Source organism: Delphinus delphis, chromosome 7, assembly GCF_949987515.2.
Source record: "Delphinus delphis chromosome 7, mDelDel1.2, whole genome shotgun sequence".
NCBI classification, from domain to species: domain Eukaryota; kingdom Metazoa; phylum Chordata; class Mammalia; order Artiodactyla; family Delphinidae; genus Delphinus; species Delphinus delphis.
In genome coordinates, this window is record NC_082689.1 from 114,626,865 (window position 1) to 114,753,034 (window position 126,170).

The 126,170-nt window shown below is 49.8% G+C and overlaps 2 protein-coding genes across 4 annotated transcripts; one reads left to right on the top strand and one right to left on the bottom strand.

Annotated features, from left to right (window-relative positions):
- Positions 1–37,008: 37,008 nt before the first annotated feature.
- On the bottom strand, positions 37,009–77,774 carry RALB (RAS like proto-oncogene B). 3 transcript variants are annotated; one of them, XM_060017044.1, is made up of 5 exons: positions 77,713–77,774; positions 54,280–54,439; positions 45,059–45,267; positions 41,263–41,440; positions 37,009–38,631 (listed from the first exon to the last, which is right to left on the bottom strand). In XM_060017044.1, exons 2-5 carry the CDS (start codon positions 54,391–54,393, stop codon positions 38,512–38,514), a joined length of 621 nt encoding a protein of 206 aa, XP_059873027.1. In that variant the 5' UTR covers positions 54,394–54,439; positions 77,713–77,774; the 3' UTR covers positions 37,009–38,511. The 3 variants fall into 3 exon arrangements, with proteins under 3 accessions (XP_059873027.1, XP_059873028.1, XP_059873025.1); XM_060017045.1 differs by lacking the exon at positions 77,713–77,774 and adding an exon at positions 77,023–77,395; XM_060017042.1 differs by lacking the exon at positions 77,713–77,774 and having other exon boundaries at positions 54,346–54,408.
- A 24,779-nt stretch (positions 77,775–102,553) lies between these two features.
- TMEM185B (transmembrane protein 185B) lies at positions 102,554–105,026 on the top strand. The gene has a single exon (XM_060017046.1). It carries the CDS (start codon positions 102,684–102,686, stop codon positions 103,734–103,736), a length of 1,053 nt encoding a protein of 350 aa, XP_059873029.1. The 5' UTR covers positions 102,554–102,683; the 3' UTR covers positions 103,737–105,026.
- Positions 105,027–126,170: the final 21,144 nt, after the last annotated feature.

Sequence of the window (126,170 nt, forward strand, 5' to 3'; positions counted from 1 at the left end):
TAGCTACTGTGAGCTCCAGGTTGACACAGCCTGTGAGTTTCACGTATTCCCTCTTGCACACCTTGTGGGTGCAGGTACTCTGCTGGTTTAGTCTTGGGGTTAGATGTGTACATTACACACAGATTTCAGAAACGACTTAAAAATTTCACTTTTTTTTGGCCGCATCGCGCAGCTTAGGGGATCTTATTTCCCCAACCAGGAAGTGAACCCACGCCCTCGGCATTGAAAGCGTGGAGTTGTAACCACTGGACCGCCAGGGAATTTCCAGAAATTTCACCTTTGAAAATTACTTCCCGGTCACAGTTGAGTGACTGTTACCTATTTGATATATAAAGTTCCTTCATCCCACAAAATGGAAAGGTTGCTAGAAAATGTTCACGAAAAGCAGCCGGGGAATGGATCCCGTGGCTCCTGTCACAGTTTTAATCAATTTCGTACAAAGGAACCTGCGGCGTTGGTGTCCCCTTCAAAAGACAAAGGCCTGATGGGGCTTCTGTGTCAAAGGCGCTGATCAGGTGCCCCAAGGAAGCAGGGGACACCTGACCCTGCCCCCGAGGGAAAGAGGGGCCCAGTGAAGTCAGGCGACAGGAGAATCCCAGGAAAGTACGATGGAGATTAAGGAAAGAGCGACAGCATCCAGAGCTTGCACGGGACCACGAAAGCCTTCTGACGGCCGTGAAGGACTCGGGTTGCCACTCCCTGTGGGGGGCAACGTCCCCTGAAAGGGAGGAGCATCTTTATAGGGCGATGGTCCTGAAAGGATGGGTAGCACCTTATCAGAAATTAGAGGAGAAGAAGGTTTCCGGCAGATGGATTGCATGAGAAAAGGCTGGACGCCAGGGGCGCGGGGCGGGGGCGCTTTGCAAAGTACTGATCTTTACAATCGCCTCGTGGGGCCTCTGTTACCATCTCCATTTTACAGATGCACCCAAGTCACAAAGTCAACATTCAAACGCAAGTGTGTCTGATTCCAAGGCCAGGCAACCTCCCCTCCCCCAGACACCAGAGGCTCGGAGAGCGTGAGAGCGCCGGACGCAAGGGGGGTGCCGAGAGGACGTCAGAGGCCAGGATGCGGGGCCGCTGGACGCCCTGCTGGGGGGTTCCCACGGAGAAGAGGTGTGCAGGAAGAGTCAGCACTTGTGTTGGGCCCCTCTGCGTTCCCACAGCCCGGACGCACCGTGGCAGGCAGTGAGGTGGATGCCTCTTTAAGGCAGTTCATCGACTGCCGGCAAGGCCGGCTAGACCACCTGTGGATCACTTCCGTAGACAACGGGCAGGGGTGCAACCTGGCGGGGCGCGGGTGCATACACCAGACCGGAGCACGGAGGGACCTGAGGGGGAGACCACCAGACCACCCAGGACCGGTTATCCCCAAAGAGTGTGAGATCAGGGAGGAAAATAGGAGGGAAGGGGAAGAGGGGAATTAAAAGTAAACATTGAAAACTTCTGCACTGGGGGCTAATGGGGAGGAGAGCCAGCAGACTGCACTGAGAAGAGGACAGGAAAGACGGGGCAGGCCAGCCCAGCAGTACGGTGGCCTGGTGGGCGGAGCAAGGCGACAGCCACCATCCACCCCTGCCACGGCCCCCTTGCGTTTCTGTGGACGCAGGAAACACATCAGCCTTCAAATCTGGGTTTGGAGAAATATCAATACATCCTTGCCAGACTTTCTAGGATAATCGCTCTTAGCCCTTATTTCACTTTGCCTCTTGCTACGGGGACTTAGAAGAGCCACCGCTTTATGAAGAAACTTTAATGAAGTGCTTCACCGAGGCCATCTGACTCTACATTTGACCCTTTTAACTCAGCTGAGCAAACACTTAGGATCCTGCGCTGAGCTAAGAACCACGTGAGGCCAGAGAGTTGAAGGGCTCGTGGCCTCCGGGCCCACCCAATAGGGGCGAACAGCACGCAGAGAGGCAACGAGTAACACGTGAGGAAGGTCAAGGAGAGCCACTGGCGCTGGCGGGGCCGGGACAGGCTTGCCGGTGGGAGGCTTGGAGCCGCTGGCCGGGGGGAGCCCACAGGGAGGCTGAGGGCAGCAGGTCTGCGTGGCATCCTGCAGAAACACCACATCCAGGGTGCAGAGATGATCAGAGAACTATCTTTAGAAAGGTATTTTATTGTTTGCATATTCTTCGTCAGTAAACCTGATTTTTTGAAATAAAAAGAGAGGTCGAGAGTGAAGCCAGTAGAGGAGCGAGACCCAGAACAGTCGGAGGTGAGAGGAGAAAGCTAAGTCAGCGAAGTACTAGCAAACGCGCTAAAGACTGAAGAAGGCCCCCTGATTTTGCAGGAGGGTCACTGGTGATTTCATCCCCAGCAGCCTGGCAGAAACGCAAGCAGAGGGCAAGGGGCGCTGGCTTCTGGAACATGAGGCTCCCTCCCCTGGGCCTGAGGTAAGATGTTTAACCATTAAAGACAAAAAAAAAAAAAGGTATTTCCTACACCAACGCAATTGAAACATCTCTGCAGAAAAAAAAAACTGCATGCATATGTAAAGCAATATAGCCCTAATAAAGAACTCGACTCACAAAGCATGAGTTGACCAATTGCATTTGGGAAGGGCTGTGGTTATCAGAGCCCTTCGGGAAGCTCCACTCTCCTGAGTTTCCACAACAGGGCACAGCAGCCAGCACTCCACTGACAACCAAGCCCTCTGGGGCACGGGAAAGCCCTGGGGACAAGCTGAGAAGCAGGCCTGGAGCTGTTGTGCTGAAACAAACTTTGCGGCCAAGACCCCCTCCTGACTTAGCATCTCACTGCAACCAACAGGCAACCGGGAAGGTAAGTCAGAGTCCATATTTCCATCTTTTTACCATAGGTTGAAAATAACGATTTCTTCTTCGTTTATACGTGGAATCTAATGATACAAACAAACTTCTTTACAAAACAGAAACAGACTCACAGTCATAGAAAACAAACTTATGGTTACCAGAGGGGAAAGGGGGTGGAGGAGGGATACATTAGGAGGTTGGGATTAACATAACACACTACTCTATATAAAGTAGAGAACCAACAAGGACCTACTGTACAGCACAGGGAACGCTACTCAGTACTCTGTAATAACCCGTATGGGGAAAGAATCTGAAAAAGAATGGACACATGTATAACTGAATCACTTTGCTGCACACCTGCAACTAATGTTACACCCAGGTTCTCGGATTCTTTAATCAATAGAAATTGGTAAGAGGCCGGACGAGAAATTCAGGCAAGGCTTTATGAGGACTCACGCTGCAGGGAGAGGCAGCAAAAGCAAATAACAGGTGGCCTTGCTGGCTCCCTGAGGCGGGGGCGAGCTGGTGCCTTAAGAGCAGCGAGGATGAAGGTGGGTCCGCGGGTCCGGCAGAGGGTGGCTTGGGTGCTCTGCCCCTGCCACGACCTTGGTGGTGCTGAGTGCAGGGATCGTGCACAGGACCCCGTTTTTGCTCCAGGCTCCTCAGAAGTGGCCGTTGCATTTTTGGCCTTTTTGTATCACGTTGCCCATAATTTGTCCTGACTGCTCATGCACCCAGTTATTTTTAGTCCCTTATAGTTTCTTTGTATTTTGTTACTCAGGGAGACGTTTGTCCAGGTGCCAGCACTGCGGCAAAGGGTCCCAGATTTCGGGTCCCAGCCTGTCTCATTCCCCCTTGCGGGATTCTATACCCCTTATTCTTAAGGGTTAAGGGGCCAGAGTTCTCTTCTTCGGAAGCTTCTTCCTCCTGGACAGGGGTCGCAGACCCTAGCCTACCCTAGTGGTGTAGAAGTCCCTCGCTGACTGTTCCAAGGACCTGTAGGGACCTGGGCCACCCTCCGCTGGAATGGGTTGAATTCCTTGAGCCTCACTTGAACCTGTTGGAGCCTAGAAGACACAAACTGAACCAAAAGGCTAAACAGACAAGGGCCCAAAAGCAGAAGAACAACAGTAGCCACTAAAGAGCCTAGAAAGGAAAGGAACCGGTTTAACTTTACGAGGGCTTCCCTAACTATGGACCAGACAGTGGAGGTGATGTCGCCCTTGCCAAAATTGTGAAGTCCTTTTGCCTGGGTATATATTTCCTTAATATTAACGTCTACCTGTCCTGTGGCATTGATCCAGGTGCAGCAGGAAGCATCAGTTATCACAGAAACTCCACCTTGTTCTGTCAGAAGGTAGTCAAGAGCTAGATGATTGTCAAGAACTACCTCAGCCAAAGAAACAAGAGAGGCCTTAAGTCCCGTGAAGGCTTGTCTCGTCTGTTCCGTCACAGAACCAAGCTTCTGATGAGATTTCTCAGTGTTGCTTCATGATAGGGAAGCTTCATGGAGCTGCTGGTCCTATGGGCAGCCCTGCCCCTGCTAAGGTCATTTTTAGTGCTCTCCGCCTCCGATGGTGAGCCAGAGTGGTCCTGCGACAGATGAAAATCCCTCTTACCCCTCTAGTCCCTACAGTGCACTCTCCTATGAAGTGGGCATTATCAATGCAGTTATAGAAAATAGCTTGGTTGGAGGGACTTCCCTGGTGGTGCAGTGGTTAAGAGTCTACCTGCCAGTGCAGGGGACACGGGTTCAAGCCCTAGTCCAGGAAGATCCCACATGCCACGGAGCAACTAAGCCCGCGAGCCACAACTACTGAGCCCGCGTGCCACAACTACTGAAGCCAGAGCACCTAGAGCCCATGCTCCGCAACAAGAGAAGCCACCGCAATGAGAAGCCCGCGCGCAGCAACGAAGAGTAGCCCCTGCTCACCACAACTAGAAAGCCCGCGTGCAGCAACAAAGACCCAATGCAGCCAAAAATAAATAAATTAATTTTTTTAAAAAAAGAAAATAGCTTGGTTGAAAAAGGACAGGGCCTGGCCATAATTCCACAACATAGGATGGTTTGGGTGTCTGCAGAGGAAAACAAACCCTTCGGGGGTGCAGACCTGAATGTCTGTCTCACCGTTGTTAAGAGTGGACAGTCCTTGAAGGACATACCTGTTGCTGGTACTTGAACAACGAGGGGACAGCAGACCATGACGTTGATAATTAAGCGTATAAATCCCTACAACATTTGTAACAGGATGCTCACGTATGATCCTGCTGGCATCATCAGAGGGTCACACTCCATAGGCCAGATCACCATTTGCCTGGAATCCCACAGGTGGGTTGACTTGGATTGCCCAGGTGGATGGGGTATTCCCTTCCTGCCACTCACATTCCCCTTCCGTGTTGTTTAGGGGGACAGGGCCATAGCCCGAAACAGGGCACCAGTGGGTAAAACTGTAGGTACAGTTTATCCCTGTGTAAGAGGCAGGATATCTGCTGTAATTATACCTCGGGGGGTTCTTGGGGCCTGCGGCACAAATGCCACTGGGGCAGCTTATCACACATGTGTGTTTACCCCACGCCTCGGGTCCAGTTGAAGGGGGGAGTCTGGTTAAAGCATCGGAATAACCTCTGGAAGGTGCAAGTGTGACCAGCCGAGGTCGAGGGGGTGGCAGTGGTCCCCGAGTTAGATCATTAATCACCGCTGGAACCAGCAGGTTCAGGGGAAATGCAAGAGGAGGGCCAGTAGCCATCTGGGGGTGTTGATGGGATATCCAGCATTCTTTTCAATGTTCCCCTTCTGGACATGATTCTGGAAATGCTGATAAATGAGTTTTCTTGACATTGTCCCCTGGTTACAGGGACTAGTGAGGTGGACAGAGTCAATGGGAGGACCATGGCCATGGTGGAGAGTTTCCCTTTAAACCCTGCATAGACAGAGGAGCTGCTTCTCTGGCAGGGGTAGCTGAGCAAACCGGTAGAAGGTGAGCATGAGGACAACAGCAAGAATGGTACATAGGGGACTTCCCTGGTGGCGCAGCGGTTAAGAATCCACCTGCTAATGCAGGGGACACGGTTTTGAGCCCTGGTCTGGGAAGATCCCGCATGCCACAGAGCAACTAAGCCCGTGGGCCACAACTACTGAGCCTGCGCTCTACAGCCTGCGAGCCACAACTACTGAGCCTGTGTGCCACAACTACTGAGCCCATGCGCCACAACTACTGAGCCTGCACTCTAGAGCCTGCAAGCCACAACTACTGAGCCCGCGTGCCACAACTACTGAGCCTGTGCGCCACCACTACTGAGCCTGCGCTCTAGAGCCTGCAAGCCACAACTACTGAACCCATTGCCACAACTACTGAAGCCCACATGCCTAGAGCCTGTGCTCCGCAACAAGAGAAGCCATCGCGATGAGAAGCCCGCGCACTGCAACAAAGAGTAGCCCCCACTCGCCACAACTAGAGAAAAGCCTGTGTGCAGCAACGAAGACCCAACGCAGCCAAAAAAGGAATGAATGGCCCATAGGAGTCCAACCCACTATAGCATGTTAATGCTTATCTGTCAATGGTGCCTGTCTTTCGCATAGGTATCTCAGGTGTCTCACTGGCTCACAGGTGTATTGTTCTCTTGTGACCTGCAGGGTTTTGGGAGGTAAAAGCTTTAGTCTGGTCAACGTACCCAATGAGATATCCCATGCTATTTGACAACAGAGGTGGTGACTAAAATCCCCTTCTAGGGGATTTTGACAATATTTGGGCTTCAAGGGTCTCTTTTTTCCAGGTTTTAAGAAGAACGTGGTCCCCGGGGTTTATTTGTGAAGGAACTGCTCCTTCCTCTATATCTTTAGTGGGAGCTGGCAGTTATAGAAAATAGCTTGGTTGGAGGGACTTCCCTGGTGGTGCTATGCCCTTGGGGGCATAGTCCTACATTGCCTTCTGAACTTGTCCTATATTGATAATATATCTCGGGGCCTGGTTTGCGTCTTCATCCAGTAGAATGTCAGTAGAAAGCAAAGGCCTCCCATAGGTCATTTCAAACGGGCTGAGTCTCAGACCACCCCTAGGGGCTACCCGGACCCTGAGGAGTGCAATAGGAAGCAAGTTGGTCCAGGGTGCATGAGTATCTGGGCAGAGCTTTGCTAAGGTTTTCTCTAACGATGGTTCATTTTCTCCACCTTCCCTGAAGACTGGCGGTGACAACAGGTGTGTAGTTTGTAATCTGTCTCTAGGGCCGTTGTGAGCCCCTGTGTGCTTCTGGCCATAAAAGAGGGCCTGTTATCTCTTTGCAGGGACTTTGGAAGTCCAAACTGAGGAATTGTTTCTTTTTTAATTGACATATGGATTCAGAATGTTGTGTTAGTTTCTGCTGTACAGAAAACGGATTCAGTTATACATATGCATATTCTTCTGGTATTCTTTTCCATTTTGGTTTATCTGTGCTCTATAGTAGGACCTTGTTGTTTATCCATCCTGTGTATAATAGTTTGCATCTGCTAATCCCAAACTCCCAATCCACCCCTGCCCCAGCCCCACCTTGGCAACCACAAGTCTGTTCTCTATGTCTGTGAGTGTTTCGTAGATAAGTTCATTTGTGTCATATTTTAGATTCCACATATAAGTGATATTATATGGTATTTGTCTCTTTCTGACTTACTTCACTTATTTTGATAATCTCTAGGTCCATCCATGTTGCTGCAAATGGAATTATTTCATTCTCTTTTATTGCTACATTATATTCCATTGTATGTATGTACCACATCTTCTTTATCCATTCATCTGTCGATGGACACTTAGGTTGCTTCCATATCTTGGCTATTGTGAATAGTGCTGCTATGAACACAGGGTGTGTGTATCTTTTTGAATTATAGTTTTGTGCGGATATATACCCAGGAATTGGATAGCTGGATCATATGGCAACTCTATTTTGAGTTTTCTGAGGAAGCTCCGTACTGTTTTCCATAGTGACTTCAGCAACTTACATTCCCACCAACAGTATAGGAGGGTTCCCTTTTCTCTACGCCCTCTCCAGCATTTGTTATTTGTAGACTTTTTCATGATGGCCTTTCTGACCAGTGTGAGGTGGTACCTCACTGTAGTTTTGATTTGCAGTTCTCTAATAATTAGCGATGTTGAGCTGAGAGATACCAGGATTTGCTCAGTTGTAGGAGACTGAGTTGTCTGGGCTGAGTGGTTAAGTAAGAGGCTGATCTGATGCTTTTCCTGAATTCAGCTGCCTTAGTAGAATTTGTCAGGATAAAAGTGAAGATATTACATGAGAGCTTTTGCTTTGAAGAAAAGGGACAAGACTCCTCCTGGTCAGTGATGACTTTCTCAGGCGACTGAGATTTTCCAAAATCTCTCTCAGAAATAGAATGGAGGCACGATCGAGAAAATACAAGAAATGTTTAACAAGGACGTAGAAGAACTAAAGAACAAAAAAACAGAGATGAACAACACAATAACTGAAATGAAAAATACACTAGAAGGAATCAACAGTGCAATACCTGTGGCAGAAGAACAAATAAGTGAGCTGGAAGATAGAATGGTGTAAATAACTGCCGAGGAGCAGAATAGAGAAAAAAGAATAGAAAGAATTGAAGACAGTCTCCAAGACCTCTGGGACAACTTTAACACACCAACATTCGAATTATAGGGGTCCCAGAAGAAGAGAAAGAGAAAGGGTCTGAAAGAATATTTGAAGAGATTACAGCTGAAAACTTCCCTAACATGGGAAAGGAGATAGCCACCCAAGTCCAGGAAGTGCAGAGAGTCCCATACAGGAGAAACACACCAAGACACATATTTATCAAACTAACAAAAATTAACATTCAAAGAAAAAATACAAAAAAAAAATCAGAAACCCTGCAGGCCAGAAGGGAGTGGCAGGGTATATTTAAAGTGATGAAAAGGAAAAACCTACAACCAAGATTACTCTACCCAGCAAGGATCTCATTCAGGTTCAATGGAGAAATCAGAAGCTTTACAGACAAGCAAAAGCTAAGAGAATTCAGCACCACCAAACCAGCTTTACAAACAAATGCTAAAGAAACGTCTCTAGGTGGGAAACAAGAGAAGAAAAATACACACAAAAACAAACCCAAAACAATTAAGAAAATGGTAATAGGAATATACATATTGGCAATTACCTTGAATGTAAATGGATTACATTATAAATATTTATGCACCCAACATAGGAGCACCTCAATACATCAGGCAAATGCTAACAGCCATAAAAGGGGAAATCAACAGTAATACAATAATAGTGGGGGACTTTAACACCCCACTTACACCAATGGACAGATAATCCAGACAGAAATAAATAAGAAAACACAAGCTTTAAATGACACAATAGACCAGATAGATTTAATTGATATTTATAAGACAGTCAACCCAAAAGCAGCAGAATACACTTTATTCTCAAGTGCACACAGAACATTCTCCAAGATAGATCACATCTTGGGTCACAAATCATCAAGCCTCAGAAAATTTAAGAAAACTGAAATTGTATCAAGCATCTTTTCTGACCACAATGCTATGAGATTAGAAATTAATATGGGAAAAACCCACAAACACATGGAGGCTAAACAGTGTGCTATTAAGTAACCAAGAGATCACTGAAGAAATCAAAGAGGAGACTAAAAAATACGTAGAAACAAATGACAATGAAAACACAATGACCCAAAACCTATGGGATGCAGCAAAAGCAGTGCTAAGAGGGAAGTATATAGCAATACAATCCTACCTCAAGAAACAAGAACAATCTCAAATAAGCAATCTAACCTTACACCTGGCAACTATAGAAAGGAGAAAAAAGTAAACCCAAATTCAGTAGAAGATCGTAAAGATCAGAGCAGAAATAAATGAAATAGAAACGAAGAAAAAAATAGCAAAGATGAACAAAACTAAAAATTGGTTCTTTGAGAAGATAAACAACATTGAGAAATCTTTAGCCAGGCTCATCAAGAAAAAAAGGGAGAGGACTCAAATCAATAAAATTAGAAATGAAAAATGAGAAATCACAACTGACGCCACAGAAATACAAAGGATCATAAGAGACTACTACCAGCAACTATATACCAATAAAATGGACAACCTGGAAGAAATGGACAAATTCTTGGAAAGGTACAACTTTCCAAGACTGAACCAGGAAGAAATGGAAAATATAAACATACCAATCACACGTAATTAAATTGAAACTGATTAAAAATCTTCCAACAAACAAAAGTCCAGGACCAGTTGGCTTCACAGATGAATTCTATCAAACATTTAGAGAAGAGCTAACACCCATCCTACTCAAACTCTTCCCAAAAATTGCAGAGGAACGAACACTCCCAAACTCATTCAATGAGGCCACCATCACCCTGATACCAAAACCAGACAAAGATACTACAAAAAAAGAAAATTATAGACCAATATCACTGATGAACATAGATGCAAAAATCCTCAACAAAATACTAGCAAACAAAATCCAACAACACATTAAAAGAATCATACATCATGATCAAGTGAGATTTATCCCAGGGATGCAAGGATTCTACAATATACGCAAATCAATCAATGTGATACACCATATTAACAAATTGAAGAATAAAAACCATATGATCATCTCCAGAGATGCAGAAAAAGCTTTTGACAAAATTCGACACCACTTATGGTAAAAACTCTCCAGAAAGTGGGCATAGAGGGAACCTACCTCAACATAATAAAGGCCATATATGACAACCCCATAGCAAACATCATTCTCAATGGTGAAAAACTGAAATCATTCCTCTAAGATCAGGAATAAGACAAGGATGTCCACTCTCGTCACTATTATTCAGCATAGTTTTGGAAGTCCTAGCCACAGCAATCAGAGAAGAAAAAGAAATAAAAGGAATACAGATTGGAAAAGAAGAAGTAAAACTGTCACTGTTTGCAGATGACATGATGCTATACATAGAAAATCCTAAAGATGCCACCAGAAAACTACTAGAGCTAATCAATGCATTTGGTAAAGCTGCAGGATACAAAATTAATGCACAGAAATCTCTTGCATTCCTACATGCTAATGATGAAAAATCTGAAAGAGAAATTAAGGAAACAATCCCATTTACCATTGCAACAAAAAGAATAAAATGCCTAGGAATAAACCTACCTAAGGAGGCAAAAGACCTGTACACAGTAAACTATAAGACACTGATGAAAGAAATCAAAGATGACACAAACAGATGGAGAGATATATCATGTTTTTGGATTGGAAGAATGACTATACTACCAAAAGCCTACAGATTTCAGTGCAATCCCTATCAAATTACCAATGGCATTCTTCACAGAATTAGAATTCTGTGAAGAATTAGAATTCTTCACAGAATTAGAACCAAAAATTTTATGCTTTGTATGGAAACACAAAAGACCCCGAATAGCCAGAGCAATCTTGAGAAAGAAAAACGGAGCTGGAGGAATCAAGCTCCCCAAGTTCAAACTATACTACAAATCTACAGTAATCAAGACAGTACGGTACTGGCATAAAATCAGAAATATAGATCAATGGAACAGGATAGAAAGCCCAAAGATAAACCCACGCACCTATGGTCACCTAATCTATGACAAAGTAGGAAAGGATATACAATGGAGAGAAGACAGCCTCTTCAATAAGTGGTGCTGGGAAAACTGGACAGGTACATGTAAAAGAATGAAATTAGAACACTCCCTAACACCATACACAAGAATAAACTCAAAATGGATTAAAGGCCTAAATGTAAGACTGGACACTATAAAACTCTTAGAGGAAAACATAGGCAGAACACTCTTTGACATAAGTTACAGCAAGAGGTTTTCTGATCCACCTCCTAGAGTAATGAAAATAAAAACAAAAATAAACAAATGGGACCTAATTAAACTTAAAAGCCTTTGCACAGCAAAGGAAACCACAAACAAGACCAAAAGACAACCCTCAGAACAGGAGAAAATATTTGCAAATGAAGCAACACACAAAAGATTAGTCTCCAAAATACACAAACAGCTCAATATCGAAAAACAAACAACCCAATCAAAAATGGGCAGAAGACCTAATAGACATTTCTCCAGAGAGGACATACAGATGCCTAGAGGTACATGAAAAGATGCTCAACATCACTACTTTTTAGAGAAATGCAAATCAAAACTACAATGAGGTATCACCTCACACCGGTCAGAATGGCCATCATCTAAAAATCTACAAAGAATAAATGGTGGAGAGGGTGTGGAGAAAAGGTAACCCTCTTACACTGTTGGTGGGAATGTAAATTGATAGAGCCACTGTGGAGAACAGTATGGAGGTTCCTTAAATAAAAATAGAACTACCATATGACTCAGCAATCCCACTACTGGGCATATACCCTGAGAAAACCATAATTCAAAAAGAGTCATGTACCACAATGTTCACTGCAGCTCTATTTACAATAGCCAGGACATGGAAGCAACCTAAGTGTCCAACGACAGATGAATGGATAAAAAAGATGTGGTACATATGTACAATGGAATATTACTCAGCCATAAAAAGGAACAAAATTGGGTCATTTGTAGAGAAGTGGACAGACTTAGAGTCTGTCATACAGAGTGAAGTAAGTCGGAAAGAGAAAAACAAATATCGTATATTAATGCATGTATGTGGAATCTGGAAGAATGGTACAGATGAACCTATTTCCAGGGCGGGAATAGAGGTGCAGATGTAGAGAAGAGATGTGTGGGCACAGGGGGAAGGTGAGGGTGGGACGAATTGGGAGATTAAGTTTGACATAAATCCACTACCATGTGTAAAATAGAGACCTAGTGGGAGGGAACCTGCTGTATAGCACAGGGTGCTCAGCTCGGTGCTCTGTGACGACCTAGATGGGTGGGATGGGGGGATGGGAGGGAGATGCAAGAGGGAGGGGAGATGTGTATACACATAGCTGACTTACTCTGTTGTACAGCAGCAACTAACACAACATTGTAAAGCAATTATACTCTGATACTCCCCCACCCCCCGCCAAAAAAAAAGGTCAAACAGACTGAATGGAATGCTTACTTTGACTGGTATTTAGAAGCTTCTAAAAGAGGAAATGATAGAGTAATTTCTTTGCAGGAAACCAACAAGAAATTGCTTGAAACTATATCGCAACTAAAAAGAGGCCGCTAGCACTGGCTCCGCCTCGCCCTCTGCCCCTCCCACGTGTCCTCGTGTATCTGAGCTGCCCGGCCCGGACGCCATCCTTTTTCTCTTCCACCTTCTGCTGCTCCCTCTTCCCCAGCAAAGAGGATAAAAAATCAGAAGTGATTATATCTCCCTTTAAGGAGAAACCTATTACAGGGAGAAATGAACCGTCCTTAGTGCTTGTGTACACACCCTGGACCCAAACAGAACTCAGAGCCTTAGCTAAGGAATTTCCCTATCTAAGTCAGGATCCATTGGGATTTGCTAAGGAATTTCAGTTGACCATCCGGACCTATGAGCCCAGGTTTTCAGATCTCTATCAATAAATACAGCTGTTAGTTTCTGAACGCAGAGCAAGGGAAGCGATAAGGAAAGTAGGATGGAAATACTCCTTAATGGACTTTGAGCCACAGGCTCTCATTGAATGTAAGGAATTAGCTCAGATATTACTTGGACTGATCCTAGAGCTTTTCCCAAAAAACCGTAGACTTGACAGAGATTCAACAGTGAAGCAAAGATCGGATGAATCAACTCTGGACTATGAGGAAAGGTTTGTAAAACACTTTTAAGCACTATTCTGGCTTGACACCTGAACCATCCTCTAACCACCAAAACGATCCTTTGCTTAACTCCACCTTTTCAGAAGACTTAGATGAGGATTTATCTGCTCTAGTCAAAAGACACAATCTAGGTTGGTCCACGTTACATACAAACACCCTTGTTACACTGGCTGACCACCTTTTCAAGACCATAAATAAAAGAAGGAAAAGGGGGTATCTACGAAAATTATGAACCTTCCATTGTGCCAATTAAGTTCTCAATGCCAGTCAAAGGTTAACCGACCCCTGTTTTACCCCCAGCTGGTAGAGAAACCCAAAGTTTGCTTTTACTTTAGAAAACCAGGGCATCACACGGTGAACTGTAAGTTAAGAAGGAGAAACCTAGAAGGAAAACTGGATTTTAGACTGGGATTTTGAGTTAAATAAGAATAGGGCTGCTCCGAGGGAATGTGGGGAGTCTTACTTTCTCCCCTCTAACACCCTGGGAGAAGTATAAATGATTATACAAGGAGAACCAATAAAGCTCTAATACATACAGGGGCCACCTTTTCAGTTTTGAACCTACCAAAATTAAACACTCTCTCCCGCAGAGTAATACTTTGATACAGACAGTAGGGGTTTCTAATGTGCACTAAGGCTCTTAAATCATTGCCGTTAGAATTCTACTTTGGGGAACTTAAAGGAAGACACTCCATTTTTTCTAGTAGAAAGGGCTCCTTTCACCTGATAGGTAGAGACCTATTAGAAGCTTCTGAAGCCCGTACTTCCTTTACTCCTAAGGGAGAAATGTTTCTAGATCTAAAGGATCGATCAGACTTCTTTCATCATATAATGTTCATGATGATGATGAGGCTGACACCGAACAAGACCAATCGCCAGGCTTAGCACCTAAAGAATTATGGGCACTTGACTCTACTGACATTGGAAGAACACATTCTGCATCCCCCGTCAGAATTACTATAGGTAAGGGTAAGCCCCTGCCCAGTATTCGTCCATATCCATTCAGGCAGGAGGCCACAAAGGAATAAAACCTTTAATATCAGCTCACACTGAGGAAGGGCTATTGCGCCTTGCACCAGCCCTTGTAAAATTCCCATTCTGCCAGTTAAAAACCTGACGGCAAGGGTTGGCGATTGGTACAGTACTTCAGATTTACCAATGCTGTTATTATTCCGTCATTCTTTAGCGTCACACCCCCATGCCTTACCGTCCTATATCCCTAGAAGCAGGGACCTGTTTTCTGTGATGGTCTCTGTAGTGCATTTTTTAGTACCCCGTAGATCCAGATGATCAGAAGTTTTTGCCTTTACTTGGAATGAACGGTAACATACGTGGACTGTAATGCCACAGCCTATACCGAAAGCCCCGCTTACTCCTCCCAGATATTAAAAGCCGATCTAGATGATCTGGGTTTTCCTCAAGTCAGTTTTGATACAACATGTAGACGATTTGCTGCTGTGTTCAAATTCCTTGATAAGGAGCCAGCAGGACACCCTGTATTTACCTCAGAAGCTAGGCTTAAAGGGACGTGAAGTGTCCAAAGAGAAATTGCAATTCTGTAAGACTAGTGTAAAATATTTAGGACGTAGGATAGCTAAAGAAGGACTTTTAATTGATCTGGATAGAGTGAAAGTCCTTCTAATCTTCCCTGTCCCGAAGACAAAAAGGCAATTAAGGGGATTTGGGGGCCTTGCAGGCTACTGTAGGAATTGGATTCCTAATTTTTATTTAGTAGCTCAGCCACTATATGGGACTTCTCTGGTGGTGCAGTGGTTAAGAATCCGCCTGCCAATGCAGGGACGTGGGTTCGAGCCCTGGTCCGGGAAGATTCCACATGCCGGGGAGCAACTAAGCCCGTGCGCCACAACTACTGAGCCTGCGCTGTAGAGCCTGCGAGCCACAACTACTGAGCCCACGTGCCTAGAGCCTGTGCTCTGCAACAAGAGAAGCCACAGCAATGAGAAGCCACACACCACAACAAAGAGTAGCCCCTGCTCTCCACCACTAGAGAAAAGCCCACGCACAGCAATGAAGACCCAGCACAGCCAAAAAAAAAAAAAGCTCAGCCACTATATAATCTACTCAAGATCAACCTGAAACTCTTTGCTGGGATATAGAACATTCTGAAGCCATGGAGACCTTAAAAAAACTTCTGGCCATGTCCCCGGCCCTGGGGCATCCAAATCATGATCGACCCTTCTCTCTCTTTGTTCACAAAAACAAGGGGACTGCACTAGGAGTACTAACCCAGCAACGTGGTGGTTACTACCGGCCAATAGGATATTATAGCCAACAGCTAGATTCGGTGGCTGGGGGCCTCCCCCTTGCCTCTGGGCTGTCACAGCAACAGCTGTGCTATGTCAAACCACAGAAGAGTCATGAGTCACCCTTTCACTATCTTTGTTCCTCACTCTGTGGAAGTCTTACTAAACTCTCATCACACACAACATTATTCAGCGAGTCGATTAACCTCCCACGAGACTGTCTTGATCTCGCCAAATATATAACTCTTCACAGATGCAACAGGCTTAATCCAGCCACCTTGCTACTGGAGGAATCAGGTGTCAGTGACGAAAAACAAGACTGTATTGTTTTAACCGACAATCTTTCATCTCCCAGGATTGATCTCCGAGAAAGCCCTATGGGTAACCCTGATATTACATTATTCATTGACGGTTCATATCTGCGAGGACCTCATGGAAAGTACCAGGTTGGTTATGCTGAAAGTACCAGGTTGGTTATACTGTTTCTCCAGTATCAGTCCTTGAGAATGGCCCCTTACCTAATGTCTCTTGTGCCCAGCAGGCTGAATGAATAGCACTAACAAGAGCCTGCCAGTTGGCAATAGGGAAATCCGCTAACATTCACACTGACAGCCGCTACACTATTGGGGTAGCAGACGACTTTGGCATGCTGTGGAAACAAAGGGGATTTTTAACACCCTCAGGACAGCCTATTAAAAATGGGAGACAAGGGACTTCCCTGGTGGTGGAGTGGTTAAGAATACTTCTGCCAACGCAGGGGACACAGGTTCAAGCCCTGGACCAGGAAGAACCCACACGCTGCGGAGCAGCTAAGCCCTTGCGCCACAACTACTGAGGCCACGGGCCTGGAGCCCATGCTCTGCAACAAGAGAAGCCACCGCAATGAGAAGCCCGTGAGCAGCAAAAAAGACCCAACACAGCCAAAAATTAAATAAATAAATAAAAATTTAAAAAAAAAGGAGACAAGTCACAGAATTATTGGATGCAATTCTGCTACCAAGCACACTAACTATCATTAAAGTATCAGGCCATTCAAACAAAGGCTGACTCCACAGAAGCAAAAGGGAACACTCCTTAGCTGATCACGCCACCAAGACAGCAGCTCTGCAGAAGGATAACAGTCAACTAACAGCTGTTTTCTCTTTTCAGCCTCCCAGTAACCTTACTGACACCCCATTAAATTTTCAGGGGACGGCACCAAAAGGAGAAAAGGATACTTCGAAACAGAAAGGAGGAAGGTTTGACTCCAGTAACGGGCTCCGGATAGGCCCAAACGGGAAGCCTATCCTTCCTTTTGGAGCTCAACACCCCACTTTACAATGTATTCATGAGTTGACTCACTGGAACCCAGATAAGATGGTATTGTGGGGTAAATAATATTTTTGGAAGCCTTCCTTCACTATAGCTCGGAAAGTTTATTCTAGATGCACCACGTGTCCAAAATACGACCCAGGAAATCCATTATACAGTTCTCAGGGAAGCTTTCCATCACCTGCTGGCCCTTTTGAAATCTGGCAGATGGATTTTACCCAAATGCCCCCCTCTCAAGGTTACCAGGACGTACTTGTTATGATGTGCATGTTTTCACGTTGGCTTGAGGCATTCCCGTGCAGAAGGACCGCTGTGCAGTCAGTAGGCAAATTAATATTAGAAAGGGCTATTCCCTTGGGGAGTCCCTTCAGAAATACATAGTGATAGGGGAACCCATGTTACTGCACAAGTTGTCAAGGAAATTTGCAAAATCTGGTCAATTATGCAGCGTTTCCTTTGTGCTTACCACCCCCAGTTCTCTGGGTTAGCAGAAAGAACAAATGGAACAATTAAAACCCAAGTGGCTAAACTGTAGATGTTTATTCCTTACCCCGGCCGAAGGCCCTTCTACTGGTCCTTCTCAAGCTAAGATCTACTCCCTTTGGGAAACATCATTTGTCTCCTTTTGAAATTATAACTGGCAGACCAACGAGACTAGATGAAGGGTTGTATGAATCTATGGTATTAAAAGGGGACATGTTACATTATTGTAAAAGCTTAATCAAGCGCCTAAAAGAGCATTCTAAGCTTCTTTCTGAAGGCTATCATAGTAATCTATCTTTGGATGAAGATCAGCTATCCCGCGATTTACAACCTGAAGATTATGTATATTGGAAAAGACATCATTTAAAGGGCTCACTACAACCCAAATGGAAAGGCCCTCACCAGGTATTCTTAACTAGCTCACGTGCAGCAAAACTAAAGGGAATTGACTCTTGGATTCACATTTCCCACATAAAAAGGACCCCTGCACCGGACTGGTCCACAGCGAGGACTGCTGACCTCAAACTCACCTTAAAACGATGGTCAAACACAGGAGAAAGTACGCTCCCACCAGGATTAGAAGAAGACGACATCAGAAGTAGACAGCTTACCCAAGATGCTGGACCTGACTCGTATGATCATTTATAGTGTTTTTTTGACTTCTTGGACCTTTGCATGTAAATCAAATGTTTTTCTATCGTAGGCATGATCCTATGCTAGTTTTAAAAATCAATCCAATCGTTGGGTTTATGGCCAGTTACCTGTGTCCAGTACTTCTGGGTTACCTTGGTAGATTTCTCCCCTCCAAGGCTCTAGCTGGTCGACTCTTAGGAAATTTATTTCAGAAGAAAGAAATGTCAGTCCTGTTCTGGCTACTATGGCTATTACTAGGTGGGAATCCCCTCACCTGGCCAATTAATCATACCTGCTCTGACACTGGCCAAGAAAATGAACTTTCTTTTATGGTCACTCAAGCTCAGTTAGAACAACGGTCTAAGTCTCAATCAATCAAAAACTGTAACCTCCCATTTATTAGAAGAAAACCTCCAACAATTATGGGATGGGTTTATGTGGTTAACACCAGGCTATTTAAGTTTAAAGGCTTTTCTGTGTTGGGAACAATTAAATCATACTAGGAATGATCAGCCTAGTAACATTAGGAAATTAGGCTGGGTGCCTTATGAACAATGCCTACATGTTATTACCCTTAGAGATCAGGATTTGTATGGAATCGACTGGGTCAGACAACCAGAGATTCACTGGATCACACGAATGGGACTCAGTGGATCTGTAGTACTAATTTATGGCCTTGGCTTCCACCAGGATGGATAGGAAGATGTACCCTGGGAGTCCCATGGATTCCAGGTCATATCCATAACAATTTAGAGATGACCCCAGCCAATTTACCACTGGCATGAGCCCTATGCGTCAAGAGATCCGTATTCCGCTGGTACGCCCACTTAGCAGCTATTTTTGCGCCTTCAGTAGGATTGGAGAATATAATCAGCCATACTGAAGCCTTAACAGAATTCACTCAACAGCTTTAAATGACTGTAACCAGGCTATCAGCCTGCTGAATTTCGAGGTCTCTATGGTGAGAAAGGTGGTGCTACAAAACGGCGTGGCCCTTGACATCGTTACAGCATCTCAGGGAGGCACCTGTGCCATGACTCAAACCGAACGTTGTGTTTTCCCACCTGACGAATCCCCTGATGGAACACCTTTAATGAACCCAATGAGAACTCGGATTTCTGCCTTAAGTCCTAAGTCTTGACGACCTCTTCAGAAACTGGTTTGCCGTGGGAAGCTCTTGGCTTAAATATTTACTTATAACTCTATTAATGTTATTAGCTATATTATTTGTATGTTGCCTGTTTTACAAGATTATTGTTTCTTGTTTTACCAAATGTGTGCCTGAGCCTCCAACAAAAATAATGATGACGAAGAGACGTGAAGCGGTTGATCAACTCTATGGTTCTGTATGACATCAATGACTGTAACAGTGCAGCTCTAGACGTGGGAAGATGCAAGAGGGGATTTTTTCCTGGACCATAACAGACTAGTAACGCAGGTGGTCCAGAGACCTTCGGTTACTGTTATAAGGCCTGGTCCAGTAGTAGCACGTTGAGTGGCCTCTCAGCAAAATCTTTGCCAGACTTGGGGCTAAGCCTTCCTAGCACCATGGGACGAAATGGCCATGAAATGCCTCCCAAACCATGGTCGAATTTATGACCATGAGGGGGCGCTCCCAGCTAAACATGGGCACTTGCCATCCACCTCTGCGAGGATTAAGCCGCTGCAGCCGCTGACCTTCAACACCCCCTGAAAGGAGCTCGGGGTGGAGAGCAGAAAGGAGGCCCTCTGTGCGCTGGGAGAAACTGGCAGGACAGGCCTTCAGATAGTTAGATATTTTCAGGACAAGATTTTATGAGCCCAGTTCCCGTTTCTCCTCACATCTAGAAAAGCACTAAAATCATAAATGGTGACGTCTGCTTCTCACGACGAGCAGCCACCTTCTGTAAGACTGTGCTTGACCGGATGGCATGAGCCCCCTTCACCAAAATCACGTACCTACTGACCTTCCTCCTGCCCCTTGGGAGCAGCTCCTCAGAGCCATCTGAAAGGCTGTCTCCTGGGCTACAGTCCTCAAGTCGCCCCAAATAAAACAACGCACAGCTCTCAGGCTGTGCGTTTCCCTTTCAGTTGGCAATAATGACTGAGCGTTAATGGAGGAGGCCAGTAGGATAAAGAGGCTAATAAAGAAAACGCAGCTTTCGGCTTCTCTGATTCACCGGCCACCTTGAGTGGAAGCCTGGAGGGCTGAGAAGGCCGGACAGACCACCAAGAAGCCGCCTGGGCCCGAACCAACGGTCCTGTGGTCGGCAGGGGAGGCACTGGAAGGGGGAATGTCCTGAGTGCCCTCCTGTGAGACGCCCGCGGGGCAGCCCCAACCAGCCCCAGTTCCTTGCGAATATCTCGGATGAGAGACTCCCGCACGCCGACTGATGGCCCGAGTGCCTGCCCGGCTCCAGATCCCACTCTGTCTGTCCTCATTACTCCAGTGGAGCCTCACGTCACCCTCGATGTGGCAGGTCAGAGAACTGAGCTTCTTGTGGACACCAGAGTCACCTGCTCTGTTGTGACTTGGCCGGGCAGCCCCCTCCCCAACCGTGACTGTCCTGTGTTGGGAGTTATGGACAGCCAAAGGGAAGGCGATTTACTTCTCCCATTGCCTGCGGAGTCCGGCCCATTATTATTATTCACTCCTTTTTGTATATGCCACAATGCTCTGTCCCCCTCCACGGAAGAGGTTTGCTAAATAAATTAGGAGCTAGTATGTTCTTAGGACAGGATAAAATCCAAGGAGGTAAAGAATTCAAACAGAGCGTGCATCTATTAGTAGCCCCAGATGACCCACCTGCTGGTCATCCAAATATTCCCCAAGACATCCCCCAGGAAATGAGAGAACAAGTAGATTGTGCCGTTGGGGATACCTTGGTGCCAGGGAGGGCAAAATGTATTCCCCCAATAGAAATACAATGAAGGAAAAATATCCCTGGAAGAGACAGTAAAGCCTGAGGCCATGAGGGGATGCAACAGCTGCTCAGCAAATTCGTAAAACATGGACGCATGAGGCCCTGCCAGTCCCCTTCCAACGTGTCAGTGCTGCCTGTTCAGAAGCCTAAGCGGGAGTGTCGGTTTGTGCAAGACGTCGGAGCACTGAATGAGGCCGTCATCCCTATTCACCCACTGGTGCCAAACCACATACCCTCCTCACCTAAATGCTGGGGAGCGCTCGGTATTTCTCTGCTTTGTACCTCAAAGATGCACTCTTCTGAATTCCCCTTCATCCAGGCTCTCAATACGTTTTTGCCTTTGAATGGAGGGACCTTGACATCCTGAAGGCTCCCCAAAATACTGGGGCAGTGCTTCTGCAGGATTTTTAGGACAGCCCCCATCTTTTTGGAAACATGTTATCAAGGAAGCTGAGGGAACTCAGCCCTGAGGAGAGAACTCTTGCTATAATATGTTGATAACTTATTGATAAGTAGTGAGAAAAAGCAAGATTCAGCTCAAAATACTGTTAAAATCCTAATTTTCTAGCAGAAAGGGGACAGAAAGTCTCCCCAACTAAGGCTCAGATCTCACAGCAACGGGTTCAGTATTTAGGATTCGTTTTGACACCAGGGGCTCGAGCCTTGGCCACAGAGGGAAAAACCGCAATGAGTGCATTACCATATCCAACCACAGAGGCAGGTCTGATCTGTTAGATGAACCTCTTGACAACCCAGAGGTCAAATGGTTTACCAACAGGAGGAGTAATATAGACATGGGAGCCTGAAAGACAGGGTATTCCAGTTAGTCTAGGTGAAGCCATAGAAGCCAAGGCCCTGCCACTCCGGAATCAGCCCAGAAGGCCAAGCTAACAGCATGAATGAGAGCTTTGCAATTAGGGAAGGTTAAAAAATTAAATATTTTTACTGACTCTAAGTATGGGTTCCACGCCGCTGCCACAGACTCCGGGGGTGGGCACCAGCCACTGCATCTGCACACCCCCTATCAAGGGGATAATGGCCAGCACACGCTGAGGGAAGATGAGGCAGGCATCCACACGAAAAGCAGTCCTCGCACCAAGAATATTAAAACCATGCAAGATACACAGGGGTGCTCTCATGTAAAAATAGCCCTCCAAGACCACAGTAGATAATTGTTCCTCCTAACGTCACAGAGTAAGAGAAGTATGAGTACAATGAGGAAGCAGAGGAAGCACTCCCGATTAACAGATCAAGAGAACTTCCCTGAAAGAACGAACAGTGAGACAGACCTCTTTAGTCTGATAGACGCCAAGTTCCAAAAGGAGATAATGAAAATACTGAAGGAATAAAGAAAGGCTAGCGACCGAAGTGCAAATTAATGTAAAAAGGAACTAGAAACTAGAAGGAGGAGCCAAGAAAAATTAGAAAATTCATTTCCTGAGACAAAAGCTGAGCTCAAGGCAGTGAAGAGCAGAATGAATAATGCAGAAGAACAAATAAGTGATCTGGAAGATAGAGAAAATGGAAATCACCCAGCCAGAACAGCAGACAGAAAGCCAAAGGAAAAAAAATTAAAGCACAATAAGTGACCTATGGGATCATATAAAGCGTGCCAATCTACGCATAAGAGGGATTCCAGAGGAGCAGAAAGAGAAAAAGGGATCAAAATGTATTTGAACAGATTATGGCTGAAAACTTCCCACACCTAAAGAAGGAAACAGATATCCAGGTACAGGAAACACAGAGGGTCCGAAACAAGATGAATACAAACAGACTACACCAAGACATATTATAATTAAAATGACAAAATTAAAGACGATTCTAAAGGCAGCAAGAGAAAAACAAAGAGTTAATTACCAGGGAACCCCCATAATGCTATCAACTGATTTCTGTACAGAAATTCTGCAGGCCAGAAGAGAGTGGCAAGACATATTCGAAGTCACGAAAGGAAAGAATCTGCAACCTAGGATTCTCTACGCAGCAAGATAATCAATTAGAATAGAAGGAGAGAGAAAGAATTTCTCAGACAAGCAAAAACTAGAAGAATACAGCAATACTAAAACTATCCTAAAGGAAATATTGAAAGGTCTTCTCTAAATAGAAAAGAAGGGACTTCCCTGGTGGCGCAGTGGTTGAGAGTCCACCTACCGATGCAGGGGATGCGGGTTCGTGCCCTGGTCCGGGAGGATCCCACATGCCGCGGAGCGGCTAGGCCCGTGAGCCATGGCCGCTGAGCCTGTGCGTCCGGAGCCTTGCTCCGCAACAGGAGAGGCCACAACAGCGAGAGGCCCGTGTACTGCAAAAAAAAAAAAGAATTCGCCTGCCAATGCAGGGGACACGGGTTTGAGCCCTGGACTGGGAAGATCCCACATGCCATAGAGCAACTAAGCCACAACTACTGTGCTTGTGCTCTAGAGCCCACGAGCCACAACTACGGAAGCCCATGTGCCTAGAGCCCATGCTCTGCAAAAAGAGAAGACACTGCAATGAGAAGCCTGCGCACCACAACTAAGAGTAGCCCCCACTCACCACAACTAGAGAAAGCCCGCGTGCAGCAACAAAGACCCAACACAGCCAAAAACAAATAACAAATTAATTAATTAATTAATTTAAAACAAAAGAAAAGAAGCAATAATCTATAGGAAAAAGAATATCAGAATCAGAAAGTAAATCATTTAAATAAGCTTGTATACAGATTAAAACTTTTTTTAAATTAAAATAAAAATTTTGTGAAAGCAATGATAACCACAATGAACAGCAAAATAATAAACATGAAGATGTAGTAGAGGACATCAAAATCGTGAAATGGGGGGGAGGATAGTAAGATTTTTGTTTTTAGACTGTGTTTGAGCCTAAATGACTATCAGTCTAAAGCAAGTAGATATAGGAAGGGGTTAACATACTTGAAAAACAAGGTAACCACAAGTAAAAAACATACAATGGATTCACAAAAAATGAAAAAGAGAACACAAGCATGAAATAAGAGGAAATCATCAAACCACAAAAGGAAAAACAAAAAGAAAGGAACAAAGAAGAAATACAGAATCAACTAGAAAGCAAGGTTTAAAATGTCAATAAATTATCAATAATTATTGTAAATGTCAGTGGACTAAATGCTCCAATTAAAAGACATATACAGCAGAAACTAATACAACATTGTAAATCAACTATACTCCAATAAAAATTAATTTAAAAATAAATAAAAGAGAGAGTGGCAGATTGGATAATGAAACAAGCGCCCACCATATGCTGCCTACAAGAGACCCATTTTAGGGCAACAGACACACAATAGATTGAAAGGAGGGGATGGAAAAGATATTTCATGCAGATGAAAGGACAAAAAATCAGGGGTCATAATACTCATATTAGACAAAATAGACTTTAAAACGTGGGCCATAAGGAAAGATAAAGAAGTACACTCTATAACAATAAAAGGATCAATACGAGAAGAGGATGTTATACTCATCAACATATATGCACCCCATATAGGGGTACCCAAATACATAAAACGAATACTAACAGAGAAATTGACAGGAATACAATAACATAGGAGGTTTTAACACCCCCAGACATCAATGGACAGATCGTCTACACAGAAAATCAATAAGGCAACAGAGATCCTAAATGATACAATAGAACAGTTAGATTTAATTTATCTTTTCAGGACATTACCTCCAAAAAAACCCAAAAATAAACCAAAACAAAACAAAACCCAAATGAAAACAAAGCAGCATACACATTCTTTGCAAGTGCACATGGAACATTCTCAAGGACTGACCACATACTGGGGCAGAAAAAAAGCCTCAACAAATTTGAGTCTAGAAATTATGTCAAGCATCTTTTCTGACAACAGCAGCATGAAACTAGAAGTCAAACACAGAAAAAAAAAAAATGAGAAAAAACTGATTACATGGAGACTAAACAACATGCTAATAAAAAACCAATGCGTCAACAGTGAAATCCAAGAGGAAATTTTAAAAAATACCTTGAGACAAATGACAATGAAAACACAACCTTACAAAATCTATGGGATGCAGCAAAGGGAATTCTTAGAGGGAAGTTCATAGCCATACAGGCCTTCCTCAAAAAAATGGAAAAATCTCAAATACCCTAACCTACTATCCAAAAGAATTAGAAAAAGAAGAACAAACAAAAGCTAAAGTCAGCAGAAGGAAGGAAATAATCAAAATCAGAGAGGAAATAAATAAAATAGACATTTAAAAAAATAGAAAAAAATCAAGGGCTGGTTCTTTGAAAGGGTAAACAAACTTGACACACCTTTGGCCTGGCTCACGAAGAAGAAAAGAGAGAGAACCCAATTAAACAAAATAAGAAATGAAAAAGGAGTAACATCAACTGATACCGTAGAAATACAAAAAACCTTAAAAGAATACTATGAATATTCATATGCCAACAAATTGGACAACCTAGAAGAAATGGACAAGTTTCTAGAAACATACAGCCTATCCAAAACTCAATCAAGAAAAAATAGATAATTTGAACAGACCAATCACTGGAAGTGAAATAGAATCTGTAAAAAAAAGAACAAAAACCCCCCCCACAACAACACTGCCCCCCACAAAACAACAAAACCTTCCTACAAACAAAAGTCCAGGACCAGATGGCTTCACAGGTAAATTCTACCAAATGTAGAATGAGTTTGAAAATGTTCCTTCCTCTGCAATTTTTTGGAATAGTTTCAGAAGGGTAGGTGTTAACTCTTCTCTAAGTGTTTGAGAGAATTTCCAGGTGAGGCCATCTGGTCCTGGCCTTTTGTTTGTTCACAGTTTTGTAATCAGAGACAATTTCAGTACTTGTAACTGGTTTGTTCATATTTTCTATTTCTTCCTGGTTCAGTCTTGGGAGATAATGCCTTACTAAGAATTTGTTCATTTCTTCTAGGTTGTCCATTTTATTGGCATATAGTTGCTTATAGTAGTCCTTTATGGTCCTTTGTATTTCTGTGGTGTCCGTTGTAACTTCTCCTTTTTCATTTGTTACTTTGTCTTGTTTAATTTTTATTTATTTTTTGGCCACACCATGCAACATGTGGGATCCTAGTTCCCTGAACAGGGATTGAATCTGTGCCCCCCTGCAGTGCAAGCATGGAGTCTTAATCACTGGACCACCAGGGAAGACCCCTTATTTTATTGATTTGGGCCCTCTCCCTTTTTTTCTTGATGAGTCTGGCTAAAAGTTTATCAATTTTGTTTATCTTTTCAAAGAACCAACTTTTAGTTTCATTGATCTTCTCTATTGTTTTCTTAGTCTCTATTTCACTTATCTGTTCTGATTTTTATGACTTCTTTCCTTCTACCAACTTTGAGTTTTGCTTGTCCTTCTTTATCTCGTTGCTTTAGGTGTAACTTAACATTGTTTGAGATTGTTCTTATTTCCTGAGGTAAGCTTGTATTGCTATAAACTTCCCTCTTAGAATTGCTTTTGCTGTATCCCACAGGTTTGGGATCCCTGTGTTTTCATTCTCATTTTTCTCTAGGTATTTTAAAAATTTTCTCTTTGATTTATTCAGTGATCCTTTGGTTGTCTAGTAGCATATTGTTTAGCCTCCATGTGTGTGTGTTTTTTTGCATTTTTTTGCTTGTATTTGATTTCTAATTTCTTAGCGTTGTGGTCAGAAAAGATGCTTGATATGATTTCAGTTTTCCTAAATTTATCAAGGCTTGCTTTGTGGCCCAGCACGTGATCTATCCTGAAGAATGTTCCATGTGCACTTGAGAAGAATGTGTATTCTGCTGCTTTTGGGTGGCACACTCTATAAATATCAATTAAGTTCATCTGGTCTAATGCGTCATTTAAGGCCTGTGTTTCCTTACTGCTTTTCTGTCTAGATGATCTGTCCATTGATGTAAGTTGGGTGTTAGAGTCCCCCACTACTATTGTGTTACTGTCAATTTCTCCTTTTATGGCTGTTAACATTTGCCTTATGTATTGAGGTGCTCCTGTGTTGGGTGCATATATATTTTCAATTGTTTTATCTTCTTCTTGGATTGACCCCTTGATCCTTATGTAGTGTCCTTCTTCGTCTCTTTATTTTAAAGTCTTTATTTTAAAGACTATTTTGTCTGACTATTGCTACTCCAGCTTTCTTTTGATTTCCATTTGCATGGAATACCTTTTTCCTCTCCCTCACTTTCAGTCTGTATGTGTCTCTATATCTGAAGTGGTTCTCTTGTAGACAGCATATATACAAGTGCTGTTTTTGTATCCATTCAGCCAGTCTGTGTCTTTTGCTTGGAGCATTAAATCCATTTACATTTAAGGTAATTATTAATATGCATGTACTTATTGACACTTTATAAATTGTTTTGGATCTGTTTTGTTGGTCTCTTTTCTTCCTTTCCTCTTAGTTCTCTTGTGATTTGATGACTATCTTTAGTTTTGTGTTTTGATTCTTTTTTCCTTTTTCTGTGTATATGTATTATAGATTTTTTTTGTGGTTACCATGAGGCTTTGATGTAACCATCTACATATATACATGATTGTTTTAAGTTGCTGGTCTCTTAATTTCAAATGCATTCAAATATCCTGCATTTGTACTCTCCTCCTCTCATGATTACTGGTTTTGATATCATATTTGTGTGTGGATGATCTCCTAACTTTACTGTGTGTTTGCCTTTACTGGCGAGCTTTCCCATTTCACAATTTTCTGGTTTCTAGTTGTGGCCCTTTCTCTTCTGCCTAGAGAATTTCCTTCAGCATTTGTTGTTAAGCTGGTTTGGTGGTGCCGAATTCTTTTAGCACTTGTACGCAAAGCTTTTTTTTTTTTTTTTTTTTTGCGTTACGTGGTCCTCTCACTGTTGTGGCCTCTCCCGTTGTGGAGCACAGGCTCTGGACGCGCAGGGTCAGCGGCCATGGCTCACGGGCCCAGCCGCTCCACGGCATGTGGGATCTTCCCGGACCGGGGCACGAACCCGTGTACCCTGCATCGGCAGGCAGACTCTCAACCACTAAGCCACCAGGGAAGCCCTATGTAAAGCTTTTGATTGCTCTGTCAAATCTGAATGAGAGCCTTGCTACATAGAGTATTTTTAGTGGTAGGTTTTTCCCTTTCACTTTAAATATTTCATGCCACTCCCTCTGGCCTGCAGAGCTTCTGCTGAAAAATCAGCTGATAACCTCATGGGGATTCCCTTGTATGTTATTTGTTGCTTTTCTATTGTTGCTTTTAATATTTTCTCTTTATCTTTAGTTTTTGTCAGTTTGATTACTATGTGTCTTGGCGTGTTCCTCCTTGGGATAATCTTGTATGGGGCTCTGCATTTCCTGGACTTTGATGATTGTTTCCTTTCCTATGTTCAAGACGTTTTCAGCTATTACCTCTTCAAATATTTTCTCAGGCCCTTTCTCTCTCTCTTCTCCTTCTGAGACCCCTATAATGTGAATGTTGGTGTGTTTGATGTTGTCCCAGTGGCCTCTTAAACTGTCCTCATTTCTTTTCATTCTTTTTTCTTTATTCTGTCTGTGGCAGTGATTTCCACCGCTCTGCCTTCCAGCTCACTGATTCATTCTTCTGCCTCATTTATTCTGCTATTGATTCCTTCTCATGTAATTTTCATTTCAGTTCTTGTATCGTTCAACTCTGTTTGGTTGTTCTTTATATTTTCTAACTCTTCGCTAAAAACTTCTTGTAACTTCCCAGTGTGTCCATTCTTTTCCCAAGTTCTTGGATCATCTTTATGATCATTACTCTGAACTCTTTCTTAGTAGATTGCCCGTCTCCACTTCACTTAGTTGTTCTGGTGTTTTATCTTGTTCCTTCGTCTGGAACATATTCCTTTGCTGTCTCATTTTGTTTAAATTTCTGTTTATATTTTTATGTATGTAGTAGCTTAGTTACATTTCTTAACCTTGAAGTGGCTCTCTGTAGGTGATGTCCTATGTATCCCAGCAGTACACTCTCCTCTTGTCACCCAAGGACCAGCTGGTCCCAGGGTAGGTTCTGACCTGTGTTTGCAGACTCAGTTCAGCAGGCTGCAGGATCGTAGTTTCCTTGCTTCTCATGTCTGCCCCCTGGTGGGTGAGGCTGCTCAAGAGGCTTGTGCAGGCTTCCTGGTGGGAGGGGCTGGTGCCTGCCCACTGGTAGGTGGGGCTGGGCATGTCTAGAGGTGGCTGTGGGCACTAGAAGTCTTTAGGCAGCCTGTCTGCTGATGGGTGAAGGTGCGTTCCAGCCCCATTGGTTGTTTGGCCTGAGGTGTCCCAGCACTGCAGCCTGCAGACTCTTGGGTGGGGCCGGGTTTCGCTGCCAAGGACACGAGACATCTGCCTCCAGCCTGGGTTCACATAGGTCCACCACCAGCTTATAACCCCAGAGAGAGCCACAGCTGCCCCCTGCCTCCCCAGGAGACGCTCCAAGACCAGCAGGTAGGTCTGGTTCAGACAACTATGGAATCACTGCTTTTGCCCCGGGAGCCGGTGGATGCGGGACCTTGTGTGCGCCCACCAAAGTGGAGTCTCTGTTTCCCCAGTCCTGTGGAGCTCCTGCACTCAAGCCCCTCTGGCCTTCAGAGCCAAATACTCTGGGGGCTCCTCCTTCCGATGCCAGACCTCTAGGCTGGGGAGCCTGGCATGGGACTCAGAGCTCTCACTCCTGTGGGAGAACCTCTGCGATATAATTATTCTCCAGTGTGTGGGTCGCCCACCTGTGTGGTATGGGGTATCCTTATATTGTGGGTGCTCCGCTCCTACCAAGCAATAATGGCCTACGAATAGTGTCTAGAAATACAGGAGTTATCTAACCACTGCTGTGAGAATAGAAATGGTTAAATGTGACTTTCAAGGACCAGAGCTGGAGTGGGAAAGAGAAAAAGTAAAGCGTTTCCATTACAAGCCCTTCTAGACCATTAGAATTTCCAGCACATGCACTTATAATTTTGATTAAATAATTTTAATGAATTAAAAAAATACCAAAGTCAAGTTTACTACTACTAACATTAACTGTATATGTTAGTATTTTCCCACTGTTTTTTCTTTTTTAAAATTGACATATAATTGATTTACAATGTTGTGTTAGTTTCTGGTGTACAGCAGAGTGACTCAGTTATACATATCTATATATTCTTTTTCATAGTCTTTCCCATTACAGCTTATCACAGGATATTGAGTATAGTTCCCTGTGCTATACAGTAGGACCTTGTTTATCCATCCTATACGTAATAATTTGCATCTGCTAATACCAAATTCCCAATCCATCCCTCCCCCCTCCCCCTCCCCCTTGGCAACCACAAGTCTCTTCTCTATGTCTGTGAGTCTGTTTCTGTTTCATAGGTAGGTTCATTTGTGTCGTATTTTAGATTCCACATATAAGTGATACCATATGATATTTGTCTTTCTCTGACTTACTTCACTTAGTACGATAATTTCTAGGTCCATCCAAGTTGCTGCAGGCATTATTTCGTTCTTTTTTATGGTTGAGTAGTATTCCATTGTATATATATACCACATCTTCTCTATCCATTCATTTGTTCTTGTACATTTAGGTTGCTTCCATGTCTTGGCTCTTGTAAATAATGCTTCTATGAACATAAGGGTGCATGTATCTTTTTGAATTAGAGTTTTGTCCAGATATATGCCCAGGAGTGGGATTGCTGGATCATATGGAAACTCCATTTTGAGTTTTTTGAGGAGACTCCATACTGTTTTCCATAGTGGCTGCACCAACTTACATTCCCACCAACAGTGTAGGAAGGTTCCCTTTTCTCACACCCTCTCCAGCATTTGTTATTCGTGTATTTTTTAGTGATGGCCATTCCAACCAGTGTGAAGTGATACCTCATTGTACTTTTGATTTGCATTTCTCTAATAATTCGCAATGTTGAGCATCTTTTCATGTGCCTGTTGGCCATCTGTATGTCTTCTTTGGAGAAATGTCTATTTATGTTGTCTATCCATTTTTCGATTGGGATGTTTGGTTTTTTGAGTATGAGCTGTTTGTATATTTGGAAATTAAGCCCCTGTTGGTCACATCATTTGCAAATATTTTCTCCTAGTCTGTAGGTTGTCTTTTCATTTTGTTTATGGTTTCCCTTGCTGCATTAAAGCTTGTAAGTTTACATCCCATTTGTTTATTTTTGCTTTTGTTTCTATTGCCTTGGGAGACTGACCTAAGAAAACAGATACAATTTATGTCAGAGAATTTTTGCCTCTGCTCTCTTCTAGGAGTTTTATGGTGTCAGGTCTTATGTTTAATTCTTTAAGCCATTTTGAGTTTATTTTTGTGTATGGTGTGAGGGTGTGATCTAACTTCATTGATTTACATGAGGCTGTCCAGCTTTCCCAGCACAACTTGCTGAAGACGCTGTCTCTTTTTCATTGTATATTCTTCCTTCTTTGTCAAATAATTGACCATAGGTGTAGGGGGGTATTTTTGGGCTCTCTATTCTGTTCCATTGATCCATATGTCTGTTTTTGTGCCAATACCATGCTGTTTTGATTACCGTAGCTTTGCAGTATTGTCTGAAGTCTGGGAGGGTTATGCCTCCTGCTTTGTTCTTTTTCCTCAGGATTACTGTGGCAATTTTGGGTCCTTTATACTTCCATATAAATTTTAGAATCATTTGTTCTAGTTTTGTGAAAAATGTCATGGGTAATTTGATAGGAATTGCATTAAGTCTGTCGATTGCTTTGACCATTTTAACAAGATTAATTCTTCCAATCCAAGACCAAGGGATATCTTTCCATTTCTTTGAATCATCTTCAGTTTTCTTTATTAATGTTTTATAGTTGTCAGCATAAAAGTCTTTTACCTCCTTGGTCAGGTTTATTCCTAAGTATCTTTTTTGGGGGGTGTGATTTTAAAAGGTTTTTTTTTTTCTTTTTTTTTACATTCCCTTTCTGATATTTCACTGTCAGTTTAAAGAAATGCAACCAATTTCTGTAAGTTAATCTGGTATCCTACCACCTTGCTGAGTTCATTTATCAGTTCCAGTAGCTTTTGTGTGGAGTCTTTAGGGTTTTCTATAAATAGTTTCATGTCATCTGCATATAATGACAATTTTACCTTTTTCCTTTCCTTCCAAATTTCTGCATCTATTGAGATGATCATGTGGTTTTTGTCTTCTGTTGCTGTAGTATATCACACTAATTGATTTGCACATGTTGGACCATCCTTGTGAATTTGGGATGAATCCAATTTGGTTGTGGTGTATGATCTTTTTTATGTGCTGTTGGTTTCGATTTGCTACTATTCTGTTGAGAATTTTTGCATCTATATTCATCAAAGATATTGGCCTGTAATTTTCTTTTTTGGTGGTATCTTTGTCTGGTTTTGGTATCAGGGTGCTGGTGGCTTCACAGAATGTCTTTGGGAATGTTCCTTCCTCTTCAATCTTCTGGAAGAGTTTGAGAAGGATCGGTATAAATTCTTCTTTGTATGTTTGGTAGAATTCACCTGTGAAGCCATCTGGTCCTGGACTTTCATTCGTAGGGAGTTTCTTTGGTTTTTGTTTGTTTGTTTGTTTTTTAACAGATTCTATTTCACTTCTAGTAATTGGTCTGTTCAAATTATCTATTTCTTCTTGATTCAATATAGGTGGACTGTATGTTTCTAGAAACTTTTCCATTTCTTCTAAGTTGTCAAATTTGTTGGCTTATAATTGTTCATATTATTCTCTTATGATATTTTGTATTTCTGCAGTATCGACTGATGTTACTCCTTTTTCACTTCTTATTTTATTTGGGTTCTCTGTCTTCTCTTCTTGGTGAGCCTGGCCATAGGTTTGTCAATTTTGTTTACCCTTTCAAAGAACCAGCTCTTGGTTTTATTGATTTTTTTCCTATTGTTTCTAAAATCTCTATTTTATTTATTTCCTCTCTGATCTTGATTATTTCCTTCCTTCTGCTGACTTTCGGTTTTGTTTGTTCTTCTTTTTCTAATTCTTTTAGGCGGTAGGTTGGGTCGTTTGAGATTTTTCTTGTTTCTTGAGAACGGGTTGTATTGCTATGAACTTCCCTCTAAGAAATGCTTTTGCTGCATCCCATAGATTTTGTATGGTTGTGTTTTCATTGTCATTTGTCTCAAGGTATTTTAAAATTTCCTTTGATTTCCTCATTGACCCTTTTTTTTTTTTTTTAATACCATGTTGTTTAGTTTCCATGTAATCGTTTTTTTCTCTTTTCTTTTCCTGAGGTTGATCTGTAGTTCCATCCCACTGCGGTCAGAAAAGATGCTTGAAATAATTTCTGTATTCTTAAATTCATCAAGATGTGTTCTGTGCCCTAGTATATGGTCAGTCCTAGAGAATGTTCCATGTGCACTTGAAAAGAATGTATATTCTGGTTTTGGGAGGGAGGTAATGTCCTGAAAATATCAATTAAGTCTGACTGTTCTACTGTAACATTTAGGATCTCTGTTGCCTTATCGATTCTCTGTCTGGAAGATCTGTCCATTGACGTGTGGTGTTAGTCTCCTACTACTATTGTATTCCTGTCAATTTCTCCCTTTATGTCTGTTAGTATTTATGTATTTGGGTGCTCCTATGTTAGGTGCGTATATGTTGACGAGTGTAAAATCCTCTTCTTGTATTGCTCCTTTTATCATTCTATAGTGTCCTTTATCTTTCTTTATGGCCTTTGTTTTAGTCTGTTTTGTCTGATACGAGTATTGTGACACCCCACTTTCTTGTCATTTCTGTTTGCAGGAGGTATCTTTTTTGCACTCCCTCACTTTCAGTCTGTGTCTGTCCTTTACCCTAAAGTGGGTCTCTTGTAGACAGCATATTGTAGGCTCTTGTTTTATTATCCAATGTGCCACTCTCTGTCTCTTGATTGGAACATTTAGTCCATTGACATTTAAGCTAATATTGATAAATATGTATTTATTTATTGGCAGTTCAGCCTTGTTTTCCAGTTGATTCTGTGTTTCTTCTTTGTTCCTTTTTTTCTCCTTTTGTGGTTTGATGTGTTCCTTTTATATTATGCTTGTGTTCTTTTTGGTGTTTGTGAATCAATTATGTTTTTGATTTGTGGTTACCCTGTTTTTCAAGTATGTTAACCACTTCCTGTATCTGCTTGCTTTAGATGACAGTCATATAGGTTCAATCACATTCTAAAAAAAAGAAGAAAAAAATCTACATTTTCTTACTCTCCTCCTCCACATTTTATGATTTTGATGTCCTCCTTTACATCTTCATGTTTATCCTTTTGCTGTTCATTGTGCTGATCATTGCTTTCATAAGAATTTTGATTTTTTTTCCTTTTAATCTGTATACTGGCTTAAGTGATTTACTGTCCGATTGTGATTTCCTCTTTCCTATGGCTTCTTGCTTCTTTTATATTTGGAGAAGACCTTCCAATATTTCCTTTAGAGTAGGTTTAGTATTGCTGTATTCTCTTAGTTTTTGCTTGTCTGAGAAATTCTTTCTCTCTCCTTCTATTCTAAATAATCTTGCTGCGTAGAGTTTCCTAGGTTGTGGATTTTTCCCTTAGGACTTCTTTGAACATATTTTGCATCTCCCTCCTGGCCTGCAGCACTTCTGTAGAGAAAACCAGCTGATGATAGCCTTATGGGGGGGGTTCCCTGGTAATTAACTCTTTGTTTTTCTCTTGCTGCCTTCAGAATCCTCTTTAACTTGCCATTTTAATTATATGATGTCTTGGTGTAGGTCTGTAGTGTTCATCTTTTTTGGGACCCTCTGTGCTTCCTGTATCTGGATATGTTTCCTTCTTTCTTTAGGTTTGGGAAGTTTTCAGCCATAATTTCTTCAAATACGTTTTCAATCCTCTTTCTTCTCCTTCTAGAATCCTTATTATGCATAGATTGGCACACTTTATATTATCCTGTAAGTCTCTTAGATTGCTTTTTTTTTCCATTTGGCTTCCTGTCTGCTGTCCTGGCTGGGTGATTTCCATTATTCTCTCTTCCAGATCACTTATTTGTTCTTCTGCATTATTCATTCTTCTGTTCACTGCCTTGAGCTCAGCTTTCATCTCAGCAAATGGTTTCTAAGTTTTCTTGGCTCCTCCTTCTAGTTCCTTTTTACAGTACTCTGCATTTCTGTCAGTAGCCTTTCTTAATTCCTTCAGTACTTTCACTACCTCCTTTTTGAACGTGGTGTCTGTTAGACTCCATTTCATTGTTTTCTCACGGGCGCTCTCTTGATCTTTTCACTGGGAGTGGTTCCTGTGATGCTTCATTTTACTTGTATTTCTCTTGCTCTATTAGTTTAGGAGAAACAATTATCTACTGTGGTCTTGGAGGGCTATTTTAATGTGGGGGCATCCCTGTGTAGCCTGCATGGGTTTAATATTTTCGGTGCCAGGGCTGCTTTTAGTGTGGGTGCCTGTTGCCTCCTTCCTCGGCATGTGCCGTTACCAGCTTGACAGGGGTGTGACTGGTGTTGTGACCAGAGCCTGCACCGGATGTTACCCAGCACCTCCTATTTGCTCTGTGACCGTCGCAGCCCTGTCAGGGGTGGGGTCTGCTTCCTAGCTGTTGGAGTAGAAGCCCCAGCCCATTTCTGAGCTGTGTTTCTGAGATGCGGTGCAAGGTAGGAGGGATTGGGGCACTCCCACTGGGAGAGGATGCGGACTCCTCCACTGGAGCTGTCCACCTGTGAGTGTGCTCTGTGGTGCCACCTGTCACCCGTTGTGCAGGCTCACAAGGTACACTGTTGTTGGCACTGCCCTCACCCCCGCCTGCACCGTGGGGTACTTTCCCACTGTTGGTACTTATCCACTGTTAAGCTTCTATACTATTTTATTATAATATAGTGTTTAGACCAACATAGGTGAATCTTATACCCCAATTCCATTTAGTTTAAATTTATATATCATTTGCCTAACCTACAGCATCTATTTTTTTCCCCCACATATTCACGTCACTGGTGTCAGGATGGAGTCACATAATTTGGCAAGTTTTTCCTTAGTGGTACATAAATTATGGTGATGTCTTATCATCAGTGGTGTCTGCTATTTGATGAACTAGGACACTTGTAGGGAATTATACATCTAGGTATTGTTCCCCTGCATCACTTTTTGAATCTATCGCCTGTTTGTTAGGTCTTTTTCTACTGCTCTGCCACTCATCACGCTGCAGCCATGTGCTGGCCTCTAGGGTCTTTTCCTGAACACCTGAGTGAGGGCCTCCGGACCAGCTGCTCCCAAGCCTGGGAGCTCACATGGCTCCTTCAGGTCTCAGCTTAAATGTCACTCCCTTTCAGACACTTGTTGACCATCCAGTTGAAATCAGCTCTATGGCCCAGAAACATTTCCTATCCTATTACCCAGTTCTATGATCATCAAAGCACTTTCTGTGATATTTTCAATTATTTGTCTCTTTCCTCACTAACGCATAAGCTCCAGGAGAATAGAGCTCTGGCCTATCTTGTTCAACACAATATTGCAGCACTTGGAATAGAGCCTGACACCAAGCAGGTGCTCAAATATTTCTAGAAAGAAGACTTCAGGAAAATAGTTACCCTATGGACACAATATCTAGTCATTTAGCAAGGTAGTATGTTTCAAATTTATAAAGAACATTGCTTCCTTATTTTCCTATGGAAAAGAATCTCATCTCTATAAATCATTTTGTTGGGAAGATCCATTTCTGATCACTATCCAGTTAAATATAATTTCAGAAATACACTAATGGCATAAACTAAGAATAATTTCCATAGCATGGAACAATTCACACCATCCTTAATTTATGTGTACATATTCCAAACCTACCTACTCTCGACCAGAACTGATATCAAACAGGTGGCAAACTAGGAGGAAAAGAAAAAGGTTGTTTCAAAAAATGCAAGAGTGTGATTACCTTCAACTTTTTAAATTTAAAGAAGAGTAGTCATCTCTTCCAAAGGAAAGATGAAACTAAAGTTACTGTTTATACTTATAAATTTCCCCCAGCCCAATTCAAAAAATTAACTGAAATAAAGTTTGCAGAACATCTAACAAGAACGATAATGAATACCTGTCCATTTCTTTAATACTTACATTTTACATATATGACAAAAGGATAAAATAAGAAGGCTGAAATTCTGAAAAGCTGTAAATTTCTGCTTTTTTTAATTGAAAAAAAGCCCACGATTCTTTGGGAGGTGATACAAGAGTGTTTGTTTTCCGGTCAGATCATAATTTCTACAATTTCTGTAATAACCATAAATTCCAAGGGTTCCCATTCTCCCCACCCCAATTCACTTTTGGCACCTGTATGTGAAATATCACTTCTGAAAAATGGGGAAAAGTATGCTGAGCACTAGGTTTTTATGGCTGTCCTCCTTTGCTCATGAAACATTTTCTGACTGCTGAATTCAGAAGGTTGACACAAGAAAGACAGTCTCTCATCCATAAAAACCTTCGCCTACCTGACGAGACGGCTGTCCCGGAACAAACTTATATCAGAAACAGCAGCCAGCTCTCAGAGGTAAAGGGGCAGTGGCTTCTCCACTTCTGAATTTACTGAGCAATTCTATGAGAGGTAGCAGGTGTCTGGCACAGGCTCTGGCTTCATGAGTTTAGAACACAATCTTAAGTCACCACGTTCTTCAGAGGAACTTGGGCTACATTGAAAGAAACAAAAGAAAAGGTCCTCTCAGCCTCTGCCAGGAGGAGTGGGTCAGGACAGAGCGTGGGTTGCGGATGGAGAGGGAGGGCCCTGACCCTATGACTGGCAATTACGAGAGGATTTAGCCAAAGGACTTCGTTTTAAAATTCTGATTAGAAAAGTATATCATTTATACAGTATATTGCTCTTGAGTCTTCATGTCGCTTATTAAAAAAGAAGCTCCTACACAAAAATCAGAATGCCACAGGAGAAAAGCGGCCAACACAGACTATAACTGGCTGATACTTAACTACGAAGGGTACAACTCTTCCTTCTTTCCTACTGAGAAGGATTTCTGGGCTTGGTGTTGATCTGTTTGGCCCCATTCAACTTTATTTTTTTAGCTCTGCTTCAGATCCACAGGGTATGGCCAAGAGACCCCAAAAAACCTCCGAATTTTCCAGCGTCATTAGAACCTAATGGATGTTTCTGAGAACCACTGTTGAGCTGACAAGGGTGGGGGTAGCCTCACCCCACCCTCGCCTCCCAAGACCTAATAAAATAAGACACTTTTATTTCAAAACAGAAGACGCTATGTTACAAAACTGGGGAAAAAGTAAGAAGTTAGGAAAGTCCTTCTTAATTAACACTTGGCTAACGCCTGCCTGTAGCACTACATACGTGGCTTATTTTAGGAAGGAAAAGAGGGAGGAAACTCTGAAACCTCCCGACAGAGGAGCCATCCCATTGCACAGTCAAGGGCTTATTTCTTCTGCCAGCCACTGGTTCACAAATATTTTCCCCATTTACAGAAGCGTGTGTGAATGAGGTTGGGGAGAGCAGGGAACAGGCCGAGAGGTCGACTGGAGTCTTGGCTTGAGGAACCTGCCCTCTGTCCTTAGTGGCGAGCGACATGGTCCAGCACCCTGGCCTTCACAGTAAACAACATCTTTCTTTAAAACTTTTCTTGTTCTTGCTGCTTTTCTTGCCGTTCTTGTCTTTGTTTTCTGACATCTTCTTTGCTCTGATCTCTCTCATGAGGTCAAAGAACACCTGGGGTGGGGAGGAAGGGGTGAAAAGAACAAGGAAGAAAAAGCCATTTAATGATTTAATGAAGCAATTCGACCAAGCAGGGTATGTAATTATAGTTTAAAGTATATATAAAGCCAAATGTATTCTTAAAAACCATGGGCCATCAAAAACAAAAGGTCTAGGGCTTCCCTGGTGGCGTGGTGGTTAAAAGTCCGCCTGCCAATGCAGGGGACACAGGTTTGAGCCCTGGTCCGGGAAGATCCCACATGCCACAGAGCAACTAAGCCCATGCGCCACAACTACTGAGCCTGTGCTCTAGAGCCCGCGTGCCACAACAACCGAAACCTGGGAGCCTAGAGCCCACACTCCATAACAAGAGAAGCCACCGCAATGAGAAGCCCGCGCGCCGCAACGAAGACCCAATGCAGCCAAAAATAAAAATTAATTAATTTTTTTAAAAACCCCAAAAAACAAAAGGTCTAGAGCAGAAGAGAACAACTAATGTTAGAAACGTATTCTAATTCCACAAAGGAAACCTCTCTGCTCACATCATACAACGGGTCAAGCTAAGGGCAGCAGCGTCATACCATTAGTACCACTCAGCAGCTTATTTCAAACTGATGAAACCTGTTCTGGGGATAAGTATGATGAAGGATGAAACATCACAGGACAGACCGACAACAGTTAGAGACACCGAGAGTGACAACAGTCAGCAGGCGTCCTGGCTTCCAACCACCGAGAGTGACAACAGTCAGCAGGCGTCCTGGCTTCCAACCACGGGGACAGGGAAGGGAGGAGAGCGCCTCAGGGCCCCGCCACGTTCCACCGAGCTGAGGAGTCCTGCCCTGAGCCTAAAGGCACGAGCGCCATCACGTAGGACGGCTTCGCAGCCTAACCCCGACGGCAGACTCAGATCGGGGAACGTAGCGGGTGGGGCGGAGGAGGGGATGCAGCTTGAACAAACAATGGGGCCCCCGATGCAGGGCAGGGGGGCGGTGGGGCAGAGGGGGTGTCACCCTCCCCACGTCTGCCCCTCCCTGCCCCGCTCCGCGTGATGCCAGCTGCAGAGGCTTCATCAACAGCTGATGAGACGTGTCATTGAATGCCAGCATGCTATCAGTTGTCACAGTGGCCTGGGTTTTGCCCCCTGCTACCAGCAACCACGCCCGGGTACCGACTACATGCCAGCAGCCAAAGTACGCCTCCTACAAAGAAAGATTTGAGATTTCTCACAGAGAAGACGGAAAGCGTGAGACTGAGTGTAGCCTTTGACCTTTGGACGTTTGCGCAGAACAGGCTCCTGCTACTTTCTAGAGGAAAGCGAGACTGGGCTTTCTGAGTGGGGGACTCCACGAGCCCTCACCACTAGCTCAGGGTGCAGGAAAGGACCCCCCCAAACTGCATCAGGCTGACCTAAGCACCCCTTTCCTTCAGCCTCTCAGGAAAGCGCCCCCTCCCCCATAACAGGGACCGTGAACAGCTTCGAATGTCGCCGGTTTTTCCTTGTCCTAGCAGCACAAGGCAGGCGGAGGGAGGGGAAGGAAGGGCGTGTGTCCAGCTTCACGCGATGCCCAAGCTGTTCATCGCCAACCTCCTTTCCTGTGACCTGTTCACAGCGAACACAACGCTGCCCGGCATCAGCTTCTGCTGGTTCCCGTTTGGCAGGTCCGGCCGGTCCCGGGCAGGAAGGGGAGGTGACAAGCCGGTGTGACGGCTCCCACCCCCCAGGTCGGCAGTTCCAAGCCCGGAAAGTCTTCCTGATTTTTTAAAAATAAACTGCACGACTGGACTTCCTGTGTGTTTTCTAACTCTACAGCTAGAAAACAATTTGATAGAAACGGAAAGATTTGGAAATGCACAAGAATCAACGTAAGAGCTGAGATAGCAATCAAAGAAAAGGGAGCTGCCGCGTGAACCTGCTTCGCGCGGCAGATGCAGCTTAACAGACTGACGTTGCTGGAGAGGCTTCCAAAGCAGACGCCTCCCAACACCAGCGTCCTTCCAGCAACCCCGCAAGCTGAAGTGACACCTGGCTTCAAATCCCTTTCTCCTCAGGTGAGAAGCAAAGGAGAAAGGAGAAGGGATGTGAGGGACTCAGGTGCTGCACAGACGGCGCAGACGCGTCCACGGCTTGGCTGCAAAGCGACGCGCGTCGGTCTAACGGAACCCAGGCCGTGACCGCAGAGAGACGACCTCAGCTTTTAGGTCTGGGGCAACCGATTTGAACTTCAGCTTTTTAAAAGAAGCCCTCACAATCGCAATCGCTGGAAGGTGGGTTTTCAAACCATCGGTGTTCATCACTGTCAAGGTCATCCTCTCCTTCACTTCAGAGATTTGAACGAAAAACTACGCTGGGGGTGGAGAAGAGGGGAGAGGTCCCTGGACGCAGAGACGAAGTTATAAAGACTGGACCCCTTGGCTCTGCCGGTGGGCAGGGAGGTGAAGAGAACAAATCTACCCAACCCGCCAGCGAGGGCAAAATCAAGGGCCCCCGAGGCGCCGGCCCTGCGCCTGGAGGCCGCGGGCCGCTGAGGCCGCGAGGGCAGGGGCTGTGGAGGCCGCGCCCTCCCCGTGCCGCTTGTGTGACGCCAGGACCCCCGCGAGGTGCCCCCCCCCGGCTCCCCAGGACCAGCAGGGGGGAGCGGGGCCCACCTTGTCCACGTTGGCCCGCGTCTTGGCCGAGGTCTCCACGTACTGCACGCCCCACTCCTCGGCCTTGGCCCTGGCCTCCTCCAGCGGCACCTGCCTCCGCTCCTGCAGGTCAGACTTGTTGCCCGCCACCAGCAGCGGGACTTTATCTTCTTCCGCCTTAACGCGGAGGATCTGTTCCCTGGGTGACAGGTCAAGAAGAAGGCGACTGAGCAGGCCAGGCCGGGCGCCGGTCCCTCCACAGGCGGGCCGCTGGCCCAGGCCCGTCCCCAGGGGGCACCGCTCCAGCCCGTGGCCAGCCAGCGGCTGCAGGCTCTGCTCCCAGCTTGCTGCGCCCCAGGGACGCGGGTGCTCACTACGGACGCGGGTCTGGGGGCTTCCCTGGAGGTCCAGTGGTTAGGCCTCTGCGCTCCCAATGCAGGGCGTCCGGGTTCCATCCCGGTGGGGGGGAACTACAATCTCGCATGCGGCATGGTGTGGCCAAGAAATAAATGAATAAAATGAACAGCAAAACGGGAGAAAAGTTCTTAAAAAAAAAAACAACAACGCAGGTTTCTGGGCCCAGGAGCAGATATGTGGGCAGGAGCCCAGGATTCTGCATTTCAACAGCATCCCCAATTTAGGCTTCGGCCCAAAAACAAAACAAAGGAGAAACGTGGGACCCTCTGTGGTAGAAACCAGATGAAAGAAGTATCTTCATATACGAAACGCTTAATAATGCCCCTGGGGGAAAAAAAAGTCTGATTTCTTTGTGAGAATAAAAGCCATGAAACCCAGGGATTTTCATATGGTCTGTTAGCAGACCGTGAAATCAATGCAGTGGGACAAAAACCGGTGATTCTTTTTCCTCAGTCAAGTAGAATATTACAGAGAAGCAAAGCAACATTCGAGGGACGCTCACAGTAAAGGTAAGTACGGTTTTGTGCCACTCCTGCTTCAACTCTGTCTGCACCTGTGCACCCCGCCCCCGCCCAGGTCTGTGAGGCAGGAGCCCCACTTCAACATGCCTTATTTTTCTACTACAAAGTGGGGGAAAAAAATGAAATACTATAAGGCCTATGGAAAAGTACTTCAAAAACATCTTCTCTAAAATAACTGCTACCTGTAGCACATTAAAGTTTACCTCTACTAAAAATAATCAGCTACCTAAAATCATTTTGGAAAAACAGAGTATTCAAGAAATTAAATATTCCGCTTCCATTATTTTGAACCAGGGGGAACCTGCCTACTTCTGTATTCCCACACATTCCCAAAAGAGACCCCTTCAAAAACATTTTGGTGGGGACTTGCACTGACTTTTATATAATATGGGGTGACATTTCATAATAATAAAAACGTTTAAATTTTTTCCCATACGGTCGGTTTCACTGCCAGATACCAATTTTCTACAGTTGGGGTGTAGGGGGCTTACAGTGTCATGTTAGTTTCAGGTGTGCAGCACAGTGACGCAGTTACACATACACATGCACCCCTTCTTTTTCAGATTCTTCACCCTTACAGGTTATTACAAGATAGCGAATAGAGTTGGCTGTGCTGTACAGCAGGTCCTTGCTGGTTCTCTACTTTGTATGCAGACTGTGTGTCTGTTAATCCCAAGCTCCTGATTTATCCCCCCGTTTAAGCAAAATGAAAAATAAGCAGATGCTTGAAACCTGTCTCTGAGGAGCTTTGCCACACTGCATTTCACAGGGGTCAGAGAGCGTGCACTGTGCTTAGAAGTTAGTGATCAGTATACATGGTGAACAGTAAAAACTGATCACATTCTGGCTCGTTAGTCTTGCAGAGCCGTGACTAATCACCTCATTGATAAACATATTGAAGGAGAAACAGGAGTACCAAGCTCTGGTCTCTTGTAACAAGCCTAAAAGTTTCAAGGAAGAGAGGGTGTACTGACATTTTGTTTTACGTTGGAGGCTTTCCGTTTGGAAGATAAATGCAGAAATGCTGTTTTACAACTGCTAACAGGCATGAAGCGACTGAGTTTAAGCGTAAGGGCTCCGAGGATCTACCCACACCCGTCTGCTTCCAGCACCGTGGGAAACCGGGGCAGCCTGGGGCTTTTATCGAACTTCCCGGAGTTCAAGCCACAAGCACTAACTTCCCCTTCCTTTTTCTTTTAGGTCATCACCTGTCCTTTCTCTTCTTTCATAATAACCAAAACCCTCCTCCCAGGAGGAGGTAAGGAGGCACGAGCGCATCTGTGTGTGTGCGGTGAGTGGGGGCACAGGCAGCACTTCCTTAATGGGCGACTCACGGGGCCGATGGGAAACCCAAGGCTCCGGACGGGGAAGAAAACAGGGCGGTGAGTGCATCCATCCTGTTCGGTCCTCAAGAAGGCATAACAGCAGGATCGTGTAGATGCAAAGCCAACTGTGCACACGTGGACTATAGCCACTTACAGAAGCTTCTCGGCACATCAGGAAGAGCTACGAATAACAGGATTTCTCACAGGGAGTCCTAGCCGGCTAACAGCTCACGACATACACACCACAGCTGCCGAGAATTGCGTCATCCACCCTCGGGAGGCTTGGGGCCACGAAGACAACAACTGAGGCTCCGCCTGACTCCTCTCTGCCCGTCTCCCCCGAGGCCGCTCCTGAGCGCTGCCCCCCCACCCCCGCCCACCGATGCTCCTTCCACATCCTGGGGGGACGCTTAGCTTCCTCGTTCTCACCTTGGGCTGATGACCTTCATTTCTGACCAGAACTTGCTAAAGAATGAAAAAAGATTACTGGTTGTTTTTTTCCTTTTTAGCTCCCTATTAGACTCTAGTTCTGGTTCTTAGAATGAAAAGTCACCTGGGGACTTCCCTGGCGGTCCAGCGCTTAGGACTCGGCACTTTCACTGCACGGGTTTGATCCCTGGTCGGGGAACTAAGATCCCACACGCCACACGGTGCGGCCAAAAAATAAATAAAAAGTCACCTGGATGGATCTGTTTCTAAGGAGGGGGATGAAAACGCACAAGTGTATAAGAGAGATGGGAAAAGGATGGGGAAAGAGAGAGACGCTTCCCACTAGAATCCCTGGGAGTACTAGGCCCACACAGCTCACTATTTCTTTGTAACAAAATGAACTTCAAGGATCTCGACATACCGCGATGTTAAATAAATTACAGCGGTGGATACTCACCTTGTGCCCACACAGTGAGAAGAGCCTGGGGCCGCCACACCATGAAGGGTTCTCCTTAGGAAATCTAAGTCTAACGTGTCATTTCATTTCATCTCATCAACAAGAGCATTTTCAGGTAAAGAGACAGAACGCTAAGGACACTTGCCCTGGGTCACAGTACCGTGACAGGGCGGGGACTCAGACCCCCCGGGTCTATGTGAACCTGAAGCCGGTGCTTTCCGCCCCACTTGAGCTAATGTCCCCAAGGGAGCAGCACACGGTCACTCTGACCCAAGGCGTCCACTCTGCCGACATCTGAGGTTTCAGAAGCCTCAGAGTAGAGCAGAACTGTTGCTTTTCTAGCAAAACTGGGAAAAAGATAAAGATAGTTAACGCTTACCAACCCCTGTCTCTTGGGATTTACATGAAAACAAAACTACCGGCTCTTGGCTGTAGGGAACGGCTTCGTCCTCTCGAGGAACAACAGATCCTTAAGATCATTTACCTGTGGAAGTTACAAACCTGAGAAGCCCAAAGAGAGCGTAACAAATGACGAGCTATCAAGTGCCAAGATCCAAAAAGCCCCAGCAAGCTCTTCAGAGAGACTTCGTCCTGAGACGCACTCCACTCAGCCCCAGACTCCTTCCCAGGCTGCCATGAACGGAAGGCAGAGGGCCCCCCGGACGCACCTGAACTCGGCAGTGGCTGTGAATGACTCGTGCTCGGTGATGGAAAACACGAGGAGGAAGCCCTCCCCACTCCGGAAGTAGTTGTCGCGAATGGCCGCGTAGTCCTCCTGTCCGGCTGTGTCCAGGATGTCTATCTGGACCTCCTCCCCGTCCAGGACCACCTTCTTCCTGTAACTGTCAGCCTTGGTAGGTTCATAGTCCTCCACGAACTGGGCAAACGGACGACACGATTAGCAGGTAGCAAAGTTCTAAGACAAAGAACAGCTGCCAAAAACATTTCAATATATGGGTGCTTTGCTTATCATCAACCGCGGCTTTACTGAGCGCTGACGATCATCACACCACGTGTGAGGCACTAAGGACACAGAGAGCTCCTTAGCTAGTACTTCCTTGTTGCTTCCAACTCCACCATTTGTTATTTTGTTTTTAAACAATAAGAACAGATATCCCCACTTTACAGATGAGAAGAGACCAAGCAGAGGGCAGAACGCTTGGCAATATTCTTGTCAGTATAAAATTACAGTTAGGGCTTCCCTGGTGGCGCAGTGGTTGGGAGTCCGCCTGCCGATGCGGGGGACGCGGGTTCGTGCCCCGGTCCGGGAAGATCCCACATGCCGCGGAGCGGCTGGGCCCGTGAGCCATGGCCGCTGGGCCTGTGCGTCCGGAGCCTGTGCTCCGCAACGGGAGAGGCCACAACAGTGAGAGGCCCATATACGGCAAAAAAAAAAAAAAAAAAAAAAAAAAATTACAGTTAAACACTGGCAAGGGTAAGAAACGGGAGCTCTTATTCATAATCAACAGAATTATAAAACTCATCTGAAAAGTAACTGGTCAAGAGGTACTCAGAGGCTTAAATAACAATACAACATGAAAATCTCCAAATGGGTCAAAGATTAAATGTTAAGAATAAAACCCTCAAGTACTAGAAGAAAACATGGGTGAAATCCCTTTATTACCTTGAAGTAGGGAAGGCCTTTTTAACTATGACTCAAAATCCAGAAGCCATGTAAGGAAAAATTGATAAATTAGACTACATAAAAAGTTTTAAAACTTCTGTATGACACAACACGCTATAAACAAAGACAAATGACAAGCAGGGAAAAAGTATTTAAACCCATATCATAGAGAACTATATATTAACTAGAAACAGGGAGGAAAAAAAGATCAACAGGCCGATGGGAAAAAGTGGCAACAGACATAAACAATTCACAGAAAAATACACACATATGATGTTAAACATATGAAGATGCTCATCCTCACTAATAAAGAAAATGGTAACTACATGGAGATACCATTTTTCACCTACCAGACTGGCAAAAATCCCAAAGTGTGACAACACACCTCTTGCACATTGCTAATGGCAGGAGACAGCAGTACAGTCTGTACGGAGACCAACATGGCGACACCTAATGGAGCGAGAAGCAGTCCTCCTCCCAGGAATCTAATCTACAGACACACCTGCACAGCAACATACAAGGTCATCCACTGTGGCACCACGTGTAGCAGCAAAAGATGAAAAAGCACCCAAATGCCCAGGACGGGGATCCACAGAATGCAATACTATGCAGCTATAAAAAATGAGGGAAAACACACCCTGGCAAGACAAAACAAAACAGATTTAAAAGCTGTTAAACAGGAAAACTGAAGCAAATGAACGTAAATGAATATTATATTGGTAATGTAACCCGACAGAGAAAGAATTAATCCAAGAGACTTTAAAAAAGAATATTTGGATAGAATACATCCCACTAAAAGAGACTAAGGACAAAAAAAATTCAAAGAAATGTTGAACTTCCCTCAGTGGTTATATTATTCAGTAGCAATGATATGAATATTTCAAAGTTATTTTCTTTATATTGCATTATACATAAAATAAATAATTATTTTAATCATAGTATAAGTCAAGATATTCAGGGAAAAAAGTTAATGATAGCAATGTACTATTAAACTTGAATTCATGCTGGTATAACTGGATATCTCCACATGTCAAAGAATGAAGCTGGATCCCTACTTCACATCACATACAAAAACTAACACAAAATGGATCAAAGACTTAAATGCAAGAGCTGAAACCATAAACTCCTAGAAGGAAATGTACGGTGGAAATCTTCATGACCTTGGATTTAGCAATGCATTCTTAGATATGACACCAAAAGCACAAGCAACAAAAGGAAAAAATACATAAATTGGACTTTATCAAAATTTTAAAATTTCATGCCTCAAAGGACACCACCAAGAAAGTCAAAAGACAACCCACAGAATAGCAGAAAATATCTGAAAAGCATGTATCTAATAAGGAACTTGTACCCAGAATATATAAATTAACTCTTAAAACTCAATAATAAAAAGACAGTTTTAAAATTAAATGAAATTAAATGCCACTTTAAAAATAGGCAAAGAAAAAAAAACAAATGAAGAAAAAATAGACGAAGGATCTGAACAGACATTTCTCCAAAGAAGATACACAAATGGCCAATAAGCACATGAAAAGATGCTCAGCATCATTAGTCATTAGGCAAATGCCAATCAAAACCACGAGATGCCATTTTACACCCATTAGGATGCTATAATCAAAATGATGGACAAAGGCTTCCCTGGTGGCACAGTGGTTGAGAGTCTGCCTGCCGATGCAGGGGACACGGGTTCGTGCTCCGGTCCGGGAAGATCCCACATGCCGCGGAGCGGCTGGGCCCGTGAGCCATGGCTGCTGAGCCTGCGCGTCCGGAGCCTGTGCTCCGCAACGGGAGAGGCCACGGCAGTGAGAGGCCCGCGTACCGCAAAAAAAAAAAAAAAAAAAAAGATGGCCAATAACAAGCATTGGCGAGATGGCAGAGAAATCAGAACCATCATACGTTGTAAAACAGTGCAGCTGCCATGGAAAACACGGCCTTTCTGTAGTTCCCACAAAGTTAAACACAGAGTTACCATATAATCCAGGAAATTTCCCACTTAGGTGCACACCCAAGAGATTCTGACATGTCTACACAAAAACTTGTAGACGAATGTTCACAGCAACATTGCTCATAATGGCCAAAGGTAGAAACAATCCAAATATCTATCAATTGACAAATGGATACAGAAAACGTGACATATCCAGGCACTGGAGTATTATTCAGTCATGAAAAGTAAGGAAGTACTGATTCATGCTGTAACGTGGATGAACCTTGACAAATTATGGTTGGCAAAAGAAGCCAGACACGAAATATCACATAATATATGAGTCTATTTATATGAAACATCCAGAACAGACGAAGCTATGGAAACAGAAAGCAGATTTGTGGTGGAGAGGGACTGCCCGTGGGTAAGGGGTGTCTTTCTGGGGGATGAGAATGTTCTGGAAGTAGTGGTGACGGTTGCACAGTTCTGTGAATATACTACAAACCACTGAATTGTACGCTTAAAAGGGTCTATTTTATGATGTGAGTTACATCTCAATTTTTTTTAAGCATGAAGCACTGATACAGCTATAACGTGGATGAACTTTCAAAACGTGATGCTCAGTGAGAGAAGCCAGACATAAAGGTCACACACTGTCTGATTCCACATATGTAAAGTGTCCAGAACAGCACATCCATAGAAACAGAAAGCAGTTGCCAGGCCGGGGGCCGGGGGGTGAGGTGGTAATGAGGAATGGCTGCTACAGTGCAGGGCTCTTCGTTTTGGGGTGATACAAATGTTCTACGATTTCATTGTGGTGATGGCCGCACATCTGTGTGAATACACTAAAAATCACTGAATGGTTCACTTTAAAAATGTGAATTTCAGGGTACGTGAATTCTTCATAAAGCTAGCATTTAAATTTTTTAAAAATTTAAAAATCGAGTTGAAAATATCAATATGAACTTATGGACCCTCTGAAGGACCTTGTGTTGTCAATCAATAGCTACTAATTCAAATGATTTTAAATCTAAAGATAACCTAATACTAAAACTAAAGAGGGTACTTCCCTGGTGGCGCAGTGGTTAAGAATCCGCCTGCCAATGCAGGGGACACGGGTTCGAGCCCCGGTTCAGGAAGATCCCACATGCCACGGAGCAGCTAAGCCCGTGTGCCACAACTACTGAGCACGCGCGCCCCAACTACAGAGCCTGCGCTCTAGAGCCCACGAGCCACAACTACTGAGACCATGTGCCACAACTACTGAAACTCGCGCGCCTAGAGCCCGTGCTCCGCAACAAGAGGAGCCACCGCAATGAGAAGCCCACACACCGCAACAAAGAGCAGCCCCCGCTCGCCGCAACTAGAGAAAGCCCGCGTGCAGCAACGGAGACCCAACGCAGCCAAAAATACATGAATTAATTAATTTGAAAAATAAATAAAACTCAAGAGTCTCTTACACTCATATAACAATCTTAAAATAGAGAAAATATGAAAATTTGCCTATGCTTCACAGCGGTGTCCTCCTGTTAACGTCCTTCCAGAGAGACAAATACATGACCACCCCAAAAAAACCACCGCAACACCCAGTGCGAAGGTCTCCATACACCCTAAAGCACCTCGGTTGCCTGCTCCTGCACTTCCAAGGATGAAGCAGCAAGAGTCCCACCCGCTCCTTTAACGCTGGAAGTCAGAACGTCCCCCATACGGCAGTGGGGAGATGCGTCCGCGCCGGGGAAGGGCGCTCACTGTGGGAGCTTAGATCACAGCCTTGGCATCTCCATTCCTTGTTAGCAGGAGCCACCGCGCCGGCTTGCAGGGCTGCCGTGATCCGCCACAGACGCCCAGACACGCGGTCTAAGCCCAGCCTCTCACGCCTTCCTCGCGAGCGTGGCAGCTGCCCGAACTGACCGTGGCCAGCCTCACCTCACCGGCACAGGCAGGCAGCTAAGCAGTCTTCGAGTGCATCAGGCCAGGGGTTCCAAGGGCAAGCGCTCCCTCTGCCTCACTGGCAGTCCCTTCCCATCTTTCTAAGTCAGAACTTAGACAAAAATAAAGACTTGCGAGGCTGTGGCTGCTTCCGTGATCCAACTTTCCTGGAGATTCCACCACAGAAGCTGAAAGGTTTTTTTTAAACAAAGGGCAAAGCACTGGACCAAGAACAAAGGGTCCGAGTGGCTCGGGAGGTGTCAGCCAACCCGCACCCCGAGCACGGGACTGTTTCCTTTTCTCTGGCCTCCCGGACAGGGGGAGCCACCGCTCCTCGGAACTGCTGGCAGAGCTTCAGGAAAAGAACGACTCGGCTGCAGCTCCAGAGGGATTTGGTAAAGGAGCCCCGGGTGAGTCTGCAATCAGCTGGGCTTGGCCGTCGCCCCTAAGGTCTCTTCAAGCTTCACAACTGTGATTCAAGAGCCAGACCCTTCAACCTCGCGGCCACTAGCCGGGCACCAGGGGCTCAGCAGCCTCAGGTGTTGGACAGCACAGACACAGAACACCCCCTGCATCACAGAAGGTTCTAGCGGGCAGCACCGTTAGGGGAATCGACACGAGCACTGCATCTCTCTTCTTCTGCTGCTGTGCTCTTATTTTACCATTCCCTCAATCCTTCAACAACTGCTGCTTTCTGGTCCCCACATACGTCAGCCAGTGGGAAACAGAGACTAAGGCCAAGCACAGCTTCCCCTTGGTTCTCTGAAGAAACTAGGAAGAAGAGAAAAAGCTCTTGATTCTTCTGCATCTCCTCCCCTCCCTCTTGCTGTACACACAGAAACATACACAGGGAAAGTGACACATCCCGTCCAGACTGCCCTGGTCTCCTGCGGTGTCAGCCACCAGGCCAGACAGGATGGCTCCAACCTCACCGCGGAGTCGGGCTCGGGGCCCGAACGTGCTCTCAGATTTGGCACCCGGGGCCCCTCGCTCACCGCGTGGTGGAGCAGCCTCCCCTTCCCTGACGTGGCTCCGGCCAGGCCGCCCCCCAGACAGCAGCGCGACAGACCTTCCGGTCTGGACGACTCTCCCGTGTGGGACCCTCCGGCACACTGCAGCACGTTCGGCAGCATCCCCGGCCTCCACCCACTGGCGGCCAGTCACATCCCCCTATTGTGACAGCCCCAAATGTCCCCAGACACTGCCCGTCATTCAGCGGTGGGGGCAGGACACACAGAATCCCCCCCATCTCCATTAACGCCTGCTCTTCTAACCACGTCTCCCATGCTTTGATCCCTCTCCTCCCTGTCCCTTCCTCCCCAGCCTCTGTTACAGAAGGAAAATAAGGAATCTTTAGGAAGCAAGTCACATTTTTAAGGAAAAACAAATAAAGACTTCCAAGGCAGATTTTGTAACTTGCCTCTCTTCTTTTATGCAAAAACGTTTGGCGTGGGCTTCTCTGGTGGCACGGTGGTTATGAATCCGCTTGCCAATGCAGGGGACACGGGTTTGAGCCCTGGTCAGGGAAGATCCCACATACCCTGGAGCAACTCAGCCCCTGAGCCACAACTACTGAAGCCCACAGGCCCTAGAGCCCGTGCTCTGCAACAAGAGAAGCCACCATAATGAGAAGCCTGCGCACCACAACGAAGAGTAGCCCCCGCTCGCTGCAACTAGAGAAAGCCCAGGCAGCAATGAAGACCCAACGCAGCCAATAAATAAATAAGCTAAAAAAAAAAAAAAGTTTGGCGTAAATTAAACAGATTCTGCTAGATTTCCCCACTTTGGCCCCTAGTGTAAAATAAAGAAAAACAACCCTCCAAAATAAAAGTATACAAATGCTGAAGAGGGTGTGGAGAAACGGGAACCCTCCTACACTGTTGGTGGGAACATAGACTGGTGCAGCCACTGTGGAGAACAGTACGGAGGTTCCTTAAAAAACTAAAAATAGAGCCGCCATATGACCCAGCAATCCCACTCCCGGGCATATATCCAGAGAAAACTCTAATTCAAAAAGATACATGCACCCCTGTGTTCATAGCAGCACTATTTACAATAACCATAAAAAAGAATGAAATAATGCCATTCGCAGCAACATGGGTGGAGCCTAGGTTCTCATACTAAGTGAAGTCAGTCAGAAAGAGAAAGACAAATACCATATGATATCGCTCTTATGTGGAATCTAAAATACGGCACAAATGAACGTGTCTATGAAACAGAAACACCCTCACGGACAGAGAGAACAGACTTGCCAAGGGGGAGGGAGGGTAGGAGAGGGATGGATTGCAAGTTTGGGATTAGTAGATGTAAACTATTGTCTAGAGGATGGATAAACAACAAGGTCCTACTGTAGAGCACAGGGAACTCTATTCAATATCCTGTGATGAACTGTAATGGAAAAGAATATAAAAAAAGAATGTATATATATGTATGACTGAATCACTTTGCTGTACAGCAGAAATCAGCACAACATTGTAAATCAACTAGACTTCAATTAAAAAAGAAAAAAAAGAAATTGGTCATGTAGAAGCATACAAACAAAAAGTTTCTCATGATAAGATACAGTGGGGTGTGACCCAGGGGGAGATGGTCTGGAGGTTTTGGTTCTGGTCTGAAGCTTATTCATTGCAGGGCCCTCTTTTAAGAAAAGAATACAAGATTACACATATAATGGTAAATACAAAAATGATTATCGAGAAGGAGAAAAGAACTTATAATTCATTACACAGTTTTTAAAACACACAAATACTCTGGTGAACCAACCCTCCGGGGCCCCCCGATGGCTCACGCCCTTGTACGGCATTCTCCGCTTGAGCGCACGAGACCCTGAGGCTGGCTTGCAACCAACAGTGTACAGGCAGCGTGACGACACGACCCCGTGACCACGTTTTTGTGCGGAAGGATCCGTCTTAGCTGCCAGACACTTCCCTGCTGGCCGGGGAGAAGCAAGCGGCCATGGGAAGAGCTGTCTACAGAAAGGACCATGCGGCGGAGAACTGGAGGCGACCTCCAGCAGCCGGGGCCCCGTCCTGCACCCGCCAGCAGCCCGCGGGCTCGCAGGAGGCCGGACACCCTCCCCACAGCCTGAGACCCTGGGCAGCACCACGCTCAGCCGGGCCAGACTCCTGGAAACTGGAGGTGACGGATGTCCGTGTGGAGATCCGCTCCACGGCAATACTACAAATACCACTCGCACCCCAAATCCAGCAGGGTAACAGTCTTGCTCGTTGAGTGCTGACACACTTCTGCAATACCGTCCTACTCTGTTAGCTGTATGCGTCTGAACTATCTCGTCAGATGCCAGGTATCCTGAAGCACTGGGCTGGCCAAGAAGTTCATTCCGGCCTCACTGAAAGATGGTCTGAAACACCCGAACGCACTTTTTGGCCAAGCCGACGTTGCCTATGGAGAATTGAAAACTAATTCAGTCCTTCCTCTAGCACAGCTGGTCCGAGCTTTTCTTTCATGACGGTTTAGCGAGGTTTCTTCGGGTGACGTTCCTAGTAAGGGCGGTTTGGGAACTACTGGCAAATTCAGGCCCTGCATCCGTCTTCCCTGTAAGGAGCCGTGAGGCCTGGAAAAACCTTCCAGACCGGCCTCTGACACCGCGTTTGGAGCCGCTGCCCACTCACTTGCCGTGCCGGGCGCCTTGGACACAGCCCTCCCCGCGCCCCCATCACAAGGCCAGGGCCCCTGCTAACTGCATCCTTAAGTCGGCTTCCCTTGGCCACATCCCAAAATGTCGCGGTCACTGCAGCACACCCTGTGTGGCAGGAAGCTGGACGGGGCGGAGCCTGGTGGAAAGAGGGTCATCTTAGCTGATCGTGGTGACAGTGTCCCCTGCCGCAAATTCTGGAAGGCACGAGCCGCGCAAAGAGGGTGCCAGCGAGAGGCCCCGAGGCTCCGGCTCTGGTCTGGACACGCTGCTGCACTACCAGCCATCGGCCGTCAAGCAGGGGTCAAGGCTGTGCCGTCGCACTGGACTCGGCAGCAGCGCCATCACCCCCAGGAAGTGATGCAAGCTTGGGGCTTTAGCTTGAACCGGGGGAACCAGAGCAAGGAGAAGAGATGGAGCTCCTAGGGCAGCTCAGCTGTCCCCTTCAGTGCCTGTACGGGCTGGCTGTGACAGCTACGCATCTGGCCCGCCCTTTCGACACCTCCCCCCAGCTCCTGTCATAACACAATGACGGAAACGATGTGAGCAGGGACCCCGCGTGTCCCTGCCTGAGCCGAAATGGCTCGCCTAACATCAGCAGTGCAGCTCTTCCCCTGGTGGGAACCCCCTGGAAAGCTACTCAGAAGCCACCGTAGCACAGTTTGCCCCATGACCCTGATGAGCCCCAGGGAATGGGCCCAGGGACGCAGCTGGAGGAGGGACGTGGCGACAGCAGGCCCGACGGGGAGGCGTGTCTTACCTCATCATACATGAACTGCAAGGTCAGGGCCGACTTGCCCACCCCTCCGCTGCCAACCATGATCACCTTGTGAAGGGCCAGGGAGCTCTGGCTCTTGCTCTTGTTTGCGGCCATCCTGCTGGGTTTCTGCGAAACGCGGCCAGAGGACCGAGATGAAGAGCTGCCAAGGAAGAAGACAGACTCAGAGGCGGTCTGGTTCCACCCAAAGGAAATGACATGACAGCCCTCCAGAAAAGCCTGACCCAGACGTTCCACCAGAGAGGTCATTCTCCCAGGCTCCAGGCAGAGATACAGGCCCCCAGGCACTGCCGAGTCACACACCAGAGCTGAGCCGACCCGAGGGAAAGGAGACGGAGAGAAGAATCGGGCGTGCGCACCCGACGCCCCATCACGCGGGGTGGGGGAGGATGGCCCACCAAACCCGCACGCCCTCGACAGAGCCGCAGGGGGTGCGAGCCACGCAGCGACCCCGCGCCAGCTGTGCCACGGGGGCCGCTCGGGGCCCAGCATCTCTGTACCCTCGCTCCCTCCCCGCCCCTCCAACACACCCACACGGCCCTCCCAGCGGACCAAGGTGGGCTCTGAAAAGGGGCGAGCAGACCTGCTTTGAACCATCAGCATCCCTTCGCGACACAGGACAGTTAAAAGGAAGACAACTAAATTATTTATTCCACGCTGAGTTACATTAAGAACTAAATGAGGCAGACTTTTCCAAAACAACAATCCATTACTCAAAATCAGTTTAGCCTCATCAGAAGTGAGATAAAGTGAGTAGAACAGAGCAATCCTGGTGGTGGGGCAAGAGAAAGTATTCTCAGTAAGCACATTTAACAGGTACCTGAAACTTGGCATCTAACTAGCCTGACAAGCTTTTGCACAGCAAAGGAAACCATAAACAAAACAGAAAGACAGAATTTTCTCCCTTACAGAATGGGAGAAAATATTTGAAAATTGATGCAAGCGACAAGGGATTAATTTCCAAAATTTACAAACAACTCATACAACTCAAGATCAAAAAAAACAACCGACCCAATCAAAAAATGGGCAGAAGACCTAACTAGACCTTTCTCCAAAGAAGACATACAGATGGCCAACAAACACATGAAAAAATGCTCAACATCACTAATTAGTAGAGAAATGCAAATCACAACTACAACGAGGTATCACCTCACACGATTCAGAAACGGCCATAAAAAATTCTACAAACAATCAATGCTGCAGAGGGTGTGGAGAAAAGGGAGCCCTCCTGCACTGCTGGTGGGAATGTTAAGTTGTGGCAGCCACCATGGAGAACAGTATGGAGGGTCCTTAAAAAACTGAAAATAGAGCTACCATATGCTCCTGCATAACCCAAGTGCCAATTTTTATTTTAAACGATTTTTATGGAAAATCTCTCTCACAGATGCCACAGCGTAAGGAAAAAGGGCAAGGGCTCGGGCATGTCACGGGCCCAAGTCTGGCTCTGCCATTCGTGAGATGTGGGACCTGGACACTAGTTATTCAGTTTCTCTAAGCCAGTTTTCTTATTTGCAGACACAAGTAAACCACCACCCACCCTGCAGGATTTTTCTGAGTATTAAATGAGATAACACATGTGAAAGATTGAAGCCCTGTGCCTAGCATATAACAGGAACTTAAAAAGGCTGGTTTCCTTCCTATCTCATTTTAAGAGAATTTTTTTTCTCATTAGACACGATGGGCACCTATTTCTGACAAAGTAACTTGAAAATACCGCCAGTAGAAAAAAAATAAATACACACACACCATTGCATGACAGAAACAACAATATTTTAAATCAGTGATCCCAGCCTCGGTGGCACAAGGAGATCCCTGGGCAGTTTTAAAAACATCCCCAGAGATTCTGATGGAGTTTGGTCTGGGATGCCTGGGATCGGAGCCTGGGCATGAGAACATCTAAAAGCTTCCCAGGTGATGACAGTAGACCTCCAAGGTTGAGAACTTCTATGAATGCACAGCTGGGCTCAAAAAAAATCCCAGTGCTGGGGAGAAAAAAAATCAGAGCTGATACTTCTGTGGTCCTAGGTGGTTGCTGCTCTGGGTAACTTAGGATTTAACGCACACACAAGTCAGTCCCTCAGAGACACCAAGAGCCTCGAAGGAATGCACCTTCAGGTAAAGAATGGACGAGTAGGACTTCCCTGGTGGTGCAGTGGTTAAGAACCCGCCTGCCAATGCAGGGGACACGGGTTTGAGCCCTGGTCCGCGAGGATCCCACATGCTGCAGAGCAATGAAGCCTGTGCGCCACAACTACTGAGCCTGCGCTCTAGAGCCCGTGTGCCACAACTACTGAAGCCCACGAGCCACAGCTACTGAGCCTGTGGTCCGCAACAAGAGAAGCAATGAGAAGCCCGCGCCCAGCAACGAAGAAGACCCAACGCAGCCAAAAATTAAATAAATAAATAAATATATTTAAAAAAAAAAAAGAATGGACGAGCAAAACATCGGTCCACTGTTGGGGAGGAAGAGAGTCCCTCCGCCTTCCTAGGCTCTTCTTTCTGGTCTGGGAATTAAACTGACATGAAACAGATTAACAGGAGAAAATCCAGCAAAGTCTAGTAACACGTGGACCCGGGAGAGACCCAGACAACCTGAGTACCTTGTTCAGACGGCCGAAGCCCTCACCTTGGATACCGTCCTTGCCCAAAGCAGAAGAGGATGTTGAGGATGGGCAGAGTCGGTTGTGAGAGGTGACATGGGAAGGCCGGGTAAACAAGGGCAAGGTTCTTGAAGTCCTTACCTTCTCCGCCCCTAGGAGCTGCTAGAGATTCGGTCGTCCTCGTGTCCTGGTACAGCGAGGGGGACGCCCTTGCATAGGGACATTCCCCTGGTAAATGTCCCTGTCTCTTACAAAACGGTGACTCCTACTTGGTTTTCAGAATTTCTTCTACGCCTGCTGTTTCCCGGAAAATAACCAGCTTAAAACTATTAATATGCCAAAGAGACCTATTCTGGGACGGTACCTGCTCCCCTACAGCACCAACAGCGGAGGACAGCAAGGAAGCATGTCTGCCCGAGCCCTGGCCGTAGGAAAGTGTGCCCTGAAGCTGTGACCGCAGCACTCCCCCAAAGCCAGGAAGCAACATAACAAGTAACCCCAGGCTGCTCAGGGTGCTAGGCTACAACCTCTGCGGGGGGACGCAGTGAAGACGGCTCAGGATTCCTACAACCAAGGCCCACGGATAGGGGCCCACAGCTGCGACCTCCGAGACACCTAAGGAAATACCCACCAGGAGGGTCGGCGTCCGTAACAAGTAGGACTTCTCAGGCAGCCGCCATAAAGAGCATCATTTGATCATTTTTAACAAAGGCAGAGGCAAAATGTGGGGAAACTGCATTATCAGGAGGCCAAGCGTTGAACAAGAATCACTCTGAATGTCTACAATCCTTTTTTAAGTATTTAAAATGAAAAGTAATAACAATGTAGGGGAGGAAAAACAAACCCACCTTGGTTCATTGGCTGGGGCCCTGAAAATCAGGCTGACGAGAGACTGATTAAGGAGAGAAAAACAAACAGAGGCTTCTGAACAGGTGCATCTCACAACCACGCAGGAGAGCGCAGTGGTGGCGGCCCCACGGGGTGGTGGGACTCGGGTTCACAGAGCATCTTAACCAATGAACAACGAATGCTGCAGGGAAGTGACAAGACAAGGGAGAGGGCCTTGCACTTCTGGGAGGGGGAAACTGACGCAGGGTGCGGGCTGTGAGCAAGAGGCGTTACCCCGATTCCTCGGGGGCCTCCTCTGGGTGATTAAGGATCGCCCCGCCCTTCCTGGTGGAGAGGGGAAGGGAGAACTTTTCTTTGTGTCTGTTACTTTTCAGTTGCTTTCAGCTCAAAATAATCCTCATGTCAAAGTGGCATCTTTTGGGGTGACATATTCTGACCCCCCCTTCGGTGCTCAGTAGAAAATTTAGAAAATACACAAAACTATCTTAAAAAATAAGAGAAAAATCCTGTCACCCAGAGATATTCGGTATTACAGCGTTACTTCCTGCCCGTAATTTAATCTGTATATTCTTATATTTTAATCCATATACTCCTATATTTAACATCTTTCTGAGATCATACGTATGTAGTTTTGCATGTTATTTTTCACGTAGTATAGCTACCTGTCTTCTTAAGCAGTGAAGACTGACCATACTCGTAGCTTTCCCGGGTGATTCAAGGATCATCATCACTATGGAAACCAGTCGTGTGACCCGCTGCTCTGGGTGGGATCACTTGTGTGCTGGCTCCCCTCAAGCTGGACCCTCTGTCCACTCTCCCTTTTCTAATGACGTGCTTTTTAATAAGCCTTCTAAGCAATTAACTAGATAATTAAGCACATTTGAATTGTGACTAAAATAGGGTAAGTGGGATGAGAAGCCGGCCTCCCCCGAAGGCTCAGGAAGGCGAAGCTGCTTTGGGCCTAATTTCTGGTCCACAGCTGCCACCACAGGGCCGAGGTCAGTGCCTGAGGCTGGAAACTCCAGACCACCAACCCATCACAGGATTTCTCCGAAGCAGCCTTGCTTCCATGAATTATTAGAGTTGTATGAAAATGGAGAAATCCTTTTCCAGATTAGGGGCAGGGGTGCTTTCAAACACACGTAGACATCTAACTCTGAGCTGTTATTTTCAAAACACAAAGTCAGCTTCCCTAGAAGAAACCACAATAAATGGATTGAAGACTGTTCAACAAATCCACAGATATTTGCCAAAATATCTGTGCTCAAAGCTCAAAAACTGAAACAACCATGGTGGTTCTTTCCAGTCTGTATAACCCGTGAGCACTTGACACGCGGAGGGCAAGGCAGGAGAGTCAGCCTGGACCGATCCTGGAAACTGCAAACCTCCAGGCTCCTGAACCGGAGATGATAAACCCCTATTTGTTTAGACCATTCTGAGTCTATTGTTACTTGTGCCGAAAGCATTCCAGAAACAGTCTTTGCACTCCAGAAACTCAAAGTCCAGTGATTAGTTACAGAAGATTAGTCGGCGATTATAGTATGGCTGACAAATTCTACGGCAGAAGTATCCAAGGGCTCTGGGGTCACAGAGGAGGGACATCTAGATCAGAGCAGGTCAGGGGATGCTCTTACAGGGAGAACTGAGATGTGAAGGAGGCAGCTGCAGAGGAGGAGAAATACCAGGAAGAAAACAAGTCAGTGAGGCTCAGGAATGTCACGTTGACAACTTAATGTTTATAACAGATGTGCCTCGCCCATAAACATGTTCTTAAAGAATAACACAGCTATCCCTACCCCGAACATTTTATTAGCAAAAGTTCCAAGTTTTCAGAAAAGTAGAAAGAGCTGCACAGTGAACCCATATTCGCAGCCCTGGATTCTACCATCAACATGTTACTCCATTTGCTTTATCACAAACCCAGTCATCGGGCCTCCCTTGACCCACCCATCAGTCCATCTTACTTCTTGATGTGTTTCCACGGAAACTGTAGACATCAGTACATGCCATCCCTAACTTCAGCAGACATCCATTGTTTACAAAGCAATTATACTTCTCCCAGAACCATCTCCGAGGGGCTTGCAAACCTCTTAATCTCTTCCAAGAACTCTTTGGGTTCATCGCCAGTACACAAAAGCCACAACACAGACCTTCCAACAAGGGGAATCGGGGCCCATAACGCCAAGTCCTGGCAGGCTCACACCTTACAGTCAGAAGTTTTTCATCGGGGATTTGGGAGACACACCAACAGACACCCTTTAATACGTCTCTACTACCTACCGACTGGAAAGCTCTATAGTGGCTTCGTTTTTGTCCAAAAAAACCATTTAAACACTACTCTGTGCTAAGCTGTGCATCTCTGCCCTTAGAAAACGCAATCTCCTAAGGAAAGATGTATAAACAAAGCATGGAAATAGAACTGCCCATATGCAGTGATAAAGACGCTACAAGGTCTGACGGAAAGCATGATGAACTCTGGGAAAAGAAGATCCAGAAAGGCTTCGACATGGAGTCCAAGTTCACTCAGCAGAGGGGCTGAGAGAGCGAAGCTTCCCACACATAACGGAAGGCGTGCAAAGCAACAGAGGCATGAAGCGTCCTGGCGGGTCCGGTATCACGTGACATGGAAGCGCAGGTATGGGGTGGGGAAGTGACAGGGCGTTGCATCTCAGAAGACAGATTGTTCATCTACAAATGAGCCTAAAATGCTGTCTGAAGAAACCTATCCTAGAGAAAGCAGGGAGCCACTGCGGGTGGGTCCCCCAGCCCAGCCTAACTGTAAGGCGTGGGGTAAGAATGAACACGTACCCTCCCGTACAGAACACCAAGACAGCTTCCTTTAGGTGGCTTGGCAAGGAGGCAGAAGAGCCGGGAAATGGTTTTCCTACGTGATGTTCCATAGGACACACTAATGTTAGAGGGGGCTCTCCACCACCAAGCACTGATTCAAACACAAGAACACATGTTCCCCTGAGAAGCAACATTCTGAAAGCAAGTCACGGTCTAGATACAGGAACCATGCAAATGTGTGTGGTTTCTACTGCCCCCCAATCCCACGGGCTAATACAGTCATTAGTCTTGCGTTCAACTTAAGCTGGGAGAGAACAAATCAGTAGGTAGAGTCAACCTTGTCTGTATCAGAGGGTTGTCATGAAAATCAAATGGGAATTTGAAAAGGTAGAAAAAAAGTACTCTTCAGTCCTCATAAAATTCATCTGTCCTGGGTAACATGGTACACAAAAGCACATGGGAAATGATCAGACACTGTACATGTGCCAAGAATTGCACTTAGCACTTTTTCTCCAGATAATATGACTTGAAGGTGGTAACCTGGATATTACTAATAGGCCATAATCATAATATGTAAGTCTCTTAGAATATTATTCAAGTTTTTAGTCCTTTAAATCATCAAAATGGAAGACAATCCTAAATCTGGGACAATCTGAGCACCAAAATAATTACGGACAGTAATGAAAACAAACCACTGAAAAACAAGGGATTCATGAATCCATCCCTAGAGTAAATATTAAACAAACCAAGGGAGACAGGAGGGCTCCCGCTTAGAGTAGAACACCAAAGGCGGACTGATAAACGTACAGGGCGGGAAAGTGAAAAAAACCCCAACATTTTGCAGCTATCAGAGTAAAGACCGGTTCAGGCAAGAATCGTTAGTAAGATGCTAAAGCTAAAGGGGAGATTTACATGAGGAACAGGATACTTTTCATGGCCTTAAAGCATCTCCACAGATTGTTTATGAATCACACTCTGCATTTTAACAAGCAGCACTATTCTAAGGGTCAAGACAAATCCCCACTGTTTACCACTTCCTGTTACGATCCCAATCAGGAACAACCCCATCTAAATTAGGTCATGAAGGACCCTCCCTCCCAAAAAACCAGCACTCTCAAATATGAAGGAACACAGGAAAAGGATGGCAGGGGGTGTAAATGCTGAATAATGACGAAGAAAAGCACAGTGACACTGTCTACTCAGGGGACATCATTTCCCTTAGCACTGAAAGTCGACATGCAGCCTTCCTATTTCTTAGCACCTAACACCAGATTATACATCGTAGTGACAAAATGACTATATACATGAGTGCGCACGTGTGTGAGAATACGAATTGACAGCACTGAACCCCTACATCCCTATCCTTTTAATGACACGACACACACTTGTGGTTATTTGTAAACCGTCTCACACACACTCCCTGGACAGATAGGTAGGTAGCGTCTTATTCCTATGTGTGCCTCCAGGGCCTGCAGTGAATCAGAGACCTAGAAATGCCCAGAGAATGGGTAAAGAATGAATGAACGATGAGGGAAGAGTTTTAAGAAATAAAGATGAGGACCTATTTTAAATAATTTTCCATAACACGTACTATGGCACATTTCTCATCCACGTTCCATTAAGGAAATGTCTCCTGATTGTTCTATCGTCAACACTGATTCTAGAAGGTAAGCAATTAAAGTGGCAGCCCTCTTCAGAGGTTCTTTTTGTAGTTTAGCAATAAATGCTGTTAGCTACAAAGATAATAATTTCTAAATGCACACCCGTGCAAGCACAGGCACACACACATGCTCAGAAGCCAAGTTGAAGAGATGGGGCAAAGATGGGCAATTCAAGATCAATAAAGATAATAACTGCAATGGACCAAAACACATCTAATTTGTTCACAATGAAACTAAGAAAGCACCTATTCGCCACCTTGAGAGGACAAGTGAAACAACTCATTATTTTAAAAATTGGTAAATTAAATCTTTGAGAGGCCATTTTCCAACCTCATGTACAATGCCCCCAGTATTCTCCAAAAAAAAAAAAAAAAATTGGGGCTTCCCTGGGGCGAAGTGGTTGAGAGTCCGCCTGCCGATGCAGGGGACACGGGTTCGTGCCCCGGTCCGGGAAGATCACGTGCCGCGGAGCGGCTGGGCCCGTGAGCCATGGCCGCTGAGCCTGCGCATCCGGAGCCTGTGCTCCGCAACGGGAGAGGCCACAGCAGTGAGAGGCCCGCGTACCGCAAAAAAAAAAAAAAAAAAAAAAAAAAAAAGGTAAATTAAGGGAAAGAATTAAAAAGGTATCTTGCTTCTCCTATGTAAACTGTACTAACTGGTGACCAAATAATAGATGAAGCAAAGTTTCCCTTTACAAAATATTCTAACTAATCAAGGAATGATGGAATTGGGGCTATCACCATTTTGCAACTCCTCATGAGTTAAGAAATCTAATATTTCTGCTGCTAACATTACAAAAAGAGACAACCTGACATCTTGAAAAAGACACATAATTATCAATGATGTAGTCCTGACAAAAAAGCTTCTAAATCTAACTACTGATTTAGCAGAGGTGCAGGAGACAGGAAAACGCTGAACATACCACACGGACACACCATCAGCAACACAGAGACTGCAGAAAGCTCTATGGAATAAGCCACCCAGTTTCTTCAACAAATAAAGTGCAAGAAAAAAGAAAGATGGAGAGGGAAGCTGTAAATTCTGAGACCTAAGAGCCATATCAACTGACTGATACACATGCCTTATATGGATCCCAGCTGGAACAAACACACACAAGAAAACTGGGCAATTCTGAACACTGGCTGAACTTGATAATATTAAGGAATTATTCTTTAAAAAAATTTCAAGTGACTACATTTAACCTCATTACGAAAGAAGCTAAATGATATATGGGATTTGTTTCAAAGTTATCAAGGAGGAAGAGAGGAAGCAGGAATGTAGATGAAATAAGATTAGCCATAAACTGTTGAAGCTGACTGATAGATACAAGGTAGTTGATTATATTAGTCTCTGTACTTTTATATATATTTGAAAATTTCCACACTAAAAAGTTTTTTAAAACAATGAGGACAAAGATATAGGTGCCTGGGTCCCACTCCCTTAGAGATTCCAATTCAGGCACATGGAAACCTAGGTGCTCAGGCTGTGCAGGTGATTCCAATTCACACCTAGACTGAAAACCATCCCATTAAACTTTGAGTCCTTTGAGAACAGAGTCTGTATTTTGTTTACCACGATTTCACCCATTACCTATCACAGAAAACGTATTTAAATATTAATTGAATGAATTAACTAAGATGGGAGCCATTTTCTCACCTTAATTCTTTTTTTTTTCTTTTAACATCTTTATTGGAGTGTAATTGCTTTACAATGGTGTGTTAGTTTCTGCTTTATAACAAAGTGAATCAGTTATCACCTTAATTCCACAGCAATCAGAATACTCATCTAGGTGGAACCATGAATCTAACTTCAACTGGAATTCTTATTTCCTAATGACTATTGGCTGACAGTCTCACAGATAACACTGTGCTACCACCTTTGTTTTTGCAAGGGCCATGGTTCATTGCTATCTTACGAAAATTGATTCACTTTTCACAAACTGATTCAAAATTATTTTCCTGAGTTTCTAGTAACTCGATGGAGATGAGAAATATCACAGCTTACCTCTCTGATGTCATCCCTAGAGATGATCTCTTTATTTTTCATTCAGCCCATCAAGTGAATGCTTTCCTCTTCATATTCACCTCCTAACTAGAGAATCTTATTCATCATAGGCTCTTCTATTTAACTTCTGTTCTGCAAATTCAAGTACTACAACCATCTCCATATATTCACACTGAAGTTTTAAAGTCTTCAGAAATAGGGGAGCCCCGAGTAAACGAGAAAGTAAATTTTTTAAAGACTGTTTCTCTTGGGAAAGCATAGAATTTTACCGTGTGTGTACAGCACAGGGAGCTATATTCAACTTCTCATAATAACCTATAATGGAAAAGAATCTGAAAAGAATATATAGATATAGATCTCAATCACTTTGCTGGACACCTGAAACTAACATGACATTGTAAATCAACTCTACTTCAATTAGAAAAAAAAACCCTTTGGGTGTGAGGCTGCTTACCTGACACCGAGGGCACCAGGTGACAGCACACCTGGCTTTGAAAGTACACAAACAACTCAAGTCCAGGGACTGAGACCCAGGCAGGGCCGGGGAGGGGGGGAAATACATGACACAGAAGCACTTCCTCCTGAACGAACAAAGCATGAACTCTACATACAGCTGAAGGAGCTTCCAGGGAATCCCACTGCTCTGCCCCTTGTATGTCTAGGACTCTTGTCCACAGTGACAGAAGCCCCAGGTGAAAGTAGCTTAAGCAGAAAAGTCACCGATTGGCTCATAGCCAATGTCCAGGGACCCGGACGATGCCGCCAGGACCAGAACTTGCTCTCCCACCGTGGGTCTCCCCTCTCCAACCTCGTGGCCCGCTGCTCTGCCCCAACCATCGCCCCCCCCCCAACCCCAGGCCTCTCGCAGTCAGCGCTCAGACTCGATTCCCTGTCCTGTGGGCTTCCACATTCACATCACGTCCTCAGGGAGGCCTCCCAGACCGCCCGGCCTCAGGCGCCCCTCGCATCCCGCACCTCTGCCCTTTGCGTCTCTCACTGCCCTGACCCCAGCCTACAGTTGCTTTCTTTTTTCCTACTTACTTGCTTTTTGCTATTCATTCCACAATAATTGAAGCTCCCTGATGGCAGGCCCCAGAGCTGCCTTTCCCTCTTGTATCCTGCCATTGTACGGATTATTTCCCTTTTATCATCACGTAAATCATGCTGCAACCTAAATAACATGGATTTTACCCAAACCGTGATCATCATGAAATCTAGCGCATGGCGTAAACTTGACACTCGGGGATTCATTCATATCTTATTTCTGGTACTTATGGTCAAAAGCCTAAAAACTGTAAGCCACTACTTCCCTATTTCAAAAGCAAAGTTTGACAAGTGGATAACATCAGTTTATATTTTTAAGGTTTGAGAATTTGTCACTAAAGAATTTTAATCTCTTACGGTTGTTATTTCAATACTCTTTAATAGTCTCATCATTTCACCCACTGCTTTAAATGAGCACTTACGGTCATCTGATTGCTATCTGGTTGGCAGCGACCTTTCTGACTGGCCGTCTCGTACCCGATCTGCCTCTCGGAAGGGAGCCCAGGCCCCTGCAGGGGACAGCTGAACCTGGACGGCCCCGTGACGGGAAGGGCAGGACAGCTGCTCTGAGCACCTGAGCTCCAGGGGCTGCTGGCCAACCAGCCAGGGGTCTCCACAGCCACAGACTCACGAGGGCCGCGGCGGAGCCCTCCCGCAAATCTATCTAGCAAACAAAGACACTCTGTATGGACTTCTCTAGTTGGTAAGTTTACATGTTCTTACTGCTTTTCACGAAACGGGGACTCCAGGAGTGACGGTCCTGGCAGGAAACAACTGCAGTCATCAGAGCGCTCAGTTTCTCCCTAGTCTCAGCCTTTCCCACGTGTACTGACTCAGAGAAGGAAACTCCAGGGCGCCCTCCCTGTGTGTAGCTGCTACTGCCCCCAGCACCGGGAATAGAATATTTTTATCTTCCTATGCAGGTATGACTCAGTTTCCATGTCTATGAAAATAAGGAAGTTGAATTAAATGATCTAAGTTCCTTTCCAAGTTTTTGCTGTTTTTTTTTTCTTCTGAAATTAGATCTGCAAAACAACTTAGTGCTCCCGTGTGCCTAAGGAAATTTGTTTTAGGTGTTTCTGTTCCCTAAAGCATATCTCTTTATCTGTTCTCCCGCCAAAGGGGGAAAAAATCAACCTTAAACGCAAACAAACTCAATTAACTAACACAAAGCCAGAAAGCTCTGAGGCGCTTCTCATAAGCACCTGCCTCTGGTCTGTACCTCTGGGCACATGCTGTTCCTTCCTCCTGATGGAGTGGCCGCCTGAGTATCTCCACCCCCCCCCCACCTTCCTGGACAGCCCGCTGCCCAGCTTAGCGGACCCTCCCAGTCTATGCAGGCTCCCAGGCCTGTCAACACCACCCATGGCTGCACTGGATGAGGTCTGTCCCGCAGAGACACCGAGAGCTGCCCGTTCACCCTGTGTGCCCTGTGCCTGGCACTTAGGAGATGCTCAATCCGTGGTGGATAAGAAAAGCAAGTTCCCGTCTGGGTTGGGAGGCCTCAGAAGGACAAGTGGTAGCTGGTAAACGCTGAGAAGCTTATGCCCTTGAAGGATGACTCTGCTGAGCTACAAGCTAAGCAATAAGAAACGGTGGCGGGTAACTGGCAAGCTCTGGCTGTTTAAGAATGTGTGATTATTTCTGAAATAAAGACCTCTCCCGCCAGGCCCTCACCCCCCAGGGAATCTGAGGATCTCACTGGCCTTGGAGCGGGCCACCAGTTTAGACCTGAGCTCCTTTCACCTGCACAGGCCGCCGTGGAGACACGGGAGCTGCTTCACTTCCCGACGGCCGAAGGTCAAGTCTGGAACTAGCGTACGCGGGCCCGTCCCCAGTGACTAACCCAAATAAGATCCTGTTTAGAGACATGCTACCACCACTTCTGCATTATCTGCTAGCCATCACATGCACACACACAGAGCTATGTGACCAGGAAGGCCACTTAACTGGTCGGTGGCAGGGCTGGGAGTGGCCACCCAGCCGTCCTGCCTCAGAATCCCCACTCTGAGCTGGACACTGTGCTGCTCCATTAGTGGCCTGGGGTGGGGTGGGGTGGGGTGGGAGAGACCTTAAACGTGGTGTGAAATCCTGGAATTCATGGATCAGTAAAGCTCATCAAGAGACAGAAATGCAGAGGCAACTAGAGCACAAGTTCTATCAATAAAACACAGACCTGAGAGGAAATGCACAACAAAAAGCAGATAGAATAGATATCTGTACACCCATGTTCAGAGCAGCATTATTCCCAATAGCTACAACGTGGAAGCAACCCAAGTGTCCATCGATGGAGGAATGGAAACCAGAATGTGGCCCATCCATACAGTGGAATATTATTGAGCCTTAAAAAGGAATGAAATTCTGACATACGCTACAACATGGATGAAGCCTGAAGACATTCGACTGAGTGAAATAAGCTCCCACAAAAGACAAACTCCTTGTGATTCCACTTATCCGAGGGCCCTGGAACAGTCAGAGTCACAGAGATGAAAAGTAGACCAGCAGGGGCCAGGGGCCGGGGCCAGGGCCAGGAAGATGGGCTTCGTGTCCAACGGGCACCGAGTTTCAGAATGGGATGATGAAAGCGCCTAGGAGTCGGGACAGTGGTGATGACCGCACAACAACGTGCATGTACTTGACGCCACTGAACTGTACGTGCAAAAAACGTCAAAATGGTCAATTTTATGTCATGTATAGTTCACCACAGCTTTTTAAAAAGTAGGTATATACCAACTGCAGTGTGGATCAGGAGAAAAAGCCGCTCAACTCGAAGTCTGGAGCCTGCCATGAGGGAGCTAACGACCTTGGTTAAGTTGCGTTTCTCAGCCTCCGTGTGATGCATAAAATACACAGGAGATCTGTATCCTCCGGGTCATTATGAAGAAACGAGAAAAGCCCTATCGCGATACCTGGCTCTGAGTAAGCACTTCACCTTTGGAGTATCACTCTGATCCTCTAGAAAGTCTCGAGAAAGAAACTGGCCGAGGCACCGAAGCTAAGCCACGGCAGGGCACCACCATCCGCGCCATGTCCTCCGGCGGGCCAGCCCCGGCCGCCACCTGCTAGCTCAGCGGCTCACGGGCCAGCCCGCCAGCACTCTCCGCCTCTGCACACGGCAGCCCTGGCCTCCAGCAGCTTCCCCCGCGGGCCCACGCCCCACCTTCCCCGGCAGAGACCCTGCAGCCCCTCCCTCCCGCTCACCATCCTTCCCAGCACCCGCGCCTGGTGGAAAAACGCTGCCAGGGCGGGAAAGCACACCACGCAACCAGCCTCAGGAAGCGTCACAGGCCGGGCATTTAGGGTCACAAAGCGGAACGGGCATGCACTCCCCGCTTCCTAGAAACCTCCCTGGGAGGCTCCCCAGGCCCTCCCCGTGCTCACTCTGCCCCCGTGCCCTTACCTCAGCTTCCCCAAACAGAGGCCACGAGCATGCCGCCCCTCTACTCCCCCCCATGCCCAGCATCCACACCCACCTCCTCCTGGGCTCCTGCGGGCCAGCCCTCCACGCAGGCTCTGGACCGCGTGCTGCCCCCTTGCCCAAGAGCGGCACTCTGCCGTCACCCTCCTTTCCCTGCATCGCCAATCGGCCTTCGCCTCCCTCCGGGATCCTCCCCTACAACATACAGACGCGGTCTGCTTAACCTTCGTCCTAAACATATACGCCCCTCTGGCCGGTGACACAATTTCTCTGTGGGCCTGGCTCTCCGTGCCAGTGCCTCTCGGGCAGATTCCCTGGGAATCTTGTTCAGACGCGCATTCTGACTCGGCGGGTCTGGGGTGGCGCCCAGGATTCGGTTCCGCCAGCGCCGCCCAGACGCCGCCCCCGCCACAGAGCCCCTCTGAGCAGCAGGGCCTTGGGCTTCCTCCCTCCGTTAAGAATCCGCTCGACCCGGCACCTCCCCCAGCACAAGCTCAGCGAGACCGTCCCGTCAAGGTCGCCGATAAACTCCATGCCGATAAACTCCATGCCGCAGACTCCAACTAAACTTCTCTTTCTCCTCTCCGGTCCTCTCAAACACAAGCGTGCAGCAGCTGGGACAGAAGTGTGCCCAGCAAGGGGAAGGCGCCTAGCGGGCCAAGCAAAGAGCCCTCTGCATCTCCCTGCAGACACGGCCCCCCAGGCCCTGCAGCCCCACTGGCAGGGGTGCCGTCAGGTCCTTCTCCTCTACCTGGCTTCCCGTGTCAGTCCTCCGAGCTCAGCCTTCCCCCTCACGTCCCCACTCTCCCCTGTGGGGATCTCATCCGTCTCAGCAGCTTTATCTGTAGCCCCTGAACTCTCAGGACGCAGCCCAGGGTGCTCTCCTGACCTCCAGGCTCCTTCACCTCCTCTGCCTTGGGCCACCTCTCCCCGCTTGGGTGTCTCACGAGACTCTCCAGCTTAACGTTCCCAGAAGAGAACTCTTGATTCTTCCCCCCTTGAAACCCGCTCTTCGTGATTCCCCATAGCCAACCATACTCATCACTAAAACCAGAAACCCAGGAGTCACCTGTGACCCCTCTGGCCCCGCTGCCACCTCAACTCACGACCAGTTCTGCTAATTCCACCTCCAAGTCACACTCCAAAGCCATCTGCTTCCACAGCCCAGGCCCAGCCACCAACCACTGACCGGCCACGACCTGCTAACTGACCTCTCATCGCCACTTCAGCCTCCCCGCAAGCTCTTCTCCACACAGTCCCGCTGTAAACAAAAGCCCCTACAAGCGGACGCGTGTTTACGGCCCGCTAACGGCCCACCATGGATGAAATCCAAACCCTCCACACACCGTCGCCCCCAAGACCCTGCACCGGCCTTCCCCCAGCCAGTGTGCCTTCCTTCAGCTCCCAGCACAGGCCAAGTACTGTCCCGCGCAGGACCCCTTCCACGCGCTCTACCCTTTCCTCATCTGGCTTTAGGAAGACCGGAAGCAAGAGGAAGCACGGTACACTCAGGCAACTGAAGAGAGACCCACGTGGCTGCCTGGAGCAGAAAGAAAGAGGCGGAGCCTGGCATCATATGAAGGCAGAGGGGAAAGTAAGGGCCAGTAGTTTAGGGATTTTAGACTTTCTGCTGAGTGCACGGAACAGCCTTCCAAGAGTTACAAGCAAATGGGTGACAAAATTAGACTTGCAAGTTGAAAAGATCATTGTAGCTACAGTGTGGAAAAGCAGAGGGGCCCAGGGCAGACGGGGCCAATGCAGCAGGCCTGGCCTAAGGGAATGGCAGTGGACAAGGGACGGTGGACAGGCTTTCCACTAGTTAGGAGGTTATGATACTGTGAGGTATACGTGGTCGTTCAGATGTGACCTAATTATAGTTCCCACATGTCCTTGGCCTTTGCCCACAGCTCCCAGAACCCTGGGAATTTCCTGAATGACAAGAGCAAGGGGAGCACCTTATGTTATGTTTGGCACTTGTCCTCAGTTCCTGAAAACGATTCAGAGCCATAAAGGTGATGTGAGTGTCGTCTTGTTCATAGCAAGCCCCTTCCCACCACAACTGGGTTAGGCCGATGAGGGGGCTCTGGGGAAGCACCCGAGGACGCTGGGGGACCCAGCCTTGAAAAGAGGGCTGGAACTTTCAGCCCCACCCCCTGATTTCTGGGGAGGAGGGAGGGGCTAGAGGTTGAATCAATCACCAATGGCCAGCGATTGAATCAGCCATGCTGTGTGACGGCGCCTCCGTAAGAACCGAAAAGAAGGCGCTGAGGAGAGTTTCCAGGTGGGAGACCAGAGTGCACGGTGGCACGTGCCACCTGGGGGCCCCAACTCCACAAGGACACGTGCTCCTGCGACTGGGACCTCACCCTGTGCACTCTTCACCTGGCTGTTGACTCACATCCTTTGTAACAAGCTGGTCATCTAACGAGTAAATGGGCTTCCTGAGTTCCGTGAGCCACTCCCGCAAATTAACTGAACCCAAGCAGGGGGTGGTGAGAACCTCTGCTTTATAGCCAGCTGGTCAGGAGTGCAGGTGACGACCTGGCACCTGAAACCCAATCACGGTGTCACGGGGACCTCCGATCTGTAGCCACTCGGTCGGAAGCACAGGTGACGACCTGGACCCGCGACTGGTGTCTGAAGCGGCGCCAGTCCTGTGGGACTGGGCCCTTGAGCTGTGGAGTCTGGCGCTACCCCTGGGTAGAGTGTCACAGTCGGGTTGAAATGAAGGACGCCCCGCTGGTGGCAGAGGGTTTCTCAGTGGTGTGCCCTCACCTACCCCACTTTGGAATCAGGTGTAGAAACCCTTTAGAAGTTAAAAAACCGGCAGACTTTACTGAACAAACATGCAATTTGAGATTTAAAAAAGGCCTAATATGCAAGGGTGAGGAGAGGCACCACGCTGGCTGAAATCCAGTCCTAACGATGGGATCAGCGCCTCCGCAATGGCTGACTGGCCCCCATCTTTTCCTGTTTTGACTGGCGGGAGGAAAGAGGGGACAATGGGAGAGGATAAACGGTAGGATAAAGGAAAGTAAGACACTAGCTCATAAACTGGGGCAGCGGATGGGAAAAGAGCCAAAAATAGGAAGAAAGGAACGGCAAATTGTGCTGACTTTTCCACTTGGCCTCCTGATAAGTGCAACAGCCTTGAACTGGGCTGGAATGAACAGAAGCGATTCTCAGAAGACTTCATTTGCTGAAGTTACAATTTAACATGATTTATGAAGCTTCTTGTTATAAATATGCTTGAGTCAAAGGATATCTGTTACATGAAAGTACTAGAATCATAGAATTTTTAGAGACGGAAAGAAACCTGGAGGTCACTGACTCAGTCTTCCGGCTCAGGATCCCTAAATTCTTCTCTCCACGTATGGACACTCCAGAAAGATTTCATCTAGAAGCTAAAAGAATAGGGCCCTTCTGTCCAGGTGGATGGTTAAAATGTATTAGGGTTTCAAAAGAGAAATGAAGAATTGCTAAGCAGAGAAATATTGTCCAAAGCTTTACAATAATTGGAAGAGGGCCTTTTTTTTTTTCTTCCTCCTGGAATGCCATAGTTTATTTATTGGTCTTAATGTCAGGGCTCCAGAAAACTTTTTCCTGTGATTATGCCTCTTTTCTCCCTCCCCCCTTTTCAAAAAATCTTTTTATTGTGGAAAGTTTCACACATACATAAAGTCAGGAAGAAGCGTTTAATAAAAAGCCTTGTGTCCATCACCCACATTTTCCAAGAGTTTTTCAGCTACTTTGCCAGTGAGTTTTATTTTTAAAAAATACACAGATCAGGGCTTCCCTGGTGGCACAGTGGCTGAGAGTCCGCCTGCCGATGCAGGGGACACGGGTTCGTGCCCCGGTCCGGGAGGATCCCAAATGCCGCGGAGCAACTGGGCCCGTGAGCCATGGCCGCTGAGCCTGCGCATCCGGAGCCTGTGCTCCACAACAGGAGAGGCCACAACAGTGAGAGGCCCGCGTACCGCAAAAAAAAAACAAAAAAAAAACAAAAAAAAACCACAGATCACTAATGACTGACTAAGCTGTTCATCAAGGAGATCATTTTGGCAATAATTTTTTACCAATTTGTCCCAGGGTTAAAAAAAAGCTCAGCTGTTCCATTTGGTTTAGGGACTAGCGAGATTTTAATTTCTAATTTCCAAAGCTACTGAATATTTGGCTAATTAATCCTAGCATCTGACAATGAAGGAGCAGAGAAAGAACACAACGTTTCAAGTGTAGAATAGTAAAAACTCCAGCTGCATTTTAATCAAACTTCAGGAAGCGTATGAAACAAAACCTTCAAAAGGAAACTGTGGTAGTTAGCCTCCAAGAATGCCAATGGTCATCAGGCTTCCCCAGGGCAGCCCACTCCCACACTGCACCAGGTTGGTCCATGTGCTGGCAGAAGGGATGGTACACGGCTTCCAAGAGGAGGTACCAGGGCACGGCAGTCTCCATCGTGATCATTCTCTCTCTCTCGCTTTCTCTCTCTCTCTCTCTCTCTCTCACACACACACTCACACACACACACACACACACACACACACACACACACACACACACACACACACACACACACACACGTCACTTGCCCCGGGGGAGGTGAGCGCCCAGGTTGTGCAGAGCCCTGCGGAGCGGCCACGTGGTGAGCACTGAGGCCCCCAGGCCACAGGCCTGTGCGTGCCCCGTCTCAGGAGAAACTCTGAACCAGAGCGCCCAGCCGAGCTGCTCCCAGATCCTGAACTTCAGAAACTATGTGATCATAAATGTCTGTTGTCTTAAGCTGCTAAATTTGGGCCAATTTATTACACAGCAGTAGAAAATTCACTCAAAAGACAGATAAACTTTTGAGGCAGGCAGCCACACAGCACCAAACTACTCTATTTCCTTCAACTCATGACATATACTAAGCAAAATTACATAGCTTGGAATGTTTTAATTTGGATGAGACCTAACTCAGTATTTTGTATGTCGATTCCCAATCTGGTGGGCCTAAATCATACTGTATACATATTGCCCACTAAGCACTGACGAAAGCAACAAAGACAGCAATGTATTAGCCATTATCTATTGATAGCACCCGTTTCTGCATTTAGACTTCGATTTTTTAAAAGGCAAAAACTCCCCGAAGATTGGTCTACAACCACGACAGAGAACACTCAGGAAAATGATAAGCACTTACTTTTTTTTTAGAGTAACATAAACTTGAAATTGAGACCCGGCTGGTATTTTGCAGTTGCTATAGGAACCACAGGTACCTTCCCTCTTTGACACTCCGCATCCACATTCTCTTCGTCTTTCTTTCCACTCTCACCCACCCAAAAGCTCACACGCCCTGCCCTCATGTCTGCTTGGCCCCTCTACTTTTTGGAACATCCAATATGTACACGTGCACACCCGTATTTGTATTCCTAGGAACCAAAAGAACTGAGGACACAGCTCATGGTCAAATCTCCAAGGCCAGATACTTACCTGGTATTGGTTAGATCAGGGGGTCTGTGCCAGCAGATAGCTGATGCTCAGTAAGGATCAGGTTCCCTCCTCCTCCTTGCCCACCCCGGCCCCCTCCGCATGATGAGGGAAGGGCTCCATTTCTCTGGTACTCAGTCAGCTCTCTTCCATTCAGACTCCTCAGCAACACTCATTCACTTTAGAAAAACATCCAGCAGGCTCTATGTTCTGTACAGGCAGCCCCCAACTTAGGATGTGACCCACGATTTTTCACCTTTATGATGGTGTAAAAGAGATAAGCATTCAGTAGAAACCTACTTCAAATTTTGGACTTTGATCTTTTCCCGGGCTAGCAATATGCGGTAAGATACCCTCTTGTGTGCGCAGAGACCTAAATAGACAACGTCTCCAAAGAAGACGTACAGGTGGCCAATAGGCGCGTGACAAGATGCTTGACATCGCTAATTATTAGAGAAACGCAAATCAAAGCTACAATGAGGTACCAACTCACACCGGTCAGAATGGCCATCATCAAAAAGTCTACAGATAATAAATGCTAGAGAGGGTGCGGAGAAAAGGCAACCCTCCTACACCGTTGGTGGGAATGTAAGTTGGTGCAGCCACTATGGAGAACCGTATGGAGGTTCCTTAAAAAACTGAAAATAGAGCTGCCATATGATCCTGCAATCCCACTCCTGGGCATATATCCAGACAAAACTGTAATTCCAAAAGATACATGCACCCCTATGTTCATAGCAGCACTATTCACAACAGCCAAGACATGGAAACAACCTAAATGTCCATCAACAGAGGAATGGATAAAGAAGATGTGGTCCATATATACAATGGCATATTATTCAGCCTTAAAAAAGAATGAAATAATGCCATCTGCAGCAACATGGATGGACCTAGAGATTCTCATCCTAAGTGAAGTTAGTCAGAGAGAGAAAGACAAGTATCATATGATACCACTTATATGCGGCGTCTTTTTAAAAAATGATACAAATGTGAACTTATTTACAAAACAGAAACTGACCCAGAAACATAGAGAACAAATTTACGGTTACCAAAGGGGATAGCATGTGGGGATGAGAGGCAGGGGGAGGTAAATTAGGGAGTTTGGGATTAACGCATATGCACTACTCTATATAAAACAGGTGAACAACAAGGACCTACTGTACAGCACAGGGAACTCTACTCAATATCCTGTAATAACCTATAATGGAAAAGGTTCTGAAAAATATATGCACACACATGTATGTTTCACTGTGCTGCACACCTGAAACTAACACGACATTGTAAACCAACTATACTCCAATAACTAAAGAAAAAAAACAAAACTCCTCTCTGTGATGCTGGACCACAGCCCCAGTCAGCCACAGGACCACAAGGGGGAACAGCTGATACAAGACCAGTCCGTACCCTCCATACCCACAGAGCCGGTCTGTTCTCCACTCTGAGTGCAGAATGCAATAAGCTACATGAGATATTCAACACTTTATTATAGGACAGGCTTTGTCTTGGGTGATTCTGCCCAACTGGAGGCAATGGGGGTGCTCTGAGCAGGTCTAAGGTGGGCCAGGCTAAGCAATGGGTTCAGCAGGTTAAGCGTATTAAATGCGTCTTTGACCTACGATATTTTCAACCTATGGTGGGTCTATCGGGACGTAACTTCAGTAAGTCAAGGACGAGCTGCATTTGGAGCCAATGAAAAGTGGGACTCTTGCTATCACCCTGAGACAAGTTGCACTGGAAGCCTCAGAAGAGCTGCCAGGATCTCTCAGTGCTATTGCTCTAGGTTGTTACACTGTCTCCACATTCAGCTTTCAGAAAGAGGCTCCAATTATGTTTCTAGGTGGATAAGAATTTAGTAACTGAATGCAAAGACTTATTGTGGGATTGGGTGATGCAGCCCAAAGAATTATCTCAACCCTGTGGTCTAAACATTTCCAGAATATCAAGCCATCTTCCACCAAGGCAAGAACCCTGAAGAATTAAGGCAAGAAATCAGAACTTTTCCACCTCTTCCACCTTCTACCAAGACCCACTGAGATCCCATTTGCGGCCCTATTCTTGTTTTCCTATCTTTGTGTCCAGTCCCGTATTCCCAAAAGACATCTAATAAGTTATCCCGCCCACTTTTTTTCATACGAAACCCTGGGCATAGGGAAATCTTGCTGACATCTCAGGTCAGAATAGTCACTGTTTCCAATGGGAAATAACATGAATAGAAAAGGAAGGGAAGACCCAGATGGGGCAGAAGAAAGACTAGCTGTAGCATCTGAAGCCACACACGAGGGATGTGTGTCCCTGGCCTTATTCCCACCCCTAACCCTAACCCCCACTGCCACAAAGGAAGCCGCCAGGGTTCCTTACTTCGTTTAATCCTAACAAGGAGCATGACTATCACCTTTTTACAGCTGTGGACTCTGCGGCACAGAGAAGTGCAGAGCTGTGCTCGAGATCACACCACGAAGAAAGTTTCAGAACGTGGGTCTTCGCACCTTGCCCTCCTGTCCTTCCCAATATTCAAGCCTACCTTTCCCGCTCACCCCGTATCTGAGAACTTGACATTCCAATCATATTGTTCCAGGTTGACGGAACACTGCCTTAAACTGTTTCCAACTGTGACATCCGAGAATCTTGCTGCTTTCTTAAAATACGGGTCATTTACCCGTCTGAAAGATACACTAGCCCTTCTGACAATCAGTGCCCACTATCCATCCTCAAAACCTAACCAAAAAAACATTTAAAATGAGGTTAGGAAACCGGGGCAAAGCAGAAAGTTCACTGTTCTACAAGGGACGAAACCAAGTCACAGACAACTCCAACGAGCCATCAGCCAAGTCTCTCCCAATGGCAATTCTAAACGAGTCCGGGGGACACAAGAGCTTCACTCCGGAAGACTCACCTGAAAGCAACATCAAAGTTCCAACGTTTCCAGAATTCACCCGAAAACGAGCACAGAACGGACGCTGCTCCCACGAGCAGCCTGGGCGCAGCTGTCTCGGCACCAGCGTCTGAACCCACCACGGGCACGACCTCCTAGACCTACGGGGGCGAGACGAGGCGCACGGGCAGGTCCAGGCGCGCCCCGGGAGAAGCCGCCCCAGCGCCAGCCCCTCGCGTAAGGGAGCTGGGCGGGGGGCAACTTTGCGCTCAGCACCAGGACGGCAGCAAACCCAACACGCAGCAGACCGCGCAACTTCCGAAGCGCGGCCCCCGGGAGTCCACGGCCAAGCTCTTGAGGCGCTAAGAAGTTTGTGCAACATTCACAGCCTCACCCTGACCACAGCGGCGACTAAGGGCCTGAGGAAGTGGACCCTCCTCGGCTGGAGGCCCGAAAGGCAGGAAGTGGCGGCAGAGGCCACTTGCGGGACAAGGGAAGGAGCGCCGGACTCGGGAGGTGGCTGGGGCGCCGCCCCCATCTCCTCCGCCCCAAGTGGGTCTGGGAGGACCCCCGCCCCCGGCCCGAGCGGGGCCGCCGCCCCCAGGTCGCCCTCCTGCCACAGCCCTGCGCGGAGCCGGGGTCAGGTGCCACCCGGCCCGGGGCGCGCCCCACCTCGCCCGCAGGGCCCCGCCGGGGCGCCGACACCCTTACCTGCGACCCGTCCCGCGCCGCCTGGCCGTCCGCACCGGCCCCCGCCCTTAAACCCGCCCCGCCCGCTCCTTCGCCTCCTCCGGCGGCCGGACCCCAGCCCTGCCCAGCAGATTTGTCATTGAGCCGCCGGCTCTCTTCCCCACCCCCCGAGCGCGCGCCCGGCGTCGCCTAGGCAACCCCGCCCCTCGAGAGCGCGCCCTGCCTTCCGCTCCCGCCCGTCCCCCGGAGGCCTCGCCCATCGGGAGCCTACTAGCCAATCCGAAGCGGAGTTTCCCAGCCTTGGGCGGGGTGAGGAGGAAGCTTCTCCAATGAGAATCCGCCTAGGGCGGGAGGGGCGGGCTCCGCACGCAGGCCCCGCCCGCCTCCACTTCCTCCTGTCGGCGGCTGACGCGCTGCACGTGACCACTGCTCCAGTGAAGGAATCCGAGCAGGTCTGGGGACTCTGGGCGTGGCGGGCAGGGGTGCTTCCGCCGTGGGCTTAGGTCAGGGCGAGGCCAGAGCCCTGGAAAGCAAAAGGGAAAGGCAGGCCTGATGTGGAGAAACCGAGGCAAATCACGATGCCTCCAGGCGGCTGTCGGGACGCCGGCCCGGGGCTCCCGAGGCGGGACCTCCGCCTGCCGCCACCACTCACCACGCTGATGACACCCTATTAGCAGTCATGGGGTTGCCAGGGCCTCGCAATGACTTGGTCCAGGTCACGTACAAGGGCCGGAATCCTCACCCCAGCTGTAGCCTTGATGTCGGAAGTTCAGTGGGTAAGCTCATGGCCGACGGGTTTTTCACCCACAAGGCTCAGGAACTTGTAATTTCGATCCAAATAGGGTTTGGGTTGATTTTCCTAACTGCCCCTTCTTAGAGCTGAGTCCTACCCTCATTCCACTTCGCCTCCGCAGGATTTATGGCCCCACTGATCCCTACACAAACCTCATGGCACGTCCGTCACACACTGTATGGCAATCAGTTGTTTAAATGCCCGCCGCTATATCTCTAGGGATGAAAACTATCTCTTGTTCAATTTGATATCCATAGCAGCTAGCACCGTGTAATTAATCCTTTCTTTGTTGATAATTATACACCAGGGTGCTGCGTGTGGTATATGAGAGGCTTTGTGCCTTGATTACATTGCTATGTATAAGCAGCTAACAGATTCAGGCCCTTTACCAAGAGCTGTATCAAAAAGCACAGAAGCTTTAACTTAGTCTTAAGTAACGGTCTTAACCAAAAACATGTCACCAGAATATCCTAGTGTTACCCTACTATCCTAAGTATTCTGTTTTACCCTTCTTGTACGCATTAAAGGCTTATATTGCCTGCTAATTATATGACAGAAACTCTGCCAGGTGCTGTAAGAGAGAAGGTAGGAGGCTTCTCAAAAAAGGAGGCTCTCTATGGACCTAGAGATGATCACACTAAGTGAAGTAACTCAGAGAGAAAGACAAACACCGTGTGATACCGCTTATGTGTGGAACCTAAAATACGATACAAATGAACTTACCTACGAAACAGACTCACAGACAGGTGGAGAGCAGACTGGTGGTTGCCAAGGGGGGGGCGTGGGGGAGGGATGGGCTGGGAGTGGGGGATGAGCAGACGCCCACTATTGTGTAGAGAATAGATACACAACAGGGTCCTACTGCAGAGCACAGGGAACTATATTCAATATCCTGTTAAACCACAATGGAAAAGAATATGAAAAAGAATGTATATATGTATATGTATAACTTGAATCACTGTTTGGCTGTACAGCAGAAATGAACACATTGTAAATCAACTATACTTCAATAAAATAAACGTCAAGGTAAAAACTTTTTTTAAAAAAGGAAGCTCTCTAGTATTTATAACCTAGAAGGGGAGTCAGGTGCAAACTTCTTCCTATGGAGTAACAATGAAGTGCACAGGTTTAGAATCAGGAAGCACAGATTCACAGAACTAGCAATGATTAGGAAGTTGCTTAGCCTCTGTGGGCCTCAGTTTCCCCAGCCATCCCATAGGAGCAGCGCCTGTGCCCTGCAGGTGTGAAGATTTAAATGCAATTACCTATAGAGCTCTCGGTAGATACAGTGCTAGGAACTTGATGAGCGCTTAACAAATGTTAGCTTCAACTGTGATTGCCAGCAGAGGCCAAGATGTGCACTCAAGCCCATCGTAACCACCTAGGGGACAGCATTTCGTCCCGAGGCCCGTGGTGTCTGGGGTGTGCGCACCGCTGTCACACAGCCAGCGCTGTGTGCAGCCCAGCGGGAATGACCTGCTGTGATGATGTCATTTGACCAAATGCATGTTGAGACAGTGGAGTGGCTCCCCGCAGCCCGGCCAGCTGAAATGGGCAGTTTAGGGGACAGGATCAGGGTTGTGGAGACGACCAGCGTTTCCTGTCCCCACACCCCTAGGGTCCACAGTGGCCACAGGCGGCTTCCTTACCTTTCCTGGGTGCATAAGTGCCATTGCTGTGACTAGCAACAGAATGTCATGCAGGACGAATGCAGTGGGCTTTCTGAGCAATGCTGTCCTTACTCTCTTCCCCCCATTGCCCGCGCCCCCCCCCACCTCCCTACCTCCTTTAACTCCCAGGACTCGGAGGGATTCCCCTGGGAGGAACATCTGTTCGGCTCCTAGACACGCCAGGCCTCGGCTGAGCATGGTGGGTGCAGAGAGGATCAGAACACTTTTGGAAGGGCTGTCTCACAGAGGTCACGGCCCAGGAGCATGTCCCATGGGGGGATGGGCCCTGAGAGGTGACCGGCCACAGAGCCTCTGGGACTGCTCCTGTCTGGTCTCGGGGCACCCCTGTCTGCTGAACTTCTCCTAAGGGAACCCTGACTGCCCGCAGAGCCCAGGGCCTGAACAGCAGGGATACGAGATCCCCAGCAGGCCCCTGTAAGGTGACTTGTACCCACTGCAGCTGTAGAAGAAACATTCTAGATGCTCCCTCTTTCAAAACTATCAACTGAGTCCAGAGCGCTGTCTGACAAGTATTTCCACTTCTCTTTCCAGGGCACTGGCGGGACCTGAACTTCCCAGCTCCCTGTGCTTGAGTGAGGCGATGTAACTAGTTCTACCCAATGACCTGGAAGCGGAAGGGACACGTAGTCATTTGGGGGCAGGAGACTGTCAGTGTGAGACCCTTCTTGATGGCACGGCCACTGGGAGTGTTTGGGAGGGTGGCCGCGCCGTCAGCCCCGGCACCTGCAGTGAGCACAGCGCCTCTCACCCCCGCCCCCGACGGCCTGAGATGTCCACTGACCATGGCGAGACATAAACGTTTGTGGTTTGAAGGCACTAAGATTCAGGAGTTGTTTGTTCGGCTGCAAAGCTTCGCGTCCTCTGACTGACGCCAGGCCCTAACGTGTACCAAGCTGTGGATGCAGTGGTGGACAACTCAGACGAGAGAACCAGTAGACGGACAAGCAACCTGAGAACTCCCGATGACCTCAGACTGGGTGGTCAGAAAAAGGTCTCTCTTCATATACACACTACCATGTGCAAAACAGAGAGCTAGCGGGAACCTGCGGTACAGCACAGGGCGCTCAGCTCGGTGCTCCGTGACCTCCTAGATGGGTGGGCTGGGCGGGCGATGGGAGGGAGGGGATAGGTGTATACACATAGCTGGTTCACTTCGTTGTACAGCAGAAACTAACACAACGTTGTAAAGCAACTATGCCCCCATTTAAAATTTAAAAAAACAAGTCTTTCTCAGGAGGCGACATTTAAGCTGGGACCTGAAGGACGCAAAGGAATCAGTGTCAGGAAAGGTTGGGAGTGAGGGGAAGGAGAGGACCTTCCGAGCGGAGGAACAAGCCGCAGAGACAGCGGCCAGGAGGCGTGGACGGAGCGCCGTGGGCGGGGCGGGCGGGTGAGACCCCAGAGGGTGCAGAGGGAGGTGGGATCTGGATCATGCGGGGGCTCCTAGGTTAGGGTGAGGAGATTGGAATGTGTTCCAAGTGTGACAGGAAGCCACTTAGGAGGTTCAAGTCTGCAGGCGGACAGGCTTTGATTTAGGTTTTAGAAAGACCACTCTCGCTATCGTGTAGAGGTCGAGCTGTAAGGGGCAGGTGTGAGCGTGGGGCTTAGAAGGCTGTTCAGGGGTCCAAGCAAAGTGGGGTCTGCAGGGCCAGAGGCTGGAAGGGAAACCTGCCCTCAGGAGGTTTGGGGAGATTTGCAGAAGGAGGGGAGCAAAAGCACTGAACAGAAGGTCCTCCTGCCAAATCCCAGAGGAAGCAGAGGCAAGGCTGGACATCGGGACCCCCAGAGGTGCACTGACTCCAGGGAGACGGGTGCTCAAAAGCCAGGCGGAACGGGACTTGTGGAGCCACGGGGTGTGGAGCAGAGAGCTGGCCAGTTTCCTAGAACATCAGCCAGAACAGCCCTGGATGGTATTATTGGAAAGAGTCTGACAAGCTCTGACATCCCTGTGGGCATTTGATACTTGGTGACCGCCTCGATTAGAGGGGGGCCACCGATCTATAGACGGAAAAAAGCCATTCTCACCTACTGACGGCGGGAAGAATCTACTGTAAACAGCAAGACTAGATGGGGTGCATCTCCAGTGATCCAGTCACCTTGCTACTCTGTGTTTCCCCAGCCCTCAGTGCCCTGCACTTCCTGTTCTCAGGAACGGGTCTCACAGGCTCATTCACACACAGGAATAAATGACTAAAGACAGCTCAGTGCAGGACTTCCCTGGCGGTCCAGTGGTTAAGACTGCGCTTCCAATGCAGGAGACACGGGTTCAATCTCCGGTAGGGGAGCTAAGATCCCGCATGGCGCAGCCAAAAAGAAAAAAAAAAAGACGGCTCTGTGGGTTCCCATTCCTTCCTGGGCATTTGCATCGTCCAAAACTAAAACCTGAAGTCTTAGGTCAGGGCAAGTATTTAGGGGAGGACCAGAGAACTTTAGTTCACACAAGTAGCGTGGAGTGACTTATCCGTCCCCGGGAAGAGGTCCCGACTCCTGAGTTCTCACTTGGAATCCTCCTCCAAAGTCTGGGGAACAGCCCCAAGCCTCCCCTTCCTTGCAGCCTTTCGCTGGCAGCTACCAACAAAAGCCCCTGGTGCTCACTTATTCCTAAACGTGTTCAAAATCTTGCCTTTGGTGTTCAGTTTAGTTACTGTCACTGAAAAAGACTGTTTTATCAAGAGCTTCTCTCTCACCGTTACCACCTTCCTTGTGGTCTCTACGGACCTAGCCAGGCAGCAGGGACTAACCAGACGACATCCCAGCAGTTGCCCTGCAGAAGCCCCGTAGTTAGGTGGAGGAGCTTTCCCCTTCCAAAAGAGGCGACTCCACTCGGGACGCACATTAGAAAACAATGATTCCTTGCTAGTTTGAGCTCTTGAATCAGCTGCACTTATCCTTCTGCCATCACAGCTTACCAAGAGTTGTCCCCCAGAAATGAGGGCAAGCCTGTCTTGCCATTAAGTAATAAGTCTTCATCGTTGTGGCTCAACCCACCGCGTGCCACCTCGTCCCCTCCCCTTCCCACTCTGGGGACACACGTGCTCTGTGCTTCCACAGTAACCACCACCAAGATCCAGTGCTGACCTCCAGGTGACCAGAGCAAAAGTCCTGCAGGGTGACAGCGGCAAAGCCCTCGAGGGTGAGCGAAAATGAGCCCCGAGTGTCTGGATTCTGTGCTGAGCTCTCTGCAACATGAAACACTAGCCATGGTCTCCCAGGAAGCCGGCCCCCTCTAACAGCATGAGCCCAGCCGTGCTCCTGAGCTGCAGATGCATGAGCCCCACGGAGCCTAGCTCTGGGCGGCTAGGTGGACACGCGGACAGACAGAGAGGACGCGGGGACACACGAACTTGAGCTAGGAGGAGGGATGAGGAAAGAAGTGATGCTGGCTGTGTAGGGGAGCGAACCTTGCCACCCCAAAATGTGTCTCTTCAGCTTGCACATTATTTTGAGCTAAATACAATCAAGGCCCAAAAGACTTCGACCCTCCCCCTAACTAACCGCCTAAAGAATTTAGATGGAGGGCCTGTTCCGGGAAGAACTATCGCTGCAGAAAACCGTAATATAATAACATGAGTGAGGGGTGGTCGACGGGGGAAACTAGCAAGGCCCGTGCGATCACAGAGCACCTCCGTGTCCCAATGCCCCTGCACAGCCCAGCAAACATCTGTTTATCCAACATTTGCTCATTTGCTTCTTTCATCTGCCTGTAAATTGCCTTCGTCCCCTTTGAAGGCCAACCCCACCCGCTCTCCTCCTGGATGGCGCGTAAGGCTCACCTGCGTGACTTGTGCTGGGCCCGTGTTCTTAGGGGGCCCCTGTATGTACCTAATTACAGTCGACTTCCCCTGTGAATCTGCCCTGCGTCTAGTTAATTCTTAGGCCAGCCGGGAGAACCCAGAAGGGGCCGGGAAAGTTCCTCCCCAGGAGCTGGGTGCGCCGCGGGCACTGGCCTCTGCTCTCTCCCGCCCGCGCGCAGCCCATGCTGCTGCGCTTCCTCCCTTTCTAGTCGAGGCCCCTGGGCACAGAGGACCAAGGCGGAGAGCCCGAGGTCAAGCCCGGCCGGAGCTTGGCCTTGAACTGGCTCTGCTCTTGGCCTAGGGCAGCCAGAGAATTCCTGGCGGCCTCCCAGCGCTGACCAGGCGCCGCAGGCCTCATTCACCGCCTGCCGGCTGCTGGGGGAGGAGTTGGGCTGCACCTCCGCCCCTGCCCCGCCCCCTTCCAGCGGCTGGGTTGCCCCGCCCCTCAGCCACTGTCACTCTGCCCCTCCCCCGCTCCGTGATTCTTTTCATGAGCCGCACTTTTTTTATACTGTGCTTTTCTTTTTTTATGGACAGCCCATCTCATCCCTGCGTCCGCTCCAGAGAGCAGGGCAAGGCTAAGGGGTCAGAGGGCTGAGGAATGTGGGGTGGCCAGTGGGGGATAAGGGACCCCTGAGCCAGGGGCCCCTGCTTTGGAAGGAAAGGAAAACTACCACTAGTAAAGTCAGCCCCGCCCCCCAGCCCCTAGTCCCTCCTCCAGCAGCAAGACCTCTAAAACATGAGTTTTAATTCTTTACAACAGCCAAGAAGAAGCTGGGTAGACAGGAACAAGGTTAAAGTGGCAATGAGGTGAGCATGGCCCCCAGGGCTCGGAAAGCTGCAGGTTCCCATGGAGGCCGGGTCCCTGCTGGGAAAGCCCCAGAAGGATGGGGTGGCAACCTCCTTCCACAGCCCTCGCAGGTGGCACATCCCGCAGGACACTCAGGCCCGGAAACTGCAGGAAGCAAGGCGGGCCCCAGGGGGCTGCACAGCCCCACAGCATGATGGCAAGGGCCAGCCGGCCTGCCCACACCTCACACAGGTAGGAGACGAGGCCCAGACTCGGGAGGCCGCACGGGTGGGTTTGAGGCCACAAGGAGCCTCTCGGCTGACACTGGGGTCCAGCCCGTCCCCCCGCCGCACTTCGCCACGGCCCAGGCCGAGCAGTTTACAGTGGGTTCTCAGCATGTCTCATGTCGCACAGTCCAAGAGGGAGGTGTGATTTCCAATTCACAGGTAGGTCAGTGAGGTCGAGAGGCAGACCAGGCCTCAAACCAGGTGTGCCTGACAAGTCCACACTCTTTATCCCAGGCCCATGGCTGCAAGGCTGTGTGACCTTGGACAAGTCACCTCCCCTCTCTGGACGTCGGTCTTCTCCGTCTCGTGAGAGTCTCAAGTCTCTGCCAGGCACCAGCTGTCAGGGCAGAGTGCTTCTCGGGCCCTGTGCTCTGCGCCTCCCGACGGGCACCCGACAAGGCGGAGGCCACGCCTCTGGCAGCGCCAGCAGAGCTCCCTGCTCTCGAGGCCCCACCCCGTGTTCCTGCTCCCACCTCATCACAGCCTAAGCCCTCTCCAGGAGTTTCCCTGGAGGAGTGGCTGCCGTCTAAAGGATGAGGCCAGGGACTTCCCCGGTGGTCCAGCAGTTAAGACTCCGTGCTCCCAACGCAGGGGGCCTGGGTTCGATCCCTGGTCAGGGAACTAGAGCCCACATGCCGCAGCTAAGACCCGGCGCAGCTAAATAAATAAATAAAATAAAGGGCGGGCTAGAGAATCTCTCCCCAGATGACCTATTGCTGAAACACGGGAGACTGGGTCCTTTTGTTCATATCTGATGGCTGTCATCAGCCACTCACATTTAAATATTAATTCCTTTAATCCCTCCTACAGCTGAGATGTTATGCAAAGTGCCTGCTACAGTGTTTGACCCATAGTAAACCTCAATACTTGTTAATTAACGGACGGATGGACTGATGGATGGGCGGGCGGGCGGATGGATGGATGGACGGATGAATGGATGGGTGGATGGATGAGAGAATGGTTGGAAGGATAGGATTAGGAGGCTCTAGGACAAGGCAGTGGCACTCACTGAACTGGAGACGCGTGGTGAGGCCGATGTGAGGTGGTCGACACACAGCAGAAGGTACGTGGCGGCCAGAGGGCTGCGTCTGGAGGCACTGGTACAGCAGGAGGCGGGGAAGGCACATGCAGGGACCAGCGCGCCAGGTCAGGAGCACAGGCCCCCAACGTGCTGACAGCACCAGTCTCCCACTGCAGGCTCTGTGTGGCACGCAGAGCAGGTCAAGCACACGGCCCATCTTACTCACACCTGGCGATTACAGACCCTGCTGTCAGCCTGGTCAACTCACGCTGGGTAGCGGCTTGACCCAAGGCCACCGCGTATGTCTCAGCAGAGCCGTGACAGGCTGGGCCCTGGCCTTGATGACCAATGCCAGCAGGCCCCTGACCTGGAACACCCAGGCCACCTCCCTCAGTGGACAACGGCCGCGACTACTAAGGTGGCCACGTCGACTACAGCTGCAACACTGCGGGCATATTTATACTACAGGTTATTCACTGATGACCGCAATTCAGATTCGGCTGGGCCTCTTGTATTTTTATCTGCAAAATCTGACAAGCCTGCCCAAGCCCAGGGATCTCTGGTTGGGCAAATATCAGTGGCCCACACCCACCAACGTTTTCAAAGCCCCAGCTGCTGGGCTTGCCCAGAAGGGAGGCGAGGGTGGCCGGCCCAGACAGAGGGACCCCCCGCCCAAGGCATGCGAGTGTCCCCCCAGCCACGACAGCGGGGCTCACATGAGATGGTGTGTGGCAGCCCTACCCCTGGGGGGGCATGGGGGAGGAAGTGCCCCTCCAGGCCTTATCCAGTCCCACCCCCTCCTCTAAGAAGCCTCCCCATGACTCAGGCCTCTCTGATCTGTGCACACATTTTCACCACCAAGTACACGTTCTCTTCTGCTGTCCTGGGGGCGTGAGGAGCCCCAGCAGGCCAAGTGCCGGACGCTGCAACCCAGCATGAACAGTGGAGCAGCTCCCACCCGTAACACAAAGATGACTTAAATCCCGGCCTGCCATAGCCTGGCCGAGGGCCCTTGGGCAAGCTGTGTCATGGCTCTGAGCCTCAGTTTTCTAAGTATTTTTATTCATTTACTTATTTGGCCGCGCCGTGCGGCATGTGGGGTCTTAGCCTCCCAACCAGGGATGGAACCCGCGCCCCCTGCAGTGGAAGCACGGAGTCTCAACCGCTAGACCGCCGGGGAGGTCGTGAGCCGCAGCGTTCTTGCCTGCAGGAGAAAGTCAGCTCACACAGGATGCTGGGGATTAGATAATGCGACGCCAGCCTGGCCTGCACGGGCCCTTTGGTTCACATCCGCTTCCTTGACTTTGTTTCGCTTTGAATTCATTTATTATTATTTTTTAAACCGTGGTAAAATACACAACATAAAATTCACCACCTCAACCATTTTCAAGTGCCCGGTGCGGTGGCATTAAGCACGTTCACATCGTTGTGCAACCACCTCTGAACTCTTTTCATCTTGCAAAACTGAAACTCTGTCCCCATTAAACAGTAACTCCCCAGGCCCCCTCCCCGCCCGCCCCTGGCAACCACCCTTCTGCTTTCTGCCCCTAGGGATCTGACTACGCTAGGGGCCTTGTATAAATGGAATCATACAGTATCTGTCTTTTTGTGACTGGCTTGTTTCACATCACTTAATGTCCTGAAGGTTCCTCCACGTAGCATGTGTCCTATATATATACACATATAAGATTTTGGTCATCCATTCACCCATCAGTGGACACTTGGGGTGCTTTCACCTTTCGGCTATTGTGGATAATGCTGCTATGGACACGGGCATGCAAGTATCTTTGAGATCCTGCTTTCAAATCTTTAGGGTGTATACCCGGAAGTGGAATTGCAATCATATAGTAATTCTATTCTTAACTTCTTGAGGGCCCTCCACAATGTTTTCCACAGTGGCTGCACCATTTTACATTCCCACCAACAGTGGGCAAGTGTTCCAATCTCTTCACATCCACATCTACACTTATTTTCTGCTTTTTCATAGCAGCCATCCTAAGGGATGTGAGGTGGCAGTTCCCCCTGTTTCTGGACCCCGCTCCCAGCGGCAAATCGTGGGTATTAGAGCCATGATTCTGTCCTGAGCTTCCTTCTTGGTCCTCTGGGTCCCTGGGAGGCAAACGGGCTGTCTCTCTCCCTGCGGGGGACCTTGAGCCTGTGGCCCCCGGGGATTATTTACAGCTGGGGCCACCTCCGTCCACCCTCTTGGGCAGGCTCAGGATAGGCCCTCTGGGGGTGGGGGCAGAGGGCAGGCGAGGGGTGCGGCTTCTCCCCGCCGGGTGAGCGCGGCCCCCATGGCCTTCCCTGCTGGCGCCAGAGCCGAGCCCCGCCAGGCGCACCGCCCTGCGACTGCCGCGATCAGGGCCCCATGGCGGCGGCTGCCCTGCCAGCTCCCAGCAATGACTCTGCTTCTGTTCCAGGTCCCCAGGAGAGGCCGTCCCTCTCCCCCTGCAGCTGGGCTCCCACTGCCCCACCCAAAGGAAGCATCGGTGGCGGCCGGAAACCCCACCGTGAGGACACCGTCTCCCGAAGTCCCCAGCACTCGTGCTTGATGCCTGGAAGCCGCCCCTCGCTGACCCGGGGGCACGCACAGCAGAAGGCACCACCGCGAGGCTGGCAGGTGGACGTGGGAAGCGTTGACGGAGGGAAGGCCCGGGATGACCCAGGCCTGTGTGTATCCTGCTGTTTCTCCCCCCAAAGGGGACGCCCCATCACCACCTGCTGTGTGACCCTGGGCAAGCCCCCTCACCTCTCTGAGCTTCTCCTCCCACGTGAGAAGGCTAACACCTGAATCCCAGGGGCACCGTGCAGCCCGGCAGGACAACCTGGGTCCCACTCGCTGCACCCACCTGCAGACCATGATTTCATGCAGAAACCCCCCTCCTCCCAGCCCTGTCCCCAGCTGCCAAAATCCCAGCTACATGCAGACCCTCTGGAGAGGAAACGAAGCACTGGACTAAAAGGACAACAGCCTTCCTTTTCTGCCTGGGGCTGGCCGGATCGGAAGGGAAAAAACAAGCCCCTCCGCAGCTCCACCTCTACTCCACCCTTTCTTTGTGTTTGGGCCTCTAAGGAAACAGTGGGGCCAAGGGCGGTTTCCTTCCAGGACCCCCTCCTCCCTCCAGAAATTCCCCAGTGGCTGCCACGCTCAGTGATAAGGCAAGTGAACCATTTCAGAAGGGGGCCAGCACGTTTCAGAATGTGGAACAGAGGCGCGGCGTCTCCTGTGGTCCCTCCCGCCCCGAACCTTTAGAGCCACAGGTCACCTGGGCCACACACCCATCAGCATGTGACCTCCTGGAATGCGCTGAGACGGGGGACAGATAACCTGACGGGGGTAGAGTCGGTCACCTCCTCCTGCCGCCGCCCTCAAATCCTGACATCTAAACTATGGGGGGGCGGTGACATCATCGGGTGCCCACTGAACACCCGGAGATGCCGGCACTCGATAAGCATTCACTGCACAACGACAGGCCGACCACACGCTAGTGGCTGGGCATCGTGCTGGTATTCAGGTGCCCTCGGGGGGCACAGGGAGGGGGGCCCGGGGAAGGCGAGGCCGGCTGTGCCCCTCCCCTCGGCCCACGTGGCTGGCGCTCAAAGCTCTGCTCACTTGAAGCTAAGGGAGCCGCGAGAGCAGAGGGAAACGGAGCGGAAGAGCGAAGTCCAGAAAGGAGCCGGCGCCCAGCAGACAGACAGACAGACAGGGTGTCGGCGCAGAACTGGAGTCCAGCCCGAGGAAGTGGGAGGGCACAGGGGAAGGAAGGCTGGGGTCCTGAGGAAGGAGACGGATGGGCCCCTAGGCCGGACACCTGGGCTTTGTCACGCGGAGCAACGCTGAGGCTCGGGTCTCACCCACACGCTCCAGGGACAAAGCTGGTGGCAGAAGCCGAGCTCTGCTGAAGTACAGAGATGAGGCGCCCTCTCCGGCGGTCAAGGAAAACGTGCTGCCTGCACTCGCGCACCAAGGCCGCTTGGGGGTCAAGAGGGAGGGGCCCCACCCCATAATAAGTGTGGACACGCACCCACAGGCCTCTGCACCGGGATCCCTCGCAGCAAAAAGTCACGCACGCGTGTGGGGAGGGTCCTGGGACCAGTCAGGTGTGAGAAAAGAAAGGAGACAACTGGCCAAAGGTAAACAAAGGCCAGAGGCCTGTCCTACAGAAGGGACTTAAATCGCCTCCTTGCTGAGCCCCTCAGCAGAGAGGACGCCCACACCTTTCTCTCCGGGTGTGTATTTCCGCCCTGCTTCTGTCTTCAATTAATACACTGCTTCTCTGCGTGGTGCTCTCCCATAGGCTGTGCTGTGTCTCTAATAAGAAACTTCGTACCTGTTTCTGCAGTTTTTGCCTCCTTGAAACACTCTTGCTTTCAAACGGGGGAAAGAGCCAAGGCCATGGTGCTCGAGCCTCCAGCCCCGGGTGGGCTCGGCTAGGATCCCTGGTTTTCATCCCAGCCACCCAGCTCCAACTCCTGCACCGGGAACTCAGAACTCGCTTCGGGACCGCTCACCGCTGTCCCCCCCCGAGGTCACGCCCACGAGCTGCCCCCAGCTCCGGCCCTCGCAAGCTCGCCACACACCCCACGCCTGCCGATGCCCGGAAGCCCCGCAGCCCTGCCCCTCAGCCGCGGAGCACGCGGAAGGTGACGGGGAAGCAGGGACCGTCTGCCCAGCAAGCGAGGAAGGGTGCCAACCCACCCACAGGAAACGAGCTCCTGACACAGAGGCCCCCGTTACGATCTGGGACCCCACAAGTCAGGCTCCCTGTGCTTGTCCCAGAGCCCTCAGAGGGCAGCCCCAGGCCCTGAGGCCGCAAGGAGGCCGGGCAGCAAGAGCTCCCCGCCTCCGCCCCGCAGGGCCCTCCCAGGCTCCTGGCTCTGTGTCTGGCGGGCGGCACCTAGGCCCTCACCTTGATCACGTGATGCGGCAGCCAAGGAGCTGCCTGGGGGTGCACGGCGCTGTCGCTCGGGGCGCGAGAAAAGCAGGACTGGGGGAACTTACGGGGGAGGCACAGCTGCCGGGAGAGCCCCAGCCCGGCTTCACCCACCGCACTCGGCAGGCGGCCACGGCGGCGGGGGAACGGGTCCCGGTCCCCCTTGGTGGCGGCAGCCCCAGCGCACACCCTGCACCTTCTGTCTCACAAGAGATCGGAGGTTTGCCCAAACCACCAGCAGACGGATTTCCCCACCAGCCCACACTAACTGCTTGTTGGATTCTGCAACCCAAAGTGCCGAGTCAGAGCTCCTGGGCGTCCCATGAGGGCTCCGATGGCGAGGCCGTGACCCTGAAGCCGGAACCGTCAGGCACCTGGGCTGTGCCCACCTGTGCGATGAGCCTGGGCGAGCGGCCCTGGGGGCCGGGCTGACAGCTTCCGCGCTCAAGGAGGCCCTGTGGGACGGGCGGACACTCAGCCAGCCCCACAGCTGTGTTCCGGGTTGTCTGCCTGCAGGGAGAGCCGAGGCTGCCCGCAGCTCTGCTCTCCTCCTGCGATGGCCCCACCGGCCCCGACAGTGCCTCGTGCCATCAGCTCCAGGCTGGCAGAGTCAGGCCCAGGGGGGCAGAGCCGCCTGCTGCCCATCCTTCCCTCCTCCTGGGAGGAAGGAATGCATCAGGGATTTTAGTAACGTTTTCCTACATCACGCTTGGAACACAGTAGGCGCTCAGCAAACGGTACTTTCTCCTCACTGGGTGGAAGGAGGCTGTGCACCGAGACCCTGGAGCTGGCCCACCTGTGCCCACCGGCCCTGCTGCCCCAGCGTCTGAGCTGAGCAAGTCCTGTCTGCTCTGAGCCTCGGGACCCTCGAGGGTCTGGATGCAGACAACGATCCTACCTACTCCCCAGCCTGCAGCTGTCCCGGCTCAGCATACAGGCCACGCAAGTGTTCACTATGATTTACTTAAGAGAGGAATCCAGCTGCGTCCAAAGGAGGGGATCAGACAAAACAAAAGCTTGAGAATACTACCAGCCATGAAAAAGAATGAAGTAATGCCATTTGCAGCAACATGGATGGACCTAGAGATTCTCATACTACGTGAAGTAAGTCAGACAGAGACAAACACCAACCATATGATACCGCTTATATGTGGAACCTAAAATATGACACAAATGAATTTATCTGTGAAACAGACTCACAGACACAGAGCACAGACTTGTGGTTGCTGAGGGTCGGGGGCGGGCGAGGGAGGGAGTGGGAGTTTGGGGTCAGCAGATGCAAACTGTCATCTATAGGATGGATGAACGACAAGGGGCTCCTGCAGAGCACAGGGAACTTTATTCGACATCCTGTGATAAACCGTCATGGAAAAGAACATGAGAAAAAGTGTATATATGTGTAACTGAATCACTTTGCTGTGCAGCAAAAATTAACGCGACACTGTCAATCAACTGCACTTCAATAAAATAAATTAAAAAAACAAAAGCTTGAATCCAGCCTTAGGGGTGGGGACATGGGCCCCCCGGCCCCCCACCCTCTCCAATGCCACCTAGAGACGGGGTCCTGGCTCTGAGGACAAAAGATAACCCCGCGCGTGAGCACACACACACAGCCACACCGCCCCCCCCACCCGCCGCCCGGCTCCCTCGTGGATCCACCGCTGCAGAATTGTCCCCGTTGCACAAGGGCGTCAGGGTTTAGCACGGACCCAAACAATACGTAGTTTTTCCCACCAAAGAGGCAATAAAATCCCACTCCCTTCTCCAAAGCTGCATACAAAGTGCTGACCTTGACAGAGGTCAGCACACGGCTTCTACAAGACCTCTTTCCACAAGAGAGAAAGGGATCACACTGGAGTGGAAGCATTGCAGCTGGCAGCCAGCACGCCCCGGACTCTGTCCAAGGGAATCCGTGGATGGAGGCTGAAGGCGGCACGACTGCTTTCTAAACAGAAGGGCGGCCGACAATCCTTGGCATGGCTTCCCGCACGCCAGGACTGGCCCAGCGCTTCCCAAGCCTGCCCTCTGCCAGTCCCCCAGCTGCCCTCCTGGGTCCTAGCATCGCCCCATCTAACAGTAAAGAGAACAGGGGTGCGATGACCGAGCTGTGTGCCTGAGGTCTTGCAGCCAGTGATCAGCGAAGCGGGGATCCGGACCAGGGCCGCCCCACAGAAAACCCAGCCTTAGGCCCACAGCGCTACCCCGCAAAGAGAAGCTGCCCCAAGGGCACTAGGCCGGGAAGCAGCCCGGCCAGCAGACAGGAGCGGTGGCAGGATGAGCACAGGGACCCACAACAGCGGACGAAGGAGCTGGAAGAAGCAGGGCCCCAAACCATGCCCTTCGCCAGCTCTGCTGAGGGTGTTTGCTTTTCGGGGGGAGGAAACGCAGCTTGATGCCAAGGCCTGCTCCGTGTGCTGAGAAGCCAGACCCAGCCCGGGTTTGAGGCCCTGTTCTCCCCGCCCCACCTCCTCTGGTCCCCGTGTTCAGGTGGAAACGAAGGGGTGATTCCATCCAGACTTCTCCACTGGAAGATGGGGACAATGCAGCAGCCGCTGCAGAACCTCGCTCACGGGAAGCCGGCAAAGTCTGCTGCTTGGACTGCGCTACCCAGGACAGATACGGGAATTTCACGTTCCGGCCAAGCTCACAAGAAAAGGAGAAAAACCTGCTCTCCCCGCCAGCCCGGCCACTAACCTCACCCAGCTCGCTGCTCCGCGCAGCCGTGACTGCGATGGGTGAGCAGGTCTCCCAGTACCCGGGGCCCTGGGGGAGGGGCAAGGACCCCTCCCAGCACTGCCTGTATTATGATGTCAGAAAATAGGTTCTCATCCACCGCCCCCTGTATTCGCCCGAGGTCAAAACATACTTTTTTTAATGGTGAGAAATTGATTATTTAGGAAATGATTCCTTAAAGCCAACTTCTCGATCCACCAAGGTCATGTGATTTTCTCTGCTGTTAAACTTCACTGTAATAAAATGACAGGAAAAAACAAACAAGCAAACAAACAACTTCTCACCAGCTGTTTGGCAGAAACCCTCTGGGTTTTTCCTGGCTGTGCGTCCGACTTAGCGCTAGCGTGGACGGTGCTCTGTCTTCTCCCTGCGCTATTGTGCAGACAGGGCAGCGAAGGGCAGGGACCCCGGGTCCACAGCCCGGCCGTGGCCCTGGTCAGACACTCGGTCAGTGTCCGCCCGGAATGTGAGCGCCGCCCTCCCCATGCGAATAAACCACGGTTCTTCTTACTCTGTCACTGCCATGGTCATCGGTTTCATATTTAACAGTGAAAACTGTTTTCCCGCCGCTCGCTCCCGAAGACCCTCTCAGCCCAAAAGGGGAAAACTGGGCCTTCTATTTACTTCCAGATGCGTTCACGTTTGTTGTTAATTAAGAAAACACATCCTAGGTGTTCTTCGTACCTCCGCTCCCCACACACCCCAGCACCCCAACGGGTAATTGATGGCGTTTCCTTTGTGGATACATCCGTTGTGGTGGCCCTGATGGCCAGTAAAACCATTTTACTGCGCTTTTTAAAATCATCCACTTAGAGACTGTAAAGTAAAACCTCTTTCCCTCAACCCCCTGCTCCATAAAATCACTTGGAGTTCAAGAAATTATCTGTCTTCATGGGGGAAACCTGCTAATGCTGGATTTGCAATAGGAATTCATTCTGTGAACAGTAATTCACCGCCCTGAGGGCTCCCTAGATAAAGCCGGGAAGTTTACAGCGGTTAGGGGCAACTTGGAACGAACCTCAGCGACAGCTAAGTAATTTTATGTTCTTAAAAGGGAAAAGTCTAAGACCAGCAGGAACTCTGCAGAATTTCACTTTCTCTGCTACACGAGAAGGAAGGGATTGCTTGGGCTCGGTTTTGATGCTGTAAGGCATCTCCAAGCCTAAAGATGTATTTTCCATTTAGATTCAGATATTTCGTGGTGAGAAAGCAGCACGGGGCTCAGAGGTTGGCTGTTTCCTCTCCTTGAACCACCTCCAGGGCTGGGCACTGGGCGGGGGCTAGAGATTTATTCCTAGACTTAGTGGTCCCTCCTCGTGGTCTCATCACCTGAGTCAGCAGCAGGTGAGCTCTGGACCAGAGGCATGGACGCCAGACCCCCACAGAGGAGGCACGGGGCATTTGGTGGGAAGAGAAACACAGACCGTCAGGGCTAAGACGACGTTTCAGGGGCCATTTGGCCGAGGGTTCTGAGAGCCTGCTGCATGCTGGAATCATCTGGGGAGCTTTAAAAACGTTTGGATTCCAGCTGCTGGCCCCCAGGACTCTGATGTGGGGAGTCTGGGTTGAGGTTGAGCCAGCAGGGCTGCATTGGGACCTGAATTTGGAGACTTCTGTCCTGCCCTGGCCCCTGGTAAAGCAGACCTGGGCCCAGGGTGGAGAAGTGAATTGGTTGCCAGTCATCTGGGTTAGTTATTTAACAAACAGAACCGAAGTTCTCCTTTAGGTGACAGAGGAGGCAGGGGTGTGTGTACAGATACTGGTCATGGACCGGACGTGCCAGCCCTACACCTCTGTCTTCCCACCTCCATCCCATGAGGCTAACATTACCATCCCGTCCCACTGGGGAGAAACCCAAGCCTCACAGGCGCTGGGTCGTCTGCTTGAATGACAGAGCTGGGATTTGAATCCAGGCGGTCCCTTCCGTGACTCATCTTAAATACCCCAGGGCGGGTGTCCCCGACCTCCGGGCCGTGGGCCGGTACCGGTGGGCAGCCTGTTAGCCGGGTGGCACAGCCGGAGGTGAGCGGCGGGCGGGCGAGCGAACCTTCACCTGCCGCTCCCCATCGTTCCCCGTGGCTCGCATCACCGCCTGAACCATCCGTGGCCCCCTCACCGTGGAAAAACTGTCTTCCACGAAACCGGTCCCTGGTGCCGGGAAGGTTGGGGACTACCGCCCCGGGGACCTCCCAGCATCGGTCAAGTTCCAGGCTCTGTTCCAGCTTCCTGCCCCCATCAGCCAACCTTCACCCTACGGTGTACCCCCAGTGCTTCTTTTTTCTCGTTTTCAGCTGACCATTGGTCCCTTTCAGCCCAGGGACCTCTGGACGGCTCTCTGGGTGTGCCGTGCACACACTGTGCACACACAGTGTGCCGTGTCTGTGCCCTCTGCCTGTATGACAGAGTAAGCAGTCCTTGGGGCCAAGGCCACGGGCCTGGCACTTACCAGTCCCAGAGGGGACCACAGGTGGGGGACGCGTGGATGGCCTGAAGCTCGTAGGCGGGGCCAGGCTCAGTGCCACGTCCCCCGGGGAGGCATCTGCGCAGGCAGGCAAGCCCACGATGCCCCTGAGGCAGCCGTGGGCCAAGCGGTCAGATGAGGCAAGAGAGATTGGCGGAGGCTGGTCCACCAGGCCTTGAAGGGCAGCGGGGAGCTTGGCTTTGGTCCTGAGAAACGAGAAGCCACTGAAGCTGTGCAGCAGGGATACCACGCCCTGTGACCCCGTGTCCCCCTGTGCCCCACATGCCAGACTGACAGCCTTCTGAAGGCAGGAGCCCCCTACGGTTCCTGGGGTGACTGCAGGGCCTGGCTCTGAAGGACAGGCAGAGGCATTTCTTGTGTTTACTGGTTTGTTTATTATTGTTTGCTACTTCACACCAGTCAGTGAAAGAATGAGAGGCACCCAGGGTGAAATTGTGACCCAAATTGGACAGTCTTGTCTCTGCCCCGGTAAAGACAGCATCCATCCACGACACACCAGCCCGCAATTTACAACAAATCCAGGCGACAGCAGGAGTGAGGGTTATCTCAGCGTCACAGAGGACTCTTTGGCCGAGTAAATTAATAGCGTACATGAGACTGGAGAAGGCTCGGATGACACGTGCAAACTGTTGAAGATATCGAGGTGTGCCAATTTATTTATTTAAATATTTATTTATTTTTATTCTGGTTGCACCGGGTCTTAGTTGCAGCAAGCAGGCTCCTTAGTTGTGGCATGTGGGATCTAGTTCCTGGACCAGGGATCAACCCCGGGCCCCCTGCACTGGGAGGACAGTCTTAACCACTGGGCACCAGGGAAGTTCTGGTGGTGCCAAATTAAGTACAAACGGTGGATGCTTGAGCGGCCTACCATTTGTTGAACAACATTCCATCATTCAGGAAGCTTCTAACCACAACCACAAAAAAGAGTTTGAACTAATAAAGTTTAACTCCTGGGACTTCCCTGGTGGCGCAGGGAACACGGGTTCAAGCCCTGGTCCAGGAAGATCCCACATGCCGCGGAGCAACTAAGCCCGTGTGCCACAGCTACTGAGCCTGTGTGCTACAACTACTGGAGCCCGCACACCTACAGCCCGTGCTCCGCAACAAGAGAAGCCACCGCAGTGAGAAGCCCGCGCACCGCACCGAAGAGTAGCCCCCGCTCGCTGCAACTAGAGAAAGCCCACAAGCAGCGACGAAGACCCAACACAGCCAAAAATAAATAAATAAGGTTTAACTCTATTCGGATTAAATTAAATTAAATTATCCCAGGGCTCAGTTTATGGGTTCCTAACATTTGGAGGTCACTGTGATCGACCCCAGTAAACCACTGACCGCACACACACGTCAAAGCCAGTCCTAGTTTTCAGTTGACGTTCAATCTTATGCAGCCCGACACCTGAGTCTACCTTTGATTTCGGCCTTTTTACCTCGTTAACGTTAATTCTTCACCTCTGTGGAGTTTCCCAGCCCGAAAGCACTCGGCCAGCTGCTGCCAGTACAGGCAGATTCGCACCAACTCTGTTTCTGCAAAGATGACACAGAAGAAAGAAAAAAAAAATCAACCTCCAGAAACACTAGGCTTTATGTGTCAAGGGTCTTTGGAATATTCATTTCTTCAGTCTGGCAATTCGATTTCCAGGAATTACCTGAAAGAAATCATCTGAGTGCAGAGGAAGCTGTGTCGAGTAAGAAAGACCGCAGAAAAGAACACAAATTACCCCAAGACACAGCAAGGGACTAGGAGAGGACGGCAGGCGACCCCGGGAGGCAATGTGCAGCCATTACATAGGTGCTCATAAAGATGTGTTTACGGGCATCTGAGACGCGCTTCTCTTTGTGGTATATTTCATCACACTGAAGACACCGTTGATTATAAGACACACCGCTGTCTCATGCACCAGGAAGGAAAAAGAATTCCCAGCATGGGGTAGCTAGTAAGAGGCATCTAAGTAAAGCTGGGACCCCAAGGGGCTGTTCCCTGCACGGAAGGGGAATGATAAACAGCCCTGTCAGACAGAAATGGTGTGTCGACCTTGGCCCCGGGTGTGGGGAGGGAACACACAGAACAAGCCAGGACTCACGCAGGCTGGAGTCTGAGTTTGCGCTACAGATGTGGTCTGAAAACACCTCGAGCAAATGCTGTAACCGAATTTATTTGAAATTTAATGCAAAGTCTTCTGGAGTTGGCAGTGCCCCCAGGTGACCATCAGAAGCAAACAGGACCCCTTTGGAAGAGCTAAGTTTCAACACAGGCTGACGGCGCCTGTAAGACACCATCAATTGTTCGGTGCATGATCCAGAGACGTGTAAATAAGTGAGTCACAGGATTCGTGTTAAACCAAAAAGCAGAATAAAATGGCATGTGGATAATGACATGTCTTTGCAGACGTGATCAGCTGGAAGGAACTACACTAAAATGTTAACATGGATTTTCTGTAGGTAGTAAGACCAGAGTTTTCTCTCTCTTTAAACAACTCTTCACTTTCTGGATTTTCCTAAAGTGAGCATGTATTTAGTGACCATATAGGAAACAGGAGAAACAGAACAGGGTGATGTACGTAAGGAGGGGCTGGTCAGGGAGCGCTTCTTGGAGGAGGTGACTCCTGAACTGGGAAGGGGCCTGCATGGGAGAAGCGGTCGGAGCTGAGCAATGCTGCATCCCATGTCAGGACGGCGCCCAGGGCACGGGGCAGATGCTCGATACATATCTGTTAAATGAATACACTAGTTGAGGAGAAGCTGCTAAAACGTGAGGCTAAGTCTCCAGGGGTCCCAACCAGAGTCTGGGTCTTTAGCGGGGCCATTCTCACCAGACTGAGCTACAGCACAGGCCGGGCTACCAGCGGAGCCAACAGCAGGGCTCAGAAGAAAGTCTGCAGCTGCAAGTTCAGCAGAAGACTGTGGTCGCGTCTAGTTTCCCCACCTGTGAAATGAGAGTCGCACCTCTGCCACCACACGAGCTTCAGATGACACAGAGCTTTGAAATACTGAGCCCGGCGCAGGTACGAGGGGCTGAGCTGCTCCAAGGTGTCCTCGTGGGAGCCCAGACTCCTCCCTGCAAACCCAGCACCTCTGGGCTCACAAGCTGTTCTGGCCCGCTTCTCAGCACGTGGAAAAGATGCCGCATCAGCTGCGTCCTTCCTGCCCGCCTGTGCTTTCCCGGACACGTTTACTGTGTACAGGCCTGTGCTAGAAACTGCGGATACGGACATGAAAGATGGGGCCCTGCCCTTGGGAGATGCAGAGGGTGCCAGGGACAGCCGGGCGAGCAAGGAGAGTGCTGTGAGCCCCGGGACTGATCGCACGGCAGGGAGGACAGGCTTCCCGAAGGAGGGATGCCTCCTTTACGGCCAAGACAGAAACGACAGCCGCCCACGGGGCAGGATCAGTGAGCACATTGTTTCGTTTTACGCTCACAATTTTGTGAGGTTATCTCCATCTCACAGATGGGGGCCGGAGGCTGGGCTGCTTGCCAAGGTCACGGAGCTTAGGGACAGCAGCACCAGGATTTGCACGCTAGCCTGGGGGATGGGGGACAAGGGGCACTGGGGCGCCGAGGGTGACACGAAGGGCCAGGTGGGCTGTGGCCTCCTTGTGAAGAAGCCGATGTAAGCAAATCCAAACGGGCCTGAAAGGGAAGATGTCCCTGGGCTTTCTGTCCAGGTCACCCCCCTGCCCCAGCCACCTACTTGGAGGACATTCAGCGGGGGGATCCTGCCTCCTGGGGCCAGGGGGCTGTGGTCCCACCCAGACTCCTGCCCTAGTCCCAGCTGCTCAGGGTCGAGGCACTGGGACTGACCATCTAGCTGGGCCCAACGCAGTCACACGAGTCCTTAAAAACAGAAAAGGCAGGCAGCAGAGAGGCCGCAGGAGGCTGAGCCGGAGAGATTCAACAGTGGGAGAAGGACTCAGCCCAACATCGGTGGCTGTGAAGGGGTCACCGACCAGGGATGCGAGTGGCTGAGAGCCATCCTCAGTTGACGGCTGGCAAGGAAATGGGAACCTCAGTCCCACACACAATTCCAGGGAACTGAACTCAGAGAAGCTAAATGAACCTGGAAGCCGATTCCCACCAGAGCCTCCAGAAGGGACCGCAGTCCTCGATTCCGGCCCGTGAGACTCAAGCAGAGAACACGCTGAGCACCCAACGCCCAGACTCCCGACCCACAGGCACTGCTGTCAGCTGCTACGTTTGCAGCAAGCTGTGACGGCCACAACTGGAAACTGAGAGTCCACCGTGAGGTGGACTCACGGTGAGGTGGTGGGATGGGGACACATCTCACGTCCCCACTGACTCAGCATGGCAGGCCTGCGCTGGGGGACCCGGGCACTGACACACACACACACACACGTGCTCTGTAAATGAAAGCCTTTACGCTCTGAGGTGCATGCCAGCCTCACGGGTGGCTGGGTCGCCAGCCCCTGGCACAGAGCAAACAATCTGTTAGCTTTAACGGTCAACATGAAGACAAGGGCAGACACTTCCCTGGCAGTCCAGTAGTTAGGACTCTGCGCTTTCACTGCAGGGGGCCTGGGTTCGATCCCTGGTCAGGGAACTAGGGTCCAGCACGCCTCATGGCCCGGCCAAAAAATAAAAGAACAAGAGCAGGTCCCTGAGAGACTGGTCACATTAGGGAAAACAGCCAAGGAGAAGCGTCCATGTACAGAAGAGAGGGCCCAGGCCTGGGGGCCCGGGAGAGCTGGCTGAGGGGCCGGCAGACAGCAGCCCTTTCCCTGTGGCCCCACCTCAAACCCGGAAGTGGGCTCTGACCTCTCTCAGGAGGGGGGCAGCAAGGACACATCAGATGGCGAGGGGCCATGGCAAGATCCCCCTACCTGGACGAGGAGAACCAGGCGCCTGAGGAGCCGCAGAGAGGAGCAAACACCCTCCAAACTCCCATCTTTGCCACAAAGCCGGCAGCAGAGGCCCTGAGGTCATCTGGCCACAGGATTCCTGCCTGTCTCAACAGGGTCCAGAGGACCTGGCTGGGCCACCATCTCCCTGCGGAGTTGCCAGCCGGCCCCTCCCCTCTGGAGGCTTTACTTCCCCCACTGTGGTAACACTGATACCTCACATGTCTTTAAACGCAAAGTGTTTTCCATGTATTCATTCATCTCACCCTCAAAACGGTCCCAAGTGCTTCTATTAGCCCACTTCATAGTTGGTAGAGGGTTGGTAGAGGGGTTTGGAATTTAAAATTTTGTTTTAGCTGACAAACCCCTTTCTGAAAGGGAACAGTAAAAGAAAATCCAAGGTGCAAGACAGACATGTTAGAGCGACTCGGGATGGGAGGAAGGGGTTGGGGCTGAAGGCTGGCACCCCACTCAGCTAACGGTCTCCCCACAATGACTCCCAAGGGGCTCCTCACAAATTAGGGGCCCTGAAGACACGTGTCTGAGATCGGGGCTGAACCCTGAGGCCTGGCAGGGCTCACTCGGCCGGGAGTCCCTTCCCGAGAACGCCCGACTGCCGCGGCTGAGGTGAGGGTGGTGAAGCTTTGGGAGAGTTTTGGGAGGGGTCCGCACCCGGCCTCACCAACACCATGTGGATGCCGACTGGGGGAAGCCAGCTCCCGAGACTGGACCGTGGCAGCCCGACGACTGCCGGCGCCCCGCCAGGTGGGGCCCGGCCCCGGAAGCCGTCCGTTCCAGGCACAGCCCCGCACCCCGCTCCCGGCGCAGACCGCACCCACGGGGCCCCCCCGACCCCGGCACAGGCACAGACCCGCCACCTAACGTGCGCGCGCACGCCCGCCCAGCGCTTTCACAGTCACGGCACCCACTCCCCCGCTCGCAACCCCCCACACGCGACCGGCCTCGCGCCCACACCGTTCCCCGCCTCAGCGCGCTCGGCGCCAAGCCTCCCCGGCGGGGGCAGGAGGCCCTGGGTCGGCAGCGGGCGAGGGTGGGGCACCCGCGGCAGGCCGCGCCCACCGCTCCTCGGCCCCGGCCCCGCCCCCGCCCCGGCCCCGCCCCCGCCCCGGCCCGGAGGATGTGAGCTCACTCCCACCTCCCTGCTCCCGGCGCCGCCAGGAAGCGTCCGCCCGAGGTCGCGGCCCGCTCGCTGCCAACGGGCCGGCCGCGGCGTCAGCAGCGCGCCAGGCACCCGGCCCCAGTCGCCCGCCCCGACCCTCCCGGCGCCACACGCAGTAGCTGCTTTGCAAATGGGGACGGGGTGAAGGCGGGCACCGGGGCGGAGAGAGGACCCCGCTCGCCGACTCCGCGCCGGCCAGCCCCGCCGGTCGCCGGGGGAGGGCGGGCGCGCACGCCCCGCCCAACGCGCTTCCGGCCGAGCCACGTGACCGCGCGCGCACGTGTTCCGGCTCCTCGGCGCCGCGGGCCGGAAGCTGCTCCCGGCCGGTTCCCGGCTGCTGCCCGCCGAGAGCCGTCGCGGGCCGGCGGGGGAAGCGGCGGGCCGGGAACGGCGCAGACGCGGCGCCCGCCGGGGAGCGAGCAGCGGCCTCGCCATGAACCCCAGGGGCCTGTTCCAGGACTTCAACCCGAGTAAGTTCCTCATCTACGCTTGCCTGCTGCTCTTCTCCGTGCTGCTGCCCCTCCGCCTGGACGGCGTCATCCAGTGGAGCTACTGGGCCGTGTTCGCCCCCATCTGGCTGTGGAAGCTCCTGGTCCTCGCGGGCGCCTCGGTGGGCGCGGGCGTCTGGGCGCGGAACCCGCGCTACCGCGCGGAGGGGGAGGCCTGCGTGGAGTTCAAGGCCATGCTGATCGCCGTGGGCATCCATCTGCTGCTGCTCATGTTCGAGGTCCTGGTTTGCGACAGGGTGGAGCGGGGGACCCACTTCTGGCTGCTGGTCTTCATGCCGCTCTTCTTCGTGTCCCCCGTGTCCGTGGCCGCCTGCGTGTGGGGCTTCCGACACGACCGGTCCCTGGAGCTGGAGATCCTGTGCTCCGTCAACATCCTGCAGTTCATCTTCATCGCCCTGAGGCTGGACCGGATCATCCACTGGCCGTGGCTGGTGGTGTTTGTGCCCCTCTGGATCCTCATGTCGTTCCTCTGCCTGGTGGTCCTGTATTACATCGTCTGGTCCCTCCTGTTTCTGCGCTCCCTGGATGTGGTTGCCGAGCAGCGCAGAACACATGTGACCATGGCCATCAGCTGGATAACGATCGTGGTGCCCCTGCTCACCTTCGAGGTTCTGCTGGTGCACAGGCTGGACGGCCACAACGCGTTCTCCTTCATCTCCATATTCGTCCCCCTTTGGCTTTCGTTAATCACGTTGACGGCCACCACGTTTAGGCGGAAAGGGGGCAACCACTGGTGGTTTGGTATTCGCAGAGATTTCTGTCAGTTTCTGCTCGAAGTTTTCCCATTTTTAAGAGAATATGGGAACATTTCCTATGATCTCCATCATGAAGATAGTGAAGATGCTGAAGAAACAGCGGCTCCAGAAGCGCCTAAAATCGCTCCGATGTTTGGAAAGAAGGCCAGGGTGGTGATAACCCAGAGCCCTGGAAAATATGTTCCCCCACCCCCCAAGCTAAGTATTGATATGCCAGATTAAACCCGTCTTCTGGGGCGTGTCCGCTAGTGGAAGAGAAACCGTATACACACAAAATCCACCTTCCCTTGTCCTCTTTTGCTCATCCATGCCAAACCTGGAACTGAAAACAGGCTCCAAACATCCTTTCATGCCTTGTTTGAGATTGATGCCTGTCAGTGACTCATCAGTATTCACCAGAGGTGTAGGAGGTTTTCTGACTGTACAGCCGTGTGTGCGTGCAGTGTGCCTCCATATGTGAGGAGCTTGTTCTCTAGGCTGGTGTTTGTGAGCTCGCTGAGAGCAGCAAATAGAATTGTTTAGGTAGGTCCTCAAATGGAGTGACGACACAGCTGGGTTTTTTTTAAAGTGGTACTGTACCTATCAAAAGTATTGTTTTGAAAAGTATTTTTATACACTGCTAACGGAAAACTGTATTTCAGATTGTGCCTGTTGTGACAGTAGCAGATGTAAAGAATCCTCTTTCCCACCACTTGCATATAAGCCTCATAGTTGTTATTTTTGGTGTTCCTACTGTTCGAATGGTTTTTCTCTGGGTTTTGCAGATGCTGGTTTTTAATAGCCTAATAGGTGACTTTTTCTAATGCAGTGAATACGTGCATATGTGATATTTATATGACTACTTTAGCACTGTAGCATGTTGAATTCTAGTTCTGTGCAGTACGGTGTATCATGTTAAAGGATTTTTTTAAGTTTATATGTGAAGATACATGTCTACTGCAGATGTTGTTAAAGATTGCTTAAAATATGAATATGTACCTGGCATGGGGTCTTATTAAAATTCTAGGCGTGAATATGGGGGTTGAAAGTCCCAAGGATCTTCATATTCAGGTGTTAGATGATTCCGTCTGCACAGCTTGGAGGTCTCTCTTGGAAGGAGCCCCATCCTTTGGGAACACGTGACATGCTCCAGTGTGGTACCAGAGCCTAAAGTGACACTTACTTAGCACCTTGAATTCTTCTCTTCAGGAACAACCAGAAGAAGCAGGTGGTTTGTCCATTTCTAAGAATCTTAGAATATTGGTTGGCCATGATATAAAGTGGTGTTGGTACGTGTCATTGGAAAGCTGGAGAGAGTGGCCTTAACCGGAAGTGGTCAGCAGGATCAAGGATTGTTTTAAGGTCCAAACGTTTTGATCTGGCAGCGACAGGGAAGTAATAGTTCAGGTTATTTTTTTAATTTTGCTTTAGGTACTGGTGGTACCAGGGAATCAGAAGGGCAAAAACCAGATCCTGGGAGAGTAATGTTCTTCTGACTGAGAACAAATAAATACTTCCAAAAGAAGGTTAAAATTAAAAGGAGTATTGATGTTATTACTGGGGAGAAGGCTGGAGGGAACCTGTTTCTCTTACCAGCAACCTAGTAAAAATGATCTCAGCTGCGCTCCGTATGAATTAAGTAAACAATTTGCCTGGTGAGAGGACACGCTAGCAGCAAAGCCACCCGTGGGAACCTGGGTCCCTGGAAGCCTGAGGGTGCCGCAGCTCAGTTTAGTCACGTAGAACTGCCCCGAGGTCACCACGTGCACACAGTCACCTTCTGCCAGCCAGCAGCCCTGAGCAGCAGTGGGTGTGACATTTCATGAGCAAGGATTCATTCATTTGCTTTCTCAGCAAATCTTCGTTGAGGACCTACTCTGAGCCAGACATGGATGTGCAGATCCATCGGGAAGCAACTCGAATGTGGCCCCGGCCCGCACGCACAAAGCACGCAATTAAAATTGACGGGAAGGTGGTGCTCGTCATAGCAGCCGGCCTGGGGGAGGGGCCGGGCCCAGAGCAGGCCATGCTGAATGCCTGGGAGGGTGCTACCGGCCTCGGGGTGACCTCTGCCCGGAACTTCAGGCCCGCCTTTGTTTCCGCCCCCAATGATAGGCCTTGGCTTACCCTTGGGTAGGATATGGGAGCAAAGGAGGAGGCTGCTGAAGGAACTGAAGGGCAGGTTTGGGGGCAGCCGTGGGATCACCACCCCTCCTAGTTACAGTTTGAGGCCAGGGGCTTGCTGACACCTAAAACAATCCCTCCTAACCTGGGGGTGGGAGGGGGTGGGTCCCTCCCCACACTCAAGCAGCCCACCTCCTCTCCTCCTACCCCTAGGCGGCCCGGTGTTGGAGAGCCACTGCTTGGATGCAGTGACAAGCTTGCTCATCCCATCAGGCCTCTTTCCTGCCTCAAGTCCACTAAGTAGAAACAGTGGGAGTCACAGCTTGTAGAAAGTTGTTTCATCTGTAAAAGTTAATAATACAGTCTCAGCTGTGCCTGGGGATTTACTTAATTGCTGCTGCAACTCGACTATCCACAGTATTTAGCATGGGTCAAATTCTGTAACTCTTTAGTTTCTCCTGTTAAGATGCTTAGCTTTTACTGCCAAACAAACAACCTCAAAAATCTCAGCGGCCTACCAATTACAAATTCTCGCTCTGGGGCGTCTGGCACTTACGCTCCGGGCCATGGCTGTGGTCCAGGTCTGTCCCACGAAGCATCCCGCATGATTCTGTTCCGGGTCCCAGGGGCATGTCCTTTCTCAAGGCAGAAGCACAAGAGGCCAGGCCAATCCTGCAAGCACCCCTGTAGCCCCTGCTCTTGTATGACGAGTGCACTGTTCTGTTGGCCCAAGCACAAGGCCAAGCCCAACCTCAGGGGGCTGCCAATTCAAGCCCAAAGAACAATGACACAGTCTGCACAGATGTTGCAAGATAGTTTTGAAGGCTGGAAAGAAATCACAAAATTTGTGGTAAAACATTTTCCCCATTCTAAAAACATTCTGTAATTTTTAAAGTTCACTGTTTAATATTGTAATAACAATTAGAAGGGACTCTGGGGTGGGTGGGGAGGGGATTTGAGGTGAGAAGAGGAAGAGCCTGCGTTCACAGCCCTCTGTAAAGTGTGGAGGGTCACGGGGGCGCTGCCCGGGATGGGTTTATGACAGTGCTGGACTCTGAGGGTTTCCTTGGGGGCCCTGCGGGATGCTCTGGAAAGGTCCAGCCTGGGCTCAGGGGGACCAGCCGGGTAGGAGGTGCTGGGAAACAAGGAAGAAGCAGAGACTAGACGGGCCTGGCGGCACAGCTGGTGAGGGATGAAGCAGAGCCTCCCGCCAGGCCTGAGCTGGACAGGACGCTGCCAGGGGCATCCGGGGAGCTCGCACGCTGGCAGGAAGGCCGGCACCAAGCTCAGCAGGCACGTGGGGGCCGAGGGAAGTCGTGTTGCCAGAAACCCCAGCAAGTTTGCACCTCAGGGGCCACGTGGTGACGATGCTCCAGCTGGTCCCCACCACCGGCCACGAGACACTGCCACCAGTGTGGCCCCTGCTGCCATGAGGAATTCCTCAGGCGTCTCTGCCATGAGGTCAAGATTCAGGCACCAGGAGGGGGGTGTGATGGGCAAACCTCAGGCGTGCATTTGCCTCGCAGACCCCAGAGCTGAGGGGAAGTGAGCTGGTCCCCTTGGCGCTTGGAGAGGACCTGCCCAGGAGGGAGGGTGTGCAGCTGCTGGGTGACCAAGGCCAATGACAAGAGCCGACGCATGTCGTCCTCATGAGCTCACGCTTCAAAATCACGGCTCCCGTCTGGCCAGACACAGCTGGCCTCGCGGCCAAGCAGGGGCTCCGCCCTCCCCCAGGGAGGAGGCGACGACTCAGAGCTGCCCCATGGACTCCCTCGTCCTCCTCTTAATCCAGGCCGCCTACTCCCCTCCTCTGCATGTTCTCTGTATATCCTAGAACGTGTGGGTTCAAGTTACCACCACAGCAGGCCTCCAAGTGCACTCCGAGGACCCCAGGGTCCACAAGCACCTCCCTCCCCACGACACCTCTGGGGGAAGCAGACCCTCCTCATTCTTCAGCCGAGACGACGCTCTGCAGCAGGTGAGACGCGGGCGCGGGTCCCAGACACGGCTGCCTTCCACCAGGCCGGGCGCTAAAGGTTTGCAAATGTGCAAGAACAATGCCACTCCTCTACTCACCACATTTCTTGTTATTTTTCATTAAAAAAAAGTTATCGTGTAATGGACTTACTGTTTTTAAAAGAAGTGATATTTTTTAAAGTCACTGGCTTTCCCGTGTACCACGGAAAATGCTGCTACGACTCACAAAGAAGCGCCTTGGGGTCCTCACCAATGTTTAAGAGTGTTGAAGCGGTCCCGTGACCAGAAACTTTGAGAACCGCTGCCCTGTACTGTAGTGGGGGGAAGAGAGAGGAAGGAAAATGAACACCGGGTGAAACGCGTTCAACTCTGCATGCTGTGGCGGACGGGCACGGCTCATAGGGTGCGCCCTCCCCTGCGACCCTCCACCACCCTGCTGTCCTCCGCGGGCACCTCGGGTGCTCCGGTTACGTAACCGGTGGGGTAACTCCCACCATCATTCTGGGAGCAGCCCGAGCCCTTTGCTGGTCCTGCTGCTTTTTCATTTAATTTCACCTGAAACAATGAGGGGCCTGGCGGAACGCCGGGGTTCTGGCCAGAAGCCCCGCTCCTTCTGTGGCAGCAACACTACAGTCCCAAGGGCCCCCCCAGGGCAGCTGCGTTGGCTGGGGGGGCAGTGACCCCGACCGCCGAGGGGAAGCAGGGTTGGACAGCGGGCCCCCCGGCGCTCACGGGCCACCTTCTCTGTCTTCTCAGGATGTCCTGTGGTTAAATCGCTGCCTGAAGGGCCGGGGAGGGGAAGTGGAGCGCGACACCTCCCTCCACCCAGTGGCTCAGGGCTCCCCGCCGCCCCCAGCCTCCACCCTGTGTCCAGACACCTTGTGCAGAATCTGGGGCCACGTGGTCCATCGCACCTCTTGTCCCCCCCAGCTCCTGCTGGTCCCCTCACAGCCGGGTCGCAGGGGCTGCCCCTCCCGCGGGCGGGTGCTGCCAGCCCTCCATCCCCGGCTCTGCACCCCTCCCCACCCATCCTCTTCTTGGCCTGAGCAACTCTCTGTAAAGACAATGGGACGTGGCTGAAGTCCCGCCCCTTGTGGCCTGCCCCAACTCCCACCCCCGACCCTGGGCTGCCCTGCCACGCCCCCACCCCCAGTGAGCTTGTTTGATGACAGGACTCTCGCTTGGGGGTGCGGGGCCTGCGGTCCTGGTGGTTAAGTGTTCTGAGCATCACTTAAGGCCCCTTCTCCGCACAAGGCCTGACTTGCCCCTCTCCTTGGTCCCTGACCAGCTCCTGTCCCCTGGGACAGGACACTTGAGCCTGGTCTGCCGGCTGACCCTGAGGACCAGGCCGGACTCTGCCCCAGGCCAGGGGTGCATGCTGTAACCACAGGGCTCTGAAGCACCAGGCACACCCCTAAGAGCTGGGAGACCAGGGCCATGGCCACCTCGACCCAGGTCCCAGGCTCGGGAGGCCAACGGGGCCAGACATGCAGGCGGAGGAGCCTCTGAACGGCCACCATCCTCCCCAGAGGCTTTGGGCAGAAGTCACGGGTGGGGTGGCAGGGCCTTGCCTGGGACGTCCCCGAGACCCTGCCGCACTATGGACGCTGCTTGAGGACTCCTGGCAGGTGAGAGCAGGCCAGCAGGCCACCCAGCGCTCCAGTGATGGCCTGGGGCCAGCCCCAGGGTCCGTGGGAGGGAAAGACCCAGAAAGGAAGAAGGCGCAGGCCCCTCCCTCGGGAGGGCAGCAGTCCCCACACGCAAGGTCAAGTGACAACCATGTGCCCAAAATGCAGTCTCAGCTCAGGCGGCCACGAAAGACTACTACAAACTGGGCGACTTAACAACAACTGGGTGATGTAAATAACACATTTATTTCTCACAGTTCTGGGGGCTGGACATCTGAGACCAGGTCCTGCTCCTTCAGATTCCGGTGAGGGCTCTCTTCCTGGCTGGCAGATGGTCCCCCGTTCTAGCTGTGACCTCACAGGGCCGAGAGAGAGGAAGCAAGCTCTCCGGTGCCCCTTCTTATAAGGGCACTAACCCCATCACGGGGCCCCACCCTCATGACCTCATCTAACCCTAATTACCTCCCAAAGGCCCTGTTACCATCACATTGGTAGGTGGGGTTTCGATTTATGAATCTGGGGGGGGGGGGGACACAATTCAGTCCCACCCACTAAGCACGAAAGGCCCAAAGGCAGGGGACCAAGCCTAGCACTCACTCAGCTCACACATCCCGAGCACCTTCCGAGTACCAAGTGCAGTGATGTGAGATCACAGAAAACATATACACTGGTCTCTGTCCCTGGTCCCTGACACAGAGCTCCTGAACCCCTTGTAAATTCCTAAGTGATAAAAGTACTGGGAGCATCTTTTGTTATCATGAGGTGATGCTGGGTGGCTCCTGGGTGGGGCTGGTCACCAGAAAGACCAAATTGTGATTAGACGCTTGGAATTTTCACCCCGTCCCCCAGAGAGAGGAGAGGGGCTGGAAATGGAGTCAGTGTTGGATGACGCCCACGTGAGGAAGCCTGCCTCAACTCCCACTGGTATGTGGTCAGAGAGCACCCAGGTGGAGGAACCAGGAGGGCGATGCTCCCGGGCTCCATGGGGACAGAAGCTCCTGTGCTTGGGACCCTCCCAGACTTGGACTCCGCTTCCAAACAAGGTCACAATGGCTGGTATTGGGGGTTAGGACTTGACCAGATCTTTCTGGAGGGGGCGATCCCACCCCAACACGAAGGTCGTGGAGAGTGGCCCCAACCTCCAGGAGCTAGTGAGTCTAAGTTGTAAGTGGCAGGATTTCTGCCAGTTTGGGAAGACCTTCTCAACTGGAAGAGCCACCTCCCCCCAGGCCTGCTGGGGAGCCTCCCCGCCCCCGTTCGGGACGCCTCTCCCTGGCTTGGCCGTTGGCGCCAGGTGAGAGGCACGGCTGCCCCACAGCGACGGGGCCCTGCCCTCCCTGGGATCTATGGCAGCAGCTGCTCCCAGCTCCCCAGGAGGGGAGGAGCTCCCAGCCGGCCCCAAACAACACGGGCCCCTTCACAGAGAGGTCACCCTTCACCTGAGGGCCCCTGCAGGCGAGACTCGAGGATCACTGCCGGGACGGGAACAGCGGAACTGTCCTGGGTCGGGAGGTCTTGCTTCAGATCCCACCCAGGTAAGTTCAGCCGGATACCCAGGCTGGTGCAGGGCTCGGAGCACTGAGAGGCAGGGCTCACTGTGTGACCAGGGGCAGTGGGCAGGTGACCGATGTTGGCTTGTCTGCAGAAGCTCAGAGAGGCACCAGAGGGGGTGCTGCGGCCCCCACCCCATCGCTCCTCTCAGAGCTGCGCGCACGGAGCGGAGGGCCGCATCCTTTGCTAAGGCCGGCAGCTGCCGGCCCATCGGCCACACCTGCAGGCGTCACCTCAGCACTCTCGGCTTGGGGTCCTGCTGAAGGCCTGCAGCTGATGCTGAAAGCCAGCACCGTCTTCCCCGGAAAGCTCTCCTTCCCACTGGAGACGCTGAGGGTCCCCGGCTTCCCCATCCATCTCACAGCGTTCACCCCGCCGCGGCCGGAACCTGACCCCTCCAGGGCGGGCCTGGCCCGCTGCGGCTGAAGGACAGACAGGGCATGGCTCTAGCTCCTGAGCCGGCATCCCCTGGACGGGCCGTGGGGGACGAGAAGGGAGAAGAAGAATCAGAGAGAAGGGAGGTTGGGGCGCAGGAAGCAAGGGTGGTGAGAAGCACCCAAAGCCCCTCACAGACACGTGAGGCTCGGCTGCCCGGGGGTGGGGGGGAGGGCAAAGCTCCCGAGGCCACAGTTAGAGACGGGCAAAGGCCGGCCAGAGCCGTGACGCGGCCGTGCCAGGCACGGCCAGGGGCCTCGCGGGGCGCTAAGCCCGGGCTCCCAGGGCAGCGCTGACCTGGTGCAGACGTGCCTCTAGACCCGCAGGCCGCCGCCTCGAGCCCCAGGAGGCCAACCAGGGTCCAAAAGTCTGTTCCGCGCCCCAGCGGCGGGGCCAAGCCCAGGGCCCTCTTGGTGCGGCCTGGACCTTCCATCTCCGCGGACAGAGCAGCTTCTGCCGGAGGGACACAGGCTGCTCAGCCAGAGGGCGCTACGGCCTGGGCTGGGGTCTGATGGCAGCCCCTCCCCGGGGCCGCGCACCTGCCGGCCATGGCCAAGCCCTGCCACCCCTACCCACGGCTGCCCCAGCAGCGCCCCGCGGGCTTCGGTGCAGGGTCGCGGGGACCCGGAGCGGCCCCGCGTGCCGCCCCCCACAGGGGCCCCGGCACCTCTTCCGGCTAGGGGACCATCCTGCTGAGTTTGGATGCGCCGGAGGGGCTCAGCTCAAAGGCGCACAGAGCGTGGGAAAGCGACGGCCTGGGACCCGGAGGGGGACAGAAGGGCCACACCTGCCAGACAGAGCAGCCCAGGCAGGAAGTCCCCCAGGTCAGTGAGCCCGTCCCTGCTGCCCCCACGGCTCAGGGGCTGGACGGCCGCCCATCACCCGGCACCGGCACCGGCACCGGCACCGGTCGGGCCCGCCCGCCCTCCAGCCTCCCCCGCAGCCCGTGCCCCCGCGCGCCCCCCGGGGCCTCCGACAGACTTGAGCAACGAGCCCTCTCACAGGCCTCCAGCCGCATCGGGGCTGCCGCAACGCCCCGCGGTGGGCCGGACGGGAGGCACAGGACAGTGCCAAGCCCCACCTCACCCCTCAGCCTGCGGGCCTCCTCCCCTCCAGCCCCACGGGGCAGCTCCCTTTCCGAAAGAGCCACACGCGCACCGTCAGGACGGCTGCGACTCCCAGCTCCCGGAAGGCGCCCTGGGAGGGCAGAGACCCAGCTGCTTCGGAAAGACGGCTACTCGGTGAAAATTCACCCTTTCCCCGCGAGCTCAGGAAGGACTTGAAGTTTCTACCTCCCCCTTCCCAACTGCGATTCTACGGCGTGGATTTCTCAGCTTGGAGGTTTTTACTATGATCTTCAAGTGGTCCGTTATTCTATCTTCTTCAGGTAACTTGGTGTGCCTTCCCTCTCCTATTCCTTTTTGCAACAGTTTTCAAATAAGGGTTGAACTGGAACAAGGGTTCACCTTCCAGGAGGTCTCGGTCGTAACATCGCGCCCCGAGTTGCCCCCCTTTGCCTTTCTCTCCGGGCCCCGAGTGTGCTCTCTTCCTCTCCGTCCTTTGGCTTCTTCTGCTTTCCTGAAGACGGGCTTGTCCTCCAGAGCACCTTCTAGTGGTGTCTGCAGTTCTTCTTTCTCTTGATGGATTTTTGACGGCTGTTTTGGTCACAGTTACTCGAAATGGGAGGTGTTTCCACCCATATTCTCAATCTTTCTGGTGAGGCTGGCCACAGCCCAATCCCAATGTGCCTGAATACCTAGATTTCTCACCTTTCAGGTCTTTTTGAAAATTCTCTCTGTTAACTTCAAGTAAAGATTGGGATTTTCGAGCTCTTTATTACTTGTCTCCAGTGTTTGTGTTGCCTTCAAAAAAGAACAATACGAAACGCATTATCTTACATGACTGTAAACCCCAGGACAGGACTGACTTCTCAGCCCACTGATTCAGCAGCTTGATGACATTAGCAAGGATCCTTCTGTCTGCTGCTGCCTTCGCAGTGGCTTCATTCTCAGCCTAGACTCAAGATGCCGCGGCCGCTCCAGATGCCGGGGTTGGAGAAACAAGGGAGTATCTCATCGCCAGCTCTCGGCTGCGAACTAGGAAACCCTTCCCAGAAGGTTTCTCCTCCCATCTCACTGGCCTGACCTGGGTGAACAGTGAACTACATTGATGGGTTTTCATTCCAGGATAAATCCTACTTAGTCATTATGTTGTATCCTTTTAAATGTATTACTGGATTCAACTTGCTCAAATTTTGTTAAGATTTTTTATACCTGTGATTGTAAAAGATGTTGGTCTGTAGTTTTCTTTCTGTTGTTAGGTCTCTGTCTAGTTTGAGTAACAGGGAAATGCTGGCCTTGTAGAATAAGTTGGGGGGTGGGTACTCCCTCTTCCATTTGTTGCAAAACTGTGTAGAATGAGCGTTATGTCCTCCTTAAATGTTAGTTAAAATTCTCTAGTGAGACCATCTGGGCCTGAAGTTTCCTTTGTGGGAAGATATTTAACTACAGATACACTTTCTTTTGTTTGCTCATTTACATGTCGTCTGAAGCTCCTTTGTCCGACACTGATAGTAGCTGCAACAGAGACAATATGGGCAGCAAAGCTTAAAATATTTATATCTGGTCCTTTTGAGAAAAAGTCTGCAGACTCCTGGTTTAGTGGATGAAGCCTGAGTTTAAGAGTTGACTGACGGAGTTACATATGAATCTCAGATATTTTCCTAAGTGAAATTCCAGAGAAAGTTACTTAGCACTAATGAGCCTTAGTTTCCTTATCTGTAAACTAGAAATACCAACAGTCAACGCCTTCTATAAGGCTTATTTCATCTCCAGCCTAAGACTATTACCGTAGACTCTCATTTTCTCAGTTTGTTTTTTTCCCATAATTTCTTCTATACTGATATGACTACTTAGGTTATCTATTTCTTCTTGAATGAGCTTTGGTAGTTTGTGTCTTTCAAGGAATTTCTCCATTTCTTCTAAATTGTCAGCGTTATTGGCATAAAGTTGCTCATAACATTCATTCCCTTATTCCCTTATTGTTTTTTCAAGAATTTTTTAAATTTATTTTGTTTCTCTTGAGTGAAAGATCCTTTAAATTCTACAGGGCTTTACAATTTTCAAAAGTTTCACACACATAATTTCATATAATCCCCCTTATTATTCTTCAGGGTATATCGATTCTCTTGTGATGTCACCTTGCTACCTGAAAACTGGGTTTGCCTCTTGGTGGGTGTCGAGCCAACGAACACAACCAAGCCAAGATCAGGAGAAGGAAGGATTTACTATTACTTGCAGCAAGTCAGGAGAGCACTGGGGATCCTTCCCAAAGCAGTGTCTACCCAAACAGCAAAATTGGGGACGTCTTAAGCTAAGAGTACATGCATATTCATGAGGCGGCTTGAGCAGAGGAGAATTCAGCATAGAATTGGGGCAAGGGTCAACAGAGTCCAAGCTTTAGTTGACTGCAATCAGGAGGGTCATCATCACCATTCCATCCTCCGCCTGGGAGGCGGCCTGAGTTCCTGAAGAACTCAAGAGACATATTGTTCTGTGTATCACGTGAGGAGAACCAGGGCCCTGCCCCAAGGCTGCACTATTGCTCCTTGACGCTCCTCCCCTGTCTCTGCATCCCCTCCCTTCCCTGATTAGCAGCGGTTTGAACCTGCCCTTTGGAACTCAGGGAAGGTTGTGGAGGCTGAATGAAGCCTATTTCCTACAAACAAGAATCAGGGGGACACAGAAAGGACTTGTACCCAGCAACCCCACAGGGTCCCGCTCGGTTTCAACCTCTCTATTAGTAATTTGTGACTTCTTTTTTCCCTGATTTTACAAAGAACCGCCTTGTGGTTATTTTTATTTCCTCTATTATTTTTTTGGTTTTCTTTTTCATTGATTACTTCTCTTTATTATATTCTTTCTTCTGCTTATTTTGGAATCAATTACCTTCTCCTTTTACTATTTTTGTGAGGTGTAATCTGGGGTCACTGACTTGAGTCCTTCTTTTCTAATATATGCATTAAGTGCTATCAATTTTCCTTTGTTTACTACTTTAGCTGCAGCCAGCAAATTTTGAGATTTTGTGATTTTATTTTCATACAATTCAAAATACTTTTAAATTTCCCTTTTGATTTCTTCTTTCACCAGTAAGTCATTTAGAAGTGGGTTATTTACAATGTTCATTGCAGCACTATTTACAATAGCCAAGACATGGAAGCAACCTAAATGTCCATCGACAGATGAACGGATAAAGAAGATGTGGTACATATATATGATGGAATATTACTCAGCCATAAAAAAGAATGAAATAATGCAATTTGAAGCTTCATGGATGGACCTAGATATGATCATACCAAGTGAAGTCAGTCAGACAGAGAAAGACAAGTACCATGTGATATCACTCATATGTGGAATCTAATTTTTTAAAAAGATGAAACAAATGAACTTGTTTGCAAAACAGAAACAGACTTACAGATATTGAAAACAAACTTATGGTTACCAAAGGGGAAACATGGTGGGGGTAGGGATAAATCAGCAGCCTGGGATGAACACAAACACACTACTATATATAAGATAGATAACCAACAAGGACCTACTGTATAGCACAGGGAACTATACGCAATATCTTATAACCTATAATGGAAAAGAATCTAAAAAAGGATATATATGTATAACTGAATCACTTTGCTGTACACCTGAAACTAACATTGTAAATCAACTATACTCTAAATAAAATTAAAATATAAAAAAATGAGCAGCAATCAAAAAAAATTTTATTTAAATAAAGCATATGATGGCAACAACAACAAAAGAAGTGGGTTATTTAGTCCCTAAATACTTGAGAAGGTTCCAGATCTCTTTCTGTCACCGGTTTCTAGTTTAATTCCATTATAGTCAGACAATATACTTTGTATGATTTGAATGTTTTAAAACTCATTAAGTCTTGCTTAGTGGCCAGGATATGGTCTCTCCTGGCAAGTCTTCAGTGTGTACTGTAAAGTAATACGTACTCTAGTGTTACCGGGAGAAAGTGTTTTATGGATGTCAGCTAGGTCAAGTTGATTGCTGGTGTCCTCCAAGTTATCTATATCCCTGATTTTCTGTACACTGTTAGTTACTGGTCTCAGCTGACTGACAGTGAGGCTATTGGCCAGGAATGCCTGAGGGCACTCACCTGGGCCCCACAGACACTGTCCCCCACCCCCCACCAGGGCCGATTTGTGGCCGGACAGGCCCTTGTGGTTCTTACTATGATTGCAAGGTGCATCTCAGCAACAAGCAGCAGGGAACTCGGAAGAAACAAGGTCTACTACTCATAGGTCCTGGAGGGCACCGGCACATCCAGGGCACACAGAGATGCAGGCAGAGAGAGAGAGGACAGGGCCTTGGGTTCCACCTTTATTGAGGTTGAGAATGGGCGCCCTAGGGTTTCATGGGTTCAGTCTTTATTAGTGAACGTAAAACCAAGAGCAGGAATTAAAGTGTGAGAAGGGAAAAGCAATGTCACTCAAGGGCCAGTTGTCTGAATGACCCAGGGCCTTCTAAAAGGGAGCTTCATGGGTGGGGTGGCCTCATTCTTTATCTGTGTGGCTGGCAATGTGTCTTTGAAATGGATGCCTTAGCAGTGAAAAGCTTAAGGTCAGGCACTTACAATTAAAAAAGTGCGCTCTCAGGCACTTACACTACAGGGGTATTGAAATCTCTGTATATAACTGAGGGTTTGTACATTTCTCTTCACACTTCTGTTAGTTTTTTTTTTTTTTTTTTTTTTTTTTTGCGGTACGCAGGCCTCTCACTGTTGTGGCCTCTCCCGCGGAGCGCAGGCTCCGGACGTGCAGGCTCAGCGGCCACGGCTCACAGGCCCAGCCGCTCCGCGGCATGTGGGATCCTCCCGGACCGGGGCACGAACCCGTGTCCCCTGCATCGGCAGGCGGACTCTCAACCACTGCGTCACCAGGGAAGCCCTTCTGTTAGTTTTTGCTTCACATATTCTGAAGCTCTGTCATTTAGTGCATAGTCATTTAAGATTATTATGTCTTTTTGGTGAAGTTACTCTTTTATTATTACCTATTGTCTGTCTTTATTCCTGGTAGCTTTCCTTGTTCTGACTTCATTATTTTTTGTTTTATTGAGGTGAAATTCACAAAGTATAAAATAAATCATTTTAAAGTGTACAATTAATTGGAATTTAGTATATTCGCAATGCTGTGCAGACACCATTTGACAACATCAAATGTTGTCTAGTGTCAACATTTTCAGAATCCCCAAAGTGAAACCGAGCAGGACCCTGTGGGGCTCCTGGGCATGGAAGCCCTTCCGTGTCCCACTGTTTCTTGTTTGTAGGGAATAGGCTTCATTCAGCCTCCATGACCTTTCCTGCGTTCCAAAGGGCAGGTTCAAACAGCTGCTAATCAGGGAAGGGAGGGGATGCAGAGACAAGGGAGAAGAAGTCAAGAAACACTAGTGCAGCCTTGGGAAAGGTCCTGGCCCCGCCTCAAGGGATACACAGAACAGGATCTCTGAGCTCTTCTGCAGAAGTAAAACCCCCAACAAAAGCTCATCAGGAGACCCTGAGGCCAGATTAAAGGAGCGCAGGCCCTGCACACACCCTGGTCCTTATCAGCAACCCTGCCCTTGAACCACTGCTGTAAACTCCTCACCAAATCCACCCCCCACCCCGGCCCCGGTTTGGGACACACAGTTTTGAGGGCACGAGCCTGCTGTGTCCCCGCTCTGCCTGGCAAAACAATAAAGTTGTTCTTTTCTGCTTCACCCCAAAACTCTGTTCTCTGAGGTCCGATTCGGCACCGGTGCGCCGAGGCCGAGCTTTCGGCATTAGGGGAGACCCCACGCCCATTAAGCTGGTCCCCCACCTGCAGCTCCTGGCAGCCACTGACCTGCTGTCTGTGGATTTACCTGCCCTGCATCTCTCACGAGACGCAGGGAATCACACGACACGCGACTGGGATCTGGCTTCTGCTACACAGCGCAGTGTTTGCAAGGTGCACCCGTGCTGCAGCGCGTGCTTTATTCCTTTCCAGGGGTGAGCACATCGTGTTTATCCATTCATCCACTGACGGACACCTGGCTGTTTCCACCTTCTGGCAGCAACCTTCCAGTGCCATGAAGCCAAGCATATCTTTGGTGCCTCCCCACCAGGACTGTTTTACGTTCTGGCCCCAGGATCCTCAGCGGCTTCAAAGACTGCCCTCTGTCACTCTGATCACGCCTGTCCTCCCTTGATAGGGCACCAGGCCTCCAAGGGGCCTGACCCCCACCCCCCCATCTCATATGCATACACACACGCACAAGCGAGCACACGTGCGTGCAGGCCAGGGAAAGGCTCTGTCCTCCAGGGGAGTGGATGGCGTGTGTCACACCAAGCCCACACGCCCCAGAAATAACTGATGAACAAGGATGCTTGTGAAGCCAAGGAAATCTCTAACTTTTGTTTGCATTTTAAGCAACATGACAACAGGCTGAAAATTACACACATTTCTGTAAGCAGCCATTTTGACCCCTTTGGACTCAAATTCCATAAACTCTGTTTTTCTGAGTCGTTTCTACTCCCAAACCCTCTCTTTAGGCTCCCCCAAGTCCCCACCAAGTGGCAACAGAATCCTCGTACCATCTGGTGTCACTGACCTTGATCTTCCTAAGGAGTCCGGTTTTCCCACCCCTGTTTATCCACCATCAGTGCAAATGTCAACAAAGCAAAAGGAAAATTTCAATATTATTATATAAATAGCTTTGACCTCCCATGCCCCCAGGTTCCCCGAACTAAACTTTGAATACGTCTGGACTGAAACATCTCAAAGTCAGGGATTGAATCATTCTCTCAATATCTTCCTAACATGCCTCGTAAGCCCCTATGGGCTGGGTCCCCCAAAAAGTGCAATAAGTGAGCGATGGCTAAAGGCTCGGCATCTTTGTGATGCAAGTTTTAGGGACGGCACATGCATGAAGGCTCTGGGACTTGGAAGTTAATGTCAAGAGCTCAGGGCCTGAGGCCAGACAAAGACACTACAAGTAAAGAAAATTATAGACAAATATCTCTTATGAATATTGATACAAAAATTCCCGACAAAATACCAGCAAACTCAATTCAGCAGCATGTTGAAAGAATTATACACCATGACCAAGTGGGATTTAGGCCTGGATGCAAGGGTCAACATACAAAAATCAATGAATGTAAGACACCACATTAACAAAATGAAAGAAAGTAAAAACACATGGTCATCTCAATCGATGCAGAAAAAGCATTTGACAAAACTCAATCCCCTTTCACAGAAAAAACACTCAACAAAGTTGGAATGGAAGGAAACTACCTCAACATGATAAAGGCCGTAAAACCCACAGCTGACACCACGTTCAATGGTGAAAGACTGAAGGCTTTTTGTCTTGGTTCAGGCTGCTTTGACAAATGATCATAACCTGGGTAGCTTAGACAGCAAACATTTCCTTCCCACAGCTCTGGAGGCTGGGAGGCCGGGAGCAGTACGCCAGCCTGGTGGTGTGCTAGGCCAGGGCCCTCTTCCTGGCTCTGTCCTCATGTGGCTTTCCTCGGCACATGCGTGCAGAGAGAGGTATCTGTGTCTCTTCTTCTCTGTATAGGGCATCTATCCCATCATGGGGGCTCCGCTCTCATGATTTCATATAAACCTAATCACACTCCAACGGCCTCACCTTCAAACACCATCACAATGAGGATTACAGCTTCAACGAGTGAATTCTGGGGGGACACGAACACTCAGTCCATGGTGCTTTTCCTCTAAGATCAGGAAAAAACAAGATGCCTTTTTTTGCCACTTGTACTGAATACTGCAAGTCCTAGGCAAAGAAATTAACCAAGAAAAAGAAATAAAAGGCACCCAAAATCAAAGGGAAGCAGTAAAATTATCTCTGGATATTCACATGCAATGTGAATATTATGCATAACAATTAACTCAAAATGGATCAAAGACATAAATGTAAGAGCTAAAACATATGAGACTCTTAGGAGAAAATATAGGTTACAGGGAAATCTTCATGACATTGGATTTGACAGTGATTTCTTGGATGTGACACCAAAGGCACAGGCAACGCAAGAGAAAATCAGATAAATTAGACTCATCAAAATTTAAAGTCTGTACATCATAGGACATCATCAACAGAGGGAGAAGGCATTCCACAGAACGAGAGAAAATATCTGTGAATCATTTATCTGATAAGAGATTCACATCCAAAATGTATAAGGGACTCCTAAAATCCAACAACAAAAAATAAACAATTCGGTTTAATAATGGACAAAGGATTTCTCCAAAGAAGATACACAAATGCCCAACAAGCCACATGAAGATACTCAACGCCACTGATCAACAGGGAAACAAAAATTAAAACTACAATCAGATCACTACGCCCATCTGGATGGCTACTATAAAAACAAACTAACAAACAAAAAAAGAAAACAATAACCATCGGTGAGGGTGTGGAGAAACTGGAGCACAGGGGCACTGCCGACGAGAACGTGAAATGATGCAGCTGCTGTGGAAAATGGTTTGGCAGTTCCCCAGAAAGAATGACGTTATGGTTCTGCAATTCCACTCCTGGGTTTATAGCCCAGAGATTTGAAAGCAGGGACGTGCACAGATGCTCATACACCCATGTTCCCAGCAACAGCTAAAAGGTGTAGGGGAGCAGGTACCGTCCCAGAATAGGTCTCTTTGGCATATTAATACTTTTAAGCTGGTTATTTTCCGGGAAACAGCAGGCGTAGAAGAAATTCTGAAAACCAAGTAGGAGTCACCGTTTTGTAAGAGACAGGGACATTTACCAGGGGAATGTCCCTATGCAAGGGCATCCCCCTCGCTGTACCAGGACACGAGGACGACCGAATCTCTAGCAGCTCCTAGGGGCGGAGAAGGTAAGGACTTCAAGAACCTTGCCCTTGTTTACCCGGTCTTCCCTGGTCACCTCTCACAACCGACTCTGCCCATCCTCAACATCCTCTTCTGCTTTGGGCAAGGACGGTATCCAAGGTGAGGGCTTTGGCCGTCTGAACAAGGTACTCAGGTTGTCTGGGTCTCTCCCGGGTCCACATGTTACTAGACTTTGCTGGATTTTCTCCTGTTAATCTGTTTCATGTCAGTTTAATTCCCAGACCAGAAAGAAGAGCCTAGGAGGGCGGAGGGAATCTCTTCCTCCCCGACAGGCAAATGCCTCTTGACAGATGAAAGGGTAAGCAAAATGTGGTCTGTACACACAATATAATTCCGTCTCAAAAAGGAAGGGAATTCTGACACCTGCTACAGCATGGATGGACTTTGAGGACATTAGGCTCAGTGAAGTAAGCCAGTCCGGAAAAGAAGCACTGCAGGATTCCACATACATGAGGCACCTAGAAGAGGCGCATTCACAGACACAGAGAGTAGAAGGGTGGGTGCCAGGGCTGGGGGAGGGGAATCGGTGTTTAATGGGGCCAGAGTTTCAGTTTGGGAACCATGGGAAAGTTCTGGAGCTTATGCCGGTAATAGCTGTACAGCAACGTGAATGTACTTAGTGCCCCTGAGCTGGACACTGAAAAAGGGTGCAATGGAAGATCTTATGCATATTGCATCAGTTTAAAATTTTTCAATTTAAATTGTTAAAATGGGTAAACTGGTAAATCACATATTTTATCCCAGGTTTTGAATTTTTTAACTAAAAAATTTTAAACTGCAAAACGGTAATAAATTTTACATCATATAGCTTCCACCACAATAAAAAAATTTTTTTTTAATAAAAAACTTTTCAAAAGCTCCTTGGAGGGGAGAAAAAAGTGCAAACGCAGGAACGGCAAGTTGCCCCAGCCCCCAGCCCCCGGCCTCCCCGAAGCCACAGAGCCGCCCTGTAGAGAGGCCCGCGGGGGGCAGTGGGGCCTGTGCCTGGGCAGCGGTGCAGACCGGGGGACCGCTGACCCACCCTGTGTCCCTGCCCGTCTCAGGGCAGCAGTGGCGGCCCCCTGTCAGCCCTCCGGGCGAAGCAGGGCCCGAGGGCAGGGGTGCGGGGAGGGCGGACGTCCACCCGAGACTAGGAAGGGCGCCGGCCCCCACCCTACCCAGCGGCTGAGACTGCAAGAGTCGGGGTCCTGCCCTGAGGCCTCGAGCCCTGCGCACCGCCCACCCCGGGGCTCCTGGGCGTGTCCTCCCGCGGCCCCGGGAGTGGCGGCGAGGGTCTGGGCGCTGGAGGCTGAGCGGCCGCCGTCCGCCGCGGCCTCCCTCGGGAAGGATCCCCTCGTGGGGAGCATCTCGCCACCAGCTCCGCCGTCTCCAGGCCGGGTGCGCTTGGCGGCAGGAGAGGGCACAGAGGCTCGCGGTGCCTTCTGAGGGTCTGTCAGGGTGGCTCCTGCAGGACTGATGGAACACAAGCCCCGGGCCTCCTGGGGCTCTGACGGCACGAGTCCACACGGCCACCGCCTCTTGCCCCACCTGCCCCAGTTCACGGCCACTGGGCGTTCGCGGGCCACGCGCGGCCCGGGCTGCCCTGAAGCTCTCTCCGGCGTAAGAACACCCGTGGGCGTATCCAGTCCTCGCAGAAGAGCCATCGGTCCACAACCGCACCCCGTGGGTGTCCCCTGGGCCGAGCGGCCTCCTGTAGCTTCTCTCTCAACTCGGTGCAGCTGGGGCTCTGGCGGGGCTGCCCGTGGGCGCTGCCGACCCACAGGCCGGGCCGGGCCGGGCCTGGCTGTCCGTCGGAAGGGCGACCACAGAGCCACTTCCCTCTGCGCCACCACCAAGCCGGCCGTTCCCTGCCCCGCCCCCCCGGGCTAGACGGCGCCTGCCTGCGGGTGCTCCCAGGCCCCTCCACCCCGCACCCTCAAACGCAGCCAAGCCTGGGGCAGCAGCTGGCCTGTAAGCCCCTCTGGGTCTGTGGCCGGACGGGAGGAGAGAAACTTGTGTGTCTCGTAAGCCCGCCCTGGTCCCCACCCTCAGTGAGGCAGGACGGAGGGGTGGCTCAGCATCCCACCCTGCACCCTGGGGTCCGAGGTGGAGAGGGCAACGGCCCTCCGAGACCCTGCTCCTGGGTCGTGGTGAAGGAGAGGGGCAGGCCACCAGAACAGCACAGCAGCACACGCAGGACGACCCCCCTGCGGTTTCCGCGCGGGAATCACCAAACCCGACTTTTCCACACAGCTCGAGAAGCACCCTGAGGCTTCCTGGCCCCCAGGGCACAGGAGGTGCCAGGCCTGGGGCTCGGGGTCTGATGCCCGGGGCCCACTGTTTGCTGTGTGTCCTGCAGCGTGGTGTCTGCTGGTCACCTAACGAAGTTTGAAGGAGATCCCCCGTGTTGGTGGGTGGCGGGAGGTTTGGGGTTACTGGTGGGGACACGACACCCCTGTGCAGAACAGCCTGGCGCCCAGGAGGTGCTAAGTCACAGGGTGCTGTCCGCCCACCCAAGCATGCTGGGCTCAGAAAAGCAAAGCCCTGCCCGCGCGCCTCTCGGCTTCACTCTGCGGGGTGTGGGAACCCGGGACCCCAGCAGGAAAACCAGGGCTGCTGAGACAGCAGGCCAACCGGGTCTTGGGGACCGGCTTCACCGGCACCCTGGAAGCCTGGGGGCGGATATGCCCTCCCAGATGCAGAGACCTGGAGGGCCCAGGCTCCCTCGGCTGCCCCACTTCGTTCTGCCTTTGGTTTCAGGGGGAGCCCTGCAGCTCAGGGGACACAGGGCAAGGTCGGACGTGGCTTTCCTTGCTCCAGGACAAGCCCTCTTCTCAGTTCAAAGGTGTCCTCCCTGGGCCTGAGATGACCGCAGGGCAAGGGAGGGAGAACAGGGCACAAGGGGCAGCGGCACGGGGGCGGCCGGCCACCAGGTCTCGCAGGAAGTGGGCAGCGGAGCGGGGCTTCTCCTGCCCCACGCTGCTCCTCCCAGGATGCGCTGGGGGCGGCCGAGGTGTTCCCAAACTTTCAGGATGCCTCTAGCCCAGTTACACCATCGCTCTGAAACGAGCGCCACACAGCACGGTGCTGCTTCCGCTCACCGCTCGCATTCGTGCGGCAGCGACTCTTGCTGACAGTTCTGCCGAGGAGAGGAACGCCCAGCCGGTGGGTGGGTGCTGCACGTCCAAGAAACCGGGACAGCTCATCAAGCGTGAGTGTTTCACAAAAGCTTTATTTGTGGTCACATCTACAGCTGTCATCTCAGTGTACAAACAGCTCACAGCTGAGTGCAGCGCTTCTAGTACAAGTCGTATAAAACCGCGGACACGTGGCATGAAGAGTGCACTTGATAAAAAAATAAATTACACTTTAAAAGCTACTGCAAAGCTTTACACAGATAAAAAGTAAACACAAAATAGTTAGTGAGGTCCTTGTAACTGTCTATCGTATCCAGCTATGAAGATCCAAAGAGCAGGGCTCTGTGCCCGAACGCCTCTCCGACAAAGAAACCTGGAGCGTGCCTGAGCTGGTGTCCGCACCACGGCGACACGGGGGTCCCCGGACACCACGTCTCAGAGCTGGAGACAAGCACAGCTCCGCACCTGCGACCTCGGCCCAGCCGGCTCGGGGTAAATCTCTGTGAACCAAGCAACGTCCCTCATCCTGGAGGCTAACAGGTAGCAGGAGCTTCCCGCTTTCTTCTGACCGCTCAGGAGCCACAGCGTCCACATGGTGAGCGCAAAAGAGAACAAGTGATATGGCAGTGTGTATCATGCACTAGAGGTCTCCAGGTTTCAAGCAACCAAAAGGCTGAGGGCGAGATGCGTCAGAAGTGCGGAGACCTGGCGGCCTTCGGGGACGGAGGCCAGGCCTGCCCCGGCCCACACGTGAGTGAGGGTGCCGGGGCCTCCAGGGCTAGCCCACCCTCGGAGTCCATCTGAACACGGGCCGCACGCAGCCGGGCCCTCACCAGCCCTGCTCCGGACAAAACTGCCTGCTGGCCCGCCCTCGAGGAGAAGCTGAGGCCCTGGCTTCTCTGGGGCCTGACTCAGAACGAGAGCCTTTCCCGTGTCAGTGGCTGCCACACAGCTCTGCTCTCGGAGGTGTTTGCAGTGACCCTGGCGCTGGTCTGAGAGGAGACAGGCAGGGCGGCCAGAGCCGAGACACAGGAGGGCAAGCAGCCAAGATGCAGGGCTGCCCCGGGCTCCACCCTCACCTGCCACAGAACACGTGTGGCCGCGCGCACACACACACACACACACACACACACACACGTAAAGACAAAAGCCTAGTAGACTAGAAGACACATTCTTAACGAGATTTTTTCTCAGAACAACATTTTAGACAAGCAGCTAAGGGTACGTCTAAATTTATCAAGAGCAAAGGCATCTAATCACTCTGTTGTTCACCAGGGTTTCCTCAAGGGCAGGAATAAAAGGGCGATGAATCCTTCCTGTGTACACAAAGGGGACACTACGACCTCTGTGAGGTCCCCGAGAAACAGGATATTCCACAAGTTCTGAAGAGGAGTCTAGGGGAGAAAACCGACACCTACCCAGCTCATTGTAAGCCCCCAGGGCCAGCTCTCCCTTCCCCGACCTGACCTTCCCCGGCCAGGACCTAAAGCCAGCTGATCTGAGCTCCCGCCCTTTCCACTCCCCACCCACCCAGACAGAGGCGGCAGCAGGGTGCCCCCTGCAAACCATCAGAAAGCGCAGACCCCTGCAGACCAACGAGGCAACAGCAAGAGGACACACGCAGCCCCCCAACCTGAGCCCCTTAACCTGCTCACAGCCACAACTCCATCATCCCGGCTCCTAGTGAGTTAGCAGAGCGAAAGCTGGTTCTGGAAAGCCTGGAAAGAAAGTGACACAGAGCTGAGTCTGTGGCTCAAGCAGCCTCCTGTCATTTCTGCTGAACGGCTCTGTCAGCTCAGCTATAAACCCGTCGTCCTGCTCTTTCCAAATACGTGCTCGTCCCTCCTGACTGGATCCAACACGGCCAGGGCTCTCCTGATAGCTACACTGTCCTACTGCGTGGGAGCCTCTCTAGACACAGAGAAAC

What these genes read in the sequence shown, in the direction of transcription:
- RALB (XM_060017044.1), bottom strand. Translation starts at nt 54,393, where the DNA reads ATGGCCGCAAACAAGAGCAAGAGCCAGAGCTCCCTGGCCCTTCACAAG. An exon ending in TGCAGTTCATGTATGATGAG is followed by an intron (nt 45,268 to 54,279) that starts GTAAGACACGCC and finishes CCGTTTGCCCAG; the next exon opens with TTCGTGGAGGACTATGAACC. An exon ending in ACAGCCACTGCCGAGTTCAG is followed by an intron (nt 41,441 to 45,058) that starts GTGCGTCCGGGG and finishes CCTGTCACCCAG; the next exon opens with GGAACAGATCCTCCGCGTTA.
- TMEM185B (XM_060017046.1), top strand. Translation starts at nt 102,684, where the DNA reads ATGAACCCCAGGGGCCTGTTCCAGGACTTCAACCCGAGTAAGTTCCTC.